At 35.5% G+C, this 129,677-nt stretch overlaps 6 protein-coding genes and 3 non-coding genes across 10 annotated transcripts; 7 read left to right on the top strand and 2 right to left on the bottom strand.

The window, feature by feature from the left end:
• The first annotated feature begins 15,724 nt into the window (after nt 1-15,724).
• Nucleotides 15,725-19,611, top strand: fzd7b (frizzled class receptor 7b). Its single transcript, NM_170763.3, has 2 exons — nt 15,725-16,064; nt 17,108-19,611. The coding sequence occupies exon 2, from the start codon at nt 17,115-17,117 to the stop codon at nt 18,786-18,788; it is 1,674 nt and encodes a 557-aa protein (NP_739569.1). The 5' UTR covers nt 15,725-16,064; nt 17,108-17,114; the 3' UTR covers nt 18,789-19,611.
• A 14,704-nt stretch (nt 19,612-34,315) lies between these two features.
• Nucleotides 34,316-42,182, bottom strand: sumo1 (small ubiquitin like modifier 1). The gene is given in 5 exon segments (NM_213159.1): nt 34,316-35,386; nt 37,180-37,251; nt 41,007-41,084; nt 41,227-41,298; nt 42,069-42,182. Coding segments are annotated over 5 exon segments (303 nt in total). The 5' UTR covers nt 42,081-42,182; the 3' UTR covers nt 34,316-35,317.
• A 1,421-nt stretch (nt 42,183-43,603) lies between these two features.
• nop58 (NOP58 ribonucleoprotein homolog (yeast)) lies at nt 43,604-57,311 on the top strand. The gene is made up of 15 exons (NM_001009889.3): nt 43,604-43,738; nt 44,586-44,662; nt 46,393-46,445; nt 46,683-46,807; nt 47,980-48,116; nt 48,307-48,371; nt 48,474-48,608; nt 49,350-49,495; nt 49,612-49,738; nt 50,787-51,085; nt 51,303-51,364; nt 53,581-53,729; nt 53,810-53,925; nt 54,831-54,905; nt 54,984-57,311. The coding sequence occupies exons 1-15, from the start codon at nt 43,694-43,696 to the stop codon at nt 55,032-55,034; spliced, it is 1,662 nt and encodes a 553-aa protein (NP_001009889.2). The 5' UTR covers nt 43,604-43,693; the 3' UTR covers nt 55,035-57,311.
• On the top strand, nt 46,516-46,606 carry LOC137496040 (small nucleolar RNA SNORD70). Its single transcript, XR_015494461.1, has one exon. It is a non-coding gene; the product is annotated as a small nucleolar RNA SNORD70 (small nucleolar RNA).
• On the top strand, nt 46,875-46,957 carry LOC137496041 (small nucleolar RNA SNORD11B). Its single transcript, XR_015494462.1, has one exon. It is a non-coding gene; the product is annotated as a small nucleolar RNA SNORD11B (small nucleolar RNA).
• LOC137496042 (small nucleolar RNA SNORD11B) lies at nt 51,117-51,201 on the top strand. Its single transcript, XR_015494463.1, has one exon. It is a non-coding gene; the product is annotated as a small nucleolar RNA SNORD11B (small nucleolar RNA).
• Nucleotides 57,312-60,104: 2,793 nt separating the features above from the next.
• Nucleotides 60,105-68,572, bottom strand: tcf23 (transcription factor 23). 2 transcript variants are annotated; one of them, XR_015493295.1, is made up of 4 exons: nt 67,739-68,572; nt 64,433-64,711; nt 61,173-61,996; nt 60,105-60,841 (listed from the first exon to the last, which is right to left on the bottom strand). XR_015493295.1 is itself a non-coding variant. In XM_087256849.1 (3 exons), the coding sequence occupies exons 1-3, from the start codon at nt 67,865-67,867 to the stop codon at nt 61,886-61,888; spliced, it is 519 nt and encodes a 172-aa protein (XP_087112975.1). In that variant the 5' UTR covers nt 67,868-68,572; the 3' UTR covers nt 60,105-61,885. The 2 variants fall into 2 exon arrangements, 1 of the variants encoding a protein (XP_087112975.1); XM_087256849.1 differs by having other exon boundaries at nt 60,105-61,996.
• Nucleotides 68,573-73,332: 4,760 nt separating this feature from the next.
• wdr12 (WD repeat domain 12) lies at nt 73,333-88,842 on the top strand. The gene is given in 13 exon segments (NM_199557.1): nt 73,333-73,480; nt 73,703-73,797; nt 76,498-76,592; nt 77,182-77,288; nt 77,366-77,481; nt 79,364-79,518; nt 80,198-80,243; nt 80,390-80,472; nt 80,971-81,111; nt 82,636-82,741; nt 82,819-82,951; nt 84,837-84,909; nt 88,309-88,842. Coding segments are annotated over 13 exon segments (1,269 nt in total). The 5' UTR covers nt 73,333-73,439; the 3' UTR covers nt 88,387-88,842.
• Nucleotides 88,843-89,487: 645 nt separating this feature from the next.
• On the top strand, nt 89,488-124,292 carry ercc3 (excision repair cross-complementation group 3). The gene is given in 15 exon segments (NM_201582.1): nt 89,488-89,642; nt 92,085-92,284; nt 92,373-92,609; nt 93,061-93,110; nt 95,996-96,131; nt 96,251-96,418; nt 96,798-97,002; nt 100,409-100,723; nt 102,126-102,310; nt 108,049-108,251; nt 117,051-117,147; nt 118,198-118,315; nt 122,140-122,258; nt 122,371-122,520; nt 123,875-124,292. Coding segments are annotated over 15 exon segments (2,349 nt in total). The 5' UTR covers nt 89,488-89,614; the 3' UTR covers nt 124,013-124,292.
• The last annotated feature ends 5,385 nt before the right edge of the window (nt 124,293-129,677 follow it).

The raw sequence follows: 129,677 nt of genomic DNA, 5'->3' as shown, positions 1-129,677 counted from the left end.
CAATCACCTACTCCCTAAAACTTATTTAAGGCAGACCAGCTTTCAACTACTGTTCTTCTCGTTCTTTCAAACCCACCGTCCCTCCCTCTATTTCCCCGCTTCCCATTTACAATCCTATAACCCTCTCTACACTCCAAGGTTGAAAATGGGGGTCTAATCACTCTACCAAAAATATTACAAAGACGGCACTCCCACTCTGAGTCTCTGGGCATCATCTTAGGACGCCCGATCATTCCTTTTTTTATCCTCTTACTTCCCTTCCCCTTCATCCCGCAATTCTCTTACCATTCCCTTCATCCCTACATCCCTGCATTAAAGTCTGGCTCAAAGTCTGGCCTGGTACATGCTGGTGAAACATTATTTAACCCCCATTTTGATGTTTATTTTAAGGGTAATTTAGTCATTAAATGATCCCCTCTACCTACATTAATTTTACCACTATGCTTTTGTAAATTAAATTTGATGTAGACCCCAAAATCTGACCAATATTAGTATTACTTTTACAGATAATTTCTTTCCTAAACTGAATAAATCTAACAATAAAAAAGATCATGTATTACATACTCCATATATTTCAGCATAAGGTAAAATTCCCCTAAAAGATGAACACTGAGGCACAATATTACTCCTAAATAATACATTTTGAAATCTCTGAATCCATTAGATTGTGTCTAAGCACTCAATAATCTGTGGTCAGAGTCGGGCCAAGCGGAGCACTACTCTTTCTGCATTCCTGCTCTGCTCGCAGCCAAGTTTTAACACAGCCACCCATTTAGAGTCAACCCTGCCTGCGTTCAGAGCCGCTGATGAAGTGAATCAGTGGCAAGAGTGTGTAAATGTACTTTTCCTCCATTTGAGACCGAACCAAGTCAAATGTATACCTAACCCATTAGCAGTCCTGTACACAATGTGTTTTTTTCTTCCTGAAATGGGGTCTCAGTGTTTGACTTTCCTGGTCTGTTCTCACTCAGACTCATACACGGTAAGCGAGGAAATGAATCGAAGGGCTTAACAATGACTGAAAAGCCCCCAAGAAACAGCTGCACATTATGAAACACCTATTAACATTCTTTTGTTAAGTGAGAGAGGCAAAGACAGTCACATGGACAGACAGACGCACACTGAAGTATTATTCTCCTGCACATTTCCTCCATCTTAGTTTAGTCACAGGCTGCAAATACACTGGCGTACAGGAATGAAAGCTGGGATTATGGAGGATCAGGTGAGTTAATAAGTTAATGAGCGGCTTAATTCGGAAAATATTGTTACTTTGGCAGTTGTTTGGTAATTTAATCTTCCAGTGACTCTTCCATGACTCTTTTCTAAGTAGTTTGACCCAGTTTGACACACAGGAAAACAATGGCTGCCAGAATTATTTTATTTTTTGATGATGTTTTTGGTTTTTTTGAACGTCTGTATAATTTACCATGTATATTGCATACAAAGTTGAAGTCAGAATTATTAAGCCCCTTTCACATTTTTGTTTTCTTTTTGAAATATTTCCCAAATTATGTGTATCAGAGCAAGGAAATTTTTACAGTATGTCTGATAAAAAAATAAACAGGTAGGCTAATAATTTAGGGGGGCTAATAATTCTGACTTTAACTGTATATATTTCAAAAGATTTATAATGTTAAGGTAACAGATCAAAACCTCCTTTTACTCTTCAAATACAGATTAACCACCATAATACATGTGGTAAAAAAGAAAGTCACATGATGACTTAAACACACATGAACATTCGCTACACTAAAATAAAATAATAAATATAATAATAAATAAAACACATAATACATACTAAATATATTAGTAAATAATTAAATAAAATGCCTAAACGCAAAACATCTAAATGCACATTACTAAAAAAAAAAAAACATAACATAACAAAAACATAACAAAAAAAAGTATTATTAATACAAAACATTTCTTTCCACAATACATGAATACAAGTACATGTTGACGCGATATAAAACAATTTGCACTTACATGTGATATGGCACTAGGGTTGCACGGTTTACCCGTCCTTCAGCAGCACCTCAATACTATGGCTTTAAAATACTGGCTGTGCTTCTGTAGTTTGTAAATAATGGTATCGTCATTAACAGTTATTAGTTGTTATTAATGTTGCATGTGGAAAAGTCACTAAAATGCTCACAGATTTGTGCCGGCATATAATCAATAGGCCACTTTATTTTAATTTTAACAGTCTGCATTAAGGCTGCAAAACTGTAGAATTTGTGCTTTTCTGATGCTTCAGAACAACACAATTTCACGGCAATTCATAATTTTTAGATTTGTGGCTAATTCATATGAATTCATACGATCTAATTTGTACAATTTAGTACAATTTGCTCATCACCCAATGACGGTTGGGGTTAGGGGTGGGGATGAGTGCCACGCCTCCTTTTTAAAATCGCACATTTTCGTACAACTGAACTCGTATTAATTTGTACGAATTAGCCACTAAACTGTCAAAAGACTGAAAAAAATTCATATAATAGATGAGGGAAAAGTTAAAATAGCAACAGGAAACACTAAGGCCCCGTTTACACTAGTGCGTTTTAGTTTGAAAACGCATAAGTTTTGCTACGGTTACGCCATCCGTCCACACTACGCCGGAGTTCTCGAGCGCCGAAAACGGAGCTTTTTGAAAACGCTGGAAAGGCCGTTTTCATTCTAAAACGCTGCTGCTCCGTCTCAGTGTGGATGGGGAAAGACGGAGACATCTGAAAACGGAGGCGGGGCTGCAAACGTTCACCTATCTGATTGGGGCTTTTCCTCAATATTAAGTAGCCCACACACAGTTCAGTCTCGCATCCTCTTCTTGTAAGTTAAGACTTCGCAAGTTTGATCAAGGCTGCAGTCTCCCCCTTTTCAGTTTGATATGGAAAACATACCGAGGACACGGGTAAATCTTCAAAGGGAACAGTGTACTTTATAACTTCATTCACATCACCTTGGCTACGTTGTTTCACTTTCTCAACAATAAAATGTAAACATGATTTAAGGAACTGCCTATTTTCTTTTTAATATTAACAACTAAACAGACAGCAGAAATGTTGAGGCGCCGTGATGCATATATGAGCGTCATCTTCACTGTGTGGATATTTTAACAAAACGGAGCCTATAACAACTGCCTCCTTTCAATTTCAGTGAAAATACGAAACACACCCTCTCTTTTGCTGAATATCAGTTTTAATAATCGATAATTATAAAAGTATAACATACAATAAGTTTATACATTGTAGGAAATAAAGGTAAGCGATCAGTCAATGTACCTGGATTAATCATTAACTTATCTTTGCGCTTAACCAAAACATGTTACCCGTGAACAAGTAACTTAATAGATTCCAATGACCAAAGTCAGGGAATTGGCCTATGTCGTTAGATAAAGACAACAACATGAATGAAACATCACGTTTAGCAAATATAGTGAGATTAGAAAAATCCAGCGGGAGATGCTTGATGAGCAGTCCGACAAGCTCTCATCTGGGTAGAAATGCTGGAGCGCTTGCCCGAGAGTGTCTGTGTGGTCACGTGATGTGCGTTTTCAGCGTTTTGGTGTGGACAGAGAGCTGTTCAGAAACGCTGGGTAAAACGCGAGTGTGGACGCGGATCGTTTTCATTCTACAACGCCGTTTTAAAACTAAAACGCACTAGTGTAAACGGGGCCTAAGAAAACGATATTCTTTCACTTCATATTTTGTTGAAAGAAATCTCTTCTTGTAACAAATTTCGTTTGGTATCATTTGTATCTTAATTTTAATGTATTTTTTTATTGGTCAGTTATCTACAAAATAAACAAAAAGAACACTAAGAACATAACATTTAAGGTGAAGTGAAATGCGCCAAAAGCTTCCACAGCATGCAACTGAACTCACATACAAGGAAACAGGAGCCACGCAAATGTGCACATCTCTTGTGGGCCAATACATGGTCTCGCAAGTTCAATGCAATCTCACAGCAATTTGTAACTTTTAGATTTAGTGGCTAATTTTTATGAATTCGTACGATCTAATTCGTACAATTTAGTACGATTTGCTCATCACCCAATGACGTTTGAGGTTAGCAGTGGGGTTGGGTGCCATGCTTCCTTTTTAAAATCATACATTTTCGTATGACTGAAATTGTACGAATTCGTACGAATTAGCCATTAAACTAACAAAACGTAAAATATTTATGTTTCCTCGTGAGATCAGGCTGGTTAGTTATGTCTCACAGCGCACATGCGTGATCGTTTTTCTTTCTCTCATGGCTGATACTTCACTGATTCTTCTCTTTTTTAGTTCAAAAATTTTCTTTTTCTAGTTGCATTCGACTTGAGCCATGGCTACAGCCTGTGGTCAGTGAGATAAAAACAAGACTGTCAACTCAGACGGGTCATAGTTTACTGCAGTCATGACTAGGCCCACACGGAATCTGCGTGGCAGAATTCCGCAGATTTCTGCAGATTTTTAGCCCATTATTAGTTCTGTTTATTTACTTGAGTAAATGTGTAAATCTGAATTTACTCAGTTTTTATTCAGTAATGTATTACTTTTTATTTAATATATTAAGGTTTTAGTTATGATACTCTGCTGGATACCCCAAAATAGTTCCACAGAAATCTGCAGAAACAGCAAAAAACATCCGCAGATTCCGTCTGGCCCTAGTCATGACAGATCATATGGTGTGGTCAATGATTTATTTATTTTTGTTGCAACAAAACAGTCACAGTATATACAAATAAAACAGAGAATGCCTGTACAAAAACGAATAACAGGTTTTCAATGATAAGGCAATTTTGAATTAAATTAAAGTATTATAATTATTATGGTATTTCTGACAATGTGCTTTATTTTGTAGATTTGAGTTATGCATTAATCTGTATCCTGATACGACATGGTATTATGATACTTCAGCTAAAGTATCGTGGCCTAAATTTATGGTATCGTGACAAGCCTACACGGCACCGCGACACACAATAAAAAGTATTGTTTTTGTCCTAATCATCTGCGACAGTGGCGCGCAAAATTTAAATTTTTGATACAGTTTCCATTTTCGCGACACCGCAGCAAAACAACATCATGAGCTGATATGACAATCATTTCCTCATTTACTGATTATGGGCGTTATTAAGTGTTAAATGCTACCAATATGAATTTGAACACCATTTTACGTAAAATGTATTGCCATACTACTGAACTCAGCAGCACATAGTTCCCCTCAGATCTTGAAAATTAACTAGCAAACTACTTGAAAATGAAAGTCAGCATCCAAAGCCAACAACATCAGTCACTCAGCCAATGTACTTTTAATTAGATTATAACCCTAACCATTTCGTTGGGAGTAAAGTGGCTTATATTTAAATGAATGGCTGGTATTTAAATGGTTCTGTCGTGTCATGTTTGGTGCGGACAATCAAATCATGTCGCATGCAGTTAGAATATGGAGTAATTTTCCTGCTTTTTGGAAATTGTTTTAAAAGTTTAGTTTTTAACGATGTCTGTATAATTTACCGTATACTTGTATATATTTACTTCAAATGATGTCCAATGTTAACATAACAGATTAAAATCTCACCTTTACTCTTCAAATGCACAGATTAACCACAAGCAAAATTTCTATTTTCGAAAACAGTTTTTATTTTTGCAACATTGCGGCAAAACAAAAGCATGAACTGATATATAAATGATCTCCTAAGGTACCAATTTTGGGCTTTATTCGAACACCATTTTACGTGACATTTATTCCCTTACTACTAAAATCAGCAGCACATATAGTTTATCTCAGATCTTGAAAATTGACTAGCAATAAATTTGGAAATGAAAGTCAGTGGCTCAACATCCAAAACCAACAAGTAACTCAGCCCGTGTACTTTTAATTAGATTATAACCCTTACCATTTTTTTCGGGAGTGTAGTAGCTTATATTTAAATGAATGGCTGATATTTAAATGTTTCTGTCGTGTCGCGTTTGGTGCGGACAACCAAATTGCTTTTCGCTGGAATCTTGTTGCATTTCATGTAGTGAGGATACGGTGTAAGTTTCTTGCTTTTGGAAAAAAATTTTGAAGCATAAGTTTTTACAGACGTCTGTATAATTTATAGTATAATTGTAAATATTTATTTCAAACGATGTACAATGTTAACATAACAGATGAAAATCTCCATTTATTCTTTAAAATCACTTCTCTGATTAACCACTATAATACATGTGGTAATATGGAAAGTCACATGATAAAAGGTATAGTATACACGCGATAAAAGGTATCGTTTTCAAACTAGTTTTTGTCCTAACCCTTTGTGACTGTGCAAAATTTCTTTTTTCGAAAACAGTTTCTATTTCTGCGATAATACAGCAAAACAACAGCCTGAGCTGATATGACAATTATCTCCTCAGGTACCAATTTTGTGCTTTACTCAGTGTTAAATGCTACCAATGTGAGTTTGAACACAGTTTATTTGACATATATTGCCATACTACTGACATGAGCCGCACATAGTTCCCCTCAGATCTTGAAAATTAACTAGCAAACGATTTGAAAATGAGAGTCAGTGACTCAACATCCAAAATCAACAACATCAGTCACTCAGCCAATGTACCTTTAATTAGATTATAACCCTTACCATTTTGTCGGGAGTGACGTGGCTTATATTTAAATGAATGGCTGGTATTTAAATGTTTCTGTTGTGTTGCGTTTGGTGCGGACAGTCAAATTGCTTGTAGCTGGAATCTTGTTGTGTGGCATGTAGTAGGACATGGTGTTAGTTTCTTGCATTTTGGAAATTTTCTCGAAGCTTAGTTTTTACAAAAGTTTCAGATCACAATGATAGAAAACCACAACTTCATAACTATAGACGTGTACTACATTTAATTTTTGACATGAGTGAAAACAAGGCTCTGAAAGATAGAATTACAGTGCGTTCAACGAAGCGTACTGTTGTTTAACAACATTTTCAGCAGACAGGTCTTTCAAAAGACAAAAACTCCATAAACTATGTTGAATTTTGTGTTTTTACAGTGCATTCCACAGTAAAAACTGTAAGTCTATCCCTCACGGCCTTGCTTTCCTACATGTTAAGTTCAACATGCTGTTCGACAGGTCTAAAGGGAACAGGATATCATAGAAACTAAGGTGGGGCTCTTTTGATTTGAGTCAGAAAGGATCCACCCTAGCAACCACTTAACTACAAGCATTTTGGATGGTTTTGCATTAACAAGCACAAACACTTCCCTCAGAAAATTAATCGAAATATCTGGTCTCACATTTAGTTGCTCACATTTATCTAAAAATATGTGGAAAACTATTTTGGACCCCCATGGAAATGCAATGAGCGCTCAAGGCCCTGTTTCCACCTGGTCTTAATATGAGCTCAGCTCCATCTTATGTGAGACTCTTCCCCCTTGTTTCCACACACTCTACATTGAATGTTGAATGAACAAACTCATGCTTTTTTTTTTTTTTTTGACTTGTGAGCAAACAGGAAAGAAAGCAATTTAAATGGATGCAGATGGCAGTTATGATTTTGATCCTATGATCCTTGTTTTTGCGAAGTATGAATTACTTGTTTTGGTGCTCTTTCTCAACAAACTACCCATATTGATCACATGTTCTGTCTGTGGGTAGATGATTGTTGGGCTTTAGTGACCATTTGAATGTGTTCTCTCATTAATAATATTAAACTGTGTTGTTTTTCTCCCTTGAAGTGGTCGGAAGTGGATGCTTTAAAATAAAAAGGGCTTGATGTCATCCATTTGTGATTAGATTGATGACAATGACATCTAAATCAGGTATAAGCAGAACATACAATCTATAAGGATCAGAATATATCTGGTTCCATTTCAGTTCTCTCAATTATTTATTGTGAAAGACCATTTTTGGCCTGTTGAATACCATACTGTCATGCTGACAACTGAAATGGATGGCATATGATCTGAACAGAGCAAGTTATTTTGGCCAATTTTACACTGGATGCATAAACAGTACATAACTGTCATGCGAACGGCACATGTCCTGTTTTCTTTTTACGTCAGCAACATTTCAAGTGTTCAGCTGATGCTCTACATTGCTAGTCTCTGCTGCAGTTTTTTAAAGTCCTGTTTACATCTGTTATTAAGGTTTTTTTTTTGGCAATGCGGTCACAAGTGGTCCACTTCCAGATGTAGTGGAAAACGCAAATAATCTGATTTTTTATTCATAGCGTAAATGCTCATCAAATGTGAAAAACCACAAAAGACCAGCCGTACTCTCCACCTACTGACCGACCGTGATCTTTATGGAACATGATATGAGAAAGCAGATAAACAAGGTATTCAGATTTGGTATATTCTTTTTTTTATATAATTATTTTTTAGGGGTTTTTACCTTTATTTGGATAGGACAGTGGAGATTTTTACAGACAGGAAATGTGGGGAGCAGAAATAGGGGAAGGATCGGCAAAGGAACTTGAGCCGGGAATCGAACTCAGGTCACCGTGAGCACCTTGGTGCTATGTGTCGACGCACTAACCACTAGGCTATTGGCGCCGACCAGATTTGGTATATTCTGACCAAAACGCTCAGATCACAGGCCAAATCGGATAGCCGAATTGTATAGTCAATAGCCAAACAAGAGCTTGTTCACATAACAGAACTAGCTTTTACTTACTGTACTAACTTGACTACCTAAACGCTCTCACAAAAGTAATACATGAAACAAGAGTGGTTCATCTAAAGACCCCAGGGGTCGCAATCCAATGGAAAAAAATTGAATGGCTGATACATTTTTATGTGTATGTTGTTGTTGTTTCTTTAATGTCACTATTAACTATCTTCTGTGGGTTATGAATAAAATATGGTAATTCTTACTCAGTAAAACGCAAAAAGTTAAGGTAACTCAAACCATTTGAGGAAACCGATTGCAACAAATCATTTAAGTTCAAAATCGAGTCCTAATGAGTACTGTCAACTTAATCCATTTGAGTAAACGAAGCAATTTGAGCACCAGATAAATGAAGAGAATGCAAAACAAACTGAGTACTGTAAAACCCAATGAGTTAAAGCAACTCAAGCCATTTAAAGAAACCGATTGCTAAAATACGAATCTGTATTAGTACTTTGAACGTACTCCATTTTAGTATATATATATCAAGTATAATAAGGTATATAATAAATTTATTACTTTTAACAATAAGTTCAAATCTCTTTTCAAATGAGTAAAATTAACGAGTAAATTTTGAGTTAACTACACTCATTTAATTTGATAAAGTTGACTGTTTGGTTCTACAGTGTTCGACGATCATGCCGCCCTCAACCCGTAAGTGAAAACGAAAGGGACCGGTTAGCAGATAAAAGAAAGGATGGGGGGGGGGGGGAGTCACTGCTTTATGGAAGCGCCGGCCCAAGGTTTTGGAAATCAACAAGTGACCCCTCATCATTGTCCCGTGACCCCCACTTTGGGAACCACTGCTTTAGTTGAGCACTTGAATCACTGAAATAGCATGCTAATGCCAAGTGGAAACGAGCCTAAATAGGTCGTTCACACTGTGCATGAAACCTAATGACAAAAAAAGTTCTAAAATTCATTCATTCATTTTCCTTTGGCTTATTTATATCACAGCGGAATGAAGCACCTAGTTCTAAAATGTTATTTTAAATATAAAGAAATCAAACAATACAATTAAAATCACTTTCAGAACTAACGTTTTCCTCAGTCAACACTGTCCAAAGCAATTAGTTACTTTAAAAAAATTCCGTAAAAGCAGTATGTTGAATTTACTTAAAAAGGTGATTAAACCTGTTGGAATTTGGAATAACTTGGAATTGTTAAGTTGACCAAACGTTTTTATTAAAATGGCAGTGGATCACAAGCTCACAAACACATTTAAATCCGTAAACAAATCGGCATGCGTCACATTTTCAACGTGCCTTTAGACACGATATGAGAATATAAAGAGTTAACCAGATACAGTAGAAGCGGTTATAAGTAACAAAACAAAATTAAATACATAATTTGCAAGCTAGAGAAAACAAGAAGGCTACCATTTTTATCGCACTTAAGTTACTTACACTTGTGAAATGAACTGTGTACTGTAATGTAAAGCTCTGACAAAGTCCCATACATCAATAGTCTTTTTTCATCCTTCCTTTAACGGCCGAGTTGTAAGGGTGTAGATTGCTGAAGCACTCGTCAGAAAAATGACGGGAACACAGCACAAGGCTGGAGCTATAATGCTGAGCTATTTTTGCACAAATAAACTTCACCCACTGACTTTTCCCAGCCTCATCTTCGGGTAGGGAAAATAACACGACAGGATCTGCTACAGTGTTTGTCTTCCTCCGTTTCTTTCTACAGTTTTTGTGGGCGGGGCCAGGGGTTTAAATTTTCCCGGGCCTGCGTGTGCAAGAAATGAATGGGGCTTGAGTTCCGTATCGATGTCACACCCGCACGGCTAAAGACGATTCATTCGAACCACTATGAGTCAACTCTTTTATAGATGAATCAATAGTTTTAAACACGGTACACTTTCAGATTTAGGCCTTAACTGGATATTTCACTTCACTCAGAGCTAATACACACTGCATAGAAGGTTCAAAAACCCGTAATAAGGGCTCTTTAAGTGAATTTAACATAAGACAATAAGTTTGTCCCAAACAAAAATGTAAGAATTGTGTTGATTCAGCTCATGTTTAATAAGTAGTTTGAACAAGCAGCAAAAGTCATTTTCTGATAGTTCATTTACTTAATTTTAAGGCAAAGGGTAAAGCCAACTTATTACTTTAAAAGCAACAGGTTTACTCACTATTTTAAAGTAATGTCAACTAATCACTTTTTTATTAAATTTTTTTTCACTGTGAATTAACAATTAAATGATTGACAGCCAATTGGAGGACAGTCGGATTTAAGGATTGTCAAATTATCCAAAAAATTTGTATAATTGTGCAAAGTTGTGGATTTTAATATAGTTATAATATTTTTATTTCACAATGTGAACGAAAATTTACTTCACACCTCCATTTTGTCTCTAGCAAGAAATAGATTTGAAGCGTAGAAGTGCCTTTTGTTAACGATAATTATTTCGCCACCCGTTAACTTTCATTAGTTGTTGTTTTAGCCTAAACAGATGTGAATTGCGTGAGGCATTAAATCTCACCTCTCTCACACAGCAAAAGAAAACCAAATGCCTCTTCGGCACCATCAAAGCCACAATACAGTGTTAGGAATGACAAATTGTTGATAGAGTGTGTGTGTGTGTGTGTGTGTGTGTGTGTGTGTGTGTGTGTGTGTGTGTGTGTGTGTGTGTGTGCGTGTGTGCGTGTGTGCGTGTGTGTGTGTGTGTGTGAGGGAAGAATGATGAAAGAAAGGAGATAAACATTGCTATAGGTGTCTGAGTCTTTAAATTTACATAAGATTTTTGTCATTGCTTTTAGGTTTATTACAATAAAAAAGGGTAAGCATTATTAAAAATGCAAATACTTCATTTAATCTTTGTTATCTTTACAGCTTTGCAAAGAAAAGTTTAACTTCATAGTACTTAAAGGTGAATTTTAGTTAAAAGATTTAGTATTTGATTGCTTCCGTCTGCTTTTCTCTCACTTAATCAGTTTTCTTTCAGATCTCAGTCCATTCCTGAGTTCAAACTGCTCCCAGCCAGAGCCCTGGATCAGTTCAAGTGATATTGATGGTCTGTATTTACGTAATTAATTCATGAGAAAGCGAGAGATAGGGAATGCTGACAGACGGATATAATATTCAGGTGGATGTAAAAGGGAGAGACAAATGTTTGTATAATAGACGTCGGATCCAGACATCTTTCTGGCAGAGATGCGGGTAAGCCAAAGAACAGACAGAATGATAAACATATCTTTAGAATAAATGATTTTATTTATTTAGACTCTGATAAAGGATTGATTGCTATCAGACTTGCTTTGCTTTTAAGAACAGGCCCATGTGCATGCTATGTATTTACAGGTGAACCAAAAAATGGCTATTTGAATGAATGAGGGGAAAGGTCTGAATATTACTTTTTTTAAATGCATATGCTATATTTCAGTTTTAAATTATAGCGCTATTGTCTGCAGTTCCCCCTTCTAATTGGCAATAAGTTTTTAATTTTTATTTTACATGCTCTCAAAATGGAAAAGATTCGGTTCGCAATAAAACAAAAGTTAAAACAGTTCCAGAAAGTCTGCAGCTCTTTCTAAAAATAAAAAGACACCTATATCTTACTTTTTTTTCTTTGTGTGTTTATAAATTATTTGCCCCCCTTTAAATTTTATTTTCTTTTTTAAATATTTTCCAAATTATGTTTAACAGAGCAATGAATTTTTCACAATATGTCTGATCATATTTTTTCTTCTGGAGAAAGTCTTATTTGTTTTATTTCAGCTAAAATAAAAGCAGTTTTTAAATTTTTTAAAACCATTTTAGGGTCAAAATTATTAGCCCCTATGAGCAAATTTTTTATCTTTATACAATAACTTGCCTAATTACCCTAACCTGCCTGGTTAAACTAATTAGTTAAGCCTTTAAACGTCACTTTAAGCTGTATAGAAGTGTCTTGAAAAATATCTAATCAAATATTATTATTTACTGTCATCATGGCAAAGGTACAATAAATCACTTATAAGGAATTTTTTAAAAAATCTATTATGTTTAGAAATGTTGAAAAAAATCTTCTTTTCGTTTAACAGAAATTGGAGAAAAAATATAAAGGGGGGCTAATAATTCAGACTTCAACTGTATATACAACAGTTCTGTCTGGTTCTCGAATCTGATTGGCTCATAGCCGTGTAATATTCCCATAATGACTGCACTACAGTCTCTTCACCCTTGTGTATTACTCCGCTCACATAGCAGATCAATCAGCTCACTACAGTTTGACAAATATTTCAGCTGATCAAATTATTATAAAACAGGTGAGTGACTTTCTAAGTTGATCTCTCTTTTTTGTATTTTTAGTGCTATATTTATATCATAGTAATCTGGTATGTTTGCTTTGGCTTTTTTGATGTGATATCCCGATAGAAACAGAGAAATACTTGGAAATCTCTGTACACTGATGACATTCCATGCTGTTCAGCCTCATAATCTTGAAATGTGAGCAAAATCACCTGTTTTGTCATTACTGAGACATTACGCAGGAGAATCATTCAAATACTAACTCTAAAGGGACGTTGGTGAATTAGTAACACTTTCTGCTGTTCTGACGTCAGCTGCAGATGTAAATGAATGGTGGAGGAAAGTAGTTCCTCTTACATAAGGATTTTTGCCACACTCTTTTCTATTTTCTTTTTTATATACACGGTTGTGCCGTCAAACTGTTTTATAAATGCTATATCACACTCTTAGCATCGTGATATAGCTGTATATTGGCACTGCAGCCTCGATCCAATGCACGGCTCCAACTATTGCCAATGTACAGCCATATCGCACTGCTATATGTCTTTGCTCTGCTCAGTATGACATGCTGATGGTTGTGAATGCAGTGAATCTGTGAAATATATATATATATATATATATATATATATATATATATATATATATATATATATATATATATATATATATATATATATATATATATATATATATATATTACCCTATTATTATTATTATTTTGATGTTATGTAGTGTATCTTTATGTAAATTTGTGATATATTTTACCTTATTATTTGTATACTTATTCAGTGTATAATTATGTTTTCCTGATAATTTCTTGTTTGATAAATTGTATCAGAGCGTGATTTTTATGGCAAGTTTTGTATTTCTATATGTATCAATATTATTTACATAGAATTTACTGTTATTTTCTGTCTGAGCTAAGATGAACCTTATAAAGCAAAAAAAAGGCAAAAAAAAAGTGTAGTGCAATGTGTCATCTTATTCATCGTCCTGCATGGTTTTGTCATCATATGTGTTTTTGGCTGCATAAATCTCCGCGAATCGCATACCGCAGAGATTTATCAACAACTCTGAGCTCAAACATCCCTACAAATATGGCCATTACAGCAGTTCTGGCCAGCGATTTCTCTTAAACAGATTTCTCGTTTATCACAGACACACACGCGTGGGCCATTTTCAGGTTACAAATCACAAAATGTAACTTTTCACAAGTTGGATGTCCTCTTCTATTTGTTTGAGAGCCATAACTCAGTACAACTCCCACTTCATCACCAAATGGCTTTATGATGTATGTGGCAGAAATCACATTCAGTTGAGGAGTAGCTGTTATAAATCCATTAGTTTTATTACTCAAACATCTATTTCTAAAGGTCTTGCATTGGAATCCAAGATTGCTAAAAAAAATGTATTATCAAAATATGACCAAACGTTTATTAAAGGGAGTGGATCATGTAAAAATGAAAATTTCCTAGTACTTATACTTTAAGCCATTCGAGACGTATGTGAATTTTTTATTTATTCATTAATTTTCCTTCCGCTTAGACCCTTATTTACCAGGGACTGCCACAGCAGAATGCACCGCCAACTATTGCAGCATATGTTTTACGCAGCGGATGCCCTACCAGCTGCAACACATTACTGGGAAACACCAATACACTCTCGCATTCACACACACTCTCATACACTACAGCCAATTTCATTCATTCATTTTTTTTTGGCTTAGTCCCTTTAATAATCAGGGGTTGCCACAGCGGAATGAACCGCCAACTATTCCAGCATAAGTTTTACGCAGCGGAAACTGGAGCATGACTTTTTTTATTCAGCAAAACATTAAAGACAATTTTTGCTGTGTGAGTGCACACGTCCATATAAAACCCCCACAAATTCCTGCATAAATATATAAATATAGCAGGCAGATTAATAATTAAATAAATTACACGGATATGGGGGAATAAGAAAATGCTAAACTGAAAGTAGATTTTTTTCCTCTTTCACACCGCACTATTAATTATTCATATATTTATTTATGCAGATTTTATATATATATATATATATATATATATATATATATATATATATATATATATATATATATATATATATATATATATATATATATACATTTATTTGTTTGCGCATTTATTTATTTATTGCTTTATTTATGCAGGATTTTTTGTATTTATTTATTTATTTATTTCCATATTTATTTAATTATTGTTTTATTTATGCAGGAATTTCTGTATTTATTTTTTCTGTTTTTTTATTTGCGTATTTATTTATTTATTGTTTTATTTATGCAGAAATTTGTGTATTTATTAATTAATTATTTATTTGCGTATTTATCTATTTATTGCTTTTACAGGTTTCGTCCACCATACACCAATATTCAAGTAAATGTCTATTTTTCTCTGTCAGCTAAAAGGTTACATATTTGTATTCTTGTGCCATTTGGATTAATAAAGTATTTACCTTTATGGTTAAAAAAAATTCTGAAGCTGTTTGAGTTAGTTATTTCCCAATATCCCTATTTTTTTTAACAATAAACAGTGAGTAAATAAACAGCAAATTTTATATTTTAAAACTTTGAAGTGGAGCATTATTATCTAATTTACCTCGAGTGCCAAAACTACAACACACACACTTAACCATAAATATAAATAAAACCTAAAAGTGACTAATGTTCGTGAATAAGACATTAAAACTCCACCCCTTTTTCCAAAATATTCCTTCTGATCCAATAAGAAACGTCGCGCTAACGAAAACACATCTTCTCATTGGTCGGACGGCAGGTGGTTTCAAGGCGCCCCGCGGAGAGGCGCTTGGGAATGGTGAATGAAGGGCCGCTTGAAACCGTTTTATCATTACTGTGTGTGGAGCAATGTGGAGTCCGCGTATCAACTTCACACCGGAGAGTGCGGATTCAACAGGAGTGGCGGAGAAAGTCTCTTACATTGTGTTTGAAGCGAGAGGAGGGCCGAGCGCAAAAGGAGGCAGATGTTTGAGAGTTTTGATGATGAAATATGTGGAGGAGACTCAAAAAAGGGGGTCATGAATACCTGAATGCAACAAGTCTCTGAACTAGAGGATAGTTTGTGCCTCGCCTTGTTGTACGAGTGATCGGACACGTCTGGAGCTCCAGATCGGATTTGAGGAATAGCAGCGAAGCACAAGCCGAAGTTTCGCGGGATACGCGAGCTCAAGTAAGATTACATTACTCTGTGTTTCTTTATTGTTTCCAAACGATGTTGTATTGAGTTTGAGTCTCTCTGTGGAGCTTTATGTGCGTGGAAAGATTTAATCTTATGACTCAATTTGGTCTGTGAAACATCCCTTTGTTTAAAAGTTTCCCGAAACCTGTTTTCAGAAGTTTATTTCTTTATACTTGGTGTTATTTTAATGTTGTGATTTGACTTTTTAGTTTTACTAGTAATTATTTATTAGAGACTATTACTTATTCCAGTTCTAGTTATCCAGTTTCACTAGCATACTAGTAATCAATGTGCTGTTAGTTGCTAACTCCTCACTTGCATTGTAGCTTTACCAGCTGTTACAGTAACTGATTTTGCTGTTGAATTTAATGTAGCTAAAAGTAACTTTTATTTATTTATGTAATATCTAATATTATTTATTACGTTCTGTTTGTTAACTTTTGTTTGACATTGTTTAAACTAGTATCGAAAACGCATTTATTAGTCTTTAATGTTAAAGGTTTTACAATATTAAAACCAAAACTTGTATTAACATTAGTTATTGCACTGTCAACTAACAGTAAAGTTTTATTTAACTAATGTTAGCTAAGGTTGGTTAATAAGTGCTGTAAAAATAAATAAATAAATAAAAGTTTCTAGTTGGTAATGCACTAACAAATTAGACTTTATTGTGTATATAGTAGAAGTGTGAGAGGATAATGGTGAAAGGATAGGTAATAGTTACTAGTAAGACAAAAATGGGTACCAAACTAAAATAGGTGCATTATAAGAAAAAAATTATGCATTCTAAGCAGAATTGATTAGTTGATATGCTTCCCGTAACAATAGACAAATATTACTTGCCACCCTTTGGATTTTGACAAACTAAACGGATCATTTAGATAAATGATTTAAACTAATAGATTCTTTCTAATAAAATAGTTAAAAAGTACTCTACTGGATTACTTAAGTAAACAAAATGAGCTCTAGAAAATATACATGCTTGTTGTAAGGAATAAATGTTGAAATGATTTCCCTATTTGTCTGTTTACCAGGCAATCAATGATGGCGGTACGGGAAGTTGGGCCATGTGTCTACAAAACATACTGCGTGTTCATCACAACACTTCTGTTTGGACTGTCTTCCGCCCAGTATCACGGAGAAAAGGGCATCTCCGTCCCAGAGCATGGTTTCTGCCAGCCCATATCTATTCCCCTGTGTACAGACATTCAGTATAACCAAACGATCATGCCAAACCTGTTGGGACACACCAACCAGGAGGACGCAGGACTAGAGGTGCACCAGTTCTACCCTCTGGTCAAAGTTCAGTGTTCTCAAGATCTGAAGTTTTTCCTCTGCTCCATGTACGCGCCAGTGTGCACCGTTCTGGAACAAGCAATTCCACCCTGTCGCACTTTGTGCGAGCGTGCAAGACAAGGATGCGAGGCCCTCATGAACAAGTTTGGCTTCCAGTGGCCTGAAAGACTCCGCTGTGAAAACTTCCCTGTTCACGGAGCAGGAGAGATCTGCGTGGGACAGAACAAATCAGACCCTGATGTCCCGACGACAAACCCCACGCCATACATACCAGAACCCTTCAGTCCACGAATTCATACGCCACGCCAAAATCAGGCATTCACATGCCCTCTTCAACTCACAGTCCCTTCCTACCTCAACTACCACTTTTTGGGAGCGAAAAACTGCGGTGCTCCTTGCGAGCACAAACAACCATATGGCCTGATGTACTTTAAGGAGGAAGAGGTACGATTTGGTCGCCTCTGGGTGGGAATCTGGTCTATCCTGTGCTGTGTGAGTACCCTGTTCACGGTCCTCACTTACCTTGTGGATATGCGCCGGTTCCATTATCCGGAGCGCCCCATCATCTTCCTCTCTGGGTGTTACTTTATGGTGGCGGTGGCTTACGCGGCAGGTTTTTTGCTGGAGGACAAAGTGGTCTGCATCGATAAATTCCGGGATGATGCTTTTAAGACTGTGGCTCAAGGGACTAAAAAAGAGGGCTGCACCATTCTCTTCATGGTGCTGTATTTCTTTGGCATGGCCAGCTCCATTTGGTGGGTGATCCTCTCTCTCACTTGGTTCCTCTCTGCCGGGATGAAATGGGGCCATGAAGCTATCGAAGCCAACTCTCAATATTTTCATCTAGCAGCATGGGCTGTTCCTGCTGTGAAGACCATCACCATCCTCGCTTTGGGTCAAGTGGATGGAGATCTTCTGACCGGCGTATGTTATGTAGGCATCTACAATGTTGACGCACTGCGTGGATTCGTTCTCGCCCCCCTTTTTGTTTACCTCTTCATCGGTACGTCTTTCCTTCTGGCTGGATTTGTTTCGTTGTTCCGCATTCGCACTATCATGAAGCATGACGGCACCAAGACGGAGAAACTAGAGAAGCTCATGGTACGGATTGGGGTGTTCAGCGTCCTCTACACCGTTCCTGCAACCATCGTCATTGCGTGTTACTTCTACGAACAGGCGTTTCGTGAGCAGTGGGAAAAAACCTGGCATATGCAAACGTGCAAGCGTTTTGCAGTGCCATGCCCAAACAACAACTTTGCACCAATGACACCCGATTTCACTGTGTTTATGATCAAGTACCTCATGACCATGATCGTAGGCATAACATCAGGATTCTGGATTTGGTCTGGAAAAACTCTACAGTCATGGCGCAGGTTTTACAAACGGCTAGGCAACAACCAAGGGGAAACAACGGTGTGAACTGAACTTTGTGGACTGCATGTGAAAAATACAGGTCAATATAGAAAGGAAACGTGAACTGCGATCAGGTCACACATTTGCTGATGGGAAAGGACACTGATGTGTGAGCCCAGCGTGAAGCATTTCTCATTTCTTAAGTGCCCAGATTTAGCAAACCCTTTTTTTTTTGAAAGCACAACTCCAAAGAACATGCCTTTCTCCAATGGACTACGTTTTAGATTGTTTTTATACCCTTGGAAACCCTACCTACTCATGACTTTTATGGAAACATGGCATCTTTTGTATTTTTTATACCGATGTGGGAACTTTAGTACGGACTTTTCGTTTCCCCAGGAGTGTACGCTGTGATTTCTTCACCCAGCGTCAGCCAAAAATGTCTGCAATTTAGTCTTGTGCCTTGCAGTACTGATCAATTCCTGTTGTTGAATGAATGTCTCCTTTGTTTTGTTACTTTTTTCTTCTTTTCTTTTCCGCATTTTGGGTCATTTTCTCATAGATTACATATTTTAGCATCTGGTTGCACATGGCTGTTTATTTAGATTTTAGAACTAGTTAAATTGAATGTTCTTCGGTCATGAGTTGCTTATTCATCCATGTTGCCATATCAAGTCAGGTCTTATGAAGTAATTTAATATTCTGCCATTTTTAAAGGCGACCGTCGGGATTTAAAAATGTTTAGCTGAGAAAGCATGTACAGGAGGAAATGGTACCATTATTTGTAAATATCACATTTCTGTCAAAAGATGTGCGATGTATTTAAGCAGATTAATTGTGTTTAAGGCCTTTTTCAGTTTCACTTAATAAAGTGATTAGATTTTTAAAAGCTTTGATTTGGCTTGATTTGGTTTGCACAAATGGTGACCTGCTGCTTAGCTTTGATATCCCCCCTCCCCTCAAAACAGTTGTTAGCAAGTAGTTGAAACTGATAGCAGCATAATTTACTACAATAACAGACCTCAAGTGAGCAGCCCTCCATGTGTCTCGACTCCATTAATGCTTTCGGTCGGTATGTAAGGAGAGGAAAGCGACGGCGGACAAAGGAATCAAGTGGGTGGATGAAGGTGAAAGAGTAAACGTTTCTCTTCAGAAAGAAAGAAACATAAAAGTGGCCTACAAAAACAGGATCCCATCACCAATGGTGTGAATTTTGCCACCCTGCCTCTGGGACAACAGGAAGCCCCGAGATGCACCAAAGCATGAGATTTCTTCCCTTCCTCTCCAAATGAAACTGGAGACGGCTTCATTCTTTAGGGCGAGGGAAACGCCCCATCCCACGTCCCCTTCTCCTGTTTTGTTTTTTTCTACTGGGGGGGTTTGGGAATGTTTCTCCGCGAGGGTATTTAGAAGGTGACAGGGGTAGATTACTGTATCTGTAAATGCAGATACTCTCCTAATGATTTTGAGGAGGAGGGACCCAACATTTTTGTTCATGTTGCAACCGTGTCCAAACAGTACAAGGTTATGATTACATGGCAGTAAGCCATAATGGTACACAACTGCCTCTGTAAAACTTTGTTTATTTAATCTGTATATTTTATAATGAAACTCACAAAACATTACAGGGGAAACTCCAAGGTAATTACGGATTCTGGAAATCCTTGAAAATTAAACTCTAGTCTTTTTCAAGGTTTGAAAAGTGTTTAGATTTCAGATAAAGTGCTTGAAAATGTAGCTGTGTTGCTTTAATAATCATTTATCTTACTATATAAGTAATAATAATTTACTATTTAAATAAACACTGCAAAAAATGTTTTTCTTACTTAGATTTTTTGTCTTGTTTCTAGTCCAAATATCTAAAAGTTTTTCAATCAAGAAGCATTTAGACGAGCAAAACATATTGTCTTGTTTTAAGAAATAATATGCCAAAATGAAAAGAGTTTTTCCTTAAATCAAGCTAAATATTCTGCAAAGGGGGTAAGCAAAATAATCTGATCACAAATCGAAAAACATATTGATGCAATTTTGAGTGTCAGGGTTTGTACACAGATTACACCACATATAGATTTAATTTAACATCAAAAGACACATTTATTTAACAAAAAGAGAGGCAGATCAAGCTACAAGCACTTGCACACACTCAAGAGTTTTCATTTCATGCAATAGCAAAGATTTTTATTAAAATAGTCAAAGATTGTTATATATCCATTCATTCATTCATTTTCTTGTCGGCTTAGTCCCTTTATTAATCTGGGGTCGCCACTACGGAATGAACCGCTAACTTATCCAGCACGTTTTTATGCAGCAGATGTCCTTCCAGCTGCAACCCATCTCTGGGAGACAACTACAAATACTCATTCACACACACTCATACACTACAGACAATTTAGCTTACCCAATTCACTTGTACCGCATGACTTTGGACTGTGGGGGAAATCGGAGCACCCGGAGGAAACCCACGCGAACGCTGGGAGAACATGCAAACTCCACACAGAAACGCCAACTGATCCAGCCAAGGATCGAACCAGCGACCTTCTTGCTGTGAGGCCACAACACTACCTACTGCGCCACTGCTTTGCCCCAAGATTGTTGTAATCTGTAGTAAGATAAATTATTATTAAAGAAACACAATTACATTTTCAAGCACTTTATCCAAAATCTAAACACTTTTCAAACCTTGAAAAAGACCAGAGTGTAATTTTCAAGGATTTCCAGGATCCGTAAGAACCTTGAATGTATTGCAATTATTGCAATGTGTGTATCTGCAATAGTCATTAGATACAAATATTATATATATATATATATATATATATATATATATATATATATATATATATATATATATATATATATATATATATGTATGTATGTATGTATATATGTATATGTATGTGTGTGTGTGTGTGTGTGTGTATATATATATATACACACACACACACACACACACACATATATATATATATATATATATATATATATATATATATATATATATATATATATATATATATACATTTTTCATATAATAATATAATAATGACCATTTTACATTTGATTGTTAATTTTTGTACTGGAATAATGTTAGAATCTTTATAAAACCAAAAATGACTGTTTATTAAATTATTGCTTGTAATTTAGGCAGATCCACTACATAGGAAAACACTTTATCATCCCAGTTAATCTAAATTGATTAAATCTTTCCAAAGATCTATTTAAATCAACTGATGAAATCATATTCATATGCAATAGATATTAACTAAAACATTGCTTATTTAATCTGTATTTTATGTTGAAACTCACAAAACATAACAGGGGAAACTCCAAGGTTTTACGGATCCTGGAAATCCTTGAAAATTGCACACTGGTCTTTTTCAAGGTTTGAAAAGAGCTTTGATTTTGGATAAAGTGCTTGAAAATGTAATTGTGTTGCTTTAACATTAACTTATTTTACTATACAGGTAACAATAATTCACTAGTCAAACACAAATCTGCTGTTTCATAAAATGAAACACCTCGAGTGTGTGCAAGTGCTTGTCTTTTTTTTAATCCATGTCCTTTAAATAAATGTAGTGGTTTTGTAAAAGGTGTAAGATCCCTGAAACTCGACATTAGCATAATTTGCATTTGTTTTTAGTGTAATGTGGGTACATGCTAGGGCTGCACAATATATCGTTTCAGCATTGATTTCGCAATAGTCACAGCTTAAAGATATGCAATCGCCAGTCTGAATTATAGTTGACCAGGAGCCACAGAATTGTATTTAATCCCTGTATTTATATGGAATATATATGATTTATGCTAAAAAAAAGATTTCTTACTTAGAACTTTTGTTTCTAGTCAAAATATCTACATTTCATAGCAAAAACAAGATTATTTCACTCACTATGCTGGCAGATAATTTCCTTAAAACAAAATTTAATTTTCACTTTTTTTTTTTTTTGACAGTGAAAACATAATTTTTTTTACTTTAATTTGTTTTTGATATTTGGACTAGAAAGAAGACAAAACAAAGTAAGAAAAGCTTTTTTTTTTGGATTTTGGATATTCAAATTCTCTACTTAAATACTGTTAGACTCCCCAGCAAATGTGCTATTCCAATTATTTTATGAAACTGTATTTAAATAAATAAATAAATAAAATATTGCATTGTCAGATATTTCCATTATCGTGCAGCCTCAATACCCCAGTGGCTGATTAGGTGTGTTGGCACGCGGTGCCTGTGGGGATGTGAAGTGTGTAAAATTCACAGCATGTGCAGCCAAGAAACGTCCATCAATTGGATTGACAGTTGGGTTTATGGATTTTTTTTTTACAACAGTGTAAACTGTCACTGTCTGATTTGCTCCCAGGCCATAAACACACACAAACACACACACACACATTTGTAATATTCAAGCAGTTTTACTGAGGTGAGATATGGGGCATTCTCTGAAAACACTGGTTTAAAAACCACTGAGTTGTATTAACCTAAAATTGGATTAAATAAGGACAAACCCAGCAGTTGCGTTAATAAATGTAATTTAGATTTAATTGTAAAACTTAACCCAACATGTTTGAAGAAATATTAGGTTATAGAATGTGCTGTTTTTGTTCTTATCTCCTATAGACCATTTTGAGGGATGTAAAGAAAAACAATGGTCTCAACATATTTCCTGCTTTATATTTTTAATTTCTATAGCTTACGAGAATCCAAAAAACCCCACATATTAATAAATAATGTTATGGCAGCTATTTTAACATGAAGTTATGATTGAGTTGCCTCTTGTTAGAGTTATAAAATAGTTTAATAACTAGCAGGAAGTGTTCATGGGCCAATGAACCACATTGAAATGGTCTATACACAAAAATAATTGATTATTCATTTATTTTATGAAAATTTCCCTTTCTTTTATGAAAATTGGGTGGGACTGACACATTTTTGGCTACCAACATTGTTAAAAATATATTGGTAACACATTCCAATAAGGTACAGGCTCGAGGATCTTATGAGCTCAGGGCTCTCTTCCGGGACAACATGCCAAACAAGCTTTATAATCAATCATCAGCTAAGTGTAAAATCTTGAAATTATACATTGAAAACGGTATTTATAACTTACTTTGTGTTCCGAAGAAACTTTAGGAAAATTTGCATAATTTTTATTTCATAAAACATCTTGAGGGTGAGTAAACGGTGATTACATTTGCATTTTGGGGGAGCTATCGCGCACAGCTAAAACAGGTTTATTTCTTTTAGTCCTACCAATATTTTATTTTGAGTAAACACTTCCTTGTCAAGTTCAATAGTCTTCCAAGCTTATTTATGGGAAGAAACCGCATTCTTGGCACAAGTGAACAAATTGTGATTAATGTGTTTGACAATGCTATTTGCTAGCTAAAACTTATCAAGCGTTAAACCTAAACGTTATGTTTAGAAGGGCTGACATCAAAGACATTTGGAAAGATGAATGTCATGGGTCAATTAAATCATGTGCAACTTCATAAAAGCCACACTAAAATTGAGTAATAACGTCATAATTTACTTTATTATCTATAAAATTAAATTCGAAGCATGAATATTAGAAATGTGGTGTAATGCAGCACTTGGGGATCGGCTTAAATGAGATAGTTCAACCAAAAATCAAAAATTGCTCACACTTTTTTGTTTAATAGTACATTGAAAAAATATTTTAGCCTGGTCCTTGGTGATTTATAAATAAAATATCAAATTATATAGAAATAAATGTTATATATTTGATAAAATTTAAGTCATAGGCCACTTTGAAGGTCATAAAAATAGATAAAAATACAATCTAAACTAAATTACTTTATGGCTCCTCCTAATACATTAATCTGTACTGTGTATGTATAATGCAACATCATTTGGGAAATGAACGACGTAGTGACAAGTGTTTCCCAAACCCCGCAGTTTCTCTGTCGCAGATCCATCATTTGAACCAAGTTGGTTATATTATAAAATGCCCATAGTTACGCTCTAAACAGGGTGGAGTAGCAACTTCTTTAAAGAAGAACCCCATAATTTCTTTGTGCAAATTGTAATGTTTTTCGCACACCAACACTGACACCAAAAAAGATCCAATATTAGTTTTGGTAAAAACATACACTCATTTTCCATATTAATTCAGATAAGTGGCACATAAAGGGCCCATGTTCCCTTTACAAATAATAATGAGAACATTACATATTCTATTCTAAATTAACATAAAATCATAAAATGTAATCTTATAGCATCTATAAATCAAATAAATAAATAATGAGGCTGTATAAAAAATAAAATTTATTATTTATTAGGAAATAAAAAATCCTAATTTAATAATAATATGAAAATAGATTAATGATGAGGATGACGATTATTATTATTATTATTAAGAAGGATATTGTTTATTTATTTTATTATTTTTTGAAAAGTCTACTTTTCCAATTTGACACATGCAAACCACTTCAGAAATGTTTTAACCAACAGGCCCATGTCATATACAGTGCAGATACTTAATAAATAATCTACTATAAATGAAAAGTATTAATGTATGCTGTGTTTTTTGTTTGTTTTTGTTTGTCAGCAGCTTTAAAGACGTAACATAAAGTCCGCTTTTAAATAATAGGTCACCTATAGCTTTCGTCATGAGCCATGGCTGTGTTCAAAATGACATCGATGTTTTCAAAGTGCACTGCGAAGGGAGCGCAATTGAAAACATGAAGATCGCTAAAACTGAACAATAAAAATACTTTGAAAGCAAATTACACCTAAGATAGATGACTTTGGTGCCTTTTTTTATAATTTCAAGTTTAAATGTTAGAATGCTCTAAATCAGGGGTCGCCAAACTCGGTCCTGGAGGGCCGGTGTTCCTGCAGGGTTTAGCTACAACTTGCCTCAACACACCTGCCTGGATATTTCAAGTATACCTAGTAAGACCTTGATTAGCTTGTTCAGGTGTGCTTGATTAGGGTTGAAGCTAAAATCTGCAGGACGCCGGCCCTCCAGGAACAAGTTTGGTGACCACTGCTCTAAATTAACAGGGCATTTTAATTTTCACTTATTTCTTTTGACAGTGAAAACAAAATTTGTTTAAACAAGATAAATAGCATTGGCCTTTTCAGATAGGACAGTAATGAGACAGGAGACGAAGAGAGGGGGTAGGATTGGCAAGTGTCCTCCAGCTGGGATTAGAACTCAGGAAACCCTGATGTGCCACTGCACCAAATGTTGGCTTACTTACTAGGCTATTGTGCCTACAGAAACTACTGGCTAACTACAGCTCAAGAGGTGTAGTTGCAAGCGTTGAAGTGTGCGACGCAGTTTGCAAATGTTCGTAGGAACGACAGATTTGGGAAACGCCAAATCAACAAACTATGTTTGTAACGGTGGAACTTGCAACTTTAGTTGGCTAACGATGGTTCGTAAACACACCCCTGAATGTGTTCATGACAGTCTGGAGCTTAATTAATTAATTATTTCTTTGCAAAAATAATGATATATGCTTCATATGTGGGTTTTTGTGACTATCAAAGTTGACTTACTTTTTAAAATTCACCAAAGACTAAAGCTAAAAACTTTTAAAAGATAAATGTTGCTTAATGAATGACCATATTAATGTTTAAAACTGAAAATAAGATGAAAAATACCCCAAAACATGTTATTGGTCTAAATCTGATCATTGTTTTTCCTACTCAACATAAAAAAATCCTATATATTAAAAATTAAAGCTGTAATTGTTTACTCAAACCTAATTATTTGGAATAATGTACAATACACTCTTAATGTCTGTTTCTGGTTAGGGGCCATGATATTGTGACCCCAAGGTTAAGAAAATGATTTATTGAAAGTACAACAGTAACAGAGACGCCATAAATGCCACTGCCTCGTGAGAACCGCTTGTGTATTAGTGCGAAAGTCATTTTGAGGGCAAAATTCATATGTATTTGTCCTTAAAACAAGATGTCTGTGAACAAAACAATGCAAAAAGCATGGGTGCTTTAGACTCAAGAATGTATATTGTACATCATGTTCCTAAAGCAAGCTCTGTTTACATGCCCACACACCACAACAAAAGCACACAGCTTCTCTGAATATGACCCCCTGAACAATTTATGGTCACCCGCAGTCAAGCCTATTCGGTGAACGGGTACATTTATCCAAGATGAGCATTTTTGTGGAAATCTGTTACCTATTGTGTGTCCCAGGTGCCTTCGATGTCCTGAAAGAAACATGTTTTCCCAGGTAACTGCACACCTCTTTATAGGAATAGTCTTTCTCTCCCTTGAGATACAGTTACCTGAATTTATATCGAAACTCAGCTCACAAACAAAGCTGTAACCTGTGTTTTTTAATGTGTTAACAATGTTTACCTGTGTAAAGAGCTGTCTCAGCACATCACCCCTGATGGTTGAGGTATCTGATGTCTATTCTGTCTTGATAGAGATATGAAAAGGAAGTTGTCACCGGAGTTGCCCTGGGAAACATTCCTTCTTGATATATAATGTTTCCTTCAAATCCTGCAGTTCGGTTCAGTTTCCCACAGTACATTTCTGGGAGTCTTTGTGCCAAAAATATTACACATTCTCCTGCTGTTTCTCTGTCTGTCAGGCTTGTTATCTGCAACCATAAATGGTTATCTTCCCCCCTAAGGTCCAATTATAGTGTTAGTGAGTGTTTTTTGCATCAAAACAGTCAAAACCGTCTGATTATTTTTTATTGGGCTCTCTGTGACTTATGTTTTTAGTTTCAAGGTTTTTTATCAGGCACTGTACACAACATCTCAGAGCTGCTCTCTGCTGGTCAGGTAGAGTAATACTATAGTGCGCATGCGCCAACAATTTATAAACGATGCTAATCGTGTTTCTTGTCATTAAAATGTACGCACTGTATGCTGTGGCTAGCTTTATACAAAGTAAGTTCTTTTACATTTTGTTACCTATTAATTATTATGTTCTTATATCCAATTCCTCTCGTAACAACATCTGCATTGAAAACTACGGAATAGGATTTCCCAATTCATAGCTAGGCGCCTTCTGAAAAAAAAACTGTTTACAGTACACCAGCCTATAGCTGGTTGGCTGGTTTTAGCTGGTCGACCAGCCTAGTTTTAGAGGGGTTTGGGCTGATTCCACAGCCATTTCCAGCCTGGTCTTAGCTAGTCAGGCTGGGAGATGACCAGCTAAAAACCACTTGACCAGCCTAGCCAGGCTGGGAGCCCAGACAAAACCAGCTATGTCCAGCTTAAACCAGGCTGTTCAATCTGATTTTACCTGGTTATTTTCCAGCCTGGAAACCAGCCTGTTTTTCAACTGTAACAGATTAGAGTTTATTTTGTAACTGAATTACATAATAGTAACATGTAACCCAACATCGATATATCACAATATGTCTCTGAGCTTCATCAGCCTGATTTGTGTACTCTGCAAATTTGTCCCGCTGCATAAATATTTGTGTAACTCTGAGCCAAATCCTAACAAGATTATTAAAAATGTTTGTTTTCTGACAACGGAAAGGGATACAGGATAGAAATGCTGTTGGCTGCAAATTCATGACTATCAAGGGATCTCTAAAAAGTAGCACAAACAAAAATTGTTGGCTTTTCGGCTTAGTCCCTTTATTAATCTGGGGTCGCTGCAGCGGAATGAACTGCCAACGTGCAGCCCCAAGTTGTCAAATAATTAGGGAAAAAAAACAATTGCATTTTGGAAATATTGCAGTTGGCTCATTGAATTTAAAACAATTAAAATGTAATTGGTTGTTTTATCACTTAACTATCAAGGAAGATGTGTTTTTGCTATTTTGGCACAGAGTTTTGTACAAATTTTATGATTTTGGAAGAATAAAACCAAAAACTAAAAATATGACATGAAAAATAACCACTTTTTTTAAAGGTTTACAGTGCAAATTAGATCCACTTGTTTGATAAACAAAGCAATTCTCGCATATTATATGTCTACTAAAATAATATTAAATAATACTTTACACACTGTATTGTAAATAGATCCCATAAATACTTGCATATAGGTCAATTATATCAGCTAAATTGATATAAAAGATAAATTAATATATTTTACAAAAATTTTCATAAATAAAAATAGATTCAATTATGGGCTAAAAAATCTTTGAAAATACAGATTCTGTGTGGGCCTATACACTACCTGACAAAAGTCTTGCCATCAATCCCAGTTGTAAGAGCAACAAATAATAACTTGACTTCTAGTTGATCATTTAGTAAAGTGGCAGAAGGTCGATTTTTCTGATGAATCATCTGTTGATCTGCATCCCAATCATCACAAATACTGCAGAAGACTTACTGGAACCCCCATGGACCCAATATTCTCACAAAAACATGGTTTGGGGTTACATTCAGTATGTGGTGTGCAAGAGATCTGCAGAGTGAATAGCAACATCAACAGCCTGAGGTATCAAGCCATTTGTGCTGCCCATTACATTACAAACCACAGGAGAGGGCAGATTCTTCAGCAAGATAGCGCTCATTCTCATACTTCAGCCTCCACATCAAAGTTCCTGAAAGCAAAGAAGATCAAGGTGCTCCAGGATTGGCCAGCCCAGTTACCAGATATGAACATTATTGAGCATGTCTAGGGTAAGAAGGAGGAGGCAATGAAGATGAATCCAAAGAATCTTGATGAACTCTGGGAGTCCTGCAAGAAAGCTTTCTTTGCCATTTCAGATGGCTTTATTAATAAGTGATTTGAGTCATTGCAGAGAAGTATGGATGCAGTCCTCCAAGCTCATGGGAGTCATACACAATTTTCATTCTTTTTCCACTGCAGCATGACTTTATATTCTATACTGTACATTACTTATGTTAGGTGACAAGACTTTTGTGTAAACAAAGTCAGACCTTACTGTCCTAAGTAAATAGTTAACCATCAAGGCATGATCTTATTTTATTTTGGTAAAATAATTGTAATCTAGAGGCCTTTGCCTTTCATATTAGCCACAATAAATACCAAATGATCAACTAGAAGTCGTTATTATTTGGTGTTCCTAAAACTTATAGGCGACAAGACTTTTGTCAGGTAGTGTACTAATTATTTGATAACTTTTGACAAGAAACATCACAATATCGACCTCATTTCTAATCCCCAAATAGCCATTTTAAATAAACATGCATAAATCTATCAGAATTACCAGTATACAGACATACAAAACGAGACGTTTTTGCAGTTATAGTTAAAACGTGAAACTCTTTATGAACTAGCATGAAGCTCTAAAAGTGTTTAAACTGAACGACATTTTTACTTCAAACGATCAGGGCAACATTGTGCAATCTTTTTAAATATATTCCTATATGCAACAGAGTCGTTTTGCACTCTCCGAAAGCATACTTTAATGAAAAAGTGAGCTCATAGGTGATCCTGCACCCTTCCCCCCCAGTATAAACACACTCGCTCCAGCCCTCCTCCACTTTCGCGAGGCCTCATCTGGTAGTGTTTAGGCTTTCGGAGGTGCTGTATCCCAGGCACAGAAATTGGATCATCCCGTTGGGGTTCGGCTATAACAGAGGCCCCACAGCAACACTTTGTGCCTAACAACCAGCGTACACATTATTCATGTTAATTACACACATTATAGTAAGACACAAGGCCTCAGTGTGGTGCTTTTTATGCACTTTTTGACTACACATAAACCACAAACACAGACGGCTTCCTCGAGTCTTAGGTAACAATGGTGAAGGAAAACGCTTTGATCCGATGGAGAAAGTCTGAAAAACCGCTCAGTCTCTAAGAGGAAAACGCAACCTTGTTTTAAAAAAGACCCCTAAGGCAGTAGTATGGCTCTTGTGGACACTATTTCTGAGTTTTCCCTTTCTTTCCATTCATCTCTTCTTTATAGCTTGTCTCGCTCTTTCATTTTAATTCTTTCTTCATCCACCCGTTGCTGTTCGTCTGACACCATGTTTCTCTCCCAGACCCCCCTCTATATTTCAACATACAAAACACACTCTCTTTTCCTCGTGCCTTAATATCTGGCCCTTCCTGGAATCAGACACTTAAAATAAACAATCTTTCTGTACGCCACAGTGAGGCTCTCTCTACAACGCACTGAATGCATCACTGGAAACGGGTTTTTACTTTTGCATTAAGAAGCATATTGTTTTATAGATACATTTCAGACTTAATTATTGTTTGAATAATCGTACAGCGTTAATATATCAGTTAATATAAGATTCTAACAGTTTGATAACCTTGGATAAAACTATCACGTTTTTGTGATTACTGCTCTAAAATATTTTCTTTTTAATTGTCTGGGTAAAAAACCAACAAAAAATTCCCTTTTGAAAACAATATATTTTATTTTTTTAAAGATTTTAAATATTTTGGAGCAGTAATTGAGGAATTGAGCTGTCTTCATTAGTTTCAAAAATGCTGATTTCTTTACAATTTAAAACATCATCTTTGGATATTTTTCTGCTGAAGAAACTTGTCCTAAAAAACAAAAAAAGTAAATAAACTATCCTACACATACCTTAGGAACAGTTTCACAGAAAATTGTTGGCTTTTTTAATACTATGACTTTTCAAAACCACAGTATACTTTGAAAACGGTTATCCTCCCATGTCTAATATCAGCCCAAACCACATCTAGATTTTATCTATTGTTTATAATGTCTAAACACCAAACATAGAGGATCAAATAAGACTTTTTTATGCGTAAAAAAAAAAAAATGTATGGGGTTTACAGACTTTTGTGTAAAGGAAGTCAGACCTTACTGTCCTAAGTAAATAGTTAACCATCAAGGCATGATCTTATTTATTTTGGTAAAATAATTGTAATCTAGAGGCCTTTGCCTTTCATATTAGCCACAATTGATACCAAATGATCAACTAGAAGTCAAGTCATTATTTGGTGTTCCTAAAACTTACAGGCGACAAGACTTTTGTCTGGTGTACTAATTATTTGATAACCTATGACAAGAAACACCACAATATCGACCAGGGACCAAATTTCTAATCCCCAAACAGTCATTTTAAATAAACATGCATAAATCTATCAGAATTATCAGTATACAGACGTACAAAACGAGACATTTTTGCAGTTATAGTTAAAACGTGAAACTCTTTATGAACTAATAAGAAGCTATAAAAGTGTTTAAACAGAACTTTTGGCTGGGAGATGACCAGCTAAAACCAGCTTGACCATCCTAGCCAGACTGGAAACTCAGCCAAAACCAGCTATGTCCAGCTTTAACCTGGCTGGTCAAGCTGGTTTTAGCTGGATATAGCTGGTCATTTTCCAGCCTGACCAGCTAAGACCAGGCTGTAAATGGCTGGAAACCAGCCTGGAAATGGCCAAAACCCCTCTAAAACCAGCCTGGTCGACCGGCTAAAACCAGCCAACCAGCCTAGGCTGGTTTAAGCTGGACTTTTCAGCAGGGCTATAGTAACACACTTGAATTAATCTGTTGTTGATGGTTTATAGTTGCTATGGTAATACAGCTACAGTAATATAGGCTAAACAATTACATTACTCAATTATTGGTTGTCTACGACTTCGTATAACACAACAGTGTACTGTAGTAAAAACTAAAATATATTACAGTATTTATTAGTTTATCAGTTTATTCATTCACTTTCCTTCGGCTTAGTCCCTTTATTCATTATGGGTTGCCACAGCGGAATGAACCGGCAACGCCAAGTTTATTCAATTCATTTATACTGCATGTCTTTGGACTGTGGGGCAAAACGGAGAACCCGGAGGAAACCCATGCCAACACGGGGAGAACATGCCAACTCCACACAGAAATGCCTACTGACCAAGCCAGGATTTGAACCAGCGACCTTCTTGCTGTGAGGAGACTGTGCTAACCACTGAGCCAAAGTGACACCCCAGTCTCTCTGTTCACTACAGTGAATACTACAGTATGCTTGTTAAAACATCATATACTTGTAAGGTATGTTTTGATGCTGGTATGCTGGTCTTAATGCTAGTCTTGCTGGTTTCAACGCTGGTTTTGCTGGTGTTAATGCTGGTGTTGATGGTCTCAGTGCTGGTCTTGCTGGTTTAAATGGTCTCAATGCTGGTCTTGCTGGTCTAAATGCTGGTCTTACTGGTCTAAATTTTCTCAATGCAGGTCTTGATGGTTTCAATGCTAGTCTTGCTGGCTTTAATCCTGGTGTTGATGGTCTCAGAATTGGTTTTACTAATCTCAATGCTGGTGCTGATAGTTTTAATCCTAGTCTTGCTGGTCTTAATGCTGGCGTTGATGGTTTCAATGCTGGTGCTGATGGTTTAAAAGCTGGTCTTGCTGGTCTAAATGCTGGTCTTAATGTTGGTCTTAATGTTGGTCTTATTGGTCTCAATGCTGGTCTTGATGGTTTCAATTGTGGTCTTGATGGTCTTAATGTTATTCTTACTGATCTTAATGCTGGTGCTGATAGTTTTAATCCTGGTCTTGCTGGTCTCAATGCTGGTGTTGATGGTTTCAATGCTGGTCTTACTGATCTCAACGCTGGTGTTGATGGTTTCAATGCTGGTCTTGCTGGTCTAAATGCTGGTCTCATTGCTGGTCTTGATGCTGGTCTTGATTGTCTCAATGCTGGTGTTGATGGTCTCTATGTTGGGCTTGCTGATCTCAATGTTGGTGTTGATGGTCTCAATGCTGGTCTTATTTAGGACCAGCACTAAAACCAGCTAGACCAGCATTTAGGCCATCATACCAGCATCAAAACATACCTTACTATTTTTTTTTTCAGCAGAGCCATTAAAAAGTTGTTGTATATACTATCATATTAACAGTTTATTACACATATAGTATTTAATATAAATTACAATAGTACGTTTTCATGTGAAAAGCTTTGCTAGACATAGATAAGTAAAAAGAGGTCTGGAAGTCTTGAACTGGGTGGACTGGGTTGGATTTTGGTTAAATAATATGCTTTACAAGAACCATATGTCAGATCAGTAGGAAAAGATAAAACATCACGAGTCAGAACATCCTGAGGGTCTTATGTGAGTCTTAAAATGGAGATAGAGAAGCAGGAGCTTGTACAGTGAATCACTCTTTATAATTATCCTTATTGGACTCATAATTAACTGTTGTTCCTTATTTAAACAACATTTGGAAAATAATTATTATCTATTACTGTTGCGCAAGTGCCTTCAAATCTGAATATGAATTTATTAGTTGTAAGATCTGTCGTTGACTTGAAACGTTTTATTTTTTTGTAAAACTCCTCAAACACGTTTGATACATACAAATTGAAATTGTACATATATATTTAAGGTACATCTATAATTAAAAACTATAATCTGTATATTTTCATAAGTACCGTCTTATATTTATTAATTTCAGATTAAAGGGATAGTTCACCCCCTTGAAAAATATACTCACCCTCAAGTTGTTTAAACCTTTATGAGTTTTTTTCTTCTGTTGAACACAAAATAAGATAATTTGAAGAGAAGTTGAAAACCTGTAACCGCTGACGTCCATAGTATTTGTTTCACCCATCAGGACAGAATGTTCCATTTTGGGTGAACTATCCCTTTAAGAAAAATCCCCCAGCTTCAACTCGAACAGAGTTGCTGCCATCTAGTGTTTACAAACGGAACATTCACCGTTTTTGACCAAGCACATGCGAACACAAACTATTTTATGACACATTTTATTTAAAAAAAAAACAAGACAAAGCAAAGTCATAAATCTCCTAGATCCACAAAACCATCTGGACCAAACCGTACACAGTTGTTGCAGACCCCTGGAGGAAAATCAATAAAACTGGTGACACTTCTAACATGAGACAACAATTGCACATAAATAAACCACCGCTGTACGTCTTCGATTGTAAAATTCGATGGCAGAGGTATGTTCACTAGCATATGATGTACAAAAAACAACGATATTAAATGAAAGCTAATAATCCTGACAGAGCAACTTACTACAAGAACATTAGGGAACAATGCCTTATAGGGGCAGTTCACTCAAATCGGAAAATCCCGTCATCATTTACTCACGCTCACTCGGTTTTAGACCTTTACGAGTTTCATTATTCTATTGAACACAAAAGTAGATATTTTAAAGTGTGCTGGAAACCTGTAACCATTGATTTCAATAGTATTTATTGTTCAGCTTTCTTCAGATCATCTTCTTTTGTGTTCAAGAGAAAAAAGTATCTCAGGTTTGAAACTACTGAAGGAAGATTAAATATTGAGCAGTTTTAATTGTATGGTGAACTAACCCTTTAATTTTGTATTTATATAGAGAATATACATGAACACCACAGCTGCCATCATAAATTCGATTGGATTTACTAATATAATCCATAATATAATGATTTTTAGCAGTGCTGTACTGTTTCCAGTCAGCTTAAGAAACAAAACATTAGATGTCAATGCAAAATGTGACCAGAATACTTTAAAAGAGAGGCTCTCGTGAAGGCAGGTATGGATAGGTTTGCACAAAAAAAAGACAGTCAGAAGATACTAGAAGGACATTTTCTATTGTAATTCCTCCCCAACTCAAACACAGCCGTCAGAACAGATTATGCATTTGATCCAGATGGTTTTTCTGCTTCCCTTTGAGGTGACAGCAAAAGGAAACACGTCATACATACAAAATGAAGATAAAAATAAAGAGCATGAAAATAAAGGTCTAGTCGTTCCGACAGCCTCCAGTCTGTTCCTGATACACCTCGATCACGTCCTCATCTTCCATTCCCAGCTGAAACACACACACGTGGTTGATGATAAATAATAAAGTTTTCAGCAGTTCTGATTATAGGCAATTATGCTATAATAATCTGGTAGAATTTGAAAAATATCAAGTCACATAGCAGAGATGATACAAAAACCCAAATAATAAGAATCATCTCAACCAAAACCTTCATGTTAATCTGAATTAAATTTGTAGAAATACTGGAGACTGGACGGTTTATGAGCAGAGTAGTTATTATAAAAATCTCTGCTATCATACTTTTGATTTATAGATGTCAAAATAGTTTTAAGACTGGTAAAATGTAAGTTTTTAAAATTTATAAATTGAAGTAAATGGTAAATATTGTGTGATATTGAGAATATTTTCTATGTTGATATGTGTGGCCTTGGACCACAAATCCAGACAAAAAGAGGAAATATTAGAAAAAGCCGAATACTTAAACCGTATAGTTTATTATTAACAAAAAATACACTGACTGGCCACTTTATTAGGTACACCTATCCAACTGCTCGTTAACGCAACTTCTAATCAGCCAATCACATGGCAGCAACTCAGTGCATTTAGGCATGTAGACATGGTCAAGACGATCTGCTGCAGTTCAAACCGAGCATCAGAATGGGGAAGAAAGATCAGTCATTTAAGTGACTTCGAACGTGGCGTGGTTGTTGGTGCCAGACAGGATGGTCTGAGTATTTCAGAAACTGCTGAAATTCTACTGGGATTTTTACACACAACCATCTCTAGGGTTTACAGAGAATTGTATGAAAAAAAGAGAAAATATCCAGTGAGCTGCATTTCTGTTGATGCCAGAGGTCAGAGGAGAATGGCCAGATTGGTTTGAGATCTTCTGATGGCTACTTCCAGCAGGATAACGCACCATGTCATAAAACAAGAATCATCTCAGACTGGTTTCTTGAACACGACAATGAGTTCACTGTACTCAAATGGCCTCCACAGTCACCAGAACTCAATCCAATAGAGCACATTTGGGGGGATGTGCTGGAACGGGAGTTTTGCAACATGGATGTGCAGCTGACAAATCTACAGCAACTGTGGGATGTTATCATGTCAATATGGACCAAAATCTCTGAAGAATATTTCCAGTACCTTGTTAAATCTACGCCACAAAGGATTAAGGCAGTTCTAAAGGCAAAAGGGTCAAATCCGGTAATTGTAAGGTGTACCTAATAAAGTGGCCAGTGAGTGTATATATAGTTTGTTAGGATAAAACAATATCTGCCCAAGATACAAATATTTTAAATCTTTTTACAAAGATATACTGAGAAATTAACAGTTTTATTACATTCTTAGGAATCCACAATTACACATTTTAAGTGTGACATATTAACAGCAGAAATGTACAAAATATATTATATAGCATGGGATTTTTAACTATAACTCAATAAAATTATGGAATTTTATATCAGCATTTTAAGCAATTGCCAAAAATTTTCATTCAAATTGACACTCAATGTTTGAACAAGAGTTTATATTTACATGCGTTAGTATTTCCATGTTGTAACTCAACACATCATCCTCACTGCAGAGCAGCTGGACCCTTATTTAATATAGTGATGGTTGATTTCTTTTAACATCACATAGTTTTTTGTTAATGCGGTTGATGGCATGTCATGCAACTTGTCCATGTCGACATCTGGAAAATTAAGCTAATTTTACCAAGTGATGATTAATGGCAAAAAACTGGATTTAATTAGCTGCATGGTCTATGACATTCACAACACAAGGGATATCCGTCTTTTCCTTATTGCAGTTGTTCTAATGGAACTGTGTGCTTGTACCTCTTTGGGGGTCAGGTTGTCTGTGATTCTCTGTCCCTCAAAGAGAAACCTTAGAGAGTTCACGGGTACACCCTGCAACAAATAAAACACAATGTCAAAATAGAAACATCTGAAATTAACTTCACTTATGATGCCTGAACGTATGGCAGCATATGTTCATGTCTACTGCAGAGCTCAGGGGTTACACATTTCCCATTTCAAAATTCCAGATTTTTTCAGACAAGTTTGATGCGTGTCACTTTGCACGAACTGAAAATACAGACTACTACTTAAATACAGGCTTACGCTTGATAGGCTTTTAAACTAGCACTGACTGCTAACGTTATAAAATAACAGTCACTATTTACCACTATAAATTTACAGATAAAATGATTTATTATGGGGCATTATCATCACACCATCCAAACTGTCACCCACATAACTTGACATAATTTTAAGTAATACATTTAGTACATAATACAGTCACGTGTGCATTTTGAGTGCAGATCCACCCTCACATGTTGGTCTGTTTCCACTGAGCGGTACGGTTTAGTATAAGGTACGGTTCGGTATGCTTCTTTGTCCGTTTCATTGTCAAAAGATAGCAAAAAGCAAATCGTACAATACCATACCACGTTTTGGGAAGTAATAATTAACTTATACCTAATAAGTATGTAATAATGAATAAGTATAAATAATCAACTTGAGCTCATGCTGATAACGTACGGATTCTTACAGTCTTTCAGAAATGGACAGACCCCAGAGTAACGCTAACAAAAAACAGCAAATGACAAACAAACAAGCAAATGATTCTTTCAGCGACCCAAAACACAAATAAACTGGGATGTTTAATTATGATCAACACCTTTTAGACTATAATGAACTCGGAATGACAGAATTAACAAGAGTTACATGTGCTGGTAAGGAATAAAGAAACAAATGAGAGGGTTGCACTGACTATGTTTTGTATTGTTGTTTTTTTTTTACTCAAATAAGGCCTAAATGTACATTTTGGGTAATTTTTTTGTAAATTTGTAATGGAGACTGTAAGGATCTGTATATGTTCACATTGCATTTTATTGCGGATGTTAAAAGTTCATAGAAAGGTTAGTAATTACATTTTTTTACATAAGTATTTATGTGTATTGACCTTATTCTAAAATGCGGAAGTGCGCCTGATTTCACGATTGTCTTAGAACTTCCGTTTCAGTCGCCTATGGGAGAAATGACAAGGAATTATAAACGGCAAAAAACGGTCAAACTACTTGCTCTACAAACAAATGTTTGCATGACTACACAGACCAAGTAGAATAAAATAACAAGGAAATATCAGTTTGCAACATCAAACAGCGAAACGAGCAGTTTTTAATGTCTAAAAATGAATGGAAGTGAATGAGACCGGAAGTCTCGTGCCAAAAAAGATTCAAATGGCAGCGCCCACTCGTCTGCGGAGAATAAGGTCAATAAAGCACCTGTTTTGTGAGAAGTGCTTCTCATATGATATGTGAACGACCCATATGGCTTTACTTTTAGTTGAGTGACATGATGTAGACTGCAACTTTCTGCCTCCATGCCTACTACTAAAAGGGTACCATTTGGCAGTGGAGACACAAGCCTGATAAAGGTTACCCACACCGTACTGATCTATACCACACTGTATGATTTGGTTGAATTGGTTTTCTTAAAAAAAACAGTAAATAAAGAGTAAATGAATGAGAATAAACTTAAAGACTAAATACATTCACCTCCAACACACTGTAATCAATCTTTAGATATGGAACAAATATAAAACAGCAAAGTAAAGTCAGATGTAAACGATCGCACACTCTCGTTATCAGTTTCTAATCAGAGTAATGTGGAGCTGAACATTTTTACATTAAAAATACACACTTTTAAAAATGACAAACAGCGGTGTGTAATGAAAATACAAGACTTGAATTCATTCAGTTGTTCTAAACTTCTCAAATCGTTTTGTTTAAAGCAAATTCTGATATTGTCTTTGTGCATTTTCTAGAATAATGGTGCTGTTCACAAAACCATCGCCAACCAACTAAGATCACAATTTCCTTCATTACAAAAATAGTTCAGCAATTCAGTGTTATTCCAAATATACATCCATACATCTTATAGCAAACATTCACAAACAGCATCACACACTTGGTTGGTTGGAGCTACACCTCTAGAGCTGTAGTTAGATGCAGAGTTCCAGGCTGTGTTCTATTCTGAATCATCCACCCTATGCCCTTGTCCATTTGAACACAAATACTCTGAATCATTTAAAAACATTAAAGGTTGTCTTGTTCACATTTTATATTAAAGTTATTCTTATTACAGTTCAGTTTATAAACTTCAAATTGACAACTGTGCTATCTCCATAGTGCACTCCCATAACATTTATGCCATTTTAAACGCAGCAGTGACTCGTGAAGAAAGCTACATTTACAATCAAAAACCTGTTTACACACTTCCAGCAACTGTTAAAACAAACATTTAAGGTAATGATTTTAACTTGTATAGAAAATTGATCTCTAATATACTGTAAAAATGCTATGGTCCACACATTTCTTTTACATGGCCCATCATAAATTGATTAAACTTAATTTTTTTTCATAAATTTAAGTGGGCTTAACTTAAAACAATTAAGTTGTCCTCAAGAACACAAGTTTCAGCTAATTATATATAAGTACTTTGAACAAGCCGCAAAAGTCTTTTTTTTTAGTGTATATGATATATGCAACATTTCTGCAGTGGTTTGAGTGTTTATAAAACTGTAATAGTAATTTATTTAAATACAAAAATATACTTTTGTAAAATGTAATTTCTGAAACATGTAACTTTATAAGCAACAGATAAATATAAATATATTTTTTACATCTTTGACCATATACATATATATATATATATATATATATATATATATATATATATTTCAGAATTAGATTGCATGTCATTATATAATGGGTTTATGTTTTATTTATAATAGCAGAGAGTATGATATGGAATATTGTCAATAATATTTGTAAAAGAAAGTAAATACTTGTGTCGTTGCGTTTCATTTAAGAAAGCAGAGATAAAGAAAAGCCGAGGCAAGCAAACTAAATGTTTATTACCAAAACTCATAATGGGTAAAAATATATATATATATCCTGTGTGTAACAATATTTTCTGTACCAAAACTAAAAGCATCTATTAATGTGAATTTCCTCTTAATAAATTGTTACTCCACCCCCTTTAGATGATCATTACAGACGTTTTATGTTTTAACTAACATGGTTCAAATAATTGATCTGAAAGAGAGAATAAACTGTCCAGGGGTCTCATTTATAAACATGGTATACACAAAATTGGGGGTGGAAACACGTGTACGCCACTTCTTATACAGGTTATTATGATCTATAAAAAACAAACTTGACGGGAGAATGTGCGCAGCTTTAAGTAAACACATTTCGCTTAAATATTGACTTAATTCAAGCACTTTAAATCATCATAAAAGCCATAATAATTAATAAATAAATAAAAATGTATTCTGGTGTACATTCACTTTTAGGAAAGTTTCTATGCAATGTTTTATAAATGAGACCTCAGGAACCTTAACTGAAACATACACAACTATTTAAACATTGTTTTTTGTTTCGGCAATGACGCATTAATTTGATCACAGTTAAGATTTTTACAGTGTTAGTGTATTTCTATTTGTAACAATACTCACAATAATACAGATTTTATGCATTTTTGATTGAATAAAAGTAGCATTAGTGCGTTTTTTAAAAATCCTACCCACCCCCCAAAACCTCTGAATGGTAGTGTAGATTTATCGTTATCCCTCATAAATGGAAAAACTGACTCACCTGTCTCTGACTGTAGGATTCCTTCAGCTTCTTTAAATGTGTCGTCATCTTCACTTTAAAGTGAATTTCACTGTTGTCCTGCGAAATGAAAGGAAATCATCAAATCTGTTCAGATCTTTTCATATATCTCATTATAAAAGAACAGCTGGATTGGTTTTAAACAGTAATGGGTTTAAATATGAAAACCTGCATTTCCTAGAAAACAAGTGCTTTTGCTCACCTGACCGATCACTTTGAGTTTAATGTACTCTCCATCCTTCTTCTCGCCTCCATCACTTGAGGGCTTGGTCTCCTATTAAAACAAAACAAGCATTCGATTACTGCATGTCATATTGTTTTTTTATCAGATTTAATGTAATGAATTAAAAAAATATCTTGGGACTGAATTCAATAAAATATTGACTGAAGATCGTATAAAATAAGGTAGATCCGATTTTAATAAATTATAATTATATATATATATATATATATATATATATATATATATATATATATATATATATATATATATATATTATATATAAAATAATATTGTGAGTGTTGTTATCATTTAAACACTAGGCTGTGTGTGTGTGTGTGTGTGCTTTGAATGTAAACACACAACCTAACGTTACTCTTCTATCGCGAGCTGTTAATACGAGCACAAACCGAACACAAACTAACGTGAACAAATAACGAATAATCCTAATGAACATATCAAAAAATCAACAATTAATAACTAATTCAAATGTTCAGCATGGTCTATCAGCTCAAGATATTATGAACTCTGCTTTCAGGGCCCAGAGCAGCTAACTAGCACACATGCTAATTGGACGATTTGAGGAAGAAATTCACATATTTTTGGCATTTGTGAACACAGTAAATTGGACTAATGTGTAAATTGCGAGAACCAGAAACTATGCACAGTTAAAAACACTCAAGCATTTTTATCAAAAATACTTTCCAAACCACAGTCAGCTAGACAGGCTAAAAGCTGGGCCCTCTTATTTTCATTTTCTATAAGTCCGTCTTTCTCGTCTGCTCTCATGAAAGTTCGATTCAGCATCACAGGTTTAGACTCACCGTGTCTGACATGATATTCCGCAATGTGCAGCCCTTCTGTAGATCAAGATTGTTTGATTTAAACGATACAGTGTTATGTACAGTAATGAGAGGTTTTGATAGTGCTACCAGCAGACCCACAACACAGCGCCGTTGACGTCATTGGAAAGGGGCTGGACTTTCTATGACACTGGGTCGATGACCCAACGAGCGTTGTTTTTCTCACCACGCTCTTTCTGATTGGCTCCAATCGCCATCTGCGATGTTGCTATTGGTAAAACATAGGGAGGCCCGTATTTTGCAAAAAAAAAAAAAAAAAACACATCAGTATTTTGGTCACGAAATATTAGAGTGCAAAAATAATGTGACAACTACACTACACCTCTGGAGGACGAAACCTGCAAAAGCAACAAATAAATAAATACGCAAATAAATAAATTAATTAACACATGTACAAATTCCTTCATAAATAAAACAGTAAATAAATACGCAAATAAATAAATAAATAAATGACTAAATATATACACAAGTTCCTACATAAATAAAATAATTAATAAATAACTACACGAATAAATGAATAAATACTCAAATCCCTGTGTAAATAAAACAATAAATAAATAAATACACAAAAAATAAATAAATACAAATTCTTGCATAAATAAAACAATAAATAAATAAATACACAAATAAATTAATAAATAAATAGACAAATTCCTGCATAAATAAAACAATAAATAAACATGCTAAATAAATAAACAAATGTACAAAATAAATACACAAATTAAAAAGATAAAAAATAAAAAGCAATGAATAAATAAAGTAAATAAATAAAGCAATAAATAAATAAAACAATAAATTAATATGCAAATAAAAAATCAATTAGTTAATAAATTCGCAAATTCCTGCATAAATAAAACAATAAATCGTTTATTTTATGTATTTATAACTTTTAATGCCATAGATTTTAAAAAAGACATTAAGACTAATTCAGTGGATCAAAGGTAATATAAAAAATCTGTATAATGTTACTGAACATTTTATTTCAAATACAGTTTCTTCTGAGAATTTTAGAAAGCTGAATGTATTGTGTATTTAACAGAAATATCAAGCAGAATTATTATTAATCATAGAGCACCAAGTAAAATTGACCATAACAAATTCTGAACTCTCATTGGAATATTAAACATATTTACATACAACAATACAGATATTTAAAATTGAAATAATATTTCATATTATAATTGTTTATTCATCTTTTTGTCTAAAACATTTAAATATCTTTTTTTTTTACAAAACTTTTGTTTAGTATATTATTATTATCATCATCATCATCATCATCATCATCATCATCATCATCATCATCATCATCATCATCATCCTCATTATTTGGAATATGACATTATCCAAAATATTGTCTCTACACACTTTGAATATAAAACTCGAAAACTGAAAATCAACACGAGGTGATGGTGCATGAAAATGAGGCTGAGACTACTGCACATGCGCACATTTCACTGGCAGTATTGCGCATGCTCGTCCTGTCCCATGTGCGCCTCGTGGAGAGAGCGACTTCTTGTAGCGGAAGGCTCTCGGTCTCGGGAGCTCGACCTTAAACTTTATTCAGAGCAAGAAAAGCTGTTTCAAAAATGTTAGTGTTATTTGAAACTGCCGCCGGCTATGCCATTTTTAAGGTAAGCTCATTTTTTTGTGTTAATTAAATGTATTTGTAGCCGTTTTCTTGCAGTTGTGTAGCTTTTACGGTTACACTTAGCTAGCCGGCGAAGTTAGCAGTGCTGTCCGAGACTTTCAAAAAGACAAAACGTACAATCTAAGGATTTTTATTAATGCAAATGCTGTTAGTACATATGTAATTTTGTAGCTCACTCGTTTTTCCCCAGTGCGGTGTGTCAATGAGGGTAAAGCGGGTCTCATGTGGCCTGCTCTGCAGCACAGCCACGTTGTGTCTTCAGCGCTTTTTCTACACTCACTGTTAGTCGAGTTTGGACTGTTTTTAAAGTAGTCAAGATGATAAAATATAATTTAGTAGTTGCAAAACAGATGCAACAAATGTATTTACATATTTAATTAAATCTTATGAAGATATTTACTGTTTAAATGCACCTCGCCACTATAGCTCATGTTTCCACATGGTCGCTCAGCGTATAACGTTAGAGGTAACGTTAAAGTTGGTTTTATATTTTCACTTTCGCACATTCTCCTTAAATTAAGTTCAGAAAAGTATCATTTACAAATTCTGATTGGTAAAATTATATTAGTAGTCAATGGCTTATCAACGTATAACATTGTTCACAGTCGATTAATTGGTGCTTATGTTGCTTTAAGGCATACTTCAATGCGATTTCAGACCCAACACTCAAAGTACCATGATAAACAATATAGGGAATATTAAATGAATGACTGCGAATATAAAACCAACTTTACCTCAATGCTTAGTGTCGACCGCTTGAAGGCTTTAAGTAAGTCTAGTATTTAGATGGTGTCTGTGCACTTTAATCAACAGCTTTTTCTGTTGTCCAGGTCCTGGATGAACAGAAGCTCCAGCAGGTGGACAGCCTGTGGAAGGAGTTTGAGACGCCGGAAAAAGCCAACAAAGTGTGAGTTTTACAGTAGAAATGTGTAATATTATATTTAATGTTGCCTTGTCTCAGAAATGTCCTTGATTTGATGATGTTTAAGTCGAATTTTTGATAATATAGTTTATAAATAAGGAACCAAACATGCTTTAAGACCTTTGACACATATAATATTAAATTATTATTTTTTTATATATATTACTTTATCGATATAGTCATGTTTTATTTTCAGGTAATTTTGGACAATGTATGGCGTTTCATTTGGTGTCAACAATGCTTTAATCTCTATGAAGATTGTATAAGTGTCAACTTCTGTGAATTATTTTTACATGCTCCCCATTGACAAGTTGTACATTGTACACTAGGGGTGCAACAAATCAATATAATCACGGTTTCTGTATGGTATGGTTTGTGCTATGCTTAGAAAAAAATGACTACAGAACAATTCAAAGAACAATAAACATATTTATTGATGAACAAACACCTGACAATGCAATAGCTTTACACACATGACCTTAGATTTGCATGTTCTTGCATTAAATAAAAGTAGGGCATTTTGAAAATTGTATGTTCAAATAAACTGCTAAGAAAATAGAGAAAGCTTTAATTTTTCTATTTTACATCTCCACTCAACAGTCTCAACCAATTATGCTAATAATTGTCAACACATATTCGTAATTGGGCACTTTTAAAGTATTGATTACTTCTGTTTACATGATGCTTGCATTTCTAAGACAACAACACATTTTTATTTATGATTTCTTAATGAATTTATTATGATTCCAGAGGGCTCCTTTACACTTACTAGCACCATCGTAGTGAATGAAACTAAAGCAGAGAGAGTGTTGGGCTCTTCTCTCCTAATTCAGGGGGAACAGTCAGTCGAGAAGAAAACTTAGCAGACAGCGGGTAAAAAGAGTGAATAGCGGGGTTGATTGGTGCGGAAGAACACTCAGAAAGAGCGGGACTGAAGTAACTGTCCGAGCCCTTATGGGACGCTTCTGGGTCCTGACACGGACCTTGATCCACCTGTTGGTGACAACTGATCTAGGCTATCGCTGCAACAACAGCAAAAAAATGGCATTTATGTTTTTGTGTCTGTTGACACTGACAGCAATGCTCTGTGATTTGGCCTTACCTGCATCTTTGTGCTGTATCTTCACTTGCCATGCTGAAACCCACAGAAACTCCACACACACCGAAACGAGATGTGAATGTTAGGTCTTCGACGAGAATATCAACGTTAGAGTAAGCGTGAAAGATAATCAAAAGCATACAAAGGGGGGGAAACTGCCTTGTTGCAGTTGTTTCTACTAACAAACTAATATTAAAAAATGCATCTTCTGAGCCGTGAATCACAGGGCGCACCAAAACGTGGGAGAACAATAGGACAATACTTTTTTTTCAATAGGGAATCGTTGCATCCCTAATGTACAACTATTAGTGAACATTGCAGCATGTAAAATGTTACTTTTTTATATCTCTTTAGAAGTTGATGCAAGTAAACTTAATTTTAGGCTTGACTTTTCTAAGTAATGTATATTAAAAGTAATTCATATAACATCAATATAGGGAGTTTTCAGATTAGCCATTGTTACAAATTCACAAGTTCATTTCAGTCATAATTTTCATTTAGGTTGTGTAAATTCTTTAACATTTCAGGCAAATATGTAGTTTCAAATGTTTGCCGTCATTCTGCAATCACAAACAGTTTGTTAATCTCACTATTTGTATGTTTGTTTGATTTTCAGGGTAAAACTGAAGCATTTTGAGAAGTTCCAGGACACGACAGAAGCTCTCGCAGGTAACATTTCCATAATGATAAGCCTTATTGTAGAGCAGACTCTTAAAGTTTTTTTTTATTTGTATTTTTTTTATCTGTGCGTCTATGATGTTTCTGTTCACCCAATTCAACCATGAGGTCACCAAACAGTTATTCGTCACTACCACTGAGACCACAATTATCTTACTCTTAATGTATATAGTGCAAGACAAAACAGATATAAGAGTATTCACTTTCAAAATCCTTGTGCATCTTCAGCGGCCACAGCCATGGTGGAGGGCAAACTGGGGAAAAGTCTGAAGAAAGTTCTGAAGAAGGTTGTGGCCAAAGAGGCTCACGAGCAGCTGGCCATCACTGACGCTAAACTGGGAGGAGTCATTAAGGTAAGCTGCAGGATTTCAGGTTTTAATGTGCTGAAATGATACTGCAGATATTTGGACTGTGAGAAACAACAAGCTGTGATGATGATGACCATGCGTCATTTTGCTGAAAAATCATGAGGCTTTTTTGTCACTACCTCATCTGAGCTTGTTTATTTCTCAAGGAGTCATTTATTAAAGTTAATTTTTTTTATCCTATTACTTTAGATCCTTTTAGTTTGTTTTACACCACCTAATATCACCATATTCAGGCTGTTAATTACTTTTTCAACTGCCTGTTAACATTTATGTGAGTAAATATATTCAGTTTGAATGCACCGTAAATATGCTGGCTTCCACAATTAGTTTGTGTTGGGACAAAATGAAATGAATAGTCTTTACAAATTTAGGTGGATTGAAGAAAACAGTAAGGTTTGCCCTAAGAATCGTTGTTTCAGTTCATTTTAAATGAGTAGTTTGAACACACAGCATATGTTTCAGAATATCTTTACCTACAAATCACTTAAAACATGTCATACATTTGGACTATTTTGTGCTAATTTTTAAAAATGATCTAAGTAAATAGATTTTTGGAATGCATTGGGAGGGTTAAGCAGTAGAACGGACACTGGTTCAGTTTCAATATTACCACTCTTGTGCACTGTAATGGGATATGCACATGGTATTTTCAGTAAACCAGCTCAATCCCTTCTGATGAACTTTTGTTCTGCCACTACAAAATAGCCACATTAAAGATTTGGGTTTTATTTTTGTTTTGTTTTTTTCCCCCAAAACTCTGATGTTCCATGCCTGACTAAGACACAATATGAAGTGGGTCTAAGACTGAACAAGCAGGACTGCGTTATTTCAGTTATTCTGTGCCATGTCTTTAAAATAGGAGTATATATTTTGACAGTATTTTCAATGGTATTTTAGTGATCGTCTGCTGATCCTCATGGTGCCTTCATCTCGTTTTGCGCCTGAAGAACTAAATCAATAAGATTAGTAAGCTGATTATAAGTTAATTACATTACATCAGTAATGTTGTAAAAGGGAACTGTTTGAAATTAAAAATAGTCAAATTATCCTTTTACCTGATATTTATAGGTGGCTGTAAAGCACTAGCTTTGCTTATACCACATTGCTTTAGGACAACCTTTTCTGTGTCCACTGAGACTCTCTGTCGCCCCCTGCAGGAAAAGCTAAACCTGAGCTGCGTGCACAGTCCTGCCGTCGCTGAGCTCATGAGGGGCATCAGAAACCAGATGGAGGGGCTCATCACAGGTCTTCCTGCCAGAGAGATTGCTGCCATGTCTTTGGGTTTAGCTCACAGGTTAGTTTATAGTTTACACTTGATCGAATGCACTCTATGCTCATGTCGATGATTATTTTGTGCTGACTGACTTTTCTGACGATATTCTTCAGCCTTCGTCACTACCACTGAGACTCTGAGCAGATATTCATTTTTCTTTACATATGCAAGGTTTGTTCAGCAATTGACTGGTTTTCATTGCATCTTCTAGTCTTTCACGTTACAAGCTGAAGTTTAGCCCAGATAAGGTGGACACCATGATTGTTCAAGCAATCTGTAAGAAACATCTTTATTTACATACTATTAATTAGTATAAGTTGGCCTTTTTTATAGATGAAGTTTTTTAATGAAATGTACACTTCACTTTTTCACCTGCAGCTCTGCTGGATGATCTGGATAAGGAGCTCAATAACTACATCATGCGCTGCAGGGAATGGTACGGCTGGCACTTTCCAGAGATTGGCAAGATCATCACAGATAACCTGGCATACTGCAAGACTGTCCGCAAGATTGGTTAGTTCTTCCAGCAAAAGCATCCATATTTCGGTTTTCCTTACAAAGTGTGTTGTGCATGTGAAAGGTGTGTGAGTCACACCGATAATACAAATTAAATATAAATATACAAGTTAGAGAATTAAAATCAAATTAGATTTTAAAAAAATTAAGTTTGCTCATTTTATGCAAGTCCAAACTCATCTTAAAGGTAAATTAAAGCTGAAAGATTTATGTCCCTGAATTGTATGTTTTATCCTGACGTTTCAAAACTTTAGGAGATCAGAAATCTAAATTATCCTAGGATGAGTTTTAACTAAATGTTTTCTGGCATAACACACATGCTTTATATGATTAAACTGTATTTCTGGCTTACATTCACATTAAAACAAACAGAAGCTTAGCCATACCGGTTTGTTGTGTGAGCAAACTTACCAGAACTTCTCATCAAATTTGAATGGTGTAAACATTGTCCCCTGGTGTTTATATGTGTGTTAAAGACTAAATTATTTCTATACATCATAAATAGCCATCGCATTTCTTTTGAAGACTTCAATCTAAAAGCTAATTTTATTGTGATTCATTGTTTATAAGTATAAGAGTATTTATAAAGCATCAGTTTTGGAAGAGACTTTTTGTAGAGTGGCTGCAATCTTTAGATTCAATTAATATCCTCATATTCTGCTATCTGAATAATGAATTGACAGCTAAAGCTAAGGTTTTCAATGATAAAATGTTGTCTTTTTTTCATTCATTGTTTAGGTGATCGGACAAATGTGGCGACGACAGAGCTGTCTGAGTTTCTGCCAGAGGAGATTGAGGCGGAGGTGAAGCTGGCTGCAGAGATCTCGATGGGCACAGAGGTGTCTGAGGAGGACATTGCTAACATCATGCACCTGTGTGACCAGGTGTGTTAAACAACAGTTTGGCTGAAGCATCTTGAGTTTATATTGGTTTGCAGGATTAACTGTTTTTATCAATAGTTAATCTGTAGTTGATTCATATTTTTCCTCTCTACTTCCAGGTTATTGAAATATCAGAGTACCGCACACAGCTGTATGATTATCTGAAGAATCGCATGATGGCGATTGCACCAAATCTCACAGTCATGGTGGGAGAATTGGTGGGAGCCCGTCTCATTTCTCATGCAGGTGAGCTCTGGATAGCTGAAGAAAATTAGGTGTAACATTTGATACATTCTGTTTTTCATGACTGGATTGTGATTGGTACAATATGCTTTTTTGGGGGGTAATTGGTTTTCATTTAGAGTTTCAGAGATCCAATTGAAGATAAATGGAGTTACTGTTAACTAAATCTACAAGTTATTCTAAACTCCTCAATATGTCCAGTCTTCCTGAGCAAGCAATTGTAGGTTTGTAACAAATCTGCCTAAAACTTATTGAGTTCCTTAGTTGTATGTGAGGTTGTATGTGTATATGAAACTCATTTAAGTAGCTGGGGGTCAAACAATTGGTTCATGCTGTTAAAGGAACAGTTCACCAAGAAATGAAAATTTACACGCTCTCAAGTAGATTCAAGCTGAAATTTGGATATGGTAATGTTTGGTTTTCAACATCTGCTGCAAGCAATAATAATAATAAATCTTTACATCATTTACACAATGGGGGGAATCTCATCCAGCACCTGGATGACGCGACGACAGCCATATTGCACTAGACTGCGCCCCACACACTAGCTGATTGGTGGCGAGGAAAAGTGATGAAGCCAATTATGATACGGGGATGGATAGGAAACCATGATGGACAGAGGCCAGTGGGCAAATTTGGCCAGGATGCCAGGGTTAAACCCCGACAGATAGGTTCATCTGTCCAATTAGAGCAGCGTTTAGAAACCAAATCCTGGAACTTTCCATTTCATACTTGTGAGAAGAGATGATATTGCTTTCGTTTTCTCATAATATGTGTTGCTTTTAAAAAAATGTATATATGTGTGTGTGTATGTATATGTGTATATATATATATATATATATATATATATATATATATATATATATATATATATATATATATATATATATATAAACATAGAAGAGCTCCAAAACAAACATGGTCCCCTTTAAAATGGCAAAATAGGGGCACTTTATTGTACTTGTAATTGAACCTCCACCCAGTATATAATTCAGCATTTTCTTTGACTTGTGTGTCGTCTTGAATTATAAACTTGTCTTGTTTTTGTCAGGATCTCTGTTGAACTTGGCCAAACACCCTGCGTCCACTGTGCAGATCCTCGGGGCAGAGAAAGCACTGTTCCGTGCTCTGAAAACTCGTCGGGATACGCCGAAATATGGTCTCATCTATCACGCCTCTCTGGTGGGACAGACCACAGCCAAGAACAAGGGTAAAATCTCCAGAATGCTGGCGGCCAAAACGGCGCTCGCCATCCGTTACGATGCGCTGGGTGAAGACACCAATGCAGAGATGGGAGTGGAAAACAGAGCCAAGCTGGAGGCCAGACTACGCTTCCTGGAGGAGAAAGGGGTTAGTGCTAATATTTCTGTTTTAACCGTGTCACAAGCGGTGATGAAGATGACTTGGATGTCACAGTCCTGAAAATAACATGTGGGTTTTTTGTCACTACCTCTTCTGAGCTTGGTTTTCCATACAGCACTTCATTCTTGAAGCAGGATGTTCAGTTTAAGTGAATGAGTTTATGGTCATGGTAAATCCCTGATGTAGTTTTGTCTTTTTATTCTAGATCAGGCGCATCAGTGGTTCAGGCAAAGCCCTGGCAAAGGCTGATAAATATCAACACAAGAGGTGAGTGTTTCTTTGTGACTGACTGTACTTCATATTGAAGTGTGTGTATGTGCAAGGGTCTGGAAAAAATTTTATGATTGCTTTAATTGCCCGTGTACACTTATGTCCGTGTCCACTGTCAAAAGGTACCAAAAAGTTTTTCAAAGGGTACCTAGCACAACAAAAGGGTACCAAAGGGTGGCGCTAGATGCGCTGCTCCATTTTTAAATACACAGCCGAGACATTACACTATAATAATATATACATATAATAGCAAGCCACAAGTAAGGCTATTTGTGTATAAAGCATCTGTTTTCTATATGATATGTGGATTTCCTCAAGCAAGAATGAAGTAGACTGCAACTTTGTTGTACACCACGCCAACTAATGCCGAGTTCAGACTGCATGATTTTCAAAGTAGTCATGTCACAGATGTTTTCACACTGCATGACTATCTGGGCTTGCGTTTTGTCGCTGCTTTGTTTACACTGCAAGATGGATTGGCGACATGGACATTCACATTGCATGACTTTACTATAGGGAGAATCGCCGACAACTTTGTCCAAACTACGTCTCACAGCCAAAAACATGTAGTATATCTTTTGTTATTAACTATATAATGAGAAAGAAGCCTTTAATGGGGTAGAGCATGTACATGTTTGCTCACCTGGGTTTAAAGGGAATTAGCCATTTCTCCTCAACGTTGATAATAAACTAATTTCTTTCTGTATGAAACGTCAAACAGACACGGTTGGTCCTGAGTCCTGTCAAACCTCCACTAGTTTTTCCTCCATTTCGTTGGTCCAAAAAAACCGAAAAAGAGCGCTTTTACCTTTTCCCCCAGCCTCCCGCTAGCCTGCAGCAGGTACACACACAAGTGAATGCCGCTATCTCATTGGCTGCAGGCGATCGCCAATGTTATTTTCAGTCAAAACTCGATTCACACGGCATGATTTGAATCGCCGACAGCTCCAGATATTTAGCACGCCGAATATCTCGCAGGCATCGGCGACTCATCGGCGAATCTCTCAGATCGCGTCTTTGATAGTTCATACTGTGTGATTGTCACTCACGTGCACGAGCAGCGATTTGCCTGTGATTTCAGGCATTTGTCGGCGATTTCTCAAAACCTGTCGCCGAGCCAAAATCGGGGCTAAAATCACGCAGTCTGAACTAGGCATAAAAGGGTACCATTTGACAGTTAAGAGAAAAGCATGTTAAAGTTGACCAGTACCAATCTAAACCACCACTCAGGGGAAATGAGGCATAATAGCCATTTAATAGTTGTGTTTTTAGTAAATTGTTAATTTGTCTTCTCTACTTTTTTTAAAGTGCTTATATATTATTCTTGTTTAAAAATAAGACATTTTAGATTTGTGAGAAAGTTAGGGGGAAATATCTGTATAGATGCATATAATTAATATTAAAGGTCTAAAAACATTGACCTTGTCTTTTCCTGTAAATGCTGTTAATGAAAATGTTATTGGAAATTTTGAAAACACTTTATTAGTACTTTATAAAATAATTTAAGTTAAAAATTATCAACACGTATCTGCTATTGGCCAGTCCAGAGAACTGATGGTAAATTTAAAGTGGCATTTCATTTATTTGCTGCTTACAGTTTGTTCACATTAGAATCCTGAAAAAAAAAATATTAAACACAGTTCATCCAAAAATGAAAATTACCCCTTAATTTACTCCCTTGAAAGACATCTTTGCTGTATATGATTTTTCTTTTCTCAGACAAACAGTAGTTTTGAATTGTATCCTTTCTCTTTCGTGCTGTATGATGGTGTTTGGTAGTGGCTGTTATTTTTAAGCTTTCAAAATCCGTGATAAGAAAAAGTAGAACATTTTTACAAATACACAGATTTGCTTCATAAGACATGCATTAAGCCCCTGGTGATGTATGGGGTGGTTTGATAATAGATTTAAGCACTTTTGGAAGCTTCAAAATAAAAGCCACTATTAAACACTATTATATCAAAGATATAATTAAAAACTACTTTGTGTTCATCTGACTGAAAAAAGTCATATGCAGTGAGGATGGCTTGAGTAAATGATGGGGCTAATTCTCATATTTGGGTGAACTAATTCTTTAAGGTTTCCACAAAAGCGCCTTGTTTCTTGAGCACAAAATCAACAAATCGCAATAATATGGCTTAAATTCTGCTTTGCCATCACAGCAATAAATTACTGTTTTTAATGCAGAACATGATCTTTTCACTTCCTATCAGTGATGTAAAGGTATATGACCCTTCTGGTGACTCAACACTCCCCACCGTCTCGAAGAAGAGGAAGATTGAAGAGGTCGAGGAGGCCGAAGAGGAAGACCAGCCCATAGAGGCTAAAGCCAAGAAAGTGAAGAGGGAAGCCCCCGCGGAAGGTGAACATCCATACGACATAACACCGCAGATACTGACACGCGTTACATTCAGATAAAGATTAAATGAATTTTTATCACAGGAGAGGCTGAAACAGAGACTCCAAAGAAGAAGAAGAAAAAGAAGAGGGCTGAGGAGGAACCCAAGCAGGAGGAGGAGGAGACTGCTGTCAGCCTGGTAGAAGAGGTCAGAGAGGAGGTCAGTCATAAATTCATCTGACTCATTATTATCCAGATGTGGGATCATTCGCTCGAGTCTAGTTCATGTGGTGTCCACATGGTCTTGTAGTCTTAATGTCTTAAGTTTCAAAAACAAAATTTTAGGCCTTAAAAATCTTAAATTGTGTCGTAGGTCTTAAATCATTTGGGTCTTAATATTCCTCTGTCAATGTAAAGCTACTGACTCATCCAATCAGTTTTTCTCAATAAAACATTAACAAGTTACGTTTTAACCCTATTTTGCCAATAAGATGCAATTCTTTCGAACGATAATATTTGTTTAAAAGTTCTCCTTGTCTTTGACGTTGTTCTGCATAAATTTGATAAATTATAGTAAAAAAAAATTTGTTAAAATAAGGGCATGTATATAACTAGAGTTTACTAGTTTTAACACTTTATGATGTGGCTAAGAAATTATAAAATTTTTGATGAAGTAAAACTTCCGTTTGCTCAATTGTGCAATTAGAATTTTTTTTTAGTCCTTTAAGTGTTAAATTTCATCATAACAGCCTTGAAAAGGTCTTAAAGTCTTTAATTTGACTTGGTAACACCCTGCATGGTCATGCTTTAAAGGTCATGCTTTAGTCTTTAGATCAGATTTTATTCCAATTTTATTGTTTGTGTTTGTGTTAAAGTGTTAGTTAACCTAAAACTGAGAAGTGTCATTTATTCACCCTTGTTAGAAACCCAAGGGTTTTTTTTTTTTTTTTTTTATCCTGAGTTTTTTTATGTTTATTTTATGGACTTCAGTGGTTACACCATTCTTTAAAGTACTTTTTGTGTTAATGAAACCCTAAACTTGGCAGAGAGTGAACTTTTAATCTTTGGTTAACATCCTTTAAGTATGTTTTGTGGAATTTTAACAAGTTGCTTTTTGCTTTATAGCCGTCAAAAAAGAAAAAGAAACGAGCGGCTGAGGTGGAGCTGAAAGAGGAGCCAGAAGAGACTGTGGTAGAAGAGGTAAGAACCGTGCTACAAATACAATTATATTATATCATATTTATATTTTGAAGCTCTAAATTCCCCTTTCTTTCACAGACGACAGAAAAAAAGAAGAAAAAAAAGAAAAAGGTAAAAGAAGACGAATAAACCAACAGGACTCTTTCCATGAACTTTTTGTATATAAGACATTTTTATGGTGTTTTTGGACATTATATGGACATTATCCCCCTCTCAAACAGTTCCATTTGACTGTTGTCATTTGTTTAAAAAAATATGCATTTAATTTTTTAATTATAGGATGTTTTCTCCACACATTGCTTTGATTTGTGAGAGAAAAGTCCGTAAAATCCCATATTTGATTGAGTTTTTCTAGATCATGCAGTTCAGTTTGTCTTTTATCAATGAATGTTTTTAGTTAAAAGTGAGAACGGGGTCAAACTAAAGACGTCTGTGAGCATTGTGATGTAAAACTGGGTCATTTTGTCTCAGGTTTATTAAATACTGGATGTTTCTAGCATGTGGACTCATTGAATTATTATTATTATTTATTTATTTTTTACATTTAAACTGAGTTTTGTTTTTGTTGTAAGATCATTATGCTTAGTACATTGATTAGTATAGAAAGATATTAACATGCCAACTAATTGACCATTTACTAAAACTTTCTGTATTGAAATCCACTTGAAAAGAAGAAATATGGTTTACCGTGGTTTTAGTGGAGATGAAGCTGTGGACCATGAGAACGCTTGGCCAAAATCGTAGGATGAAGTACTTTGTGTTTTATTTGTGTGTTTTACATTCCTCTCTGGTTCCTCCTCTTTCCTTGTTCCAGTAAGATCAAGCCAAGTCAAGAAGATTTGCCAAAACGCAGCATAAATTTAGCCGACCATCAGCTTGTTCTAGGTCTAATGAGCAGGAGATAGAGCAGCTATTTTGGTTATCTCTTTAACATTAGAGGAAGTGACAGAATCTGGATATCGCTGAGCCAAGACACCAGTAAATCAGATTTATGGTGAAAATCAGCTCATTTTTAATTTCGCTAGCAAAAAGGTAAAACCCTTTATTATCTGAAGGTGCTCTAAAGTGAAAAATGTTAAGCCACATACACCTCTTTATTCCACATGGTGAAAACGGTGGTTGAGATCATATTAAATGAGATTTTTACTTCTGATAGTAACTTGTAATCTGTGTACATGCAAAACATTTACATCATGCCATAATATTAAGTATATTAAAATATTCAAACACCCCATAACTTAATTCAGGGTCAAGAAAAAGATTCTAGAAGCAATTTGTTTTTGTTTGTTTTGTTTTTGTTTTTTTCTTCATAAATGTTACTTCATTTGAGGTATTAACCTCCTAGGCGGGCTTAGTTGCCACATACATGGACAACACATTTTAGCTCTTAAGTGGCTATTTAAAATACTTTAAATGTTTTATATTTTGTTACATAGTGTCATCCTGCAGCTGTTTTGCAGCATATGAAATGTCCCAAACACTATTTTTAACTTCAAAATGGGCAGAAAATGTTTTACTCTCTAATATCCAAAACATGTTAAAAAAAATTGGTTTATGCATTAAAAAACAGTAAGGAAGTAGTGTTATGTAATTTCAGAACATGAGTTCACACAAGGACATTTTTTCCTGAAAGTACATTATATCAAAAGATGATACTTTGGTTTTATTCTAATTTGGTTCAGAGCAAAAAAAAATGCATGGAAAAAAACAGCTTGGGCCTTAAGAGGTAAATGTATACAAGAATAAGTCATCATACAATTTAGTGTTATTTTAAATTGAAAAGTTTTTTGCAAAAGAAATATTTGTCTTATATTTTGAAGTGTGCTTACAAAAAAATTAACATTGCAAAAAGTTGGCTTCCACAAATTTTTTGTTTTTCCTCCACAATCATTTGTCTGCTTTTTCCACAAACTTCAATCTTTTGAGAAAGACGATCATAAAAGTTAAGTGTTGTAAATGAGGAAATTTTCCTATTTGGACTCTTGAACTATCTCTTTATTAGTATTTTTGTGCTTTGTTTTTTCATATCAAACGTCGCTCAGAAAATTATAAAGTGCATCTTCAAATGTATAAAATTTATATTTAGCTAAAACTGGCATACTTCAGCAGGTACCTAATAAAAAGATACTAGAACAACATCTCGCTTTAGAATCAATATCACCATGGCCTCAGCTGCAGTCTTCACATCTCGAGATATGCAATGTTGAATCAGGAATTGACTTGACCAGATGCAACATTGCGGTGACTTTACAAATCTAATGTTCTGGAAGATTTAACCATAATCAAGTAAAAGTTTTTGCATCTGTTCAGACCTGTGACTGGGCATTTCACGAGGGTTTAAAGCATTTATGCACAATAAATGGAGCCATTTGTAACTTAAACTGAATAAACACATTGTATTTACAACTATGCAGTGTTTTACATTTGATTATTTCTATACATGAATTCTGTTCAACTTGCACAGAAAACCTATAAAGCATTATTATTAGTTTTAGCTTTTAAAGTGTTTTATATTTTAAGATCCCCTCCCCTAGAAAATTAGGGTCCTAGTCAATCTAAATGTATTGATTATTTTTAAATAGACATATTCAAGCCATCAATAGAAAATGTATTCATATTGCAATGGACACTCACAGGCCACTTTATTAGGTACACTTTACTAGTACTGGGTTGGACCCCTTTTTGCTTTCAAAACTGCCTTAATCGTAGATTCAACAAGGTACTGGAAATATTCCTCAGAAATTTTGGTCCTTATTGACATGATACCGTCTCGTAGTGGCTGCAGATTTGTCAGCTGCACATCAATGATGCGAGTCTTCCTTTCCCCTCACATCCCATATATGCTGGTTGAGGTTTAGACATGTTTTCCCTGCAGATTCCAGAATTTCCTCAATTAATTACAGCATTCAGAATTATCATTAAAGCAGATTTATTCATCCTCGGCTCATCTTTGGTTAAAACACTCCTTAAATGGTGAAGGAGTTTTGTGGTGGCAGAGATTCTGACAGCAAACGCTTGCCCTCGCTCTCTGGCTCCATAACCCTTGCCTTAGTAGCGCAGTTCTCTCTGGGCCATTCTGGCTATTAACATGAGAAAACACTTTTATCAGCAGCTTAGACAGATTTATAGACTTAGCCTTGACCGTTACTTATGGATGAGAGCCCACGTTTCATGAAGAGCCGGAGTTCTGGACAAGAATAACCGAGGATATTTGTGTTTCTCACCACACAAACAAAACACATTGAGCAATTTGTGATGGTTAATTTGATTGAACTCGACTTTCTAGAATAGCATTTTAGTAATAAATTTGACTCAAAGTAGTAACAGACAAGTGAGCTGTAAGATTGTGCTCAGTGTGATTGATGGTGATTCATATCTATGTGAGCATAAGTTTAAGGGATAGTTTTTTTGTGTGTGCCTATATAAAATGCATGTTTGGTACCTGGAATTTCTCTTACAGTGACCAAAGACTTTTATTTATTTTTGTCATTCATATGATTTGATTTTTTCACTAGTCAGGTTAATAGAGGGACGTTCTTGTCAGTCTTGCCATGTACACTTATAACAGTGCTTCCAAAAAATCTTCAGTTGTACACAATCAAGTTTGTAGTTAAACATGTTTCATAATTCAATAATGTTCATGTCTGGTGACTGGGCTGGCCAATCCTGGAGCACCTTCACCTTCTTTGCTTTCAGGAGCTTTGATGTGCAGGCTGAGATATGAGGAGGAGTGCTATCCTGCTTAAGTCCTGCTAAACACCCTCATATAATTCAAGTTATTTCATAATTACAACCCCAAATCAGAAAAAGTTGAGACGGTGTGGAAAACGCAAATACAAAAGAAAGTGGTTATTTCTAAATTTACTTTGATATGTATTTTATTGCAGACAATAAACATAATTTAACATGCTCCTCATGATTTCATAGTTTTTTTTTATTTATAAATAAACATGGATTCCAGTTTTGGTTCTTGCCACACACTTCAAAAAAGTTGGGACAGTAAAGCATTTAACACTTTGTGATGTTTCCATTCCTTTTAGCAACACGAGGTTAAAAGATGTTTAGGGACTGAAGACACCGACTGATGAAGTATTTCTGGTGTAATTTTGTCCCATTCTTCCTGCAAACAAGTCTTAACATGGGCAACAGTACTGGTCTTTATTGTCGCATTTTGTTCTTCAAAATGCACCACACATTTTCTATTGGAGAGATGTCGGGAGTGCAGACGGGCCAGTCAATTACTTGTATCCTCTTCCCCCGCAGCCAGGACTTTGCAATGTGTGCTGAATGTGGTTTTGCATTGTTTTGTTGAAATATGCATGGGCACCCCAGGATAAGAGGGCAGCATATTGTGCTTCAAAATCTGTTTACTTTTCAGCATTAATGGTGCCATCAGAGAAGTGAAAGTTACCTTTGCCAAGGGCACTGGCACAACCCCATACCATGACAGACCCTGGTTTTTGGACTTGTTGCCGGTAACAGTTTGAATGAGCCTGTTCTTCTTTGGTCCGTAGCACATGGCGTCAATATATACCTGAAATACTGATTCATCTGACCACAGTAGATGTTTCCACTGTGTGATGGTCTATCCCAGATGGCCCAGAGAAGTAACCGTGTTTCTGGACACTGTTAACATAGGGCTTCTTTTTGACAGTAACTGGGATTTCTGGATGTAACTACGAATTGTGGTACTTGACAAAAGTTTGCTATAGTAGTCCTAAGGCCATGTGGTGATATTGATAGCTGTTATATTTATTAAATTAATAATTTAGTCACAGAACATCTTTAGAAATGGAAAGACAAAACATGAAAGTCAATCGAAATATTGAAAAAAAGTAGAAGCTACCAAATTTTAACAAAACAATAAATTTAGTTTCTCTTGAATTTTGCTTTTTTTATTATTTAATATTTTTACCTAAAATATAAATTGGGGTTTACTAATAATTTTGGACTGTTATAAATTGTTTTGCTAGATTAGCTCCAGATTTGACTTCAGTATTGAATAATGTAATAGAAATAGTATACATATAGTATGTGTATATATAAAACATTTTAATTCTAATAATTCAACACAATCAATAAAAATGGTGAAGTATCTCTGGATTATTTTATAGCATTATCTATAAATAAACCTCTTAAAACACCATATGATGAAAGAAAACCCAAACTTTGATGGAAATAAAATGAAACGCAAAGATGTTTTTCTCTTTGGCATTGGTTTATTCACGTGTGGGTTAAACCACACTGGAAAAAGTCCCAAATGAATTTCCAACATTCAAGCGTTAGCATAGAACAAAATGTTTTCAAGATAATGGAGATCATTAATTCAGTAAAGCGAGCGCAAACCTTTGACTAATGTCTGCATTGCCCTCATTAAGAATGTCTCTTTAATTTATTATTCTCGTATTTGAACATGACGCACATTTTATTCAGCGATAATCACCAAATATGGTGGTGCAGTCTAAGTCTAGAGTAGTTTTGTGTTTAATGTACAACCGCTGTTGCATCTGGAGGTGAAAATATTCTTATAAGTGTTTTGCACAATCATTTAGTGCAGTTTTTTTTTAACTGAGCTACCCATGATTAAGAGCGCATGGGGGTTCTGCACTCATGCATGGTTGCCAAGTGTTCCTTATAACAATCCTCCCTTTCCACTAATCAAGACATTCATTTTATTACTATCAAGTGCAAAACATGCATATTAAACCCAAACACTCAAGATACAGACGGCCAGTGGAGATAAAGTGACCTGCTAATTTAGTTATTTTATTTTTTCAATAGGTAAGAAGGTAATTTTCCAACATCTCCTCTCTAGAAATGCAGATAAAATGATGGGATGCCTGAAAATGTATTTTAAGTTTGAAATAATCCAAGTACAGTGAGTTTTACAACGTCTTTAGTTTTTTTTTTTTTACAAAATGCTTTGTATACACTACCTGACAAAAGTCTTGTCGCCTATTCAAGTTTTATGAACAACAAATAATAACGTCCCCATACTAAATGTAACCCCAAACCATGACTTTTCCTTCACCAAACTTGACTGATTCTATGAGGATATTGGGTTCATGCTGGTTCCAGTAGGTCTTCTGCAGTATTAGGGATGATTGGGATGCAGTTCAACAGATGATTCATCGGAAAAATCGACCTTCTGCCACTTTTCCAAATGATCAACTAGAAGTCAAGTTATTATTGTTGCTCTTATGAATGGGATTGACGACAAGACTTTTGTCAGGTAGTGTTCTTATGTTCTTATTTTTATTACTAAACCTTTTTACATTCGACTTTTCCCATTTTTAAATACAAAATAGCAAATAAAATCAGCACAAAAACACAGTCAAAATGATCAGCCCTGATGATTTTTTTCTTTTTTAAATATTTCACAAATGATGTTTAACAGAGCAAGGAATTCTTCACAGTATTTCCTATAATATTTTTTCCTCTGGAGAAAGTCTGATTTGTTTTATTCCGGATAAAATGAAGGCAGTTTTTATTTTTTTAAAAGCCATTTTAAGGTCAATATTGTTAGCCCACTTAAGCTATATTTTTTTCTGATTGTCTACAGAACAAACCATCATTATGCAATGACTTGCCTAATAACCCTAACCTGCCTGATTAACGTAGTTAAGCCTTTAAATGTCACTTTAAGCTGAATACTGTCTTAAAATGATCTAGTAAAATATTATTTACAGTCATCATGGCAAAAATCTATTATTAGAAATGAGTTATTAAAACTATTATGTTGAAAAAAATCTTCCCGTTAAACAGAAATTGGGAGAAAAATATACAGGGGGGCTAATAATTCAGGAAGGCTAATAATTCTGACTTCATCTGTATATAAAAATGTGAATAATATATAAATCAACCTTGTACTTCTAGTGTTTTATCAAAACAAAAAGTAAATAATGTGGAAATATCGAGCATGTGTGTGTGTGTGTGACTTCCTGCACAAGCTTTAGTGTTGTCCAGCAGTTGATTTTTCCTCAGTTTGTGAGTCTGCTTTCGGCTTTGCTGGCCGTCTCCTGGCTGACCTGTGCTCCGGTCAGTCGCTCTCCAATGTTTCCACAGTACAGAAGAGAACGCATCGGCCATTTCTGTTTAAGGGGACACAAGTCTTTCACTTTCACACCTTCAGCATGAACATATAGATTGACTCAGTATTAAAACATATACACAGTCATGGCTAATATTATTCATGCCCCTGGAAAATTCTGACTTAAACTTTTTGTTTGGATGTAAATGAAAGCTAAGAAATATATATATAAATATATATATATATATATATATATATATATATATATATATATATATATATATTTTTTTTTTTTCCCACAATAATGCCTCATTAAAAAAATGATGTTTGCTATTTAAAGTACTTATTTAAAATGAGCTAAAACAACACAAATCATGAGGTTTTTGAGGGACAACTTGTTTTCTTTATGTTTAATCCACTTAAATAAGTTAAGACTAATAAGTTAACTTAATTTCTTCCTGTTGTTCCAACACAAATCGATTGTGTGGAACCCAGCATTTTTCAAAGTTCTTATTATCTTTTGGGAAAAGCCGGTGTCAAAAAAAAAAAAAAAAAAAAAACCTTGCTGGTTGAATAAAAGTAGCTGTAAGTAAGAGTTTGACAGTGCTTGACTGTAAGTGGCTCTCAATCAAAATATGATGTCTGACTTTAGTAAGATATGTTTGTGAACTGAGTTACCCTAATGTCTTTTTATTGACAAAGACGTTATTTAGACAGTGTTAATACTAATAAAAAGAAATAGAAAATTTTTCTTGTGTTTTATTTATTTATTCATTTTTTTTTGGCTTAGTCTCCATTTCATTGGTCGCCACAGCGGAATGAACCACCTCCTGCGTTTTAAAGTTAAAGGAAATGGCCAATTTCATGGTAAATCTTTTAGCTAGAGTGAAGTTAAAAATTTTTCTGTCTGTTTTTACTGCAAAACAAATCTGTTAATGAACAGTTTCCGTGTTTTGTGATTCACAAGTGTTTTTCATTTATTTATGATTGTGATTTACATTATGGGAGCTTGATCTCTGCTCTGTCGAATTTTGATGTTGAAAAAATTCAACTCTACAGTTTAACAAAGTGATTTTTATTGACATTTTGGTAGTTTGAAATAATGTAATGTATACAAAATTATATACAGTAAAAAGAAATAAGTCTGTAACATAATAGAAAATGTACTGGCTGCTTATTACAAGGTTTTTGTACTTCAAATTACACCAACACAGACAATATATCACTTTAAACTATTACAAATGAATAAAAGTCACCTTTTCCAACTTTTTAAAGTTAAAAGTTAGAAGAAAGATCAAGGTCTCGTTATGAAATTCAAAAGCATAAATAAAAATCGCAAAATAGCAAAAACAACTAATTTACAGATATTTTTAAAAGTAAAACCTTTGCTACATGCACTTTTAAGTTGAATCAAATGAACTTTGCAAGTCACTTAAAACAACATTACATTAAACTGACTTAAAACATCAAGCTCAATCCTGTATAACTTAAATAAAATGAAGTTGAATTATGGTGAAATTATGTCAAAGTTATAACATGTTGTTGATTATTACTCATTGATTTTTTTTACGTTGTTGGATAAAAATTTATATTAATATAATAATAACTTAATATAATGTTTAGTCTATATATTTTTAATGAAGGTTTTACATGGGATTGTATTCCACTATATTACAGCAATTATATTTTTGTGAAGCAAATCAGCATATTAGAAACTTACGTAAGTCACACATTTATATATCCTATTTTAAACCATATTAGCCATGTTTTACTTCAATATTAATCATGTTACAACCATATTATACCCGTTATTTGGATAGTTAAAGTCAGATTAACGTAAGCAAAAATTATATATATATTATATATATATATATATATATATATATATATATATATATATATATATATATATATATATACACACACACACACACACACACACATATGAGTAATTGTAATATATCGAGATATTGATTGAAGATTAAAGTCAAGATTTAAATGTACAACAGCAACTAATTCCTCACATGATTGAGTGCCTGAAGACTCGAATGTCTCGAATTGTAAATATAGCATGATACATTCAATGTACAGCTGAAGTCAAAATCAATAGCCCTCTTGTGAAGTCCGATTACTTTTTTTTTTTTTATCCGAAAATGATGTTTAACAGTGCATGGAAATTTTCACAGTGTTTCCTATAATATTTCTTCTACTGGAGAAAGTCTTAATTGTTTTATTTCGGCTAGAATATAAACAGTTTTTAATATTTTTTAACCATTACATTCTTAAGGTCACTAGCCCCCTTAATCAATAATATTTTAATTGTCTCTACAAAACAAACCATCATAATACAATGACTTGCCTATTACCTTAACTTCCCTAATTAACCTATTTAAACCTTTAAATGTTAAATTCAAGCTGAACACTATAGTGTCTTGAAACATATCAAGTCAAATATGATGTACTGTCATCATGGCAACCACAAAAGAAAGTCTCTGACCTTCACTGGATGCAGGTACTCGACTCTCTGCAAGACGCTCTGGTCACCCAACATGCCGCCCTGGTCCAGGGTCTCAGTCAGGTGGGCGATGTAGTTGGTTGCCAGAACCAGAACATCCAGCTTGGAGAGCTTGGTGTCTGGCGGGACGGAGGGTAAAGCCGCCTGCAGGCTGTGGAAGGCCTGTCTGAGGTTACGAACTCGACTCCTTTCTCTCGCTGCGTTTTCTGGAGACGTTTGACTCTTACAGGCTCTGGATGACGCTGTCGGTCCAGACTTCACCTGAGACCATCGAAAAAAATATGAAAAAGTTTTTTAAAGGAGGTCGTACTTAATATTAGGTGTCTTACTTAATATTAGGTGTCTTACTTAATATTAGGTGTCTTATAGTGTTATGGACTTATTTTTAAAAAGAGATTCATTAAGCAGAGTGTATTTACTGTTTTCTTTTTGCATCACAAAACTCTTTGATGCGGTTAATGATTGTATGGTTGGATTAATAGTTTAATTATAGACAGGGTGTGAATTATTGAAGATTGGGGGGTTAATTTTTTCAGTAGTAGTTTGCTAATGCAATCAAATTCATTAATGTATTTAAATTACATCTCAAATAACAAAATGTAAACATTTTCAGAGTTTTGATGGATATTTAGTGATTATTTTACATGTTACTGTAGGTCAAACTATACAAATGATGTGTCTATTTTTTCTTTTTTTAGGCTACATGCAGATATAAGCACCTATTTTACAAGAAACATGGTTTGTGAATACCAAAGATGTGCTTTGGTGCTCTAGAACTGCCAGTTCAGACTGTTTAATGATATTTTTCCAAGCATTGATTGGCACGGGGGAAGGGGGTACAATATAAATATATATATTTATACTGTACGTCAGAGAAAGCTATATCTTATTAAACGACTATTAAAAGACTGACCCCCCCATACTTGTTGTATCCCCCTTCAGGGGGGATCAAGCTTTAATTAGGGGGTCAATCCCCTCCAAATCCCCCTGTAATTCGCACCCTGACTACACAAATTATAGAAAAAACTATAAGTGCATTTAAAGGTTGTTTATTAATTAATATTGTTTTCAATTTGATCAGTTGTTATTATTGAAATTCATTATTATTTGTTACTTGTCAGAAAATTAACAGTACTTTTTTCTTTCATTCTCATTAAACTGAACAAATAATTACAAATGATAAAAATCAGATTGCATTAAACAGTACATTTTGAACTCAAATAGTATTTTTATTGTACTTTGCCAGTCATTTTTGTTTTCTTAAAAAGTGAGTCTTAAACCTGTTGTATAGTTGAGTTCAAATCCACAGTTTCTGTAGGGAAATGATTACAAATTAAATTATAAGCAAAAAAGTTTGAAAAAATATACCTATTTATAATTAGATTTAGTATATGACATACTACCAGAAATGTAAATTTTCACTTTTAAAAAATGTGACAGGGCTTGACTTAAGCTTGTCGTCCTCAAAATAATCATACAAAAACAAGCATGAAAATCTTCCAATTCAATGACAGAACATCACTGATCACTGTCAGCTTCTCCGTCGAATGATGTCACTTACTCCGAGTCAGAGCCTTAAACGTGTAATGCACACATTTTATGTTAAATTGAATGCAAATGTGACAGGACAGACGGAAACATGTGGACAATTGTAAAATAGTATTTATTTGTAGAATGTATTTATAATCTGATGTTTTTAATCAACTGATGTCAACTGAATTACATTTTTTTTCTAAATAACCATCCATAGCATAACTAAACTATTAAAGCTGTAGGATCAGTCGGGCTGAGGACAAGGACAATGGCAGAGTTTATACATTTGTAAAGTGTTTTTAATAAAGAAAAGAAATCTGAGAACCAAATGAATGACGTATTCCTTTACAGAACAACTCCTAGAAATCAACCATCATGCCATTTTAGACATTTTTTGAGAGGAAATACTTTTATTGACTGTATTTACAGTTGAAGTCAGAACTATTAGCCCCCATTTGATTTTTTTTTCTTTTTTAAATATTTCCCAAATTATGAGTAACAGAGCAAGTCATTTTTACAGTATGTTTGATAATATTTTTTCTTCTTATTTGTTTTATTTCGGCTAGAATAAAAGCAGTTTCTAATTTTTTTTAGACCATTTTAAAGACAAAATTATAAGCCCCTTTGAGCTATATATTTTTCCTATAGTCTACAAAACAAACCATCAATATACAATAACTTGCCTAATTACCCTAACCTGCCTAGTTAACCTAATTAACCTAAGCTCTTGAATGTCACTTTAAGCTGTATAGAAGTATCTTGAAAGATATCTAGTCAAATATTATTTACTGTCATCATGGCAAAGATAAAATAAATCAGTAATTAGAAATTAGTTATTAAAACTATTATGATTAGAAATGTGTTGAGAAAATCTTCTCTCCAGTAAACAGAAACAGAGGGGGGGGGGGGCGAATAATTCTGACCTCAACTGTATATGTTTTCATTTCAGGGACAGATAATGTATGTTTTTGGTAGAATGTCTCATATTTAATATTAATATAATAGTAATTTATATACATTTTGATGAACTCAAATGATTATTTTGATTATTATACTTTTTACATTTTGTATGTGTGTTTTTTTATATAGGTTCAAAAAACATTGTCTATTTTAAAAAGAAATCTATTATAGTTTTTGACCAAAGAAATGCCTCCTTGTTGCCTTTAATGTTTACACAAATTAATAAGCAGCATATTTTCTAATAAAAAAATAAAATGCAACTAAAAGTAAAAATAAAATGTATTTTTCTAAGTGGGATAGTTTTAAATATTAATATTTCTTGGACTATATTATTCATAGTTTATCATTAAATATTTCTCATGTATTTAGCATTAAAATAAAAAAGTTTGCCACTAAATTTAAACATATCTACAGTGAACAAAATTATTAATTGAATGAACTAAATTATTTTAAGGTAAGTAGGTTGCTTTCCCAGAGATAGGTTGCAAGAGCATCCGCTGAGTAAAAATATGCTGGATAAGTTGGCGGTTCATTCTGCTGTGGCAACCCCAGATTAACAAAGGGACTAAGCCGAAAAGAAAATGAATGAATTTGAGGTTTCAATATGGGCAGAATTTAAACACACTAATTAAATGTACTGCTTTGATAAAATACAGCCCTTATAAATTGTTTGCAACCACTTACCTTAAAAATCAAGCAAATCCAATGAATAATTTTTTTACAGATAAATATGTTCTCTAAAATATGTTATTTAATAAAACCCAAGTGGCTCCATCCACCTTTTCCTGCACTCACCCACTTCTTTGCCTCTCTCTGCGTTGCCAGTTTGACACACGTCTGGTTCCACGTCTGCGTCCTCAGGCTCTTTCCTCCATCCTCACCTCTCTGCCAGGCCATGTCCTCATCCAGCGCCCGCTCCGCCATGGGCACCGCCGGCTGAACCCGTCTCTCTAAATGACAGAAGAGGCCGTGCGTCTCCTCATCTCCTCCCTCTGCTTCTCTGTGAGGTAATGTGTGGATCTTCAAGCGCTGCGTTATCTCTGGCTCTGCCTCCCACGGGTGCTCACTGCCAAGGGAGCAGAGGCTCGGGAGATGTGCGTGGAGTCCCCAGAAGGGTCTTGGGAAATGCAGAGAGCCGTCCTGCAGCTGCAGACCCACAGCAGACGCGGCCTCGACCCCTTGGGCCTGCTGGGGCGCCGTGACCCAAACACTGCAGAGTTACTGTCAGACTGACGGCTGTTGATCAGGACACGCTTCTCAAGGATATGTGGATAAAGAGACCTGATGTTACGTTGAGCTGGGGAAAAACCCTGTCAGTTTTGAGTTTTTGGCCTTTTTGGCTTTCCGTAAAGTGTTTTGTTTTCAGTATGGTGTAAAAGAAAACAACCCAGGTAGCAAAGAATTGATTTGGCAAAAGCTGGCAGAGCAGGCATTCATCTGGCACAGGCATACAGCATGTGGGCCAAACATGACCAGGGTTTGGCAGAGGTTGCACACAATGTAAAACACACCAACAGTGTTGGGGAAAGTTACTTTTGGAAGTAATGCATTACAATATTCAGTTACACTCCAAAAAAGTAACTAGTTGTGTTACTTTTTATTCCTGTAGACAGTAGAGAATTCAGATAGGAAAGCATTGGGAGCAGAGAGAGAGGGGAAGGATCGGCAAAGGACCTCAAGCCAGGAATCGAACTCAGGTTGCCGTGAGCACGCTGGTGCTATGTAATGCAATGTAATGTAATGTGTATTTATAGAGCGCATTTATTGTGTATGGCCATACATTTACATTTACATTTACATTTAGTCATTTAGCAGACGCTTTTATCCAAAGCGACTTACAAATGAGGACAAGGAAGCAATTTACACAACTAAGAGCAACAATGAATAAGTACTAAAGGCAAGTTTCAGGTCTGTAAAGTCTAAGAAGGGAAGTGTTAGTAGTTTTTTTTTTTTTTTTTTGTACAGTTAGTGTGATATTCAAATAGGCAATTGCAGATTAGGAAGTGAAGTGGAGACTAAATAGTTGAGTTTTTAGTCGTTTCTTGAAAATAGCGAGTGACTCTGCTGTTCTGATGCAGTTAGGGAGTTCATTCCACCAACTGGGCAGATTGAGCGTGAGCGTTCGCGAAAGTGATTTCGCGAACATACATACACCCAAAGCGCTTCACAATCATGAGGGGGGTCTCTCCACACCACCATCAGTGTGCAGCATCCACTTGGATGATGTGACGGCAGCCACAGGACAATGGCGCCAGTGCACTCACCACACACCAGCTATTGAGAGACAGTGATAGAGCCAATTCGGTGGAAGGGGATGATTGGGAGGCCATGATCGTAAGGGCCGATAGAGGGACTTTGGCCAGGACACCGGGGTTACACCCCTGCTCTTTCACGAGAAGTGCCATGGGATTTTTAATGACCAGAGAGAGTCAGGACCTCGGTTTAACGTCTCATCCGAAAGACGGCACCCACTGACAGTGTAGTGTCCCCTTCACTTTTACTGGGGCATTAGGACTCACACAGACCACAGGTTGAGCGCCCCCTGCTGGCCTCACTAACACCACTTCCAACAGCAACCTAGTGTTTCCTAGTGGTCTCCCATCCAGGTACTGACCAGGCTCAGCCCTGCTTAGCTTCAGTGAGTAACCGGTCTTGGGCTGCAGGGTGATATGGCTGTGGCGTATATGTCTATATGTCAGTGCGCAGTACCACTAGCCAACCAGTAAATAATATTTGACTAGGTATTTTTTAAGACACTTCTATACAGCTTAAAGTGACATTTAAAGGCTTAACTAAGTTAATTAGGTTAACTAGGCGGGTTAGGGTAATTAGGCAAGTTATTGTATAACAATGGTTAATTCTGTAGACAAATAGGAAACAAAATATTGCTTAAAGGGGTTAATAATTTTGACTTTAAAATGTTTTTTAAAAAATTTAAACCTGCTTTTATTCTAGCGGAAATGAAACAAATAAGACTTTCTCCAGAAGAAAAAATATTATCAGACATACTGTGAAAATTTCCTGGCTCTGTTAAACATCATTTGGGAAAAAAGGGGGAAAAAACTCAAAGGGGGCTAATAATTCTGACTTCAACTGTACATGCCGTATACAGATTACTGAAAGTTGAAAGCAATGTGTTTGCTGCTTTTATATTTTTCTCTTATTAGTCCAGTAAAATCATTGCTTATTGAGACTATTATCCCCTTTTCTTCTCTGTGTTCAAAATAATAAGAATACTTCCATCACAGAAATGTAAGACTCTGTCATCTTGGGTTCTGTCTGATTACACTAATTTAATTCAGCAATGTAATTTTTAAAAGCTTTTAAAAAAATTATTAAGTTAAAAAGTAACTCAAATATTATGACTTATTTTTTAAGCAGGCGAGGCAGTGGTGCTGTAGGTAGTGCTGTCGCCTCACAGCAAGAAGGTCGCTGGGTCCCTGGTTCGAACCTCGGCTCAGTTGGCATTTCTGTGTGGAGTTTGCATGTTCTCCCTGCGAGGATTTCCTCCAGTTGCTCCGGTTTCCCCCACAGTCTAAAGACATGCAGTGCAGGTGAATTGGGTAGGCTAAATTGTCCGTAGTGTATGAGTGTGTGTGTGAATGTGTGTCTGGATGTTTCCCAGAGATGGGTTGTGGCTGGAAGGGCATACGCTGCGTAAAAACTTGCTGGATAAGTTGGTGGTTCATTCTGCTGTGGCGACCCCGGATTAATAAAGGGACTAAGCTGACAAGAAAATGAATGAATGAATGAATGAATGAATTTTTAAAGCAATGTGTTACTTTACTTGTTCCCTAGAAAAGTTACTTACTTTGGTGTCTCAACGATGCACACCAACATATCAGACACAGTTCAGGCCCAGTTATGACTTATTTACTTGGCTGACCAAGACATGGTCTATGTATTTGTCCCTTGTCTGGAAGCCAGACTTGGTCCAGTCATGTAGCCAACCGTACCCACATAACAAAATTTCTCTAGCCCAGCTCTGGCTCATGCAATTAGATTTTACTTGGCCCACATGCGGCAGTGAATTACGGTACATGGCTGGACCAAGTTTGGCTTCCAGACAAGGGCCAAACATGGACCATTTCTGGGTCAAGTCTCAGCCAAGTTAATAACTCATAACTAGGGCCAGACAGAATTTGCGGACATTTTTTGCTATTTCTGTGGAGTTTTGGTAAAAATCTGCTGATTTCTGCTGAATTATTTTGGGAGTATCATAACTAAAACCTTAATATGTGAAATTAAAATAATATCTTTTTAACTTTTATTTAATGTTCAAAATGCAAATCCAATTAGATTCACTTTATTTGGTAAACAAAGCAAGTTTCTCATATAATATCTCTACTTAAAGACAGAAAATAATACTTTACAAACTGTATTGTACATAAATCAGATGAGCATTTTCACATTAGTCAATAATGTTACTGTAATTAATTTAAAAACTGAATAAATATAGATTTACACACATTTACTCAAGTAAATAAACAGAATTAATGATGGGCTAAAAAATCTGCGGAAATTTGGGAATTCTGTGCGCGCAGATCCCGTGTGGGCCACTGAGCCAGAACTGGGCCAGATAGGTTGGTGTGTCACGATTGCAATGAAATTGATAAACCCATGAAGCATTGCACTTTAGGCACATTACGGGCGTGCTCTTTCTCAAAGTGACCTGATTAGCAGTTTTTTCTTTACTTAAAAATAATTTTAATGTATTTTAAATGTGGGTCAAGACAGGCCAAGCGTACAGTACGTGGCCCACATATTAATTTTTTACATCTGGGCCAATTATACATTTTAAATCTGGCCCAAATCTTGTGTGCCACCTTAAAAATGGTGCCACCTCTGCCAAAGGCAGACCATGTTTGGCCCACATGCTGTATGCCTGTGCCAGAGGAATGTCTGCTGTGCCAGCTATAAGCCAAATCTGGGCCAGAATTCTTTACTACCTGGGTAATTTACTGTGGCATGTGGGCCAAGCAAAAGCTGATTGTGTGGGCCAGAGCTGGGTCAGAGAAATCTGAGGTTTCTTAGTTCAAGGGAACCTATTATCCCCCTTTTTACGAGATGTAAAATGAGGCTGCATTTGAAATATATACAATCTACTGACTATAAATAGAAATATTTCTATTAAATCAAAATATTTCTAAGGTTAAAATTACATTTTAGTTTAATTTAACCGTTTTATATTCTGAGTTATATTAGCATTTGGTATGTTTATAAATCTTAGTAGCCTTCTGAATGTATCTGTTATAATGTCTTCAGAGTGTAACGTTCAGGCCCGGTTTGGCTAATCAGGAGGACCGGGAGAATTCCTGCTGGGCCGGTCCATTTTTTGGTCACGAGGGCCGGTGTCCCTAGCTGCTTGAACTCTTAGCAGTCGCTCTTTTTTAAATTTATTTACTTATTTGACCATAGCCTCACTCTTTTTATTCTTTATTTTGCCGCAGCTTTTCCCACAGCCCCGTGAGCAAAATGCAGCCTGCATGTTAATGATTATGTAACTATCATTCTACTCCAAACAGCGGCACCTCAGTGAATATAAAAATTTAATATATTAATATGAATGAATATTACACCTGCTCAGTGAAAATCAGATGATTCACTACATTAAATCTGACATAACTTGATCAGAAATCTAAAAAGGGGAAAAAAGATTAGGTCATCAATAGAAAGTAGTTTTCTACACAGCATCATAACACTGGTCCAGCGGTCGGCACGTTATGTTACGACTGACCCAAGTTCAAACCCCATCTGAGTCTTTTTATTGAATTTTTAATTTTTTCATTTTTAGTGTTAAACATACAATACTGTTTGGGTTACTTATGTAGGTGTACATATTTTATTTTTATTTTTTGTGTGACCACCGTTAAAAAGGTATATATATCTATAAAGAATTTTGCACAGAATATATATTCAGATATAGCAGGAAAGGAAATTGTGATGTTTTAAAGAATACTGATGGAGATTTAGCTACCCTTTAATGTTCTCATATTTATGAAAAATATTTGAACTTCTAAAGCAGCTGTGTCCTTGAAAAAGACGTGATAGTGTCATTATAAAATTGGAAATTACGTTATTTTAATATAGTAAGTCGTGAAGTGAAGTGGGCCGGTCAAAGGCTTGAAACTCCAGGGCTGAAAAGGAGTCCCACTCCGGCCCTGGTAACTTTAGACTGTAGACGTGAGATTAATGTTGATATTTTAGCTGTTCTACTTTAAGATATATATTTTTATGAAACCTATTTAAACGCAAAAAAAAAATCCGCAATACAGAGAAACTTTACTAAACTTCTTGTTTAAACGTGTAGCTCAACACAGACATAAGCAGTTGCCAGCGCATTTGTCGATCGTCGATTGCCATCTGCAATCGACTGTCATGCCTTCTCCAGGCACGCATTGGGAAACACATGGTGGCAAAGTATCCCCATACACACTGAACTTCGCCGATTCATTTATCGCGTGTTTTCTAAGCGGTTTTCTTATAATAAGACAAAATGTCGCAGCTACAGGCTCGGTTCTTCACCGAAAACAAAAAGTGAGTATAAATGTCCACGATAGCACAGCTAACAGTTAGCTTAGATGTTTAGCTGTAGCTTCGTAAGTAATACCCAGCTGACATTTGCTCTGCAGTAATCAGTGTTCATAAGACTTCTTTATAAACTCTGCTCGTCGTTTATGTGTGTTAACAGATTTTTAAGATATATAAGATTAGTAGATGTGTAAAGTGTATGAGCTGTGTTTTTATGCTCTTCTCTAGATATCTGGTAGATGATGTTCCGTTCTCCATCCCTGCCTCCTCCGAGGTTGCAGATCTCAGCGGTGTCATCAACAAACTGCTGGAAGCCAAGAACGGTCAGATTCTGGAGCAGTTATTCATTTTCATCGAGTGTTGTCAATTTGTTATGATGCAGCGTGATTGTCCTGTGTTATCCACTGTTTTCTAAAAAAATAAGTGGAATCAAATAATAGTGATTTAAAGGCACAGAATGTTATAGTTTCCAAAAACAATTCAAATGTTTTATAAATTGCCATATAGTATTATATATTTTGCTGAGTTATGCACTTACATTATCCCAAATGTTTCGAAGAATGTTCAAATTCTGGGAAATATTCTGTTTTAACTTGTGAAACGAACTGTGTCCTGTGTGGCCATGCTAATGATCAAGCTAATGACGTCCCACACCTTCCACTTGATTTTGCTTTTTCATTAAAACACCAAAGACAGTTTAAAGTGTTGTATGTCTTATTAGACAGCACAGAGCAGCATTTTAACATTATATATAATGTTTTTATAAGGATAAAACAGTGGTGGACTGTGGCATAATAAAAAGCTGCGTCGCCCTCATCTCTCATCATCATAGATATATACACTAGATTAGGGGTTCTCAACTGGTTTGGCCACGGGACCCACATTTTTACATGGTCATTAAGCTGCTACCCAATTTTTTAGGAACTACAATACATTTTTAGGAATTATAATTAATTTGTATTTATTTGTTTACATACACAAGTAGTGACAGATAAATCATAAGAAAATCACAAAGACTTACAAATGAACTATATTTTATTGCTGTCATTTAACAAAATGTATCAAATTATAGAAATATTGCAAAGTAAAAACGACAAATACTGTAAACAGTGGTTAGGGTAAGGAAAGGTTCAGTTACTATGAACTAAACTGAACTGTTAATAAATCATGTTGTCTGGTGTCTAAATGTCGTCTTAATTTAAAAGGTTTCATGCTCTCTTGTGAGAGCACCTCACTACTTATGACACGCTGAGGCTTTAAGTCTTTTTTGTCGTCAATACATGCAAATCCCATTCTTTACATATTCAGGGCTGACTTGCACTTTGACATTTGTTGCCATATTAAAATGAAATTTCACGTCAAACGGTAGGGTTGTCGTGCACGCATTTTAAAATAAAAGTCAAAATAAGTTAAAAATTAAACTTTTGTTGTTTTTTTGACCACACACTCCACGACCCACTGAAAATGGTCCCGCGACCCAAAAGCGATCCACCAGTTGATAAAACACTACTAGATATCGCATCCGGACCCTGAGAATGCATCAATAGCGCCACCATTTTTGTACAGTGCTCCCAGCACAAATGTTATTCAACTGCACTAGTCAAGACTAAAGCCAATGTGACGATGCTGGACTTTAGCGCTGTGTACGGGTGTAGTAACGAGCAAACAAAGCATTAAGGCGGAACATTCCTTGGGTAAGATTTTATTTTTTATGATTTTGTATGTTATGAACTTTTGTGCTAAACAAGTAATGTTATTGATGATAATACAGTCTCTTACTGCACTGATCATAAGGCAAAGTAGCACCAACTTGCACTAAATTCTAGGCTTGTGCTAGTTTTGGTGAATAAAAAAGCTAACATTTATTCATTTTCTGTCCTGCTTTGTCCCTTTATTAATCAAGGGTTACCACAGCAGATTATCCGCCAACTTATCCAGCATATGTTTTTACGCAGCGGATGCCCTCACAGCCACAACCCGTCACTGGGAAACATCCATACACACTCATGCTCACACATACACTACGGACAATGTAGCTGACCAAATTCACCTGTACAGCATGTCTTTGGACTTGTGTGGGAAACTGGAGCACCCGGAGGAAACCCACGCGAACACAGGGAGAACGTGCAAACAGAAACGCTAACTGACTCAGCTGTCACTCGAACCAGTGACCTAAATGTAAATGAACAATGTAAATGAAATATGACAAGATGCCGCACTGCTAAAAACTTGGATTTTTGTCAGCTAAGAGAACAAGTTGTACATAATGAAGATTCATTCATAAACAAATCACTACCTTTGTTAGAATGAGAAGTGAAGGAGAGGGTGTGTGTTTCGATACATGGATTAGATTAAATTTAACAGGGAGGGAGGATAATACCGTGCACACAAACACACACTCTTTGTCTGCAATGGCCATGCGATCACTTATTCATTGATGTAGAAAGTTTCAATTTTCCTACATTTAAAAAAATATTTGCACACTGACCACCGGGAAAACTCCTGATCATAGATAAATGTGTATATGTGTGAATATCTCTGGATCTAGATGGCCACAGTCCTCCACTGCACCTTGGACCAGCATTCATTTCAAAGGAGCGCTACCCTGTACTAAAATGGAAGCTCTATTGATGCATTCCTTCCAATAGACAGCAATAGCGTAGGCGACATCTAATGTAAATATCTATGATCTCTCATCAGCAATTGCTTCAGAAATTCAATACTGCTTTACGTCACTGGGTTTTAATCTGCTTCAGACTACCATGATAATACATTTTTAATACCATTAACATGATTTCAGCATATTTCTGAGTCCTGTAGGATGTAATGAAGATGACAACTCTTATGATGCCACACTCAAGCCAAACTGTCATCAAAACATGCCTTTGTTTGTTGTGAATACGCGCCCTCTAGTGGTGATAGTTTACTGTGCCTTTAATGATTCTAAATTTTGTAGTTGCAATATTTTTTTAGATGTTTCTTACAATATCAGTAATTACAATCTCTTGTGTGACTTTTAACAGCTGGACACAAGCATGTTGAGTTTGATTTCCTGGTTCGAGGTCAGTTTCTTCGCACTTCGCTGGACAAACACATTGAGACAGAGAACATCTCAACGGTACGGCAGGGTAGTTTTACCTGCACACATGTGTTTTGGACCACCTAGAGTCTATTCACTGGTCATCTGATATTATAGAAAATATTCAGCTTGGTCCCAGTTTTGTTCCCTTTTTCCCTTTTAAAATCCCTTTTTTTGCCCCTTGAAGCTGTTTAATCCAGTGGTAAAAGTTAGGGCTGAAAATATGGAAATGTAAGCACTGTTCATTTCATTTATACATTGTGATTTTACCTGATTATTCAATTCCTCTACTTAAATACTCTCTTAGTAAAACACTGTGAATACTGTCCCTAGAAGACATAAAGCACTGTGTATTTAACATTTTACTTTGTTTTGAGGTATTGATCTACACTTTTTATTTAGTTTGTTTTATTTTATGCAGATATGATCTCCTGCAAAATGACCACATCCATTATAAAATAACGACGAATAGAGCTTTTAAAGTCATCTGGTGAAATTTTCGTAGTGTAATAAATCTTTCAAAATGTATTTTATTCCAGTATAATGCAGCCCTGTTGATGAGCATGCAGTAATCTACTGTATTTGGAATATTTGTACATATTTTTCTGTCGTATGTTGGTGTTTACAGGAAGAGGTGGTGGAAATCGAGTATGTGGAGAAGTTCACGGCCCCTCAGCCTGAGGAATGTATCATGCACGATGACTGGATCAGCTCTGTGGAGGCAGATTCTGAATGGTGCGCTTCTAATCATTCCTAACTAAAATAAAAATATCTATTTGCTCGGCTGATTTTAAAAAAAAAATATTCCCCAGGATCCTGACAGGCTCTTATGATAAGACGGCTCGGATTTGGTCTATGGAGGGGAAGGCTGTGATGACTGTGGCTGGACATGCTGATGTTGTGAAAGATGTGGCTTGGGTGAAGAGAGGTCAGAATCTGGATTATATTAACCAGTATTTCAATGATATTGATCATTAACCAGTATGAGTTGCTTATATTTACACAATTGGGATGAAAATTCTGGCCTAAAACCGAATATTCTAGATGCACAACAAAAACCAAAATGAAAAATGCTTTGTAATTATTATTTTTTTATTTTATTAAATAATATAAATTCATATTGTAAGACATTTAAATTCTTAGTCAGTTACTTGAATTATGTTCATTTTAAAAACGCAAGCTAATGAAATAAACATTTTATCAACAGTAAAATTTTAATGACAGTGAATGAGTTTTGCCATGAAAGCATAGTAGCTCTTTTGCATGCAGCAGGAATAAGTGCACTATATAGACTGTACACAGAATATCCAAAAGGTAAATGTTGAGCTATTTTTAACTTTTACAGTAGCACGTGTACAATCTAGTTTAAGGTGAACTCTGCTGCTCTTGTGCTTTGGTCAACCACCCTTGTGCAGTGGAAGCTATTAATATGAATGGGTTTCATAGCGCAGTGCTTTCCGTGTCTGGTGTGAAAGCCACCTTCACACTGTGCGCAGTGTCTCTCTGGAGGTAGAGCAAATTCAGTTCACTGAACAAGCATAGCCTTTTTTTCATATTTTCTCTTTCAGCCAAACGCCTAGATCGCAATTTTCAGCTGATACTTTATGCCGACCAAAAATTTGGTGCATTCCTATTATGTATGAATTTGAGTGTGAATGTTTAAAGGGGTTTTTACCCATTTTTTTTGGCTCTTAATTAAGTTGTTATGGATCATAAGTAAAACCTTACGTTTAGTCATGGTTAACTTAGAGTTCACACTGTTGTTTTTAAGCATGAACCTAAATATACAAAATACTAATAACAAGGAAATAGCTTTTATAATGCATGTTTTGCCACAGGGATTATTGAACATCCAACACACACGCAAAAAACTTTAAGATGTTAAACCCTCCTGTCGTGTTCACATCCTGCCCCTTACTTCTTGTATTCCCAGCCTGTTTTAACTTCTCTTATATTAGCACAAAAAACATTTTTCTCCACTAAATTTTTATTCAACATTCTTTAGCTGTGAACAATGTATCAAAGGAGTGTTTAACAAGAATTTACACAATTAGACATAAAATAATTGCAATTAAAATAAAAATAGGAGCAGAAAATATAGTACAAAAGGAACAATAGATGACAAAAATCAAAATACTTTTGTTTCATTACTAATAGACAGCTCACTAAAATAACTATCACAGAGTCTGACCAAAGAAATTGAAATTTTAATCCATCTGAATGATTTATCAACCAGGAAAGCACAAACAAAATTCTATCCTTTCCTGTGTTCTGAGTGATCGAATTTTCAGTCCTTCAAGTGTACTAATATAGGGAATAGTGACTGAGGGTATATACGGTGAGCATGGACACAGAACTAGCACTCGTTATACTTTGGTCAGTTTAGAGCGTGATAATAGCGAGTGAGTAAGGGAGTGGGTGAGTAAGTTGGGGTAGTGTGTGTGGGGATGTTTTCTGCCTGATGAATGAACATAGCCTGGATGCCTATTCATTTCCTATGGCGGTCACTTTTGATCGGGAACACCACAGGTGTAACAAGGTTGATTAAAACACTCAAAATTCAATGAAAGACATGATCATCACTTTTATATGTTCAAATGCACAGTGTGAAGGATATCATTAGGCCTTGAGGTGATCAGATGTAAAACACAATATTTTTTGAGTGATTTAAGTTGTAAATCGGTCAGATTTGACCCGAACACGACAGGAAGGTTAAGATACATAACTTTATGATAAACAGACCCTGAGAGAACTAACGGTCATGATCTTTCTGAATCCACCTGATGGTTTGATGGATGTGTGGTTTTCAGATGGTTTGAACTCTGTGCTCCTGACGGCGTCTCTGGATCAAACTGTCATGTTATGGGAGTGGAATTCTGAACGAAACAAAGTGAAGGCCAGACACTGCTGTCGAGGACATGCAGGAAGCGTCGACACCATTGCTGTTGACCCCACTAGGACAAAGGTTTGTGCTTTTTTAATTTCTTAAAGTCTTTATGGTTACTACATTTTTTAGATGTTTGATTTGAGAAAGCATACATTAAATTGAACACAACTAATAATAAAGACACTTTGTGATCATTCATCCTGAAAACAAATGTGAACAGTTTACCTGAAAATATAAATCATCACAACTGTTTTTACAGTTGATAGTTATAAGCAATGCTTCTTATTTCTGGTTTCTTAAGGAGACAGTTCACTCAAACATATCCTCACCATTTTTTCACACCCAAGTGGTTCTAAACATATATGGATTTCATTTTTCTGTTGAACACAAAACAAGATCTGTTGAAGAATGTTGGAAAAAGCAGCCATTACCCATTTTCCTCCAACATTTTTCACAATATCTTCCTTTGTTTTGAAGAGAGGGAGGAAACTAAAACAGGTTTGGAACAAGTGGAGGATAAATAAAAGATGACAGAATGATCATTTTTAGGTGAACTGTCTCTTTAAATTGTAAAAAAAAAAAAAAAGTTCACAATTTTATGGTTTTGCTGTATTTCAGATCAAATAAATGTAATTTTGGTGAGCAACAGACCCTTCTTTTAAAAGCAGACATTTAATAAAAAATATGTATTAGGATTAATGATAAAAATAATGCGCTTGATTTTCCATTAATATGTTTCATGTTTTTTGCTCTACAGTTTTGCAGCGGCTCATGGGACAAAATGCTTAAGATATGGTCTGCAGGTAGGTTTTAAGGTTCTGTTAAACCTTTCTTCTATCAGAAATGTAATTTAAAAACAAGAATGTTCATGTTAAAAAGGAAAATAGTGAACGGATTTTAAAGAATGTATATTAAATCTGGTTTGCATTGTTGTTTTTGTCCTCCTCAGTGCCAACAGAAGAAGAGGATGAGATTGAAGAACCCAACAGACCACGCAAAAAACAGAAAACTGAGCAGATGGGGCTCACACGGGTGAGAATCTATTCATTTATTAATTTTCCTTTAGCCTAGTCCCTTATTCATCAGTGCTCACCGCAGTGGAATGAACCGCCAACCATATTGCCATTCCAGCATATGTTTTATGCAGTAGATGCCCTTCCAGCCGCAACCCAGTACTGAGAAACACCCATACATCCTTATTCACTACCACACACACACACACACACACACACACACACACACATACACACTATGGCCAATTTAATTAACCCAATTCACCTATAGCGCATGTCTTTGGACTGTGGGGGAAACCGTAGGACGAAGCCCACACAAATTTTTCACAGAAATGCCAACTGGCTCAGCCAGGACTCGAACCAGCGACCTTCTTGCTGGGAGGAGACAGTGCTAACCACTTAGCCACCGTGACACCCAGAATCTATTTGCAATCGTTTTATCCACTGCAACTTACATTGTACTGAAGGTGCACATTTTAGTGCTTTCCAGTTTTCGACTCTTTTTCTTCCTCTCCAGACTCCGCTCATGACTCTGTCTGGCCACAATGAGGCAGTGTCTTCTGTGCTCTGGATGGATGCAGATGAGCTGTGCAGTGCATCATGGGATCACACTATTCGTCTTTGGGATGCAGAGACCGGTGGGCAGAAGAGTACATTAGTAAGTGAAGACAGTTATTTAGTTAAAACCCTGTCTACAACTGCTATAAAACTACAATTAATAGAACTTTTTATTTTGTCCAATATCATTTTTATTATATTATAAAAAGAAACTATATTACTTATTATTATTGATGTTATAGGTAAATATAATTTTAAAAACCTGTACTTATCCCAATTTTGAAATATAAATATATATAATTTTTACAAAATATGGTGTTTTAATTAAATTCTGTGTGATTATGTGATATACACACAGGTACATAAAACAAAACTAATCAAAACAAATTTTGTTACGTAGTTATTTCAATTGATATATAATTTAATTTGTGTACATATTTTTTATCTTGTATTTCTTGTTTTTTATATCATATTTTATATCTAAAATATAAATAAACATTTTCTCAAATATATGCATGCGTGTTTTATATATATATATATATATATATATATATATATATATATATATATATATATATATATATATATATATACATATACATACATACATACATACATACATATATATAAATATATTTTTATATATATATATATATATATATATATATATATATATATATATATATACATATACATATACATATACACACACACTTAAATTATGTCTAAACAAACTTATTTTGGATGTTTTTAATCATAATGAACTTTGCACAGCACTATTAAGAAATAATTAGTAATTGTTACTCATAAGAGTTTTCAAAAAATGAGGTTTATACATATTATTTTTAAATGATAATATCAAAAGCATTTGGACATACAATTGAAGTCTACATTATTAGCCCCCTTTGATTTTGTTTTTTCTTTTTTAAATATTTCCCAAATGATGTTTAACAGGAGCAAGGAAATTTTCACAGTATGTCTGAAAATATTATTACTTCTTGGGAAAGTCTTATTTGTTTTATTATTGGCTAGAATAAAAGCAGTTTTAAATTTTTTAAAAACCATTTTAAGGTCAAAATTATTAGCCCCTTTAGGCTAAAATTTTTTCGATAGTCTACAGAACAAACCATCATTATATAATAACTTGCCTAATTACTCTAACCTGCCTAGTTAACCTAATTTACCTGGTTAAGCCTTTAAATGTCACTTTAAGCTGTATAGAAGTGTCTTGATAAATATCTAGTCAAATATTATTTACTGTCATCATGACAAAGATAAAATAAATCAGTTATTAGAAATGAGTTATTAAAACTATTATGATTAGAAATGTGTTGAAAAAAAAATCTGCTCTCTGTTAAACAGATATTGGGGAAAAATTAAACAGGGGGGCGAATAATTCTGACTTCAAATGTAATATTCTGTTTTGTTACAATGTAATTATGGATAATTGGAAAAAAATATTACTTAAAAATATATATAACTAAATTATATTCATAATATTTAGTAATAAGACTTCTTAAAAATAACAATGATAGTTTTCTGCAATACTAAGAAATGGTTTGAATAAATGGGAAACGTACACATGAAGGCTGCTGGATTGATAGACTGATGTTGTTGATTGCAGTCGGGCAGTAAGGTCTTCAACTGTATCTCCTACTCTCCACTGTGTCGTCGTCTGGCATCGGGCAGCACTGACAGACATGTGCGTCTGTGGGACCCCAGATCTAAAGGTACCAAAGATGCCACATAATGATTTCCTCTCAAACTAACAGCTATTACCATCGCTCAGCTCTCTCTTTTCTTTCAGACGGCTCTCTAGTTCTCCTCTCACTGACGTCTCACAATGGCTGGGTGACAGCAGTCAGATGGGCTCCGTCTCATGAACATCAGCTGGTGTCGGGATCTCTAGATAATGTGGTGAAACTGTGGGACACCAGGAGGTGAATGAATCACAGATACAGTTGAAGTCAGAATCATTAAACCCCCTGAATTATTCGCCCCCTTGTTTATTTTTTTACCCAATTTCAGTTTAACGGAGAGCAGATAGTTTCAACACATTTTTAAACATAATAGTTTTAATTACTCAATTCTAATTACTGATTTATTTTATCTTTGCCATGATGACAGTAAATAATATTTTACTAGATATTTTTCAAGATACTAGCAAGAGCAAAAGGAAAAAAGGGCAATTTAAAGGCTTAACTATGTTAATTAAGGTAGTTAGGTTAATTAGCAGAGTCATTGTATAATTTGTACACAATTTATGTATTTGTTCTGTTGAGAATCGAATAAAAATATATATGTAGGGGGCTAATAATATTGATCTTAAAATGGTGTTTAAAAAAAAAAAAACTGCTTAATAACAGGGGTCTTAGCATCTGAGCTCTTGAATTGTTCTTTTTTGATCTCCACTGCAGTTGTTGCCATTTGACACAATTCTGAGGTGGTAAAATGTAACTTGTACAACCAACTAGGGCTGGGCCGATAGGCGATGCCATCGTCCATCGCCGATGGTTAGGCCGCCACAGAATCTGCGCGCGCAGAATTCCGCAGATTTTCCGCAGAATTCTGCAATTTCTGCAGTTTTTTAGCCCATTATAAATTCTGTTTATTTACTTGAGTAAATGTGTAAATCGGAATTTATTCAGTTTTTATTCAGTAATTTATTACTTTTATTTAATATATTAAAGTGTAAGTTATACTCCGCTGGATACTCCCAAAATAATTCCACAGAAATCCGCAGATTTTTACCAAAATTCTCTGCAGAAATAGCAAAAAACGTCCGCAGATTCCATCTGGCCCTACCCATGGTCAATTGACAACATGATGCTGAGCCGGCATCGCCGATCCTCCACCATGCCCCCGTCGCAAACCCGCTCGTGAAAAATACACACTCGGGCCCCGTTTACACTAATACGTCTTAGTGTTAAAATGGCATTTAAGAACGAAAATGATCCACATCCACAGCGTGTTTTACCTAGCATTTCTGAACATCTCTCCGTCTCCTGAAAACGCACATCACGTGACCACACACAGACACAGCCACACACACACACACACACACACACAACCACACACACTGACATGCGCTCCTCTGAGCTCGAGAGAGCAGTGCACATCGGAAAGTTTATCAGGGAAGTACCGCTGGATCACGTCTCACTATAGTTGTTAAATGTGATATTCAGACATACCAAGTCTCCCGGAAGTTCTGGGAGTCTCTGCATTTGCGCGACTCATAATTGATAATCTCCCGGAAATCGTGCGTCTCCCTCCTGGTCCTCAAATAAATCGCGCACCCTTCTCAGCCCTGGATTCCTTTCAGACACGTCACACGCCACTTTGTCAAACAACCCCCTCTAATTATTTTGTCTTTGCCATGATGACAGTAAATAATATTTGAATGGATATTTTTCAAGACATTTCTATACAGCTTAAAGTGACATTTAAAGGCTTGACTAGGTTAATTAGGTTAACTAGGCAGGTTAGGGTAATCAGCCAAGTTATTGTAAAACGATGGTTTGTTCTAAAAAAAAAACTAGCTTAAAGGGGCTAACAATATTGACCTTAAAATGGTATTTGAAAAATGAAAAGCTGCTTTTATTCTAGCCGAAATAAAACAAATCAGACTTTCTCCAGAAGAAAAAATATTATAGAAAATACTGTGAAACATTCCTTGCTCTGTTAAACATCATTTGGGAAATATTTAAAAAAGAATTCACTGGGGGGCTATTAGTTTTGGCTTTAACTGTATGTTATACTCTAAATCCCTCTCTTTTTCCGCGTGTCTGTCTGTTCCTAACAGTGCTGGTTTCTTCTTCTTCACAGCTGTAAAGCACCTCTGTATGATCTTGCTGCTCATGAAGACAAAGTACTGTGCGCTGACTGGACAGAGAATGGGGTATGACAATACATTCTCTTTTTCTGTATCTGTTTTCTGTATCTGTGAAATCATAATGCTTAATATATTTGTGATCATTTTTAAGGACAGGTGTGCTAATCTTGATTTTGTTTTCATGGGATTTCAAGAAACTGAAGCCCCTTTCACACATACAGACTTTTCCGGAAAAGTGTGAACAGGTCCTTTTTGAAAATACCGGTAAATTCGTTCTGGCTATTTTCCGGAAAGAGAAGTTGTAACATTACTGGCAATTTGCCGGAATGCTGCGCTGTGTGAATGCAGAAGGAAGATTGCCGTAATAAGCGCGTGCACGTGTTGACGTGAGACGTCTGCTTTAGCCAATCACAACAGTCAGACGCATTTACGTCCGCGCGGTTTGTGAGAAAAAAAGCCTTTGAATATTTTTCCAGACACATTTAGCTGCTAGAAGTTAGTCAGATCCCGTTTATATGTTCTTCTTAATGCCAACTGTTTAAATAATCATCGATGAGATGCTTATGATAAGCCGTTGTTTGTTTACCTTCAAGCTTTGCGTGTGCCCATGAAACAGCCTGTGAGCGCCTGCACACGCACATATTATGAACATCTCGACATGCGAAAGTGATCCTGCGAAAGATGTTCACAATATTGATCATCCACAGAGTTTGTAATTTAGTCAAATGTTTACAAATACAAGCGCAGCCGTTTAAAGCTCATTTGTGGTGAATTATGTCAGAATTTACCGGCATTTTGGAATGGATGTGTGAATGCTCTTTTCCGGAAAATTTCCGTAACGTCCTCGCCTGTGTGAAGAGCGCTTTTTTGAATATTGAGTTGCTGCATATTCTTAAAAATATTAAATGTTTATTTTAAGGCTTATTTTGACTTCTAACACTCCTTAGTTCTAATTATGCAATTTGCTCGTTAATAAAATTACATTTTATATATATTATATTATTTTAATAATGCCCTAATAATGATGCTTCGGTCACCTCTAACTTCAAAGATAGATTTTGTTGATAATTGTTTTGTTTTTTCATTAGTAACAGCCAAATACTGTTATCCTTATTTAACTAAGCGTCAACTTTACAATGTGCGTAATGTATGTACAACCTTTTTAAGTATATAAAAAGACCCTTATATAGGTAAAAAAAAAGCCACATAAATTAATTGAGGATATTTAAGATTGTGCCCCTTACAGGGTTCCAACAGGTTATGGAATTTCTGGAATATCCTAGGATTTTAAAAAGTTTGTTCCATAAATGACAAGTAGCAAAGATGGTCCGATGTCAATAATGTATTAAATAATACAACAGTAGTAAAGAAAAACAAATGTTTCGGCTATGAGCCTTCGACACTGACTTCCTTCATAGCCATTGTTTTTCGTTTCTCCTGTTGTATTATTTAAAAAATTGAGTCCATCTGCTGCTTGTTTTTTTTTAAGGAGCTTTGGTTAAATGTAAAGTATTAAATTCATTTATTTCCTCAAAATTAAACACACAATACTCCATAATGACAATGTGAAAACATATTTTTGATATTGTTGCAAATTTATTAAGAATAAAAGAGCTGAAAAATCGCATGTACATAAGTATTGTTAGCCTTTGCTGTGAAGCTCTAAATTGAGCTTAGGTACATTCTGTTTCCACTGATCATTCTTAAGATGTTTCAGCAGCTTAATTGGAGTTCACCTGTGGTAAATTCAGTTGATTGGACATGATTTGAAAAGGCATACACCTGTCTATATAAGGTCCCAGGGTTGACAGTGCATGTCAAAGCACAAACCAAGCATGAAGACAAAGGAATTGTCTGGACAGTTCCCAAGACAGGGCTGTCTTGAGGCACAAGGCTGGGGAAGCTTACAAAAAAATTCTGCTGCTCTGAAAGTTCCAGTGAGCACATTGGCCTCCATCATCCGTAAGTGGAAGATGTTTGGAACCACCAGGACTCTTCCTAGATCTGGCCGGCCATCTAAGCTGAGTCATCAGGGGAGAAGGGCCTTAGTCAGGGAGGATGATCAATAACCTGATTGTAACTCTGTCTAAACTCCAGCATTCTTCTGATGAGAGAGGAGAATCTTACAGAAGGACAACCATCTGTGCAGCAATCCACTAATCAGGCCTGTATGGTAGAGTGCCTAGACAGAAGTTTGCCTGGAATTTGCCATAATGCATCTGAAAACCTGTTTCAGAGTGCTCTTGACCTCAGACTGGGGTGACGGTTCATCTTTCAGCAGGACAATAACCCAAAGCACACCACCAGAATATATATGTAGTGGCTTCACAACAACTCAGTGAATGTCCTTGAGTGACCCAGCCAGAACCCAGATCCAAATCCTATTGAGCATTTCTGGAGAGATCTGAAAATGGCTGTACACCCCCGCTTCCCATCCAACCTGATAGAGCTTGAGAGGAATTGCCAAGAGAAATGGGCAAAAATTTCCAAAGACAGGTGTGCCAAGCTTGTGGCATCATATTCAAAAAGACTTGAGGCTGTAATTGCTGCCAAAGGTGCATCAACAAAGTATTGAGTAAAGGCGGTGAATACTGATGTACAAGTGATATTTCAGCTTTTTTATTTAGAAAAAAATTGCAACAATTTTAAGAAATCTTTTTTCACATTGTCATTGTGGGGTATTGTGTGTAGAATTTTAAGGAAATAAATGAATTTAATCCATTTTAGAATAAGGCTGTAACAAAACAAAAAAAGTGAAAAAGTGAAGCGCTATGAATACTTTCCACATGCACTGTAAATTATCCATTGTTGTTCCCATGTAGCTATTAAAATCATGGACAATATTTAGCTAATGTTCCTATTATTTTAATACTTTATTATTAATGTATAAGTGCAACAGCAGCCTGTCATTAGATGTCATGGAAATTCTGCTTTTTTAGTCGGTGAAAGCCAGGGACAACTGTGGGAATTTGACATTTGGTTTAAAGTGAAAACCCAGCCCTTAATCAGAAACGAAATGTTTCAGCTGTAAACTGACCACCACACGCAATATTAATAAGAGGAATATCAACAAACTCATCAAAATATTAAATTATCATCTTTTGAAAATATTGAGATATGTTTGACAATATTACACAGCTTTAATGTATTACTTTTTTAAATTCACACCCTAAAAAGCCTAAATTTAACTTTTAAAATCTTGACGACTGAAAAACAAACAAATTAATAAATAGGATATTAGAACAACACCAGATGACTAAATGAAAACTGAATTTAGATTTTTGGGAGAACAATCCTCTTAAAACTGTTTAAACATTATTTAAATTAGCAGTCCAATTAACATGCTCCTGAGAGAACACCTAAAATGAAAGATCTACAATCGTAAATTGACATCTAATCATTAAACCATTTAATGTTGTTGTTGTATAATTGTGATTAATCTTTAAATCCTTCTCTTTTCTCTAGTTGATATTGAGTGGAGGAGCAGATAACAAACTCTACACATACAGATACGCCGCTTGTGTCTCAGACGCAGGAGCATAAAGCCCTCAGGGTGGCCATTTTAGGATCACCTCAGAAACAAAAACAACAACAACTCTGCTTTATAACCTACAAAGTGTTGCATCTCCAAACAAACAAGACCTCACAGGCTTACAAGAGACACATTTCTTTGTAAATCATGTGGATGTTCATCATATTCTTCCTCTCACATTGCTTAATCGAACAATTCTTGTATAAATTGCTTGTATTTCAAAAATATAGTCTCAAATGGTTCTTGGTTTTTAAATTCAGTTCAGTGCAACAGTTTACACAAAAAAATGGTTGAACAGTAATTTACATGTAATTTAATGTGTTCTGCTCATGAGTCAGACAAATGGTGTTATATTTTTGTTTGTTTGATATAAATCCTGTGAATCTCAATACAGTGTCTGAAAACATGTGTCCATTTTTACTCTGTTGCCTTTTCTTAAACCAATATTAAATGATGCATTTGTTAAATTGCTGTTTAGTTGTGCAAGATTGATTAACTGAGAAGTCTTAGTTAATATATTTTAATTAATGCATTTTGATATGCTTTTGCGTACTTCTAACAAAAATTAACCATGGTTTTATGTAAAATAAAATGTAAATATGGTTGTAAATCCAGGCTAATCACAAAGTAAACATGGGTTTGTTATACACACACACACTATTTTCTGCTGCTTATTCAATCTATTTATTGAAAATTAGCTAAATCAATGCAATTCTGGAGTTTTTTCGGGACAACTTAATTGTTTTATGATTAATTATTGACAGTTCTGCAGAACCCAGCTTTTTTACAGAGTGCGTTTACTGACCACAATTTAACCATGATGTTTGTAATAAAACTAAATACAAATAGTGAACAATCTACCAAAGAAAGGTTACAAAACCATAACTAATTTTTGTAAAGGGATAAAATGTTTTGAAATCAATGACCTCACAGTTTCTATATAATGTTAGTCGTTATATTTTGTCATAACAAAATAAATAATATTGATTTATTCTAACTTACCTCCGTCAGCGGTTGGTCATATGGCGGTTGGTGTACTTACGCTTCCAGCCGGAAGATGGCGGTGTGTGTTCGGGATGGTTTACATTTCTCCACAATTTTGTTCGTAGAATAAGAGCGTGCTGGACATGGCCGCTCCAGCAGTGTCGTCTGATGTGATTCTCGTGCTGCTTTCTTATTAAACATGTGTTAAATCATCACTGAATTCACAATAGCAGAGTTATTACTAAAGCTAAAGCCATGGGGAGGAAAGATAAAAGTGACAGAGGTAAGAAGACGATACGTTTCTTTTGAAAAATAAACAAGTACAGTTTAAGAACCAGTTCAAGATACATCTGTCATGTTTACCTGGTAATGTAGAGGTATGATAAAAGTTAGCAGTTAGATTATTTCTATTCAAATATCAAATAAACCAAAAATACACTTCTGAACAGATAAAATCAGGAGTTTTTAATTCTGTTCTACGTTACACTTGAGCTTAACTTTAGACATATATAACAGTTTTATTGTACCTAAAACCCTCAATTATTGAATAACAATAAACGTATAAAATGTAATAAAAGGCCACTTAAAAGTAGACTGAGTTAAGAGTGAACACTTTCTTGACACATTTTAAACCAGTACACTTAAAATGATAGAAATAAATCTACTTTAAAGGACATTTATAAATCCATATGCGATTATTATCATCATATTTTGTCGTTGATGTCATTAGTCATCTTTTAATAATGTTCTAAAGTGAAATGTAAGCTGTCTTGTGCTGACTAACTAAATAAAAATTGCAAATGACTTGATTAATATTTTAAACACTGAATGTGTTATGTTAAGAAACTTTTTAATGTTAATATATTTACAAAAAAAGTTCCCTATATTGGTTGGTAATAATAATAATATGTAACAAAACGAATGCATATGTAGTATACAAGTTTCAATATAAATTACAGTAATGTTTACTGAAAATCCTTGTCATTTCCTTTTTTTTTAATTTCTATGTATTTTATTTCAAAGGTGTTAGAAGTAATTATGAAAAAATAGAGCAATTCCATGCAAATGTCAACCTTACCAAGAAGAAAATTAGGTTTTCACAAAAATCCTGAAAATGTTTCTACGTTTTTTTGTTTCAGCAAGTATTTTACAGTTTAAAAGTACTCCAAAATGTCCATATTTGATCCAAATAGTCACACAAGTGGCATTTTTACATCAGTCTCATCCATATCAACACTTTTCTCTCATAAATGCAAAAATATAAAATAAAATTCAATTAAATCATGTTTATTCTATAATGAGCCAACTCTTATTCTGTTGATTAGCATTATGCTTAGGGGTTGTGCAGTATAATTCACAGAATTTCTACAAAGCATGTTGTTTACTGCAAACTCGCTGACTTTTTTTGGGTCACATCCATAACGCATGTTTATTTTCCTCATTTAAAGTACAAAACACATTTACAGACTGATATTTAGTTGATTTTATCACTCTTAAAACCAGAATACATGTTCTGGAGAATATAAACAGATGTTTCAATGTAATATTAACATAGACTTTTTCTGAATTTTTGGTTTTAAGTTTTTACTGCAAATGTCGCATCAATAATAATAATAATAATAAAATTTGACAATGTTTTGTCAATTTGTTTGTGTTTGCATATTTTCATGTTTTTCCCTTAACTTGCAGTTTGTTTGGGTTCGTTGGGTCCCACAACTAAAATGTGATTTTAAGACTATGTTAAAGTGTACTTGTTCACTTGTTGTTGATCCAGATGTTGTTTTTAAGTACTATTAACTTTTACTACAGACACTTAAACTACCAGGATCCATCAATGATTTTAGAAATCACAAAAGGAACATTTAGGCAACAACAATTGTACTAAAAATATACAATTTTTTTACTTTTCTTTTTTAAATGTTCAATCTTTGAAAATGGCTAAATGCATGCCAAAAATGGTAGTTGGTGTGAATGTTTTCGGTTGTCATTTATTTTTTTATGATTATTAAAATGATGATAGCACATTCAAAAACAAAATAACAATATACAAAATGATTTCAGATGATAGATAGCAGTGATGCACAATCTTATAGGAATACATTTCTTGGCAATATGGACTCAATATAGTATTTAACAATTTTTAAATTGTATAAAGCATGTATTTTTCCTCTGAAAATGTACATTAATGAATATAAAACTTGGCAATTATTATTATTATTTTTTTTTAAATAAAAAAATGTGTGACCTTTCCACTGTAAAGTAACATTTTCATCATTATTGTCAACAATGAAATCAAATACGATGTATCAAAAAAGACACAGTATAAAAATAACTGATCAGCAGTCACTGCTTCTGCATGCAAAAGCTACATCTTACATCTATATCTTTTTAAAATTTAGATACACTTTAGCTGTATCTACTCCATGAAGGATTTCAATTTTAAAAGTGTTTTACCAATTTACATCACTCACAAAACGCTCCAATATCCAATTGCATATGTTTTTTGATGCAACGTCCTTAATGATCTATTACAGTTATTACCATGGTAGGAGAACCATATTTTACCTAACTGGATGACAGTTGTTGGAATTGCTAATTCATACCAGAAACATGCTAACAACAAGCTGATTCACATTAGAAGCATGCTAACAACATGCTGATTCATACTATTTTCATCAGTATTCTTCTAGCTGTTCTAAAGACTCGAGTTGTTTGTTCACTTCAGACAAGAAGTCCAAGAAACGCTATTATGAAGACGAAGAGGAGGATGAAGAGGTGATTGGTGGAGAGTCTCAGGAGGCTGTTCCCGCAGCTGCTGGGAAACAGGTGGATGAATCCAGCACTAAACTGGACGAGTATGGAGCCAAAGACTACAGGCTTCAGATGCTCCTCAAGAATGACCACTCTTCCCGACCTCTATGGGTGGTAAGACTGAATCTTCTGGACTGATGAAGCAGTTTCAACAGAAGCCATTCAGAGCGTTCCTGTCTCATCATCTGTTTCACTCTTGCAGGCTCCTGATGGTCACATTTTCCTCGAAGCCTTCTCTCCAGTTTATAAATACGCTCAGGACTTTTTGGTGGCCATTTCAGAGCCGGTGTGTCGACCCACACATGCGCATGAGTACAAACTGACAGCGTATTCTCTGTACGCCGCTGTGAGCGTCGGCCTGCAGACCTCTGACATCATTGAGTACCTGCAGAAACTCAGCAAGACCTCTGTGCCGGATGGCATAGTGCAGTTTATCAAGGTGTGTGTGTGTTTGCGCAGCCATTAATGTTTCAAATGTTAAACAATTTTTTTTAAATCACATAACTAATATTCAATTCAATTAGATTTAAAAGAGTTTTATTGGCATGACTCGTTAAGTATTGCTAAAGTATATAATTGTATATAATTGCACATTATATACAATGAATAAAATAGTAAAGTGATTATGTAATACACATATACACACACACACACACACAAACCCACACAATTACAAAGTTGATGAATACAAAAATAGATAAAGAAAAAGAAAAAAGACTAATATGTTTTTTTAAAAGATAATGAATGAATAGTTTTTAAAAAATATATTATTAATAATAAAATAAATTCACACACTGTCTTTCAATTAAATTAAATTCAAACTTGCTTTATTTGCATGACAAATTTAAAATGTTACAAATGTATCTCTCTCTCTGTTTCTCCTCCTATAGTTGTGTACAGTGAGCTATGGTAAAGTCAAACTTGTCCTGAAACACAACAGGTCAGTTTTCTTTTTACAGATTCTTTATTTTTTTTACTTTATACAGTTTACTTGATAAACTTTTTTTTTAGTACCCTGTTAAGTTTTTACATTCAGACTTGTTTTAATTCAACATGGCATGAATCCAGCAAGACACAGAGAGTCCATATTGCCATAATAGCATCACATGGCATATTCCAACTCCCCTAGAGTTAAACAGTTGAGTTTTACCATTTTTGAATTCATTTTGCTGATATCTGGGTCTAGCGGGTGGACTTTTAGCTTACCATATAATATTAGATCACATTAAACTATTAGCATCTTGCTAAAAAGTGATTACAAAGTTTCAATAATTGTCCTATTTAAAACTTGATTCTTCTGTATGGTGTAATAATCAAGGAACTGTGCGGCCATATCATGGCTGCAGCAGGAGCAGCAGACTTTCTTGATTATTACACTGGAATGAGAGTATAGTTCCTAGACATATCAGCCTAGAAATTAGTACCTTAATAGACAATGAAGCTACAGAAGAGTCAAGCTTTAAATCTGAAAATTATTGAAACTCTTTGGTCGTTTTTGAGTGAGAAGCTAATGGTCTAATCATATTCAATGATCTATGCTAAGCTAAGCTAAAAGTGCTCCCTCCCAGACCCGGAGATTGGCTGAATGGATGAAAAAATGGTAAGACCCAACTAAACTCTAGCAAAGTTGTAAAATTAGCCTATTTTTTTTCATAATTTCTAACATAATTTAAAAAAATAAAGTGTTCCTTGAAAGTTCAGCATTATTACTCTATGTATTCCGCCTATGAAGCCATGTTTTGCTAGTTCAATAAATTTGAAATAAATCAAAAATTAAAAAACTAGACTTAGCATTGGAACAACCATTAATATTTCCAATTTTATTTTTATTTATATATATATATATATATATATATATATATATATATATATATATATATATATATTAGGGTTGTAACAATATACCGGTATGACGGTTTACCACGATTTGAACGTGTACGATTATCATACCATGAACAATTGCATATCAACGGTTTTAACCCTTAAAGACCGAGACAGCCGCCCGCGGCTAAAAATAAGTATTGCTCTTAAATGTTTAATAACTTTTGATCCGCTGATCCGATTCATACAATTCAAAGATTGGCATAAAGAAGAGAATCTCAGCTTTCCAGTGCTGTACATAACATTCACGGACTTTCAGAGGCTCCGGAATCAGTGCGGTTACGTCATCAACATTTGACAACGCTGATTTGACAAAGAAACGCTCGTCACTGTGTCTCCGGACAAATCAGACATGATACATTGATGCATTGTCCCTCCTCCATGCCCAGATTGGTTCAAACTCGCTATATCACAACCAATAAGCATAGGTTTCGCTTTTGTTTGTGGACCAAGCTTTTTGAACAACACGGAATGAGAGATAGGCATACATTTATGCGCGGCTAAATAAAACGCAAAAAAAAAGTTTTGCATGAAATAATTCTCATACTAAGTACTTTTGCATGCACAGCAGCACAGAAACATGACAAAACAGTGACACAGCAAAGACGAACTGCTGCTCTTGCTGTTTTCAAAAGACGCAAATGAAGATGCAGCTGTTTGTCTGCATTGCAGACAACCATATCCAAATCCATATCCACAGACAACCATATCCATGCTGGCACATAAAACCTAGGGATGTTCCATATTGAATCTAGTTTCGTTATGTAACTATTTATAGTATAGTAAATATTTATATCTATTTTTTACTGAGGATTTGCACCATGTTTATTTGGACTTTATTTGGACTTTGACACATTATTTATTATTTTCTTATTTTTATTTGTTCATTGTAAGTGGTGTTGTTTATAGTAACTAAAAATATATTATTTGGAAAAAGTCAAATTTGCTTCACTGTTCTATTATTTTGTAACATTTGTAACATACCGTATACCGCGAAACCGTCAAACCGTGGTATTGTTTTAGACGATTATCATACCGTGAAAAATTCATACCGTTACAACCCTAATATATATATATAAAACTGGAAATATTAATGGTTGTTCCAATGCTAAGTCTAGTTTTTGATTTATTAAAAATTTATTGAACTAGCAAAACATATATATATATATATATATATATATATATATATATATATATATATATATATATATATATATATATATATATATATATATATATATATATATATATATATATATATATATACACACACACACACACGCACACACACACACACACACAGTATGGGAAATAAGTATTCAACACGTCATCATTTTTTTCAGAAAACATATTTCTATAGGTGCTGTTGACTTGAAATTTTCACATGTTGATAATACATGAAAGAAAAACAAATCTAATTAGTTTACAGATGAAGTTATGTGTAGTAAAATGAAATAATGACACTGGAAAAAAGTGTTGAACACATGAATAAAGGAACGAGTAGAAAGACTGAAATCTCTCAGTAGTTCTTTAGCAACTCTCTGCCCTTCCTCAATGTAAATTAATATTAGCTGCTTCAGTGCAACATCTACATTAGCAGGATGATCAAGATGAAACCAGGGAGGACATTTCAGCAAACAATGATCTAAAACACAGCAGAGGAAACTCTCAAATGCTTTCAGAGAAAGCAAATCAAGCTGTGGAATGGCCTAGCCAATCCCCTGACTTGAATCCTATAGAAAATACAAAATAAAGATCAGATTTGTAAGACAAGACCCACAGAACCATCTAGATTTTTACATTCTGTTGAAGTCTGAAAAACTCACACCTGAGCAATACATGTGACTTCATTCTTCATATAAGAGGCATCTTTGATTGTGTGTGTGTGTGTGTGTGTGTGTGTGTGTGTGTGTGTGTGTGTGTGTATCTGTGTTTTGGAAACAGATATTTTGTGGAGAGTGCGTTCCCTGATGTCATCCAGCGGCTGTTACAGGACACTGTGATTCGGGACTGTCGTCTTCGCTCTGCTGAGGGTGAGGAGACAGAGCTCATCACCGAGACCATCTCTAGCAAATCAGCAGTGAGTAGCAATGAAAACACACATTCTCAACTTGAACAGAAAATGTCTTCCGGATGTACACACAATGACATTAAAACACTAATAATAAAACATTTCTGGGACCATCGCCTCGTGTCCAGATCTCAAAGTCTCAGCAGGACAACGGTGGTCCATCGTCCTCTCAGCCTGCAGATGGGCAGCGCTCAGGAACTCAGGTGCCGGAGGACATCTTCAGTTACTATGAACAGATGGATAAAGAGGAGGAGGAGGAGGAAGAGACGCAAACCGTGTCATTTGAGATCCGTCAGGTGTGTGTCTGTACTTGAATATGTTTAGTTAAAGGGATAGTTCACCCAAAAACTGAAATTCTGTCATTGTTTACACACCCTTGGCTAGTTTCAAACCAGTTTAAGTTTTGTTTTAGTTCTGTTGAATACAAAAGAAGATATTTTGAAGAATGTTGGAAAGCGGTAACCATTGTCTTCCATAGTAGTTGTTCTTCCTACTATGAAATGGGTTCCAACATTCTTCAAAATATCTTTTTTTTGTGTTCATCAAAACAAAAGAAGGTCTGACTGGTTTGGAACAAGTGGAGGATGAGCAAATGATGACAGAATTTCCATTTTTAGGTGAACTATCCTTTGAAAAATTCATGCAAAATGTCTCTTTCTTCCTGGCTGTGGTTAGGAAATGATAGAGGAGCTTCAGAAGCGCTGTATTCAGTTGGAGTATCCCCTACTGGCTGAATACGACTTCCGTAATGACACAGTGAATCCTGACATCAACATGGATCTGAAGCCCACCGCTGTGCTGAGGCCGTATCAGGAAAAGAGTCTGAGGAAGATGTTTGGGAATGGCAGAGCTCGATCTGGAGTCATTGTCCTGCCTTGTGGTAAGCAAAATTTTGGTACTTGAAATAAAAAAAGATTGACTGAAATAAGTAAACCTTTAAATTATATTATATCATATTCATAAAAAGTTTTTTTTACAAAACTGAGTTATTTACGATTGTTCGCATTCATATCTTTTTACATTTGGGCACTTTTTATTTAAAAAACTTGATCCCCATATAAAATTGACTAAAAAGGAAGGCAGCGACTTTAAAGTTTAGTATCTCAAAATCACAGTTAATAAAACAACTAAAACTAAAATAAAAAATTTAACTATATTTAGAAAAAAAGTCAGGTAATTTATTTACTATATGTTAGCAAGTTACATTTATTTTTCTAGGTTTGTGGGAAATTGACAAAAAATAAAATATCTGTATTTTGGGGGATTTTGCTTATAACAATAATGATGCAATATTTTGCTTAATGTTTTGCCAGTCAGTGGCAGCATGTTCCTCTCATTGAGTTTCGAATTATGGGTGAGTCATTAAATCACTTATTCAAATGATTTGTTCAAACTGCTGATTCATTTAGAAAGTAATCAAGTGAAAATATTTGTTTAAAATACAATTAATTCTACAATTATTAATCATCCCAGTGTTTTTCTGAGAAACAAATGTTTTGTCCTGGCTTTGGTACTATTTTCATCTGTGAAACAAAACGAAAGAAAAGTTCTTGTTTGTTGAATTGCTGTTGATCTCATCTAATCTCTATTGGATGTGTCATTAGCTATGTTTCCATCCACCTGTTTTTATACGCCATGAAACGCCATGATGCGCATAAATTTTAAAAATGCGCATACATTTTAAAAATGCGCATAAAAAACGTATGCGCATAACTGAGTAGGATAAACTTTTTGTTCCATAAGAAAAGATGAGCATAAACTAAGATGGAAACACTTTTACCACATAAATTTCAGTATGCGCATTAAAAAAGGTCATGTGAGTCTGTTTTAAGAGATCATATGATGATAAAAATATGTGTGAATGGACAAACTAACAGGCTGAGCACACTGCAGAACATCTGAAATGTTGTTTTGGTCATTCTAAAACGAGTCTCACGCTTTCAAACGCCACTGCGTGTCAGGATTGACTTCTAAGGCACAAGTCATTTATTAGATGAAGAAAAGATTGACGTTTTTCTTGCCGCAGCAAATTCCATTTTTGCTGTTGATATTTTGCGCCAGTTAATCAGGAAGTGACGATTTTGTTCGCTCTGACCCGTTTGATGGAAACGCTGCGTCATTCGCACGTTTTTTATGTGATATTACAGTTTTGCAAATAAATTTCATTCGCATTTTTGGATGGAAACATAGCTAGTTAAACTCTTTTACAAACAATGCTGACTGACAGGTAAAGAAAATAAAAATTTTAACATTTTTCCTTAAAACTACTGATTGTTCAGAAAAAGGTGTCCAAATGAGCTCTTTTTCAAATCTGCATTCCACTTCCAGAAAAGTGACGATTCTTAAATAAAGTTAAAGCCAATTTACAAAGACATTTGCATGTCGTTTTTATCTTTTGAATGTGTTTATGCCTATTTATATACTGTTGTGCAGTCATTGTACAGTATTGTTGTATACTATAGTATTGTTATATTGTATACCATATTATTTTATAGTTGTATACATTGTATACTAGAAATGCGCAATCAGCTGAAATGAAAAGCAGAATACGCGGCTTCATACTAATCATCCACCCGCCCGCATATAGTTTTATCTGATATATGAATCCGCACCTGACGCACACCTGATCATCACTTTAATCATTTAATTCTTTGTTTTAGGCATGATGATAAGTCACCGTGGATATTAACAGCAGATTCAGTGAGCTATAATCTGCGCATCTCTGATAGTAAAATAATAAGTTAATTGTAAACGTTTTTTAATGAACATTAATTTATAAAAACAAAAGTTTGTCTTTGGACAACATATTCTTTATTTTAAAATAGATACAGAAAGTAAAAATAAGAGATTTTAGCTTTTACAGATACAGGAACAAGATAACAAAAAGGTGCCACTTCAGCCTAAACGGCAGCTGTTATGTTTACTTGGCCTTTTTCTTCTCACTGTGGAAAAACAGAAGGCATCTACTGTGCCTGGACTTGGGCGATTCCACCTTTAAAACCCGGCCAGCTGCACTGAATGAGCGTTCGCTCGCACCGCTTGTTGTAGGAATGCACAAGAATCTCCTCGCAAGGCGCTGCAGTTGTGGAAATAAGCGATCTTGTTTCTCTCAGAACGATAGCAGAGTTTCCTCTAATGACTCCACTAACTGAAACTTTGAACTGTAGGCTACTCTTGCACTTCATCCATTATTTTCGGTGTCTCATCTTCCCATTCTGCAAAGCCCACTCTCTGCTTTTTCGCTGGTCCATTGCCATGTCCCGCTACATCAACCCACAACCAACCTGCAATTTATCATGATGTATTTTTTATTACCCAACCCACCCGACCCGCAGATTATCTGCAGCGCCCGCGGATATAACCGCCATCCGCATCACTATTGTATACACTACCCAACAAAAGTCTTGTTGCCTATCCAATTTTTAAGAACAACAAATATTACCTTGACTTTTAGTTGATCACTTTATATCAGAAGTGGCTTATATGAAAGGCAAAGGCCTCTAGATTATGATTATTTGACCAAAATAATAATTATTTCATAAGGGCAGTAAGGTCTGATTTTTCTTAGACAAAAGTCTCGTCACTTAAGAAGTTTAATATTGCACAGTATAAAGTCATGGTGCAGTGGAAACAGAATGAAAATTGTTTATGACTCCCATGAGCTTGGACGGCTGCATCCATACATCTCTGCAATGACTCAAATAACTTAATGAAGTCATCTGGAATGGCAAAGAAAGCTTTCTTGCAGGACTCCCAGAGTTCATCAAGATTCTTTGGATTCATCTTCAATGCCTCCTCCTTCATCTTACCCCAGACATGCTCAATAATGTTCATGTCTGGTGACTGGGCTGGCCAATCCTGGAGCACCCTGACCTTTTTTGCTTTCAGGAACTTTGATGTGGAGGCTAAAGTATGAGTTGCATTATTATCCTGCTGAAGAATTTGCCCTCTCCTGTGGTTTGTAATGTAATGGGCAGCACAAATGTCTTGATACCTCAGGCTGTTGATGTTGCCCTTCGCTCTGTAGATCTCTCGCACGCCCCCATACTGAATGCAACCCCAAACTATGACTTTTCCTTCTCTAAACTTAACTGTTTTCTGTGGGAATCTTTGGTCATTGTGGGTTCTAATAGATATTCTGCAGTATTTGCTATGATTGGCTCTCTCCATTGGCTACAAGAGATTTAATCCTAATGGCAAAAACATGCACAACAGTAAAACATTACCAGAGCAGCTCTTACAGCATTATTGAGGTCAAATAAAATGTTTTTGTTGTTATTCTGCAGGTGCTGGTAAGTCTCTGGTAGGAGTCACTGCCGCCTGCACGGTACGCAAACGCTGCCTAGTTTTGGGAAACTCCTCTGTGTCAGTGGAACAGTGGAAAGCTCAGTTCAAGATGTGGTCCACCATCGATGACTCCCAGATCTGCCGCTTCACTTCAGATGCAAAGGACAAACCCATTGGCTGCTCGGTGGCCATCAGCACCTACTCTATGCTGGGCCATACCACCAAACGCTCCTGGGAGGCCGAGAGGGTCATGGAGTGGATGAAGAGTCAGGAGTGGGGACTCATCATACTGGACGAGGTGCACACCATACCTGGTAGGTTGTGTGTGTGTATGTGTGTGTGTGTGTGCGCGTGTGCGTGCGTGCGTGCGTGCTTGCGTGTGTGCGTGTGCATCTGTCTGTCTGTCTGTCGGTGGGTCAAACCCCAACTGCAACTAGATGAAATAAAATCAAACAAAAAGGTAGGACTTCTGTGATATTTACTTTACTTTACTTTACTTTACTTTACTTTACTTTACTTTACTTACCTACTTTACTTACTTTACCAACTAAGTTTGTTTACTTACTTTACTTTGCTTACTTTACTTACTTACCTACTTACATTACTTTACTTACATACTTTACTTTCTTACATTTTTACTTTACTTAGTTTGCTTTACTTACTTTACCTACTTAATTTGTTTACTTACTTTACTTACCTGCCTTTACTTACTTTACTTACCTAACTTCGCTTTACTTACTTTACGTACTTACATACTTTACTTTCTAACATTTTTACTTTACTTACTTTACTTACCTTATTTTCTTAGTTTACCTACTTAGTATGTTTACTTGCTTTACTTACTTTACCTATTTTACTTGTTACTTAATACACTTTACTTACTTCACTTTACTAATTTTACTGACCTATTTTACTTGCTTACTTTACTTACATTTTTACTTTACTTACTTTGCTTTACCTACTTTACCTGTTACTACACTTTACTTACTTCACTTTAATTACCTACTTTACTTACTTACTTACATTTTTACTTTACTTTATTTTAGTTACTTTACTTATTTTACTTTGCTTACTTCATTTTACTTACTTTACTTCACTTTACTTTACTTACCTAATTTACTTACTTTACTTTCTTACCTTACTTTACTTACCTACCTTACTTACTTATTAACTTACTTTAATTTACTGTACTTAATTTACTTTACTTACTTACCTACTTTACTTTACTTACCCACCCTACCATTAAATTTTAATCATTTTAAAATCAATCATGATGGCCAATATGCAAATTCCACATAGATTTTACTGGTGTTTTATGATTTGTTTTATCAGTAAATGTGTTGAAATATGCATTTTCTTTGTATAATACTCTTTTATATTCATCTTCAAAACAAAAAAGACATTTTAGCATCTAAACTGAAGTTGTAAGTTTTTCCAAGTCTCAAAGTAAATGCATTTAAAAAGTAATTTATATCTATCAAATCTTCTTGTTTGAAAGACTTGGATTTGTTTAAAACTATTAAAAGCTAAATTTATTTCAGAAACAGAAGACATTAAATAATTAAAATGAAATAAAATGATTCAAAGTGAAATGAAATTGCTTCTGTTTAAACCCAAATCGATTTCAAAAACGAAAAAAATCAATAAATAAAGTGATCACAAATAACATGAAACACAAATTGTCAGACTTCTGACTGCTTTATGTTTGTCTTGCAGCAAAGATGTTCCGTCGTGTTCTTACAATAGTCCAGGCTCACTGTAAACTGGGTCTCACCGCCACTCTGGTAAGAGAAGATGATAAGATTGTGGATCTGAACTTCCTGATTGGACCAAAGCTCTATGAGGCAAACTGGATGGAACTGCAGAACAATGGCTACATCGCTAAAGTCCAGTGTGCTGAGGTGAGGGGGCAAAGATATCAATATTGTACTGCAGTGGTCCACAACCTTTTTTAACACTTAGTTTTAAAAAACAAACATATGTTTCTGCGGCCCACTGCAATTTTTAAACAAACTCTTTACTATTCTTCACTATTTGTGGTAGGTTGGTAATTTACATTGATGCAAGACTGTTAAATGGATGGTCCACCCAAAAATGAAAATCACTTCTTCATTTACTCTCCCTCATTTAGTTTTAAATTTTTATGAGTTTCCTTTTTTCTGTTGAACACAAAAGAAGATATTTTGAAGAATGTTGGTTGCTGACACCAATTAACTTCTATAGTGCAGGGTGTCCGCGGGATCTTAAAATGTCTTAAATATCAAAAGCTAAATTTTAGGCCTTGAAAAGTGTTAAATCTACTAAAATGTTGTGTTGTAGGTCTTAAATCGTTTTTTAACAGGTCTTAATTTTCATTTGTTTATAAATAGCTACTCAATCTGGCCATTAACACCCATACATTTATTCATTCATTCATTTTCTTTTCGGCTTAGTCTCTTTATTAATCTGGGGTCGCCACAGCAGAATGAACCACCAACTTATCCAGCATATGTTTTACGCAGCGGATGCCCTTCCAGCTGCAACTCATCTCTGGGAAAAAACACCCATGCAGTCACCAACAATTAATCTCAATAAAACTTTAACCTTTTTATTTAAAAATTGGGTTTAATTACTTTCCTTACAGTAATATTTGCTTTAAAGTACTTCATGTATTTACTGCTGAGGATACTGACCTGACCTAAATTTTTTAATATTAAATTATTATTACTGTAGACTGAAGTAATTGACAGCTATGTTTTGTTCTGTTCTTGGTAACGGTTATTGTTTATTACAAATGTATTATTATTGCATTATTAAATTTATTAATTTGTAATCCTTATTTGATAGGGCGAATGAAAATCTTTTTTAACTGGGATATTTAAAAACAAATCCTTAAATTTCGTTCACAATGGTCTTAAAAATCTCTTTAAAAGTCTTAAATTTAACTTGGTGAAACGTGCAGAAACCCTGATAGTAACTTTTTTTTCTTACTATGGAAGTTGCCAGAAACCAACATTCTTCGTAATATTTTACTTTTTTTTTTTTTTGCAATATTGAAGTATTTCCGAGTCCTGCTCCTGCGCAACATTCAAGTTCTATTTGAGCAAATACAAATGTGAATGTTTTATGTGTTACTAAATGGTGATGTCTGACCTGACACCGCAATGCGCATTGATCTGACAAACAAAACAGGAAACCTTTACCTTTATGTGCCAGTTCCATCAACTGCCACTTCCTGAGTGAAAGGGCATTAATAATGCAACATTTTTGCTTCCGTAAGTTAGAGAAATACCAATTCAATTTATTTCAACCCTTGTGGGCTGTTGGGCATATTTTCATCCACTCTGGGGGGATTTTGAGTCTTAATTGGGCCACAACTTTCTCTGTGTTTCAGCTAATGGAATGCCTTTTGGTGACACCTTATTCTGACACATATTTTAGGAAAATGCTTTGAAAAAAAATAAATAAATAAAACAAAATACTCTTGGCAAATTGACTACCCTTTCGTTATGTTTGGGGCAGTTTTTGCTCCATTGACTTCCATTATAAATGGAAAAGAAATTGTAACTTTTACAGTTGATCATCAGCTGCAAAAAACTTTTTCTACCTTCTATATGGTGTATAGTCTGTGTGTGTGCGTGTGCGAGAGACCTTTGCGCACTTATCTTGATATGTTTGAGAAAATCAAAATAAGCAGCTCAGCACTCAGAACATAGTCAACACAGTATTTATGAATGCACACTATAATCTGCTGTTTTACCATATAGAATTCCATATAAAAGCCAGAAACAGTTCTGCACCGGCCTATCTAAAGGGTTAATGTGCCAAATGATGATCAACAGTAAAAATGACACATTTTACCTCTTCCCAACAGAAAAAACCAGCAACAGTCAAGAATAGATGATTATATGGTGGCATGGCTTTGCAATACAAAAATGTCATTATAATGGAGGTCAATGGGGCAAAAACAGCCCCCAACATAACGAAAGGGTAGTACATTTGAATAACACACAAGGTTTAAAATAGCAGGGTTGTTATTAAACCAATTTTTGAAATCAAATAGTGAACGCAGAGTAAAAATACATTATTTATTTCCCCCTTTTCAATAATACATCTAATTAGGACAAGAGTTTTACATTATATTAAAAATGCTATTTCTCAGTAATAACAGCCCAACACCCCCACCCCACCGCAACACCAATATGGCTCACAGGTTAAAACAAGCACTGTTGTTTAGCTGCTGTGATGCAGGAAAGAATTTGCACATTTCTCCTCCTAGTACAGTGAAAACAACAAATGGCCTGGTCACATGTATATTTCATAATGTGATATTTTCATAACTTGATGTCTAAATGGTCACGGGCGGGTCAACAGCGTGCGCGGGCTTGTGAAACATTGTATTCGAAGGCTTTGGAGTCTTTTGTGCAAAGAAAATACAGTAGAGTTATTCAAGATTGCCTCTGATTTTTGATCTCACCAAACTAAGTCCAGCAGATCCTTTTGCCACATGTGCAGAAAGCCACATGTACTGGTAAACGTGCACTAAACAGAGTCCATACAAAGAGATTTTATGAATGTAAAAAGGTTGTATACATTTTTTAAATCTAATGTAAAACTGGTTATTGCGTAGTTATGGCGCAGTGGGTAGCACGTTCGCCTCACAGCAAGAAGGTCGCTGGTTCAAACCTCGGCTGGGTCATTTTGCATTTCTGTGTGGAGTTTGCATGTTCTCCCCATGTTCGCATGGGTTTCCTCCAGGTGCTCCGGTTTCCCCCACAGTCCAAAGACATGCGCTATAGGTGAATTGGGTATGCTAAAATTGACTGTAATGTATGAATGTGTGTGTGTGCGTGTAAATGAGTGTGTGTGAATATTTCCCCATTGATGGGTTGCCGCTTTAAGGGCATCCGCTGCGTAAAAACATATGCTGGATAAGTCGGCGGTTCAATTTGCTGTGGCGACCCCGGATTAATAAAGGGACTAAGCCCAAAAGAAAATGATTGAATGAATGAAAACTGTGTATAATAATGTTAAAATGTAAATAGTGATGACAAGTGTGACCGATCTTACATGTCACCCTGTAATTTAAGTGTTCTACAAAACCACTGGAATAATTATTTTGAAACCATGTTTAAAATATTCCAAACCAAAGTGAATATTTGTCCCACCACTGCAATTTTTGGTGTCTCTAAGAATTCGACCCAATTTACATCTAAACCATTGGAAGTACTTGTCTCCTTATTAGCTAGACGACAGATCTTGTTTTTTTTTGGAAATCTACTAAATCACCAGGGGCCACATGTATTAACGCTGCGTAAGCACAAAAACTTTGCGTACACCAGGTTTCACGCTCACGTTTGGATTTACTAACGATGAAATGAACGTGAGAATGTGCGTTGGTCTACGCCAGGGTTCACTAAACTTGTTCCTTAAGGGCCGGTGTCCTGCAGATTTTAGCTCCAACCCTAATCAGACACACCTGAACTACCTAATCAAGGTCCTACTAGGTATACTTGAAACACCCAGGCAGGTGTGTTGAGGCAAGTTGGAGCTACACCTTGCATGGACACCGGCCCTCTAGGACCAAGATTGGTGACCCCTGGTCTACGCCAACTTCATACCTGGCGTATGTGCATTTCTAGTGTGTGTTTGTAAGTGCGCTCAGTTTCACGTTAAGTGGGATGTACAAAGAGAATATGCGTGAGATTTCACATACGTAGTGTTTCATACATCTGATTTTTTTACTGCGTATGCACATTTACAGCGTTGTGCGTACACAATGTTTTAGTATGAATTCAACGCAAGCCTTTGTACTTGAGGCCCCAGGTGTTTCACAGTGACTTGTAGACACCATGTACTTTTTGAAGGTAGAAAAGAACAGATGCTCTCGCTTTGCCAGTTATGGCTCTTTTTATGATAAATGGCAACCCCATTATTACTCACTTTCATTCGCTTCTACACTCACCGGCCACTTTATTAGGTACGCCTCTCCAACTGCTTGTTAACGCAAATTTCTAATCAGCCAATCACTTGGCAGCTACATGCATTTAGGCATGTAGACATGGTCAAGACAATCTGCTGCAGTTCAAACCGAGCATCAGAATGGGGAAGAAAGGGGATTTAAGTGACTTTGAACGTGGCATGCTTGTTGGTGCCAGACGGGCTGATCTGAGTATTTCAGAAACTACTGATCTACTGGGATTTTCACGCACAATCATCTCTAGGGCGGCAGTTATGTGCAGATGTATTGTTGATGCCAGAGGTCAGAGAATGGCCAGACTGGTTGGAGCTGATAGAAAGGCAACAGTAACTCAAATAGTTACAACCGAGGTATGCAGAAGAGCATCTCTGAATGCACAACATGTCCAACCTTGAGGAGGATGGGCTACAACAGCAGACGACCACACCGGGTGCCACTCCTGTCAGCTAAGAACAGGCAATTAAGGCTACAATTTGCTCAGGCTCACCCAAATTGGACAATAGAAGATTGGAAAAACATTGCCTGGTCTGATGAGTCTCGATTTCTGCTGCGACATCAACAACATGAAAGCATGGATTCATCCTGCCTTTTATCAATGGTTCAGGCTGGTGGTGGTGGTGTAATGGATTGGGATATACTCTTGGCACACTTTGAGCCCATTAGTACTTAATGAGCATCGTGTCAATGTCACAGCCTACCCAAGTATTGTTGCTGACCATGTCCATCCCTTTATGACCACAGTGTCCCCATCTTCTGATGGCTACTTCCAGCAGGATAATGCGCCGTGTCATAAAGCGTGATCATTTCAGACTGGTTTCTTGAACATGACAATGAGTTCACTGTACTCAAATGGCCTTCACAGTCACCAGATCCTCAATCCAATAGAGCACCTTTGTGATTGTATTGCATGTGAACGAGATTGGCATCATGGATGTGCAGCTGACAAATCTGCAGCAACTGTGTGATGCTATCATGTCAATATTGACCAAAATCTTTGAGGATTATTTTCAGTACCTTGTTAAATCTATCCCACGACGAGTAAGGCAGTTTTGAAAGCAAAAGTTGGTCCAACCCGGTATTGGTAAGGTAAACCTAATAAAGTGGCCAGTGACTGTAATTCACATATGGAAAAAATCTAAGAGACCACTTTGAAAGTGGTTAGGTTCTTTGAAGAAAATCAAATAAATTTAAGGTGAAATTGTGTTCAATTAGAGCATTTTTATTTAATTTTTTTTTTTGCATAAAATAAACCAAAAGGGTGCTGCTTTTGCTTCTTTGTATGTTTTTAGAAGTTTATATAATTTCTTTTGACTAAACAGTTCTTCAGATTTTACTTCAGCAAAGTTAGGAAATCAGTAATAGTTTAAACAACCCTACTATTCACTTAATATTCACAATTGTTTACGGTAAATATTTTAATGTTTTATACAAAAAAGTTGCAAATACTAAAAGGTTCAATTAAAAAGAAACGTCAGATTAGCAATGGTGAGAGTTTAAGCTTGTTTAAGCAGCTGATCTGTGTAGCTAATCCAGCTTATTTTCATGGTGAAGTAATCCTATGGGGTGTTTTACGAAAAAAAAGAAAAAAGAAAAGCATTGTGTATTATCCTCGCATTTTCAAACGGGTTTTCCTGTCTGTTCTTCAAATGTATATTTCCTTTGTGTCTTCACGTTCCTTAGGTGTGGTGTCCCATGTCTCCTGAGTTTTACCGTGAATATGTGGCCATAAAGACCAAGAAGAGAATTCTGCTCTACACCATGAATCCTAACAAGTTTCGAGCTTGTCAGTTCCTGATCCGCTTCCATGAGCGAAGAAACGACAAGATCATCGTCTTTGCCGACAACGTCTTTGCACTGAAAGAATACGCCATCCGTCTAAACAAGTAAACAAGTTTTTTATTTGTATGCTGTCAAAAACTCATCTAATAGGGCTCTACTCCAACAACATTGTGCATGTAAATATCATCTCAAGAAATTTTTGTACAACACTTAAAGTAGGGGTCTCAAACTGCTTTCCTGCAGGCCATTTACGGCCCCCCTCCTACTCCCTTTGGCACGCAACTAACATCAAAAATATAAATGATTCACCACCCAAATATATATATATATATTTCTGAATTACTATCAATGTTGTACAGTCGCATATAGCCACTTGTGGTTTTGACCCGCCACCTATTGATAATTTAAAGAACTGCACTATACATTCCCTTTAGTTTTACCTTCGGTTTCTCTTCGTGAACAATGCCGAAGGGTAACACACATGCAGTATATTTCCGTGGCTGATTTAAACATTGAAACCTTGGAAATATATGTTCATAAGTGCTCTATTTTTAGTATTAAAATACTATTTGATTGTTATTTGTTTTATATTTGTTATATATTGCATTTTCTGAACACAAATGAATCAATTTTGCATGAAATCCGAGAGCTCTCTCTCTCTATAGAGTAGATTTTTCAAACCCCTAAAGGGTTAATTCATAAAAAAGACAATTCTGTTAATAATCATCCTCATGTCATTTGTCTTCTGAACACAAGTATATACATTTTAGCTCTCTCATCCTATATAGAGAAGATTTTTAAACCCTTTAAGGGTTAGTTCCCTCCAAAATGACAATTCTGTTATTAATTACGCACCCTTATTTCGTTCATCTTCTTTTTTGTCAAATAAGTTTTTTATTTGGTCGTTGAATAAACTTACAATAATCACAGGATTAGTTTTCTGATATGCATACATTTACAAAAACAAAACAAACAAACAAACAAACATAAAAAAAAAAAAACAAACACCCCAAGCCCAGCCTGTAAGTATACACTACAGTGATAATCAAAACAACTTTTATTTACAATACATTGCTTTGGGGGGAAGAATTCCCCATGAAGTAACAAAAGAAAGGGCCCCAAATTTTCTGAAATTGTCCAATGTTGCCTTTTAAAATAAATCTGGTTCGTTCCAGATGCAGAGTAGATGTCAATTCTTCAAGCCATAGTTTGGCAGTTGGAGGATTAACATTTTTCCAATACAATAATAGCAGCTTTTTGGCTGTAATCAAACAATATGCAAGGAATTTCTGTTGTGGACTGCTCAATGAATATGTATAATCAGAATGTCCTAATATAATAAGCATTGGGTCAGGATCTATATGTTGGTCAAGAACATCTGAAAGCACTTTAAAGACCTCATTCCAGAATCCCTGTATTTTATGACAGAATACAAAACTATGAGCTAAATCAGCTTCTTCTGATTTGCACTTATCACAAATGGGAGATATGTTGGGGAAAATCCTATGTAATTTCTTTTTGGAGAAATGTAGCCTATGTAAGACCTTGAACTGGATGAGGCATAATCTAGTGTTGATTGATTGTTTATCAATGTCCTCTAAGCTATTCTGCCAAATCTCTTCTGAAATTTTGATGCCAAACTCTCGTTCCCATTCTTCTCTGATCATCTTTGTAGTGGGGGCATTAGCTGCAAATAACCTTTCATAAATTAGAGATAATTGATGTTTTTGTCCCCTGCACTGTGTGAGACAGTCATCAGCAATTGAGGGCGGCACCTCCTCTAGGGAAACATTATGTGTGCGCAGGTAATTTCTTATTTGTAAAAATCTGAAAAAATGTATTTTTGGAAGGTTATATTTCTGTTGTAATTGAGTAAAGGAACCTAAAACCCCATCTATATAAAGATCCTTAACTGTGTTTATACCCAACTTCTTCCATTGATTAAAGGTTGTATCTAATTTTGAAGGGAGAAATGATGGGTTATTTGCAATTGGGATTAGGAGAGAAAGTGATTTTATCTTAAGATATTCTCTTATCTGTCTCCAAATTCGTAACTGATTCTTTGTAACAATACTATTAACTACTGTTTGGTCTGTTATCACTGGAGATAATAACATTGCTCCAAGATCATAAGGATGGCAGTAATCTCGCTCTATCTGAAGCCAGTCTGGGGCAGTAGCCGATTGTTCCAACCATAATGTGAAGATTTGTATGTGTGTAGCCCAGTAGTAGAGACGAAAATCTGGGAAGGCTAAACCCCCCTCCTGTTTGGGTTTACAAAGATGATTTTTTTTAATTCTATGACTTTTGTAGTTCCACAGAAACGGAAGAATAATGGAGTCCAAGTGCTTAAAGAAGGACTTGGATAATAGTATTGGAATATTACGAAATAAATATAATATTTGAGGAAGAAAAATCATTTTTATCGCATTTATTCTGCCAATTAAAGAGATTGGGAGCGTCTTCCAATAGTCTATACACTTCTGTAGTTTAGACAATAAGGGGTTAAAATTAGCTTTGAAGAGTAGAGAGTATTTACAGGTAACTACAATTCCAAGGTATACAATTTTTTCTGTGGACACCTTAAATGGAGAAGTATGTATTATAGATAGGTCTTTTAAACCAATGGGCATGAGTTCACTTTTTTCTAAATTAACTTTAAAGCCAGAAAACTTCCCAAAAGTATTAATAATCTTGAGTACAGCTGGGAGACTCACTTGTGGTTGGGTGATATAAAGCAAAATATCATCTGCATACAATGATATTTTATTAATAGTATTTGAAGTATGAAAGCCATGTATGCAAGAATTGGATCGAATGGCTTCTGCAAGAGGCTCTACCGTCAATGCGAACAAAAGAGGCGAGAGAGGGCAACCCTGTCTGGTTCCTCTTTTAAGATAAAAAGAGTCTGAAATTGTTCTATTTGTTAAAACACGTGCTAATGGACTATTGTACAAAATTTTTATCCAAGTTATAAAATCATCACCCAAATCAAATTTCTCCAGGACAGCGAACAAGTAACCCCACTCGACTCGGTCGAATGCCTTTTCGGCATCTAATGATATTACAATCAAATTGTCTCGGATTGCCTTAGGGTGATAAATTATGTTAAATAATCTTCTTATATTATGGATAGTGCTTCTTCCTGGAATAAATCCATTCTGATCTACGTTAACCAATTTATTGATAAATTTACAGAGCCTATTAGCGAGTGTTTTAGACAATATTTTTTGATCAACATTGAGGAGAGAGATAGGTCTATACGACTCAACTTCTTCTGGATTTTTATCTTTTTTAGGAATTACTGTAATAATAGCCTCAGAGAAAGTTGGAGGTAGTCCAGTTTTTAATGCCTGTTGAAAGGTTTTAAGCAAATATGGAGTAAGTATGTGGCCGAATTTTTTATATAGTTCAGCAGGCAGCCCATCTGGACCAGGAGTTTTACAGTTTTTTAAAGTATTTATAGTGATCTTTAATTCCTCCAAAGTAATGTTTTTATTAAGACATGCTTTGTCCTCTGGAGATAACTTGGGGAGATTACATTTATGTAGAAATAAGTCCATTGTTTGTGAGTCAAACTCAGTGTCTGAGGAGTATAACTTTGAATAAAATTCCTTAAAACATTTGTTTATCTCTTTATTTGAGATACAGTGAGTCCCATGTTTGGTTTTTATTTTATGGATTGTTCTTTCACTATCAATTTTGCGCAACTGTCTAGCTAGTAATTTATGGGGTTTCTCTCCAAATTCAAAATATTTCTGTTTTACATAATGAAAAGTTCTATTAATTTTAGCAGAGACTATATTATTGTATTCGTACCTTAACTGTAAAATTTTCTTGTAAACATCTAATGAGGGGTTTATTGCATTTTCAATGTCTAGCTGGTGGATTTGTTTTTCTAAATCACTTAGTTTTGTTTTGTATAGTTTATTCTTGGACCCTTGATATGATAAAACACAACCTCTTATATACGCTTTTAACGTTTCCCAGAGTAATGCTGGTGATGTTTCTGGCTTATCGTTACAATCAAAAAATATGTTTAGTTGCAAATTCATATAATCTATGAATTTAGGATCAGCTGTTAACTGAGGGTCCATCCTCCACAATGGACGAGTAAAAGATGTTTGATCAAGAATGACTTCAAATGAAACAGGGGCATGGTCTGAAATCAGTATGTCATGAATTTTAGAGTTTAAAACACTAGAAATGAGATTGCTGTCGACTAGAAAAAAATCAATACGGGTATATACATTATGCACATGTGAGTGAAATGTATAATCCCTTTCAGTTGGGTACATAAGTCTCCATATGTCAACCAAATTAGAATTATCGATAAAAGCATTCAAAAAATGTCTTGAATTAGAATGTGGGGCAATTTTAATCGAGGATCTATCAAGATATCCGTCAAGGACACAATTAAAGTCCCCGCCTATGACAAGATTGGTTTGGGACAGTTTGGGGATTAAAGAGAATATTTTTCTAAAAAATTCTGGTTCGTCATGGTTTGGACCGTACAAATTTATTAACGTAATTGGTAAGCCACAGATCTCACCAGATAGAATGATGTAGCGTCCTTCCCTGTCTGTTTCCAGGTTGTTTAGTTTAAATGGAACCCCTTTTCTAAATAAAATAGCAACCCCCCTAGATTTAACTGAAAAATTGGATTGATATATCTGTCCTATCCAGCTACCCTTCAGTTTATTTTTGGAATCTTTTTTTAGATGAGTTTCCTGCAAAAATATTATATCTGAGGAAAGAGACTTTAAATGCGCTATTGTTTTGCTTCTCTTAACCGGATGATTTAATCCTTTTACATTCCACGAGACAAATTTGAGACCCTTCCTACTACATTTAGTTGTTATTTTTTCTTGATTTAAAAAAGATCAAATCAATAATCTTCACTGTTCGTTTACTATAAGGTATCTTAAACAGGCTCCTTTCCCGAAACTTAAACATTAACCCCGTCATCTAACCGACAAACCAGAACTCGCGGCACGATACGGAATTACACACGAAAAAAATAAATAAATAAAATAAAATAAACAATAAACGTTAGTCAAAAACAGACAATTAAGTTACTTTCAAAATTATCAAACCTTAAACTTCCAAAAACAAACTCGCATCAGCAGCACAGCTCCGTAATAAAGAGTTTTGAAGAACATCTCAATATAACATAACGAAACAAGAGTCCTTTAGAGAATAATGCTCAAAATTAAAGTTCAACAGTTACGTTATTCTTATCTTGACTTATCTTGAGTCTGACATCCTTTACACTGTTCCTGGTATTTCAAAGTTGCTTTCAGCAAACCTAACCGCTTTGTCGGGGTCGGTAAAGTAGAACTCTTTGCCGTTGTGTGATACCCTCAGTTTAGCAGGGTATTGCAGTCCGTATTTCACTCCTGGTTTATCCTTCAGCAACTCCCTCGCGCGCTTGAAAAGTGCGCGTCGTTTTACCACAGCCGGTGGATAGTCCGGAAAGATATTAATTCTTTGTGCCTTGAAGACAATCTGTTGCATCCTAGCCGCTTTTTGCATTATTTCTTCCATCTCGTGGACATAATGCAGGCGCAAAATGAAAGCGCGAGGTGGTTCATCATTTCCAGGGCGGGCGCGTAGAGCTCGGTGGGCACGATCCACAAGTGGAGGTTTCTCAAGTGACAAGGCTTCTGTCAGGAGTTGAGCAACGAAATCTCTAGGCTTCACTCCGAATTCAGCACCCTCTTTAATGTTCAGTATGCGTATATTTTGCCTTCTGCTGCGGCTTTCGAGGTCTATGCATTTTTCAGTAAGTTGCTCCACGGTGAGCTTCAGTTTAACCAGATCTTGTTCCATCTTAACCATTGTGTCCGACGAAGTAGAAGCGTAACTTTCTAGCGTTGTTAATTTCGCGGCATGATCATCCGCCGTAGCTTTAATCTCAGAAATTGCCGAGTTGGCCTCGTTTTTAAATGCTGACAGTTCTCCTCTGATAGTGACAGCAAGTTGCTCGATCTTCGAATCTATAATTTCCCCAATGTCTGATTTAATTGAGTGAAGTTCTGCACGGAGAGAAGATATCGCATTAAGGATGACTGAGCTGCCCGCCTCTGGAGCATCCTCTTCAGGCGTTTCTTCCACACAAGAGCCGGAGGCTGTCGCGGCCTGGTCCGGGTTTTTTCGAGATTTTGCCGGCATAATAAGAAAACTGGACAAATTAAATCCTGATGTCGGTTAGTAGTTTCTAGAATGTGAGACTATAAGTATACTAGTGCTCACTATCTTGTACAAGATGTTCTGACAAAGTTATATTAGATTTTTCACGGAGCTGTCTTGACGTGCGTGCTACTCGCTCATATCGAAACCGGAAGTCTGCCATTTCGTTCATCTTCTGAACACAAATGAACAAATTTGAGATGAAATCTGAGAGCTCTTTCACCCTCTTACAGAGAAGATTTATAAACACTTAAAGGGTTGGTTCACTCCAAAAATGAAACTCTGTTATTAATTACTCACCCTTATGTTCTGAACACTAATTAATACATTTTAGATGAAATCAGTAACCTCTCTCACTATCTATATAGAAGGTTTTTTAAACACCAATAAGGCGCAAGATGTGTATGGCATGATTTGTTGCTATTTTCAGACTAGCGCAACCCTAATTTTCACGCTTTGCACCATGTTGTTTAAATAGCAAATCCATTTGCTCCTTTGTGGACTCATGGGCGTGCTGGTCTAGAAAAGAGGTGTGTTAAGGCGCATTGTTGGCACTTTGCTATTTTAAGGAACTAAAATAGACCGCGCCATTGACCAACTAAAAGCTGGTTTAAAGTACAGCGCAGAGCGCCTCTGCGGGTTCAAATGTGTGCACATTGCTCAGTATACACAGGATGTACAGCAATACACAAATATCTTTACATATGAAAAAAATTAAAGGATTAAAATGTTACGAAAATTATTATTTTCTACATGAATATGAAAACCACTGCCTTCTTGCCATCTTCATCTCTGTGGGCATTTTTTCAGTTTATTTATGACAATTTGCATGAGTATAATATTATTATTATTATTATTAGTAGTATTATTAAAACATCATTTCCTTATCCATGAAAGTAAAGAGTAAAAGTAAAGTAGAGAGAAAGTAAAGAGGCCGAATGGAGGAGGCTCATTCTTTATTCTCGTGCTGCAGATGGTCTGTTTAACTGTTTTCCCACTTACAAAGTCCGCCATGTAAATAGCAAATGCTCTATGGCGCGACACACTCTTAAAGGGAATTAGAGACGAGACTCTGATTGTTTAATGCACAGTATGCTCAAAACACACCCATCACTCATTAAGAGATTAAGCACAACCCTGTTAGACCATGCACCGAGGCGCAGAGTGGATTTTTCCGTCCTTAAAATAGCAAAAGTGGATTCGGACATACCATTAATGCTTTTGTGCCATGCGCTTTAGACTTTGCTTCTAGATCGTTAAAATAGAGCCCATAAGGTTAGTTCAATCCAAAAATGAACTAAAATTCTATTAATTTCTATTAATCTAGTTAATTACTCACCCTCATGTCATTCATCTTCTGAAAACAAATTAATCAAGTTTGGGTGAAATCAAAGAGCTCTCTCACCCTATAAATAAGATTTTTTTTTTTAAACACTTAAAGGGTTAGTTCACTCCAAACATGACAGTTCTGTTAATAATTACTCACCTTCATGTCGTTCAGCTTCTAATACATTTCAGATGGAATCCCAGCGCACTCTTAGCCTCTATAGAGCTATAATCTTGTGTGATTACAGATGAAAAAATAAAATGAAAAGTTTTGACAATGTTTTTGCTCAAGACATTTAAAGTCCAGAAAATGATCCAAAAACCTCATCAAAACATTTCAAGTCACTTTAGTTGTTCACTTGTAATTATACAAAGCTCTATGGAGGGCGAGAGAGCTCGCTGACCTCTAGTTTAGTGAAACAAAAACAAAAAAAAAACGTAACAACATTGTCATAAACTCCTGTGATCTAGAAACGTCTTACCAAATGTATTAACCAATTTTTTGGATGTTTACCGGTAACCTTGCGTGTCGTAAGGCCATGATGCAAACTTGAAAGATGTTTGGGTGTTCTGGAAGGCTGCAAATGTTCTGCAGGGCTGTTCCTGGCTCAACCTCTGATCAGCCTTATTAGCTGTTAATCACCTTTAACTTTGCCAAATCAGTGGGCTTTTCCTTGTAAAGTGTGCAAAGTGTGTTCTTTCAAAGAAATGAGAGGTTGTACAGGGACACCGCAGGACTCTGAGGGTTTTTCGAGGATTTAAAAAAAATAACGATCATAGATTTTTTAAAAATAGATGTCCTGAAAAGCCTGCAAAAAGCATAAAATTATCATTTTATAATGATAAAATTTATAGATCGATGTATTTAATTCTATTATATATGCATATAGAGTACTTAATTACTCTAGATTTACTGGTTTAATTATGTTAACATTTATTATATTCTGAAACTGTCTAAAAAGACCTTTTAGAATCAAAAGTATTGTAATTCAGAGCATTTTCTTTTATATATATATATATATTCTGAAAATAACGATTTGTTAATTTTTTTATGTCTTTAAGTACATATAAACATGTCTGAAAACAGCATTTTCTCTCTAAATGACAGCATTTTAATCTTAAATTTGCAAAAATCTGAGAAGATTATAAAATAAGTTACATTTATAACCAACCCATAACTATAAACTTTAGATCCAGAGAAACTGGTTGTGTGTGAAATGAACTGTTTCTGTGGAATTCCTCCTGACATATGCAGATTTGCAATGACATTTTTTACAATTATGTAGTGCACATACTTTGCACAAAGGTTAACAGTGCTGTTTAAAGCATACAAGATGATTTTGACACACATACAGTTGACTTTCTCTTACTGTTTGTCTTATTAGGCCGTATATTTATGGACCCACATCTCAAGGAGAGCGTATGCAGATCCTTCAAAACTTCAAGCACAATCCCAAAATCAATACGATCTTCATCTCCAAGGTAAATGCCTCTTATCTGTCTACATCATTCTGTGAAAATCTAAAAACCTTGAGGTGTTTTTCTCTACCTCCATTGTTGAAAGGGTTCCACTAATAATATTTAGTGGTGCTATTGCAATTAAAGTTCAACAGAGGTGACCAGGAGACTCGTGTGACCCTTTAATTCCTTTCAGAACTTTACTTCCAACGATTTTACAAGATAAACAAGCACATTTCTGCAGTTTGTCCTTTGGAAATGCTAAAAATGCTACGTTTGTTTTCTTTGTTTAAATATTTCTTTTTCTAAATCAGGTTGCTAAACAAACTTGTTTCTTTTTTGGTGTGTAAAACAGCATACAGTTGAAGTCATATAAAAAAAGAAAAGAAAATTTTATATATATATATATATATATATATATATATATATATATATATATATATATATATATATATATATATATATATATATATATATAATATATATCAAACCAAGAGATCAAACATGCAAACAAATTATGCATAAAAAAGCTTTTTGTGTCTAACAAAATTTCAAAATGAGCATTCTCTCAGATTAATTGACTGATTTGGGGAATGCTGGGGTGCTGTTCTGGCCTTATTCACTTTCTATCGAATGCAAATGGGTGTAAATGATTTAATGGGAAAGTGATGCACGTGTGCTGATATGATTGTTTTCAAAAGTCAGACTATTCAAATGAGATAAGAGTAGCTGCGTAGGCAAGAACTGTAGGCGGGGTGTAAAAACATGGAATGTTATAATGTAAAGTTAATAAAGGCAATGATTTAAAATAGAAAATTACTAATATTTTTTATTATATATGTTTTTAAAAGCCTGCAAATAATTAAAAGTACAGATCATAATTTCATATATTTCTCACATAGATCATATGTTCACACAACACTATTTCTTTGATGTGTTTCCATTTTATTCTTCAACGTAGTGGGTTTGTATGAATCATTCTATCCGCATTAGTTGGTTTTGGCCTATTCTGTATTGAAGTATATGCTCATTTAATTGTGACTCCTTTGATTCTTAATCACTTGTTCACGTCAGGTAGGAGACACTTCATTTGACCTGCCGGAAGCAAATGTGCTAATTCAGATCTCTTCTCACGGCGGTTCTCGACGTCAGGAAGCTCAGAGACTGGGCAGAGTGCTGCGAGCCAAGAAAGGTAACTAGCTGTGGGTCTTATGGCAAAACTATATAATATTTTTAAAATGTCAGTAAAAAATCTATTATGAAATACTCTATGTTATGCAAAATGTGTTGAATGGGCTCTAAACGATCTCAGCTGAGAAACAAGGGTCCTAGTGTAACGATTGTTCTTTTTTCAAAAATATAAAAATAAATTCTATGCTTTTTAACCACATTAGTGCAAAACTACTGGCCCAGTGTTTCCATTTTAATCACCAAACTGCATGTCTGTGCAATTTACGTTCCGTTTAGTAAATTTCGATGCACCCTTAAATCATTATCGTTGTTGGTCTCCTATGATGTCGGTTTGTTGGTTGAACAGAATTTAAATGCTGAGAGACACTTAGGCAGCAATTGACTACAACTATCGGTAATTTAAAGGGGATCTAGTATGTCCCTTTATACAAGATGTAAAATAAGTCTCTGATGTCCCTAGAGTAGTGGATCCCAACCTTTTTTTGCCGGATACCCCCTTGTTCCCCGTAAAATATTGTAAGGCCCCAATCCACATTTAATGATATAATCGCTCTTAAAGTTTGCAGTAATGATGACAAAAAATGTTGTTTTCAAACAAACGGTATGTTTATTGCTATATCTAGACATGTTTATGCACAAGTAATAGCCTAATGTAAAATATAAAAGCATAACATCAATAGGCCATTTGTAACTGAAAAACTTAAGTTTTTGGCCTTTAAATTGACCCTGTTTGAAATTCAATAGCTAAAGTATGAGTATTCACACTGGTGTATAAGGCGAAACATTAACATAGGCTATTACAATTTAATACTTGCATGTTATTTCCTATGCTCTATCAATTAGGGTGAGGATTGCTGCAAGGCGAATTAGTGAGACTCTTTTTTTTTTTCTTTCTTTCTTTTTTTTCTTTGTGGAGGACGGATTACAAATGTATCCATTTTTGCAGTGGTCCTTTTTATTGGCACAAGCGCGTCACGCCACTTGTGTGCGCAAGCCGCACACCTTCATTGGTAACAACAAACTTGTGCAAACTTTAGAAATACGCGATTTGCAAACAGCCCCTAAAAGGCCGCCATCATTTGTGACCTCCATCAATTGATCTTATTGCAGAGCCATGCTGGATTCTCCTGGTTTTTTGACAGATGATTTGGGAATTTATTCCTTTGCAGTTAATGGGTCCTTCACTGGGCCTTTTCCCCTTAGCAAATAAACGTTCCAAAGACGTCTGTTTCTTACTAATTTTGGGAAAGAGGGCGGAGCTACAAATACCTTTGTGTCAGCATAGTGTCAGATTCAAAAAACAAGACTAACTTCTCATGCTTATGAGGCTGAGATCACTGATTGGTAGTGACATGTAGTTCAAATCATTTTACAGACTCAGACCATTTAGTTCATCGAGATGAACAAATCTTTTTTCATTTTATTCAATTCGTTCAATTTTCCAAAATGTTACGAGATGCTTCCAAACACATCTACAATTAGCCCAAACGTTGATCACTCTACAAACAAGTCTTAACTAGAATGCTACTTTACAATGCAATGTTACTAAGAAAGAGAAAATAATCCTTCATTGTTTATCTAGTTTTTTATCTATGATTAGCTCTGCTCACCTCTTCTGGCATGTCTTGAAATTTGAGTCGTTCGTTCGCCTGACACAGACAGGCTCATAGAAGCTTAACCAATGCGTACAGTCTGAGCTGGTGTGGAAAAATGGAGCCCCCCTCTGGAATCGAGTCAAGCCTAGGATTCCAAGGGGTCGTTTGAGGTGAATGCCTGTTCAAAAGCTATTATTGTGATACGTTGTTGTGTGGCTAATCAGAACTGCGTTAGCTTGTTGTAACTTGGAGGCTGACAGTAGATGTATAAACCATGCCTTTAATTATACATCAGTATATGAAAGGGTCTGAATAACGCTTCACGCGGCCGCCATTTTAAAACACGAAAGCGAGGCTGTGGTGGGAAGAAACCCTGAAGTGTAGGATCAGCACTGTAAACATTGCAACAACATGCTGTGGACTACAATCCTCTAGCTGTTGCCGCGATTTCAAAATGCAGATGTGGTGTAAACATCACCTTAATATCATTCAGTTCAGTTTAATTTACATAATTAAAAGCATATTAGGCATCAAACAACATCACATCAACATCTCTTTAAGAGTGTCCTCCTAGGCTTCAGTTCATGACACCAGGTAAACTCAGTAGGGTTTACTGCTTGGGATTTACTTTCTTGCTTGCTTCAGCCTATGTAACCCAGTGAGCGATAAAACGTTGTTGACTGTAATAGTGTTGTCGGTACTGAAGTATTGAAATTGTCTATTTCCCGCTAACATTTAAGCGCCACTGAGCGCATTCTTAAACAGTGCTGAACATAAAGTATACAAAGACACGAGTCTAAATGGTGAAAATAAAAGACCTCATCAGACTATCAGACCTGAAATGGCACTAGTTAGCTGACGTTTTCTTTCCCAAACACACGTTTTAGATGCCATTTATCAAACTTAAGATAATGAACTGAATCTTTTACAATATTAGACCTTTCACTATACTGAATTTCGTTACTGAAATTTATAAAAACAGTCCATTTCCCGCTAACATTTAAGCACCGTTAAACACAATCGCTGATTTGCCATAGTTTTCACCAGTGCTCAACAGAAATGACTGTGATTGGCCGTGAAGGTCATCAGTTCACCACACTTCACCAAGTGCAAACACAGATGCAAAAACAGTGGAGCGTTTTAAAGATGTAAAGATCAGTCGATTCATCAGGGAATCGCTCCTCTGTGTTTGCACTCAGTAAACATTGGTGAAGTGCAGTGAACTGATGATCTTCATGGCCAATCACTGTCATTTCTGTTGAGCACTGGTGAAAACTATGGCAAATCAGCGGTTGTGTTTAACGGTGCTTAAATGTTAGCGGGAAATGGACTGTTTTTATAAATTTCAGTAATGAAATTCAGTATAGTGAAAGGTCTAATATTGTAAAAGATTCAGTTCATTTTATTAAGTTAGATAAATGGCATCTAAAACGTGTGTTTGGGAAAGAAAACGTCAGCTAACTAGTGCCATTTCAGGTCTGATAGTCTGATGATGTCTTTTATTTTCACCATTTAGACTCGTGTCTTTGTATACTTTATGTTTGCACTTACTATGCATGTGCATGATGTCATCATTTACAAAAACGTTTATTTTCGAGTGAAATGACAACTGTCATCAACAACTGTTAACAGCCATATATGTGTCGCACGCTGCTAAAAACTCTATTAGGACATATATTTAGCTAAAAAGTAAAAAAGGGTTGTTTTTGCGTTATTTCGAGCAAATTCGTTCTTCCGAAAACTTTTAAAGCTACGTCACGGCCATGAGATCCTTGTGTAAATTCCAGCGTGTAGACTGGTTGTCTGTTCTGGCGAGTACAAAGTGACCTCTTTGATTTTTCAGCATTAATTAATGAGAAAAACTTGGTTTGAACCAATCAGCGCGCTCTAATGTGAATGAGGTGCCACTTCATTAATATGCATGATAGTTTCGAAAACTTTGAAGAAGGCAGAGAGACGCCACATTGTGTTGCCAATCACAATTAAAACAAGGGGAAGAAGAAAAAGAAATGTTCGGAGACAAGCAAACTATGCTTTAATGTTCTAGTAAAAAAAAGCACCTACATATTACTGGCTTGAGAATAAGTCAATTAAAATAACATTTTTGTTTATGGGTGAACTTTCATTTTAATAGTGTTTCCGATATCTTTGATATCTCGGATAATTATGGAAAAAAATTCTAACAAAAGCTGGCTATACAAGTAAACTACCATTACATATTTCTCCACAGGAATGGTTGCAGAGGAATACAATGCTTACTTCTACTCGCTCGTCTCTCAGGACACACAGGAAATGGCCTATTCCACCAAGAGACAGCGCTTCCTGGTGGACCAGGGATACAGTTTCAAGGTTTCACAGCCAAATACATACGTTTAATTGCACTGACTGGAAATGATTGTTAGCACTAAGTTTAAATAGATCATTAATTTGTCACATAAAATTTGTTTTATCCTCTTTTTAGGTAATCACAAAGTTGGCTGGGATGGAGGAGGAAGACTTAATGTTTTCCACCCGTGACGAACAGCAGCAGCTCTTGCAGAAGGTTCTGGCAGCTTCAGATCTTGACGCTGAAGAGGAAGTGGTGATGGGAGAAGTGGGAGGAAAGCCACAGGTATCACTTTTGTTCCTCTCTGTCACCTCATTTGTTTACTGGATGGGATTTTGGATTCTCCTATCATGATTAGTAACCACAGCACTGGCCAATGAAAGAAATAGCCACCACCGAAATGGACGAGTATTTCCTTTTTGTCTTTCCTAAGTAGATCATAAATGGAGATACACTATATTGCAAAATGTTTTAATACATTCATTGAGTCATTGAATTCAGGGGTTCAACTCACTATCATGGCCACAGGTGTATAATATCAAGCACTAGGCATGCAGACTGCTTCTACAAACATTTGGGAATGAATAGGTCGCTCTCAGCAACTGAGTTTATAAATATTCCATAGTCAGCTGTTAACCTGTTGAGTTTTATTAATGTCTACACCCAAACACAACCCAAACCTAAACCCAACCTCACAGTAACTGGTTATGTTTTATTAATGTCTGCTACACCTACCCCAATCTTAGGAAGAAAATCTCATTTATTTTTTAACTCAAGACACAGTGAGATTGTTTATAGAAGATGCCGCATTGGACACACAAGACTCACACATGAACGTTTACTTAAATAAGAAGAACCACCAAAATGTCAATATTGCAAAAGAAACCAAACTGTTAAACATATTATTGAGGAATTCCCTGTTTTTAATGTTATCAGACAACAATTTTTTATCTGGAGAGACTTTAAATGAAATATTTATAAATGTGAATCCTTCTAAAATTGTTAAACTTTTATCAAAAGAAAACCCTTAAAAAACAGTTTTAGATTTTATCTTATACATTATTATTATTATTATGTATTTTACCTTATGTATAATTTATTGCTGTTGATTAATTTGAATTCTCTCACCTACCCTAATCGTAAACCCAGCCTACTTGTGGTGTAGTTCCTCCCACTTGGAGTTATCCAGGCTGGGGCGATACCTACTTGTCCTGAACAGAGTCCTGACTTGAACCCAAATGAGCAGCTTTGGAGTGAATTAGAGTGGAGGCCTTCACATCCAATATCAGTGCCCAATCTCACAAACGTGCTTCTAGAAGAATGGTCAAAGCATTCTTTAACCTTGTGGAAAGCTTGTGTAGAAAGCTGAAGCTGTTATAGCTGTGAAGTGTGGGCCAACTCCATATTAAATCCAACAGATTATGATTGGGATGTCATTAAAGTTCATGTGCATGCTAAGGCAGATTTCTCAAAACTTATTAGCAATATAGTGCATTTAGCTGTATATCCATGCTGCTTTTTAGAAAGTAAATGGTTATTCTGGAAAGCTCCAATAATCACCAAAGAACAAACAACAATCAAACTAAACTTCTGATGCCCAGCTTGAATATTTTTCTGAAATCTTCTCCTGTTGCTGTAGTTTTCTCGTCGTGCGGGCACTATGAGCTCGATGTCTGGAGCAGATGATGCCCTCTACATGGAATACCAGATGCCCCGCGGCAGCAAAGCTTCAGTCGGCAAGAACATTCATCCTCTGTTCAAACGCTTCCGCAAGTGAACATATCACTTGGAGACCCTGAAATCGAATAATATTAAGACACTCTGTGGCTGCTTGTCTCAGACAGAGCCATTTAAAAAGTGAGAAAGAAGAAAAACTGCTTTTGTTTTGGAGTAATTTGAGAGTCTTATGTTTGTAATTGTATTAATGATTTGTTTGAGTTTGTTATGAGAAACTGAATTGAAAAGAAGGAATAATTTTGTACAGTTTTAAAGCTAAAACAGAACCTGCTGTTGAAATGTATTGGTAAGCGTTTATCAAATAAAATTTTCAAAACGAATAAGATTCTGTAAGTTCACATCGGTGCGGTAGCTATTTTAACATCAGTTAACACAATTTACGCTGCAATTTTTTACAATGTTTTCATTTATATACATTTTATAGTAAGTGCATTCATGCATTTCTTTCTTTTACATAAAACTAAGATGTTTTGAGGAATGTTCATGCTTCTCATTATGAAAGTGAAAAGAGATGGGGAACTTGCAAGTGCCAAAAGAATATAGCATATCATGAAAACAATATAAATGTATACCACAGTAGTTCAGGGCGAAACAGTGGCTCAGTAGTTAACACTGTTGCCTTTTCTGTGTGGAGTTTGCATGTTCTTCCCATGTTGGCGTGGGTTTCCTCTGGGTGCTTCGGTTTCCCCCACAGTCCAAAGACATGCACTATAGGTGAACTAAATAAACTAAATTGGCCATAGTGTATGAGTGCGTGTGAATGTAAAAGTGTATGGATGTTTCCCAGTACTGGGTTGCAGCTGGAATGGCATCCGCTGTGTAAAACATATGCTGGAATAGTTGGCGGTTCACTTTGCTGTAGTGAATAAATCAGAGACTTGGCTGAAGGAAAATGAAAGAATCAATAAACTTGAGCTTTTTTTGAAAGCCGATACAGTAAATGTCATCTTTGTAGTGTTAGGCCTGCGTTGTTGTGTATTTGTGTGTTGATTTAATTCCTAGATTGGGGGCGTGCCTTCAGCGCACCTGATGCTGGTCGGCGCCCTTATTTAAACCCCGGCAGAGAGCTTGTCGGAGCCGCTGTCCATTCACTTGGCAGTTGGCCAGAGCCACGCTCCTATTTGGGCATTATGCTTTGTTTCGCATCCATACACTATCACTGACAACATTTACCGCATACATACATGTGCATTTCATACTGATTGAACATACTGATACTAATATTTTGATTATATAATTTAAATTGAGTTAAATAAATATTCTTTTTGATTATACTTCTTGTCGTCTCCTTTATTATGTTACATCCCTGAGCCAGGACGAGACTAAATTGTCTTGTGAACTGATTTGTATCATTGTGAATATCATGTATTAGTGTGAACAATGCATGAAGTTCACAGTGCTGTTATATTAGTTTCTAAATCTGTACATTTTAAGGCAATCGGATTCCTCAAATGGTTATGATGACTTGAAGATCTTGGGTTTTATAATGATCATGCGGAGTTAAAATGACTGTTATGAAAGCATGAGATCTGCTTTTGAACGATTGACTAAAAGGGAGTAATATTTAAAAAAAAAGAACTATTTGATATAAAAGAAACTTGTATAATTCTATTGCATAAAAGCTTCTTTATTCATTAAACTCCTCAGGTTATAAAAGAAAAATATTCTGGGATCCTTATCTTAATATTCATCGTCTTAAGTTTGTAATCTCATTATGAATGGATATTTAAAAAAAAAGAAACCAGCAAAGCAGTGAAAGGCAGTACAGGATTTTCAGCTCAATCATTTTATTTCAGCAAGTTTGTTCCTTCAGAATCAGACAACGTGTTATTTTGGGGTGATTACCACACTGTAAAAAAAAAATCCTGGTTGGCTTACATTTTTAAGCTGAAAGAAATGAGCTTTATAAGTCCCATTAAACTTATGTTGAACTGACTTCAAACAGCTAACTCATGAAATTAACTTAGAACATGATTAACTTAGTTTAATAAGTTAAAATGACCTAAAAACATGTTGTCAAGACTGTTTGATCATATCATTTCCAATGTGTAGAAAAACAAAACTAATGTTTTCATCGAATGTTTGCTGACTTTTGATCATTCACAGAATAAATCTGACAGCTTGTTATTTTTTTATGAATATACTGAGATAATTTCTTATTTTTATAGACACTTTAGGGATATTTTTGACTAAATGTAATGAATTCCTAGAACTAATGTGTGGAAATCATAATTTTCAAAGATGATTACCTCATAAATGCTGGTCTTCTAGCATTGGTACGTCTTTTTTAGGGGTTTTTCACCAAGCAAATACTGAGTGTCAAAGTAACAGGCATGTCATGATTTTGCCAAGTACGATGTGGTCCGATCCTGTTTTCAGATGAGATGTTAAACTGATGTCCTGACTCTGTCAAGGGTCACCAATCTCGGTCCTGGAGGGCCCGGTGTCCCTGCAGGGTTTAGCTCCAACTTGCCTCAACACACCTTCCTGGGTGTTTCAAGTATACCTAAGACCTTTATTAGCTTGTTTAGGTGTGTTTGATTAGGCTTGGAGCAAAAATCTGCAGGACAATGGGCCCTCCAGGAACAAGTTTGGTGACCACTGTTCTCTGTGGTCATTTAAAATCCCATGGCACTTCTTGTAAAGAGTGTCCTGGCCAAATTCCTTCCATCTGCCCTTATCCATCATGGCCTCCCAATCACCCCCTTTCACTAAATTGGCTCAATCAGTCAATTTCCCAGAATTGGAAGTGCTAAAAAAACAATTGCAGAAATAAAGCTTACTTCCTCATTCCACAGAGTAAGGTGTAAAACCTTATTTGCTTGATTTATTTGCTTCCTAAGATGTGTTTGATTCACAATTAACACATTAAGGTTTTCTACACTGGCTGAAAGAGCTCAAACATGCTGCAAGTTAAGAAAACACTTGTATGTATAGAAAAACAACAAAAAAAGTGTCAAGCCCTTCTGTTTAAAGTCAGTGGTGTTGTCGGAAATCTGACAAGTGAGTTATTTATTTGAACATACTGCTCAATTGCTCCTTTGTTAGTACATCTCATAGCTCTATTAATCCGACAAGTTTAGCACCCAGTGGTTGAACAAGGTATTGCACCCCTGGTTCAAAACACACACAAGCGCATGTTGCCAGATTGACGACACTAACAATAGCGAGCCTGACTATCGAGCCTTAAGGCTGATTTAAGTCATGCTCTAAATAAAAGCAATGGCCTGCAATAGAAGGAATATTTTTCATATTAAAAGAAGTTTTGTCCTAACGAACACCTGAAATGTAAATATTAGAAATGGCTTCTTCTGGCTCATGAACAGCAGAAACTATGACAATGGTCTCCTCAGCTACACCTCATGTGCTTTATTGAGTGTTAAATGCTAATAATGTGAGTTTGAATGCCATTTTACATGACATTTATTACCATACTACTGAAAGCAGCGGCAGATAGTTCACCTCAGATCTTGAGAATAAAATAAACCCTTTGAACTTTAGAACTGTGACTCAAGTCGACACATATCAGTGATTCAGCATCTACATATAATCATGTTAAAGAGGTTTAATATGTATTAATTAGATTATTGATCTTACCAGGGCCGGCCCGTGGCATAGGCAGTATAGGAAAATGCTAAGGGCGCTGTACATCCAGGGGGCGCCAGAAATGAGCACGGTTAAGTTGGTTTTGTTTTTGACATTCTTGACACACATTCAGTGATAGATGGCAATAACTCAAAAACCTCTTAGCCTAAAAAGATCTAAAGTTTGTTTCCTACAAAAAGACAAAGCTGGTTATGTTTCACAGCTGTCTTTTTCTTTTTTTTTTCGCTCGACATTACGACCACTGCTCCGTTTAGCCAGGAGAGCTCGCGCAAAGCAGAGCTCTCAGTAAGGGACCGTCGGAAAAGTGCTTCTTTTTTTTTCGTGTTTTTTTTTTTTGCTCTATCCTGCGTGTTTTATTTTAAACACAACTAATTTTCTCTTAAATGAGCACAAACAGTAGTCTAATGCTTCATTCGTTCATTCATTTAGATCTGTGCATTCTTACATTAACTCCTCTGTTATCAAACAAAACACCATGAGAGATTCACTAGCTGCTCTTCACTAAATAACTATAGTAACTTTAATCAACATGCAAATACAATTAAAAGTTAAATAGATTGTATAGCTTTATTTAATTTCTGTATTAGCCATTGTTTTTAATAGGTTAAACCTTTTATTTTATTGTCAATATTTTCTATTGTTTGCAATGTATTCTATCATTTGAAGCTATTTGTTTTTCCATATTTTTTCATCCCAACATTGACAGATATGGCATAACATTGCTAATCAATAAATATCTATAGTGCTATCTGTTAGTTTTAACGTCAGCTAATGTTATGGAAGGGCATAGATGTTATGGAAAATAGTAATAGTAATGTAACTACCCCATCATTCCTTCCTCAAGCAAATGTGTAAATGTTAGATCAATTCAGCAATAACGTTAATTGCATTGGCATATTTATCTGACGTTTTCCCAGCTTGTAGTAGTCAATAAAAAAGCGATTTAGTTTCTTATGACTATACACTAGCAGTGCGATGTGACAGGGCGCCACCTGAAATCTTGCCTAGGGCACCAAATTGGTTAGGGCCGGGCCTGTACCTTACCATTTTACTGGAGTGCAGCGAGTGCACTATTCTGTCCTTCTAAAAGGCTTTATTAAAGTTTCTGTCATGTTTCGTCTTATGCACACAGCCAAATTGCTTAACACTGCAAACTTTGTCATGTAGTGTGTTGTTAGGACAGGGGGTTACAATGTAACCGGCTCGCCTAATGTTTATGTTCGTAATACTTATTTGCTAAATTTCGTAATATTATTTGCTAAATATTAACCTCATGTGGAACTCTAAATCTGTGTCTCATTTCCGAGGCTGTTACTGTCCACCGGAGGTCACATTTAGGTCCCCGACGTTTACTTTGAGAGCTTTCATGACTGAATGAATAAAATATTTCCAACAAGGCAACCCGAATGCTAAAATATAATTGAATGAACTGGCAGTGGGTGCGTTAAAGTGACCAAAACAAAGACAGCCTTTCCGGCATGTAACTCACGTTTTCAAAGCAGAATATCTGACTTCAGCATTGTTTTTCAGATAAACAAGAATGTTCACTTAGCATGTTTCCTAAATATCTACAAACATATTATGCTATTTTTATGCTTTAGAACAATGGTTCTCAAAGTGGGGGTCGGGACCCCCCGAGGGGTCGCGGGACAATGAAGGGGGGTCGCCTGGTGGTTTCCAAAAATCTATTTATTTTTATTAAACCATAAGAATTACCATATTTTATCCATAACCTTCTGAAGAGAAAAAATAGTCGTATATACCATATATGGTTACTATAGTAGCTTATAGTTACTACTTCTATTGGATTGCAGTCCCTGGGGTAATTACATTGTATTAATGACACAGCAATAGCATCAGATGTAGCAGATTTCATAACACCCGGTTAAACTTTGTGGCCCATTTCCGCTCTCATACATTAAAAAAATTAAAAGAAGAATAGACTTGGGTCCATTGGTGTGTGTGCGCCATTGCATGCAAGGTTTCTGTATTTATAACCACCTCAGAGGATATAGGGGGTCGCGAGTCACTGGCATTGACATTTTGGGGGTCGCGGCCTGAAAAGTTTGGGAACCCCTGCTTTAGAACAGTCAAAAACT

This window comes from Danio rerio, chromosome 6, assembly GCF_052040795.2.
Source record: "Danio rerio strain M-AB ecotype USA chromosome 6, GRCz13ab, whole genome shotgun sequence".
Classification (NCBI taxonomy): Eukaryota; Metazoa; Chordata; class Actinopteri; order Cypriniformes; family Danionidae; genus Danio; species Danio rerio.
This window is presented reverse-complemented; position numbering and strand designations above follow the sequence as displayed.

Excerpts from the sequence above, each read along its gene's own strand:
- nop58 (NM_001009889.3), top strand. The coding sequence starts at position 43,694 with ATGTTAGTGTTATTTGAAACTGCCGCCGGCTATGCCATTTTTAAG. Across the intron at positions 48,117-48,306 it reads TCTTTGGGTTTAGCTCACAG|TCTTTCACGTTACAAGCTGA; the intron begins GTTAGTTTATAG and ends TGCATCTTCTAG. Across the intron at positions 51,365-53,580 it reads GATAAATATCAACACAAGAG|TGATGTAAAGGTATATGACC; the intron begins GTGAGTGTTTCT and ends ACTTCCTATCAG.
- tcf23 (XM_087256849.1), bottom strand. The coding sequence starts at position 67,867 with ATGGCGGAGCGGGCGCTGGATGAGGACATGGCCTGGCAGAGAGGTGAG. Across the intron at positions 64,712-67,738 it reads AGAGAGAGGCAAAGAAGTGG|GTGAAGTCTGGACCGACAGC; the intron begins GTGAGTGCAGGA and ends CGATGGTCTCAG. Across the intron at positions 61,997-64,432 it reads AGTACCTGCATCCAGTGAAG|AAATGGCCGATGCGTTCTCT; the intron begins GTCAGAGACTTT and ends CCCCTTAAACAG.
- fzd7b (NM_170763.3), top strand. The coding sequence starts at position 17,115 with ATGATGGCGGTACGGGAAGTTGGGCCATGTGTCTACAAAACATACTGC.